At 37.2% G+C, this 143,675-nt stretch overlaps 9 protein-coding genes, 3 long non-coding RNA genes and 1 other non-coding gene across 17 annotated transcripts; 6 read left to right on the forward strand and 7 right to left on the reverse strand.

Annotated features, from left to right (window-relative positions):
- Positions 1–4,281: 4,281 nt before the first annotated feature.
- LOC111471371 (transcription factor MYB105-like) lies at positions 4,282–5,278 on the reverse strand. The gene is made up of 2 exons (XM_023117093.1): positions 4,947–5,278; positions 4,282–4,878 (listed from the first exon to the last, which is right to left on the reverse strand). Exons 1-2 carry the CDS (start codon positions 5,101–5,103, stop codon positions 4,532–4,534), a joined length of 504 nt encoding a protein of 167 aa, XP_022972861.1. The 5' UTR covers positions 5,104–5,278; the 3' UTR covers positions 4,282–4,531.
- A 15,119-nt stretch (positions 5,279–20,397) lies between these two features.
- Positions 20,398–21,471, reverse strand: LOC111471370 (photosynthetic NDH subunit of lumenal location 2, chloroplastic). The gene is made up of 2 exons (XM_023117092.1): positions 20,979–21,471; positions 20,398–20,629 (listed from the first exon to the last, which is right to left on the reverse strand). The coding sequence occupies exons 1-2, from the start codon at positions 21,429–21,431 to the stop codon at positions 20,531–20,533; spliced, it is 552 nt and encodes a 183-aa protein (XP_022972860.1). The 5' UTR covers positions 21,432–21,471; the 3' UTR covers positions 20,398–20,530.
- Positions 21,472–25,229: 3,758 nt separating this feature from the next.
- On the reverse strand, positions 25,230–27,135 carry LOC111471355 (sucrose transport protein SUC8-like). The gene is made up of 2 exons (XM_023117069.1): positions 25,575–27,135; positions 25,230–25,482 (listed from the first exon to the last, which is right to left on the reverse strand). The coding sequence occupies exons 1-2, from the start codon at positions 26,848–26,850 to the stop codon at positions 25,265–25,267; spliced, it is 1,494 nt and encodes a 497-aa protein (XP_022972837.1). The 5' UTR covers positions 26,851–27,135; the 3' UTR covers positions 25,230–25,264.
- Positions 27,136–28,794: 1,659 nt separating this feature from the next.
- Positions 28,795–28,932, forward strand: LOC111471385. The gene has a single exon (XR_002715194.1). It is a non-coding gene; the product is annotated as a small nucleolar RNA Z247 (small nucleolar RNA).
- Positions 28,933–30,008: 1,076 nt separating this feature from the next.
- On the forward strand, positions 30,009–32,005 carry LOC111471381. The gene is made up of 3 exons (XR_002715190.1): positions 30,009–30,079; positions 30,157–31,155; positions 31,820–32,005. It is a non-coding gene; the product is annotated as an uncharacterized LOC111471381 (long non-coding RNA).
- An 18,044-nt stretch (positions 32,006–50,049) lies between these two features.
- LOC111471380 lies at positions 50,050–52,355 on the reverse strand. Its single transcript, XR_002715189.1, has 3 exons — positions 51,322–52,355; positions 51,137–51,225; positions 50,050–50,331 (listed from the first exon to the last, which is right to left on the reverse strand). It is a non-coding gene; the product is annotated as an uncharacterized LOC111471380 (long non-coding RNA).
- A 4,958-nt stretch (positions 52,356–57,313) lies between these two features.
- LOC111471384 lies at positions 57,314–72,398 on the forward strand. The gene is made up of 3 exons (XR_002715193.1): positions 57,314–57,324; positions 67,434–67,439; positions 72,241–72,398. It is a non-coding gene; the product is annotated as an uncharacterized LOC111471384 (long non-coding RNA).
- On the reverse strand, positions 58,192–64,664 carry LOC111471349 (glutamine--fructose-6-phosphate aminotransferase [isomerizing] 2). 2 transcript variants are annotated; one of them, XM_023117059.1, is made up of 12 exons: positions 63,991–64,243; positions 63,399–63,571; positions 62,956–63,061; positions 62,271–62,416; positions 61,446–61,613; positions 60,667–61,027; positions 60,325–60,575; positions 60,128–60,242; positions 59,369–59,624; positions 59,124–59,292; positions 58,448–58,634; positions 58,192–58,377 (listed from the first exon to the last, which is right to left on the reverse strand). In XM_023117059.1, exons 1-11 carry the CDS (start codon positions 64,241–64,243, stop codon positions 58,551–58,553), a joined length of 2,082 nt encoding a protein of 693 aa, XP_022972827.1. In that variant the 3' UTR covers positions 58,192–58,377; positions 58,448–58,550. The 2 variants fall into 2 exon arrangements, with proteins under 2 accessions (XP_022972827.1, XP_022972828.1); XM_023117060.1 differs by having other exon boundaries at positions 58,192–58,634; positions 63,991–64,664.
- Positions 72,399–74,465: 2,067 nt separating the features above from the next.
- On the forward strand, positions 74,466–79,601 carry LOC111471359 (aspartic proteinase-like protein 2). Its single transcript, XM_023117075.1, has 11 exons — positions 74,466–74,665; positions 74,793–75,061; positions 75,496–75,625; positions 75,743–75,990; positions 76,462–76,686; positions 76,799–76,961; positions 77,052–77,125; positions 77,604–77,694; positions 77,892–77,967; positions 78,653–78,724; positions 79,173–79,601. Exons 2-11 carry the CDS (start codon positions 74,847–74,849, stop codon positions 79,331–79,333), a joined length of 1,455 nt encoding a protein of 484 aa, XP_022972843.1. The 5' UTR covers positions 74,466–74,665; positions 74,793–74,846; the 3' UTR covers positions 79,334–79,601.
- A 3,010-nt stretch (positions 79,602–82,611) lies between these two features.
- Positions 82,612–86,341, reverse strand: LOC111471358 (probable protein phosphatase 2C 33). Its single transcript, XM_023117074.1, has 5 exons — positions 85,543–86,341; positions 84,472–84,861; positions 84,256–84,373; positions 83,573–83,796; positions 82,612–83,471 (listed from the first exon to the last, which is right to left on the reverse strand). The coding sequence occupies exons 1-5, from the start codon at positions 85,786–85,788 to the stop codon at positions 82,989–82,991; spliced, it is 1,461 nt and encodes a 486-aa protein (XP_022972842.1). The 5' UTR covers positions 85,789–86,341; the 3' UTR covers positions 82,612–82,988.
- A 1,884-nt stretch (positions 86,342–88,225) lies between these two features.
- LOC111471361 (luc7-like protein) lies at positions 88,226–100,994 on the reverse strand. 2 transcript variants are annotated; one of them, XM_023117079.1, is made up of 14 exons: positions 100,702–100,994; positions 100,330–100,382; positions 99,199–99,367; positions 99,047–99,110; positions 96,126–96,205; positions 95,816–95,969; positions 95,558–95,619; positions 95,355–95,417; positions 93,018–93,076; positions 92,603–92,684; positions 89,726–89,772; positions 89,411–89,641; positions 88,582–88,640; positions 88,226–88,503 (listed from the first exon to the last, which is right to left on the reverse strand). In XM_023117079.1, the coding sequence occupies exons 1-13, from the start codon at positions 100,846–100,848 to the stop codon at positions 88,622–88,624; spliced, it is 1,230 nt and encodes a 409-aa protein (XP_022972847.1). In that variant the 5' UTR covers positions 100,849–100,994; the 3' UTR covers positions 88,226–88,503; positions 88,582–88,621. The 2 variants fall into 2 exon arrangements, with proteins under 2 accessions (XP_022972847.1, XP_022972846.1); XM_023117078.1 differs by having other exon boundaries at positions 88,226–88,640.
- Positions 100,995–127,648: 26,654 nt separating this feature from the next.
- LOC111471363 (dehydrogenase/reductase SDR family member 7) lies at positions 127,649–140,036 on the forward strand. 3 transcript variants are annotated; one of them, XM_023117081.1, is made up of 13 exons: positions 127,649–127,748; positions 127,852–127,907; positions 128,006–128,039; positions 128,174–128,272; positions 128,360–128,508; positions 130,494–130,565; positions 131,078–131,116; positions 131,371–131,463; positions 131,856–131,954; positions 138,525–138,626; positions 138,938–139,021; positions 139,641–139,706; positions 139,906–140,036. In XM_023117081.1, exons 1-13 carry the CDS (start codon positions 127,673–127,675, stop codon positions 139,990–139,992), a joined length of 1,056 nt encoding a protein of 351 aa, XP_022972849.1. In that variant the 5' UTR covers positions 127,649–127,672; the 3' UTR covers positions 139,993–140,036. The 3 variants fall into 3 exon arrangements, with proteins under 3 accessions (XP_022972849.1, XP_022972850.1, XP_022972851.1); XM_023117082.1 differs by lacking the exon at positions 130,494–130,565; XM_023117083.1 differs by lacking the exons at positions 138,938–139,021; positions 139,641–139,706; positions 139,906–140,036 and adding an exon at positions 138,681–138,711 and having other exon boundaries at positions 138,525–138,646.
- Positions 140,037–140,593: 557 nt separating this feature from the next.
- Positions 140,594–141,920, forward strand: LOC111471374 (60S ribosomal protein L38). The gene is made up of 3 exons (XM_023117097.1): positions 140,594–140,730; positions 141,342–141,525; positions 141,614–141,920. Exons 1-3 carry the CDS (start codon positions 140,728–140,730, stop codon positions 141,634–141,636), a joined length of 210 nt encoding a protein of 69 aa, XP_022972865.1. The 5' UTR covers positions 140,594–140,727; the 3' UTR covers positions 141,637–141,920.
- The last annotated feature ends 1,755 nt before the right edge of the window (positions 141,921–143,675 follow it).

Below are 143,675 nucleotides of genomic sequence, written 5' to 3' on the forward strand. Positions count from 1 at the left end.
GGTATATCATCCCGCACTAGTCCTTATGATGTCTCATGTCCATCTCTATGGGTGGGATGCCACCTCTCTGTCTTCCTAAGGCCAGTAAGCTATCACATGACCCTTTTCGACCTCATCACCATATCAAAATACAATAACTCGGATCCATAATTGACATTATAGAGTAAACCTTCACTATTTAATGCCCTGAGATGTAATTATCATAGCTACCATGTATAGCTACCATATGTAACTCAAGACAAACATCAAATTCTTACCTAACATACAATATATCATAAACTACTAAATAGGGCTAGACTACATACCTGGTCGTGGCGAGGCGTGTCATTGAGCTGAGTCACAGAGGTGTACGACTTTCTATAAAATAAAAAAATAAAAAAATAAAAAAATCTATAGAACCTATAACTCAAATGCTTCAAAACTCGGACCATGACTAAAAGAATAAAAGCGAAAACAAATAAAAAATAAATATAAAGTAAAGTAGAATAAAAGATAAAAATACAATAAAATTAAAATTAAAATAAAAATAAAAGAGTAAGAAGTTGGTTGTTCCAAATATTACAAAGGAAGACAAATAGAAAAGAAAATACCACCAAAGACTCCAAAATGTAAAACTGGACTAACGCTCCACTAGAACGACCCCCTCTATGACGCACAACTCTCAAACGCTCCTCCACCTCGACCGACAGCCTACAAACACCTAAAAAGGAAAGAAAAACAAGGATGAGTATAAAAGTTATATTCAGTCAGCCACCAATTTGTAGGCTCTTATCACGTTCTAAACATAACAGATTCCCATGGTCTTCTCATTAGCTCTAGGATGTTTGGTTCCGGTCCTCTCCCGGTTATTCTAGTTTTTGTCCTTTTTATTTTAAACCTTGAGAGTTTCTTATGTCGAGCTATAAATGACAGGTTACCCTTTGTGAGACACTACCTCTTGCATGTGTCATATGAGACTATATGGTCTCTTACTTAGAAAATGAGTTGAAACCTCTCATGAATTTGAAGGAAAATCAGAATCTCTTTCTGATTCAAAATCCTAAAATGGTTCACCCAAGAGGACGGAGTACTTCTTGTGAATAAACTCGGGCCACATTCTTATTCTAAATGGATATTTAGAGTAGATTTTGATTTCTCTCTCTTTTTCTTTTTTTTTTTTTCTTTTCTTTCTTTTTTTACTTCAATTTTCATTTTAACAAATTGATTAGGAATAATTCAGACTCCTAACTTGAAATGAAGAGTAAAAATGACAGTTGTCTTTGACCAATATTTCACTATTTTGTATTATATTTTTCTTGAATATCTATGTTTCAAAAAAAAAAAAAAAAAAAAAAAATCTCTTCTACCACATCTTCAAAGGAAAAATCATGTTTTTAATTTCTTGTTTGGGCTCAGGTGTTACAATGTTAAATAGTCACGACGTTTTCCGACTTGCCTCAACTCTAGGTCAAGTGACTTGGCTCGACCTTGCCACTACTCAGGGCCAAGGTCTCTTGTATGCAAGATCATATCTCATATATATATCTTGGTTCCCAATTAACACAGTCCACAGGTCTTGATGTCATCCCAAGTTTTGAGATGTCATCGGTCATCACAGCTCGCTTGATCATGCTCATCAAGAATGGACCCATGTGTCCTTAATATTATAGGGACATCTAGAATATCCATTCATCCGAATTATATCGAGGCATTGGACCCTCTTGTGTCCATGCTAAGTCATTTGCGACATCTGTTTCGAATAATAGGTGCATATTCTAACCTTCAACATATGGGCAGGGGTGCAATGTTAGTCATCCGAATTATATCGAGGCATTGGACCCTCCCGTGTTCATGCTAAGTCATTTTTGATAAGATAAGAAATCACTACAAGGTGAATAAAATTTGGATTACCTTGTTGATCAAATATCTCAAGACAAGAACATTGTTTGAGATTCGAATCACTCCACAAGTAAAATCGATCATGTCTAGCTTGAATGATTCTTGTTGATCAAATATCTCAAGGCAAGAACACTTGATTGAGATTCAAATCACTCCACAAGCAAGATTGATCATGTCGAGCTTGAATGATTCTACATGCAACCTAAATTACATAAAATTGCAAAGAAATTTAGTCATTGGCTAAAGAAGAGCATAAATGCTTCTTTTACTATATTTCCAAGTCTCCCTACAAATACAACATATCTTTATATAGCATCAAAATGAAACTATCAAAGGCATTCCAAGAGTCGTAACATTCATACTTAATGGTTATAATTAACCATTATGTAATTGTAACCTAAAGTAAATAAAAAGTCTTAAAATACATTAATGAAATATAATAACTCTAAATTACTCTAAAATGTATTTCACCCAAAATTTATAAAATGAAACTTCATTGAAGAGAATGTGCCATAAATTGAAATATCTTTTGATAATTTCAACAATATTTTCTTCACGTCTTCATATCTTCATTAAAGCATATTGTATGATTGATATCTCTTGGTTCATATCAATTTGCGACATCTGTTTCAAATAATAGGTGCATATTCTAACCTTCAACATATGAGCAAGGGCGCAATGTCAACACACAATGTCTTTGAAATACCCATTTCAAAGAAAGTCACCCAAGACACTCGTGGCTACAGGATAACTTGCTTTGGCCACATGGCCCAAAGATGGTGGAGAGTTGACATCATGCCTTCTCCTAATATATTAGGAGGCATTTCTAGTCTCTATGGAGTAGGCATGATTTTGGCAAACAATCTTATTGTTATGTGGAGCGTGCATTTGGTTTCTAACTTATACCAAGTTTGGCGAGCATTCATATTTCCTAGAGACAAACTTAACTCTAGAGCGGCATGCCAGAATTCCCTCTAGAACCCCAACTTTCAAAGTTAAGTCTTGGAACCCTACCTAACCCTTTATCAATTCTATCTTTGTCCTTTTGTCTACTCGTTGCTTACATCTTACTTATTTCTCGTCTTAACTTCAATGCTCATCTCTTTGATGTGTTAGATGATGCATCTTCCACCTCGGTTGTATCATGACACTCATCTGTCTTGACCCCAACTTTCAAAGTTAAGGCTTGGAACCCTACCTAACCCTTTATCAATTCTATCGTTGTCCTTTTGTCTACTCGTTGCTTACATCTTACTTATTTCTCGTCTTAACTTCAATGCACATCTCTTCGATGTGTTAGATGATGCATCTTCCACCTCGGTTGTATCATGACACTCATCTGTCTTGACCCTCACGTGGCTAGAAGAGCACCACTGGAGGGACACTACTTTGCTTGTCTCAATGTGAAGGTCAGAACTTACTCTTTTCATAGTATGATTTTGATACTCGCTAATCTCATGGTATTATGGCAGCGTGAGTGTATGCTAGTCAAAGGCCAGGTTCAGGGTATACGAGCTCATTTGGGAGTCCATGCGTATATACATGAGACATGTGTAGAGAAGTACTACACTTCCAATTCTATTCGAACTCAAAATAGGGTCCAAGGAATGTCATAATATTTTATGGAATGATAAATCTGGACATGACGGCCCCAGTAGTATGATTACTTACCGAGTATTTTTAAATACTCAAGTCACGTGCTACTTTTCTTTTCGATAAAGGTAAAGTACCCCTGCATGGATGATGACATTGTTGTGATGATCATGAAAGTGATGTTTGGATAGTAACATTTCATGTTTTGAGTAGTATGTAGGATAGTTTGGGTTCTACTTGTTTTTATTTGAACTTATGTTATTTTCAATCCATTGTTATTAACAAATATTATTTCAAATGAATTTTTAAACCAATGGCTGGTTTTGAAACATTTTAAAAGACTTTTCTGCTTTATAGTTAAGTTATCCATGTAGTATCAACTTTATTTTAAGGGTAAAAATAAGGTCGTTACAAACATGACAAGTAAGAGTGTAGTACTCTAAAACACGACAAGTACATGATTAAGAGTTTACAAGTAGATTATTTCCTAAGTTTCTGTACTCATTTCGATTCTCTTATACTTTTTTGGGAGACAAGGAGCGGGTAAAAAATGAAAACGAATCTAGAGGTAAGTGTCATATAAAACCTTGTCGTGTTTTAACTATTTTAATATTTTAGGCTGCTTTGGCCCAATATATTCCAACTTTGTTTCAAATTTGTAAATAAAATACGATTATTATTGTAAATAGGTCAGTTATAAATTTATAGCACTATTTGATACGTAAATTTCAAAACATTACTTACATGGATTTGTTTGAAAGGCTATAATTAAATTAAACTAGTTTTTATTAATTTTTCATTCCTATTATTAATAATGAACATGAATCCCAATGAAGCAGTGATGAAAAGTAAGGCACATTGAATATGGAGCAAAAAGAAAGGGTATAAGAAAATGATGGCTTTGGGCGTTGGGATTATACGTAGCTTTCAATGCCACTCACTCACTCACTGACCCACTGACTCCGGATCTTTTCACCACTCCAACAGCCCAACCCAAATATTGGACCACGCCCATATTCTCACCAACTCTCTTCTTCCTTGCCTTCCCAAACGCCTTCAATCATCTGCCTCCTACTCCAAGAAAGTCGATGAACGCCGGTTCACCCCCTTCCAAACCACCACCGGAGGAGGGCGGCGGCGGAGGCGGCGGTGGCGGCGGTTGAGAGAATCGGTTCCTCCTCGTGTAAGAAGCGACGTGTTGTTGTCTACACTTTCTAGCCATTATAACATGCCAGTGATTCTTCACACCATTATCAGTTCTTCCAGGAAAAAGCCTAGAAATCATAGCCCATTTGTTGCCGTAAATTCCATGTGCCTGCATTAACCTCTCCTCTTCCTGTTCCGTGAAGGCCGTTCGGTTAATCCTGGGGTCCAGCTGGTTTAGCCATCTCAATCTGCAACTCTTCCCTGCCAAAACAGAGTGAATTACCAAAATCTTCAAAACCCATAGTTGAAAAGGAGAGTAAAGTGTGCACCAGATCTGCCTTGGAGTTTGTGGGCGATGAGGTTCCAGTTGTGAGGGCCATGAAGGGCGACGAGTTCCTTAAGCTTGGTGTCCTCGGCGGGCCTCCAGTGCCCTCTGCCACAAAGGCTTACGTTGGAGTGCTTCGTGGGATCTGTTTCGGTGGCCATGAGAAGTGGAAGGAGAATGAAAAATTGGGTGAATCCTATGGGGGGGGGTTGGGTTTTTGATTTGAATATTGTTTTGTTTTGTTTGTTTTTTCTGACAGATTATGATACGGCAAAGGTACTCAACTGTTACCAAGTCTTCGTGGGGGGAGAAAAAGGCATAAAATATAGTTAACAACCCCTGAGTGTATAAGGGAAGGGGGGTAGCGTAGTGTGGTATGTCCCTCTCAAAATTGAGATGAAAAGACTCATAATGTGAGGTGTGGTGTGAAGGGTTCGGACACCTTTCTTCTCAACACGCCCATTCTGCGGAGCCTAAAATAATTTCAGTACAATATGCTTACAAATATATGTATAAATCATACACATTCAACTTCAAATAATTTCAAACTAAAATGTGTACATAGAGACCGCAATAGTTCAACAAATTTAACTTGTTACCCTGTTTGGTTATTAGGCGTGGGAATGGGAGACCGAGCAGTGTGGGCACGCAACAGCAAGCAACTAGTGTGGGCATGCGATGTGATGCAACCGCAAGGGCTAGCAACATGTGCGAGGGAAAGGGCGATGGGCGTGGGTGAGGACGGGGAAAGGGCAATAGTTGGTAGTATGGGCGAGGAGTTCTGAGGGGTATGCGACGATGATGTCTACAATAGCTAGAAGAAAACTTTAACGTAAATGTGTCAATATATGAATGTATGTTTTATTTTTTAATAATGGACTAGTTCGGTTCGTGTTGACTTGAATCTCCAATGAACTCGAAACCCAACCCTAACCCTTAATGATTGGGTTGGGTTGGTTGGGTTTTATGAATTATTAGGTTTAATGTGCACCCTAATTCTTACTCTCGATGGTCTGAAATTATTTTTCATTTATTTAATTATAATTATTTTAAATTAATTAATTAATAAAAAAAATTAACATAATTGACAAAAAAGAAAAAAAAAATGAAAAAAGCTTTCTATTCTCATACCGTGATGATGTTATTTTCAAAATTATTTTTAGCTTCAAAACAAGTGACTAAAAATATATAATTTGTCTAATATCTATATCATCATATCATGATTTATAATTAGTTTATTAGTGATATATGTCAAGTTATAAATATTTAATAGTGTGGTTACTAAAAACTTTGGATTAATATATTAATATGATAGACATCTCAATATTATCACGTCATTTATATAAGATTTAAATGATATATACCCACAATGTACTATAGATATAATACGTTGCTAATATACGAGTATTACAAAAATAATTACATAAATATGTTTAAATTGTGGCGACATGGGGCCGAAAAAGAAAAGAGAGGGATGGGGTTTCTCTTGATATTGGTATAGTGGCCCCCCGCGGAAGGCTCGCACGATGGGCTATTAGTTTAGTGGTAGAGTGCGCCCTTGATAATTGCGTCGTTGTACCTAGGCTCTGAGGGCTCTCAGCGCCTGACCCTAAGATGTGGATCATCCAAGACACATTAGCGTGGCGTACTTCTCCTATTTGAATTGGGGTTTGAAATCAAACTTCTCTTCAGGAGGATAAATGGGTTGATTCAGGTGAGATCCAATGTAGATCCAACTTTCTATTCACTCGTGGGATTCCGACGGTCCTCTACAAAAAATTTAAAAAATGATATGTAATGTCCCAACTTTTCATTTATGAATAGTATAAATGCTACTAATACCATAAAAAAGTAGGAACTCGATGAAAAAATAATTTTTTTTTAATTGATAGAAAAATATATAAATTAGGTCAACTACTCGTTTGAGATCTTAAAAACATTACAAGTTTAACTTAACACAACATTTTATATTAGATAAATACCATATCTCTGATCCCGCCTCTCTTGACCTGACATCTTATGCACCTGAAAAAAAAAAAAAAAAAAAGACATAGTAAGGATGAGTATAAAAGTTATACTCAGTAAGTCACCTACTTGTAGGCTCTCATCGCACTCTAGGCTTAACAGACAAACACAGACTTCTCATTGGCTCTAGGATGTCTGGTTCTAGTCTTAGCCCCTTGGAGCTTATTTGGTTCTCCATCCTTTCATTTAATACCTAAGAGTCCCTTATGACGAGCTGTAATGAGTCGTGTGTCTCTATGAGGCGCTACCTTTACATGACTATCTAAGACTATATGGCATCTTACTTAGGGGTGTACTGAGTACCTCCTAGGCATGATAGTCCCCTGTTGGTGGGCGCAACCCAATCCTTTCCCATGATAGTCCACTCAAAGGTTCCACGTGCGAGTGCCACACATGGAGAAGATATCTGCAGTCGTGGGTCACGGACTTGGTATCGGGCGGCAGTTTGAGTTGGATCGGTCGACTGCTTTTCTGGGTTGTGGATCAGAGCGGGTTAGTGGGTCGGGTCAGTCACGTGTCAGGGAAAGGACGAAGTTGCGTTGCTCCACCCGGCGTACGACACGTGGCTCCACCCAAAACTTAACGTGTGTCCATCTCTGGATGAAATGCATTTCTCCTATCGCCGGTGGACGGTGGTCGTCGATAAAACTCTCTCTCTCTCATGACAGAATGCGAAATTCGATTATCGATTAGATTTCTTCCCATTTTATCTTTTTCATATCTTTTGATCTAGAATCCAAATTGTTATGGTTTCTTTGGCAAAGTTATAGAACGTGATTCAAACTACATCTCTATATATTTTTCTTGAATTTTACTTCAACACAGAACGAGATATCGATGTCGGATGTTCGCTTATCGTTCTAGGACAATTCTCGAGTTTCCGCTTTCAGATCAAGGTTTAGGCTAAATTTCTTCACAGTTCCAATGAAGAGTTGCTCCTAGATGAATATATCTAGATTTCAGAACTAGATTCATTTAATAAAAACTCAGATTTGAAGAGGTTCAGTCAAGAATTTTACCTCGTGAGATCTCGGATCTTGACAGAAATGGAGCGTCGGCCTCTCGATCCTATTTGTCCTTCCAAGAAGGGTCTTTGTGTGTGGATTCACGATTGAAGGCTAATTTCCAGTAGTGGTTCGACGAGTACTCTGACTGCTTACTTTTCTTCTCTCAAGTTTTCTTTCACACTTTACTTCTCTTTTGCAGGTGATCTGATTGGGGGTCATTGGACCCCTATAATGTCTGGAGGGGCAAAATGACTCATTTACCCCTCTGTTGACTTTGACCAGATTTTTTTTTAAGCGTTACAAACTCTCCTCTCCTTAGAAACTTTCATCCCTGAAAGTTGACATCTCTTGAAAGAGTTTGGAATAGGCTCTTCTCACGTTTTCTTCTATTTCCTAGGTTGCCTCCTTATTATGGTGATTACCCCATGAGACCTTCACTAAGGGGATAACTTTGTTGGGCAATCGCCTAGTGTCTTCAACCAAAATTCTACTAGATTTCTCCTCGTAAGATAGATCTTCCCAAAGAGGAAGCGTTTCATGTTCGATCACATGGGTAGGTTTTGGAGTGTACTTTCGCAGTATGGACATGTGGAACACATTGTGTATGGAGACAAGGTTCGGTGGTAGGGCAATTCTATAGGACACAGCCACAACTCTCTCTAGAATCTCGAAGGGACCTATGAACCTTGACTCAAATTTCCCTTCTTTATGAACCTCAACACCCCCTTCATAGGGGCTACCTTCAGGAACACATGGTCACCCGCCTCGAGTTCAAGATCCTTTTTATGCAATATGCATAACTCTTTTGTCGACTCTGTGCGGTGAGTATTCTCTGCTTGACTTTCTGCACCGCTGCGTTGGTTACTTGAACCAACTCTGGTCCTAGTAGTTACTATGTGCCTACCTCTTCCCAAAACACTTGTGCTCGACACCTACGCTCATATAGTGCCTCGAAAGGGACCTTGGATGGTCGCTTGATAACTGTTATTGTAGGCAAATTCCATCAAAGACAGATGTTCATCCTAGAACCCTGAGAAATCTCTGACATAGACTCACAACATATCTTCTAAGATCTAATTCAGCCTTTCAGCCTGTCCATCCGTTTGAGGATGGAATGTTGTACTAAACCTTAACTAGGTTCTCAGTGCTTTCTGGAGACTTTTCCATAACTGAGAGGTGAACTTGGTGTCTCGGTCTGATACTATGGACACGGGTACCCCGTGCAGGCATACTATCTCCTTGGTATATAATTGAGCCCACCAATCCACTCGATATATGAACTTTCCTAGAATGAAGTGGGTCGTCTTGGTCAGTCTATCTACAACTAACCAAATTACGTTGAAATCATGCTTGGTCTTTGGCAAACCCGAGATGAAGTCCATACAAACTGCTTCCCATTTCCACTGAGGAACATTCAAGGGTTGTAACAATCTTGCTGGGTGCTGTATCGGAGCCTTCATCTGCTGGCAGGTCAAGCAACGACTTATGAAATTCGCTATGTTCTTCTCCATCCTTGGCCACCAATAATATCCTTTCAGATCCTGATACATCTTTATACTTCCAAGGTGGAACGTATAAAATGTATCATGGGCTTTAGTCATAATATCTTTCAGGATTTTTTTCATCTCGAGGAATGCATAGGCGGTCTTGCCATAGTAGGCCCTCGTCTGAGGAGATAGAATACCCAGTTGGTCTGTCTGCCTCAGTCTGACTCTACACTTTACTAAGGTGTTCATCAGACCTCTGGGCATCAATAACTTGTTTTCGTAGGGTGGGTTGTATGGTCATCTGTGCTATCTGAGCGATACCACCTCTAACTATATCATCGATTCCAGCCCTCTTCATATCATCTTGTAACTTTTCCGGATTGGTGATCATCGCAGAAACAAGAACGACTTTCCTACTCAATGCATCAACTACAACATTGGCTTTGTCTAGATGGTACAGGATATCGATGCCCTAATTCTTTACAAGTTCTAACCATCTCCATTGTCTCATATTGAGCTCTTTCTGCGTAAACAGACACTTGAGACTCTTATGATCAGTGAAGACTTGAACTTTTTCTCCATACACGTAATGTCACCATATTTTTAGAGAAAACACTACCATTGCTAACTCGAAGTCATGAGTGGGGTAGTTTCATTCATATTCCTTCAGTTGCCTAGAAGCATATGCTATCATCTTACCCTTCTGCATGAGCACACGCCCTAGAAGCATATTCGTATTAACGTTGCTGTACACCACGAGATTACCTGACCTATCTAGAACTGTGAGAACTGGTGCTATCACCAACCTCCCCTTGAGTTCCTAGAAACTTTGTTCGCAAGCTGGAGTCCAAGCAAAGGGCTTGCCCTTCTTGGTTAACTGAGTTAGCACTGAAGATATTTTGGAGAAGTCTTGGACGAACCTTTTGTAATATCCAGCTAGCCTTAGAAAACTCCACACTTCAGTGATCATGGTCAACCTTGGCCACCTCGTCACTACTTCTATCTTAGCTGGGTCCACTATGATCCCTTTATTTGACACCACATGACCCAGAAACGTACTTCAAACAACTCGCACTTTGAGAACTGGCGTACAGCTACTTGGCTCTCAGTATTGTCAGGACTTTTCTCAGGTGCTCTTCATGCTCTGCCTCTGACTTAGAGTATACTAGAATGTCATCAATGAACATTATAACAAAAGTGTCTAAAATTTCCTTAAACACCTTGTTCATTAGTTCCATGAAAACTGTTGGTGCATTGGTAAGGCCAAAGAACATATAAAGAAACTCGTAATGTCCATAACGACTTCTGAAGGTTGTCTTAAGTATATCCTCTTCTCTAATCTTCAATTGATGGTACCTTGACCTAAAGTCAAATTTGGAGAAGACTGTTGCTCCTTGTAGGAGATCAAACAAGTCATCAATTCTTAGGAGGGGTACTTATTCTTTATGGTGACCTTGTTTAGCTCTCTATAATCATACACAGTCGTAGAGACCCATCCTTCTTCTTGACAAACAGAACACGGACTCCATATGGTGATACACTAGGTCAAATGAAACCCTTATCCAACAGCTCCTGTAACTTTTCCTTCAATTTCTTGAGTTCGGCCGGTTTCATTCTTTAGGGTGCCTTGGAGATCAGTGTAGTTCATGGTTCTAGATCAATCTTAAAATTGTCTTCCCTGACGGGAAAAACCTGGAAAATCCTCTGAAAATACATCTAAGAACTCCCTAACGATGTGTACTGATGAAAATGTCTACTCGTTATTGTTGTCTAAGGTTACACTGGCTAAAAATGCACTTGCGCCACTATGAATCATCTTTCTAGCCTTCAGTGCTGTTATAACGCTTGGGGTTCTTTTGGAAGTGGCTCCCTTGTAGGTAAAAGTTGTCCCATGACAGGAGTCTAAGAGTCACTATTCGAGTCTCACAATCTATCAGAGCGCGATTCTCGCCTAGTCAATCCATAGCCTAGATGAAATTGAAGTCTTGCATGCTTAACACTATTAGTGTGGCTTCGATGACACGTCTTGACACTGTTACGCTACCTCCCTTAACCCTATGAGTAGCCATCAATAGCTGGTGGAAAGGGGTGGATATCGACAAGGTGGTCTCTAAGGGTTCCTTTTCTAGGTGTGCTAACTCAACGAATTCCTAAGATACAAACGAATATGTAGAACCTAAATCAAATAACACTAACGCCAAATGACCAAAGATAGGCAATGTACCCATAACAACTGTGTGAGCTTGCCTGGCTGTGGTTGCATGGGCTATAGCTCGCCCCTATTAATGCTGAGCACCTTGACCCCTGTGATTTTGTGTTGCAGGTCGGTTGGTATGCTAATCGTTCCTCTGAGGGGCAAGCTGCTACAAAGTGCCCTGTTTGACCATATCTATAGCATGCATTTATTCCTACTTTACAATCTCCTGAGTGAGGACGCCGATAATTAGGACAAATGATCCTGTTTTGCACCGAGGCTTTCCCCCGCCTATCAGTGCAGCCACGGGGCGGTCTACCAGTTCTGGGGTGGTTCTGTTCTGTCCTTTTCTCTTGAACTGGGGTGTGGGATGACTGGCTGATCCTAACTGTAACTTGTCGATGTGGGGCATGTTGACTGGAGAAATGTTGCCTTCATTTTCATTCTGGCAGTGATGGGATAGTACTTACGATGGTAGGCTTATTTAAACTAGCACCAAGTGATAGTCTCTCCTTGTGGCGCAAAATCTTTCAGGTAACGGGACTCTACGGTTATAGTCCCTGAATCTCTGGTTCCATGCACTGTTGTCTGATTAGCCACGGGTATATGCATCATTTAGATCATCAAAGCTTGATTTTCTTTTGAGGTCGACATGAATGCTTGTAATACATCCAGTGTAAGCGTGGTAGGCAGTTGGCTGGGTGGGACTTCCATACTAATGGGTGGCACTGATGGGACCGCCTCAGATACGGAAGCAGTAGAGTCTATATTAAGTAAGTCTTGGGCCCTTAAAAATTTAAGTTAAATATGGATTGAGAACCTCGAATCTATGTTCAACCTATTACATTTTAAATCATCTAAATAAAATTAGTTATCTCTTAAAATTGTGAAAAAAATAGGAAGTTACTTGTAAGTAGACAAAAGAGCATGGGTAAATTTAATGAAAAGTCCACGTAATTATAAAGAAAGAAAGAAAAGAAACGTAAAAAGAAAGAAAAGAAAAGATCAAAAGAGGACATATTATAAAGGGAAATAAACTGGTGAAACTTAAAGTGGGTCCATGAATTCATTAATAAATTAGGGTAGAGATGGAGAAAAGGAGTTTGGGTGGAAAAGCTGTGGAGCGTAGGCGTACAAGTCTACAACTCTCATGGGCAGGCCTCCTTTCCCTCTGTTTTCGTACCATTTGTAGGGGTACCCTTCAACCCTTCCACCCACACACTATTTTCATTTTTATTACAATATACTTCGACCGTCTTAAAAATCTTAAAGAAAAGTTTAAAAAGAACAATATCTATTAGCGGGAATAAAACAATTTCACATGAGCTCGAGGCTTTTGGCTTTGATTTTGTGGGTTAATGTAGTAAAGAATAGGGTTTGTATGATATGAATGAATGAGGAAGGAAGGAAAGGAAAAAGAGAGGGGAATGTATGTAAAAGAATAGTGATGTAGGTGGGGTATTATCAATCATGCATGTCTTGTTTTCATCTCAACTCAGCTGTCCCCTCCTGCACTGCTTTCTTTTCTCCTGCCATTCCCACGTGTGCTCACTCCTCACCACCTACTTTCCTTCCTTTTTTTTCATTGTTTCTTTCGTTACCAACTACTTATTTGCAGATTTTACCTTTTGGATTCACCAAGTTAATGAAAACAGGCAGGAGGGCAACTTAAGTGGCAACAAAAAGAAATATAGTAAGTATATAAGTGAGAAACGTCTCCATTGGTGTAACGAAATCAGATCCTCTGCGACATGATCCCATTATTTACTTTTTAGTTGTAAGAGTGAAAACTATCCTCATGAATTAACATGAGTTCTTTCAACACATACATCATAAGAAAATTCTTAAGATGTCATCCAATATAAAATTATTTGACTTAAAGCCGGCTTAATCTTAGAGTTGTTATGGTTGATGAATACAAAAAAGGATACATCTTGTTAGTATAAATAGTGATGGTTCATTTTTTTTAAAAAGTCTTTTTTAGTCATCATTTGCTCATGATTGCTCTAATTCAGATGTGGTATCGATTTATTCATATACTCATTTTGTACTCGAGTGTCACAATCAATATGAAATGTTGCTCCAAAACCGAAAGAAAAGTGATGGGAGGGGAATGTGAATATAAGCACATGGAAGATACGGGGTAAAGGGGGAGGGGGAGAGATGATGGGAAGGTGACGAAATGTGGATTGAAGGAAGGTAAAGGGGAGTAATTGGGGGAGCAAAAAGGAGGGTTTGTTGTGTTGGTTTTGGATGGAGGGAGTTGTTGGGAGCGGCGGGTGAGGGTGATGTGGGGAGGTTGGTTAGATGGAGGAAAGGAAGCATGGTTTGGGAATGAGATGAGTACTGATACCCCAACCCCACACCACATATTACACATTATATGATGCGTTTGATTGTGTTGGGGGTGTTCCCTTGGATGGAACAAGCCTTGAGCACTGCTTCCTCTCAACCACTATTTACGTAGATAAACACATAGATAGATAAGGCGACGACCCTTAAATAACGCCTATCTAGCCACGAACGGGTCGAGACTGTGAGTCAATAAGCTTAACTTAACAAAATATTTAATAGTTATTAACTTGAATAAGTTTAAGAAAATTACTAGAGTTTATGAGAATGGTTAGTAGCGTCTAACTTGTTAGGAAAGTTTAGGAAATTTATCCGTGTTTTCTACCTTATAAATAGTATTCAAACCTATGCTTTATTCACAACAACAAACAGAATTAAAAAGCATAATATTTAAAGTTATTTTGTTCTAAGAAACCCTCCCTTCAAATTATTCTTTCTGCTTCATTTATTTATTTCGGTATATTTTGATCGTGGGTCATAGGGTCATATCCAACATTTGTTCATTGTTGAGGATTTTTGGGATAGGAGTCCCACATTTGGCTAAATAAAGAGAAGATCACGAGTATATAACTAAGGAATACTATTCCATTGGTATGTGACCTTTTGAGAAAACGAAAATGCAAAACCATGAAAGCTTAGGCTCAAAGTGGGGTTTGATATGGCTAGACTGATAGTTGTGTTAATTGCATGGTGTCACCCCTGACCACAACTTCAATACTGGCACTCTAAATCTCAAGAGCATTGGTATGGGATCAATGACAATAATGAAGACCATATTAAGAGAGTCATAACGATAGACATTATTTGTTAGGTCCTTAAACTCTATGGGCATAAGTTGTGTCGAAGGACATAATAGGTTTTCTCGGCTCTTAAATTAGTGTTCGATATGTTATTTCTTTCAAACATCTAAAGGTATCTTGACCTTGTCATGACTCGTATGGTCCCTACTCTATCTTCAAACATAGTCTCCTAGTTCCTTCTCATGTGGCCAACCGAAGACCTTTCTTTTTAGCATGACACCCTGCTAAGTTGCTCACCAGAGCACTAACACTCCTCTCAGTTTAATACAAACTATTAAAGGATTAGTTAATTATTTTGAAAACCTATTGGTGTACGTCTTGGGTGGCTCTAGTTGGGCTCATGGCTGACCTAATCGAGTCTCATCTGGTAGTGATAACTCAACATCCACTCATCCGAGCACAACACCCTCTTGGATGTCTATATGGGACCCTAGGGAACTGCTTGTAAGCCCTAGTGTGGTAGCTTGTCTCCCTTCAGCTTAGGGTTGATTCCTCACATGTATGCATAATATCCTAATTTCATGTATCCCTTGCAACATACCAAGTCTCCCGCTGGCCTTACTTATTTGTAAGCTACGAAAAGATTACTATCACTTAGTATATTTCTAAATCGTGTTATCTCAAGATTCAGCCACTACCTGAGCATGCTTTACAAGTATCACGCAAGCAACCATGTGTGTGGAAGTGAATCTCAACCTTTTGTAGTTCTCATGCAAAATTAGAGTTGTATCAAGTCTTTTTGTAGCTAACTTTCCATTCATACTCACCATTTTTTTATTAACTGCTGATTTAATTGAGTTATTTGATAAAGTTTTAGAGCATCTATGCTTAACCATTCTGCTGTAGTAAATCTAAAAACAGTAGTAAATCTAGAAACAACCCTGCTATCAAATCTGGAAACGAATTGTTGACCGGGATGATAGAAGCAATTCAGAAAACAAATTTTTTGGGGATGACATGAAAATTATGATCCAAATTAGCGAGCCACGGGACATTGATTACCAAATTAGGAACACTCTAGGTGGAAGACTTATTCATTTTCCGCCCTAAATGGAGAAGCAACGACCAATATAAAATGAAAATTTACCTAAAAGAGGGAGAGCCACAAAATGGGAAAAAATAAAATAGACACAAGAGGGTTCTATTGGTATGAAACCAGAAAGGAAGAAGAAGAACACTAATTCATTAGTTGTTGACAACAGAAGGAAAAGAAAACCACGAAGGATAGATTAAGGCAAAGATGTGGACGTGAGAGATCAAAGGATTGGAACTTTCATTAAAGAACAACAACAAAAGCTTGATAACTCTTTAATCCTTTACTTTCATTTCTGATTTTATCGATTTTATATGATTAAGATGTGGATTACTCTTTTTAGTACAGTTTGTATGGAGAGCTAAAACATATAATGAAGACGGAAGAGTTTTATGTAGTTTAAGCATGTTGACGATGTGATATTAGTTTATCAAGAAATTTTTATTAACGATTTACATCATTAATAGTTTGTTTAATTCGTCACTTTACATACATAGTTGTTTTCTTATTTGAAAGAAGAGAGGGATAAAATTCTCTTTAATACTCTAGCTCCATTGCAAGGATACTCGAAAGTAATTAAAGGGCATAAATAATTATTCTTCGAGAGCATTATTAATAGAAATTAGAAAACGATTCTGGAAGTAATCATCATGCATGACCTCGAAAATGGGCTTGAAAATCTATTAAATGGAGCTAAAATCTACGATAAAGTTCAACAACTTATCTATTTAATTTCTCTTGACCCAACCTTCCTCCTTATGGTTGATGTTCTCGTTATTTTCTGTTTCTTTACACCCGTTGACATCCTTATGGTTGATGTTCTCATTATTTTATGTTCTCATTATTTTGATGTTCTCATTAAAGATAGGTTCGATGTATAATTGATAAATTACTTATTACTTACTACTTGTGATAGCGTATACTTGCACTTATTCTTGTAAATTTTACACCATTTTTACCTTCTCTGAGGGATCAAACTTATAATCCATTCAAAGGTAAATTCCCGTTCCATAGTGTCTGGACTTCCTCTCTTCCGATGGTGAAGGTGTGACATAACTTCTTCCTTTTTCTGTTGTCCTCAACTCCAGAGTTTGCTAGTCTACCATGATGGTTCCACATTCTTAACTTTGTGAGCAGGGACAACCATTAAGGTGGTCACATATTCCTATTAACCACAAGTTTATAATGAGCTTGAACCTCTACTCTAAAGTCAAGTTAAAAGTAACTTGTCATTTCTGAGGTGATCGGAATGTCCACTTTTATGATTTTAGAGATCTTTAACTTGGACTCCAATAAAACCTTAATAAAACCTTTGTAAGATTCGAGATTCGAAAAAAAATTTAAAATCTAATTTTACATTTAAAGTCAAATTTTGAATGGTTTTAGAGGCCAAATTTTGAGATGAGTACCGAGAGAAAAATGCTTAAAAATAAAGAAGGAATTCAAGAAAATTATAAAAGAAGAATGGTGGAAAATTAGAAATAGGGTCAAAGTCAACCCCTGAGTAAACTCGGTCATTCTCCCCTCCTTATAGGGAAAAGAAAAGAAAAGAAAAGAAAAGAGAACGAAGAGAGAGAGAGGTAACTGTTGCTCCGGCCACCACAAGGAGTCCATTCCGGTCGAGCCTTCTTCATGAAACCTTCACATAACCTAGAGGAGAAATATTCTGGACCTTTGAATCGTCCAAAATCATCAAGAAACGAGAAAAATTACAAGGTAGTTCTTGAATCTTTATTCTCGGATTTCCTTCAAATCTGCGGAAAAATATTAAGGTTAGAATCTAAAATTTGAGTATATTAATCTAGGGAGAATTAGGCTCATAATCTATGAAAGAAGTTGTATTCGATTTGGATCAAAAATAGGAGTTCCAACCTACATCAAAGAAGGTAGGTATTATTGAGAGTCTACAAGTAGGTGGCTTACTGAGTATAGTTTTTATACTTGTCCTAGTTTTCCTATCTTTTTCAGGTGTTCGCAGGCTACCGGTCGAGATGGAGGAGGATTCGAGAGTTGTGTGGTCACAGAGGGGGTTGTTCCAGAGCATTACTCTGTTTTATGTCATTTGGGAGTCTTTTGAATTTCCTCTTATATTTGGTAACCCGTTTAAAATATTTGAAATTAAACTTCTCTTTCCTCGGTTTAATTATATGATATTTTTATATATTATTCTACCTCTCTTTTAATTTCTTTTTAATTGTTTCTCTTTTGTTTTTTTATATTATTCTACCTCTCTTTTAATTTCTTTTTAATTGTTTCGCTTTTGTCTTTTTAGTCACGGTCTGAGTTTTGAAGCCTTGAAAATCAGCTCGTGACAACCTTATAGTCATGATCTCTATGACTCACTCTTAAGGTCAGTGAAACCGAATGACAAATGAGTCAACTTCATAAAGTGCTCGCAAAAACAAGCAATGTATACAAGAAATAATGGGGCTGAAACACTCATGGTTGGCGTGCACATTAATGACCTGATCGTTCCTGGTACAAGTCTGGATGACGTCAAAGAGTTCAAGCAGAAAATGATGAAAGAGTTTGAGAAGACTAATCTCGAGTTACTCACGTACTACCTCTGTATTGAAGTGGACCAAAGGAAAGATTGCATCATGCTAAAGCAATCGACCTATGCTAAGAAGTTGTTGCAGCAATTTAAGATGGTTGAGTGCAACCTGACCAAGTATCACATGGAAGCAAAGTTACAACTAGGAAAAGATACGGAAGGAAGCTTGGTGAATTCCACTAAGGATGGGCACGTCATCGGAAGTCTGAAGTAGTTGACTAATACTCGTCCGGACCTTTTATATGTTGTTGGAATAGTGAGTAGGTTCATGGAAAAGTCCACTATTATGTACCATCAAGTAGTTAAGCACATTCTTTGCTATGTGAAGGGAACCACAAGCTATGAGTTGAAGTATCAAAGATGGCAAAGTCCCGTAGAACTAGTCGGTTTTACCGATAGTTATTTACCTGGAGACATTGATGATAGAAAAAGCACCAAAGGAATGGCGTTTTATGTCAACAGAAAGTTGATCTCTTGACAATCTCAAAAGCAACAAACTGTGGTGCTATCTTCTTGTGAGGTCGAGTTCATGATAACAATTGCAGCATTGTGTCAAGCATTGTGACTGAGAAATTTGTTGAATGAAGTGAATAGAAGTGTACTAAAGCTGGTAACTCTCTACGTCGACAACAAATCTCTGATTACACTAATGAAGAATCCAATATTTCACAGAAGCAACAACACATTGACACTCCCTTTCACTTCATCCATGAGTGTGTTGAGAAGAGACAAATCATTGTAGAGTTCGTATGCACTAGAGAGCAACGTGCAAATATTCTAACCAAGGCCTTAGCAAGGTTTAGGTTTGCAGAGTTGCGAGAATTGCTGGGAGTGATGAATCTCGAACAAAGTCAAGTTTATGGAAGAGATTATAACCTAATAAATGACTTAGTAGAATAAGTTACTAACTTATGAAGTAACTTTAGGAGAATTATTAGTAGACTTAGTAGAATAAATTATAACTTAGGGAGAACTACAGAAGAATTGGTAGTAGTGGTTAAATTATGGACCAAATTTTATGGTTTAATTAGAAAGATTGTTAGTGGTTCTAAACTTAAATAGAAGGTTTAAGAAGCTAGTTAGTGCTCTATGAACTTTATAACTATAATTAATCAAGGGAAGTCAAAAATTCATTTTGAGGCTATATAAAATTATGATGTTGTCATTGTAAAATAGACTAGGAAAATGCGATAAAACGAGCATTTGTGCTTTCTTTTAGTCAATAACTAAGTTATTTGGTAATTTTATGTAGTTTAGGTTGCATGCTTAAAATGATTTGATCCATATTACTGGTGGAATTATTTGAATTTCAAACAAGTGTTATTGTTTTTAGGCAATTCTTTATCGTTTTGAAGTTTTTGGATACATTTAGATTAAGGTATTATAATTCAACAAGGTTGTTAGATCAAACTCTCGAGAGTTGTAATCATTTGGAATGAAATCAAATTGTTCTTTAGCCAAGAACTCCAAAAATGATATGGAATCAACCCAATGAAAAGTTTTGCAATCGATTAGATTTATGATTAAGAACAATAGTAAAAAAAAGTTGTTGATAAACCCTTGATTAGAATCACTCCACAAGATAGCCTAATCAAGACTACTTAAATGACTCTTATATGCAAATCTATACATAAAAAATGCAATGAAACAAGCTCATGGACAAGAAGCATAATATAAACTTTCACTCTTCTTACTAAAACAACACTAACCATATCTATTTATAGCTCGTAAAATAAATTTTGAAGTAACCTATGATGAATTAAAAGATTGTAATCCTCGTGTCCATCAATAACACAATGACCACTGACGAACTGTGACTTAAAATCCTAAATATAATAGTACTCTCAAAATGAAAACACAATGAAACATCTCTAAATCCTAACATGTATCATACAATTTTGTTCTTCCACCGAGAACAAAGAGTACATAGAAGAGCAATGAGATGCACGTAAACTTTTTCATCTGTATATATATTAAACCTAAGAACTTTTTAAAACAAATGATAAGATTAAAAGATTTTAGGCATATTATTAGTGTCCAATAAACAAATTTTACATATGTATTTGTAATAAAAGACTAATTTTTTATGGAAGATGAGGCCTCCCTTTGATGACTCCTAAGTGCTAATATCTGAAGCTATGCCAGTATGGCCACCAGATCATCCATGGATTTGAGTGTCTTTTCGTAATACAAATATGACTCATACACCTTGGGTGTGCGAATGTAATAATCCAACTGAAACACAAACCAAATTATTCTATGTTAGATGAACACGCCTCTCCACAATAGTATGATATTGTCCACTTTGGATATAAGCTATCATGACTTTGTTTTTGGGTTTTCTAAAAGGACTCACACTTTCATTCTTTCATTATAAACTTATAATCATTCCCTAAATTAGCAGATTCACACTTTTCTTCTTTAATTATAAATTTATAATCATTCCCTAAATTAGCGGGAATTACGGATAGTAGCATTTCATAATTCAAAACTGCCCTCTAAATTTCTACTTTATCTCACAAACAAATTCCAATGCATAATTTGTAAAAAAAAAATCAAATCAAATGGTAATTAAAGCACATACCTCGGCCATGTTATCGACCAACTCATTAGCAGTCTTAACATAGTCATTTTGGCGAGCTTGTGGCAAAACGGACATGGCAGTTTTCAAGTCTTGGGAGAGATAAGCCGACTTGAGACGAATGTAGAAGATGACATACCTCCACGACATGGTCTCTAGCATGTCGCGGATGCTGTGGAGTCCCTCCGCCGTCTGCCTTATCCTTGCTACTGCCTCCTCCCCCGACAGCCCCGGCTGGAAGTATCGCTCCTTAATGAACGAGTGGGTGCCCCAGGTTTGGGCCAGCGCGGGAGGTGCTGCAGCCTGCAGCCCGACCACCAGTGCGAGGGCGGTCGCGATGTGGCGGCGCTGGATGGAAAGGGAGGCGGAGATGATGGGGAAGGGGTGGCGGTGGCATCTGTGGGGAGTGGGAATGCGAGAGGAGAAGAGCGTGGTGGCGTTGGCGAAGGCAGGCATGGCTTTGGATAAACTTTAATTTCCTTATGGAAAAACACACACTTTGTGGCCTTACCTTACCTTACCTTCCTATCTGCTGCATTCATTCACAACCATACGTTTTATGTCTTTGTCCCATTATCTTTGTCGCTACCTTGTTTGTTTGTAAAAAGGGATCCGCAAACAATAATTCATTAAATTTGATCTACTTTTGTGGAATAACTTGCATGTGCTAAGAACATGAGCATATAAGGAAAGTGATTCGTGTGCAAATACATGATTGGGGTCTGGAGTATACTCACATGACATGGATACATGAAATACATTGTGTACCGTAGATAAGTTTGGAAATAGTCCGAGTCTATAGGCCATCGGTCTTATCCCTTCTAGTATTTCAAAATGACGGATAAACTTAGGGCTTAGTTCCCCTGAGCACCTTCTTTTGATTGCGGCATGGGTGATTTGCATCAATTCCAGCTGTTGTTTTCCCACTTCTTCCCAAAAGGAAGGGAAGTGACATCTCATCCTGTCTTGTAGGGGGCCCAATGGCCCTATAACGGTTATTATAAGCGAATTCCATGAGAGGTAGGTATTCATCCTAATGAGAGAGATAGGTATTCATCCTAATGAGAGGTAGGTACTCATCCTAACTTCCTGTGAAGTCCTTTACACATGCCCTTAGCATGTCTTCCAATACTTGGTCGAGCCTTTCTGTTTGACCATCTATTTGAGGGTGAAGGAATGTACTGGACTTTAACTACATGCCTAGTGCCTTTTGCAGACTTCTATTGATACAAGAACTCCATGTAATCGAACTATCTCCTCCATGTAGAGTTGGACCCACTTGTTTACTGAATAAGTAGTTTTGATATGAATCAAAAGACATCAATCATACACTATACTTCAATGAAGATGTGAAGAAAAGGTTGTCAAAATTATCAAAAGATGTTTCAATTCACGCCACATTGAAGAAGAATGAAGTTTGATTGTTATAAATTTTGGGTGGGTTACAATTTAGAGTAATTTAGAGTTATTGTATTTTAAAACATTTTATTTACTTTAGGTTACATTTACATAATGACTAATTATGGTCAGTATGAATGTTACAACTCTCGGAATGTCTTTAATAGTTTCATTTTGAGACTATATAAAGCCATGTATGTTGTATTTGTAAGGTAGACTTGGAAAATATAGTAAGAGAAGCATTTGTGCTTTTCTTTAGCCAATGACTAAGTTTCTTTGCAGTTCTATGTAGTTTAGGTTGCATGTAGAATCATTCAAGCTCGACATGATCAATCTTGCTCGTGGAGTGATTCGAATCTCAAACAAGTGTTCTTGCGTTGAGATATTTGATCAACAAGAATCATTCAAGCTAGACATGATCGATCTTGCTTGTGGAGTGATTCGAATCTCAAACAATGTTCTTGCCTTGAGATATTCGATCAACAAGGTAATCTGAATCTTACTCCTCTTGTGGTGGTTCCATATCTTATCATTTCATCTCTTGCCACCAATATTAAGATCTTTTAAGTCTTGATACATTTTGGTGCTTCCACGGTGGATGGCGAATGGCTAACTGTGGGCTTCTATGAGTACTTTCTTCATTAGTCCTTTGTCCTTGGATACGCACAACCATCCTCTCACAAGACGGTTAGCTTCTTGTTGTTGCAAGACTTTGTTGAGGTAAGGGTCATTTTTCGAGCATCAATTATACGCCTTCTTAGTGATCGTTAGTTGTGCCAGTCTCATTGTTAAGCCTTTAACTAAGAACTTGATGTCGGCCCCAAGCATTTCCGGCTTAAATCATCGGCTATAACATTGGCTTTTTCAGGATGGTACAAGATCTCTATATTGTAGTCCTTTACTAATTTCAACCATCTTCTTTGTTTCATGTCGAACTCTTTTTGCGTGAAAAGATACTTTATGCTCTGGTAGTCTGTATACACTTGCATTCTTTCTCCATATACATAGTGTCGCCACATATTAAGAGCAAACACCACGATTGCTAGCTCTAGGTTATATATGGGATAATTGCACTTTTATTCTTTTAGTTGGCAAGAGGTATATATGCTATCACTCTTCCATTTTGTATTAGTATTAGTACACATCTCAGACCTCTCCCTGAAGCGTTATAAACATCCTGTAATAGTCTGTTATTCCTAGAAAGCTTCTAACTTCTGTGACCGTAATTGGTTGGGGTCATTTCATTACTGCCTCAACTTTAGTGAGACTATGGAAATACATACCTTCTTTTGACACCAAATGTCTGAGAAAGGCCACCATAGGAAGCAAAATTCGCACTTAAAAAACAAAGCATATAGTTGATTGGTTCGTAACTTTGTCAATACCATTTTGAGGTGGGTTTCATGTTCCTTCTCGATCTTGATTAAATGAGAATATCATCGATGAAGATGATTACGAATGTGTCGAGGAAGTCCTTGAATACTCAGTTCATTAGGTTTATGAAGGCTACAAAGGCGTTAGTTACTCCAAATGACATCACTGTGAACTCGTAGTGTTCATACCTGCTTTTGAAGGTTGTCTTTGGTATGTCTTCCTCTTTGATCATTAGTTGATGATATCCTGACGTTAAGTCTATCTTGGGAAGCACTGATGCCCCTTGAAGTTGATTGAAGAGGTTGTCGATCATTTGGAGTGAGTACTTGTTCTTTATTGTGACCTTTTTGAGTTCCCTATAGTCTTTTCACAATCGAAAGGAACTGTCTTTCTTTTATACAAAAAGTACAGGAGCTCCCCACGGTGAGACACTTGGTCTTATGAACCTTTTGCCTAATAGCTCTTTCTGACCGGTTGGATTTCTGACTCGATCCCAAAGTCTATCTCTCTGATTGGGGTAGGCCTCATCTGTAAAGTCATTCTAAAAGTGCCTTACTACTAGTATGGAGGATATATATAGATGTTTGCTTGATTAGCTTTGGTAATGATGGCTAGGAACATTCATGCTCAATGTTTGATCAGCCTTTATGCTTCATGGCTGAGATTAATCTTGAGATGTCTCTCGAACATTCCTCTTTGTACTTTGATCGAATGAGAATGGATAACAGGCTCGTGGGATTGATGTGAGGGAGTGGGGATGGCTATATTCCTGGGAGTGAACTCCAGGCGAATATGAAACTTTCTCCAGACAGTGGTCTAATTGATACCTCCGTTGCCCGACAATCTATATAGGCATAGTTGTCAGCTAGTCAATCCATCTCTAAGATAACATCGAAGTCATTTATGTATAAGACTATCAACGTCATTTCCATGTGTTGTGATATAAGAATCTAGGTGCCCTTTACTTTATGAGTGGCTAAAAGGCCCAGTCCTAGTGGAAACAGTGTAGGGTATTTGTAAAGGTTTTATGTCGAACTTTGCCTGCCTAACGAATTCTTCTGCTATAAATGAGAATGTGGAGCCTGATTCGAATAATACATAAAGTAGCCAAGGATTGGAAGGGTACCTATTACTATTACATCAGGGTCCTCCAAACTTCTACCTGTGGGGGCGTGTGCCACGGCTCTAGCATGTGGTGGTGCTCCCCTTTCTCGCTAGTTTTCATTTGGATTTTGAAGTTTCTGCCTTTCCCAGACCTTACCTTCTTGCTTATTTCCCTGGTCCTTGTGGTCCTTGTGATGCAGGCATTCTACGATACAGTGTCCTCCCTTACCACATTTGAATTTGAAAGAGGCATTGGTTCCTGCTAGGCACTCGCCATCATGATGTATGTTATGTTGTAATGGAAACATAGGAGAGAGTAATTGAACATAAATTATGCTATTTTGATTAACTATCTGGTAAACTAAGGAAGAAGTTGATACAAAATTTGGAAGAATGAGAGAGTGGTGGAAGAATCAATGGCCACCGCCCATTGTTAAGGAGACATCAGACTGAGGTGGTGGGTCGGGGAGCAGGAAGATGGCACACATGGCGCTTGCAAAGGCCGCAATTCCACCCATCACGAACGCCGGTAAGTTCCCTCCCCCGAAGGCTGCGTCTAAGGGCCCACTAACTGCCGACACTAAAAGCTGTGGGATCACTATGAACAGGTTCAGGATTCCCAAGGACAGCCCTGTGCCCCGCCGGATTACACAAATACCCCTTCTTAGTCATTTATAGGTAAAGCGCCAAGGGAGGGAAGTAAGTTAGGAATTTGGTACCTACCTTGCCCCGCGTTGGAATTTGAAGAAAAGATGGATGCCAGCGCAAAGGGAACGCTGAAAGTGACCGAAAGTGGAATCCCCAACACTGCAAAGATTGAGAAGGCTCCAGCCCTGACGTTGGGAGGCGGATGGGCCAACCCATGAACCGACCTCCAGCGCTCTGCCACCGTTGTAACCACCACCATGCCTCCCATACAAACCGTAAATATAATGTTCACAATTCCCCACACCCACCTGAGCCCTCCTACAACACGGCCCACTGTCTCTATCCCCAAAGAGGATAACCCAAGCACAAAGGAGTTTATCATCAGCCCCAGCGCCCCTGCTCGAACACCCATCTCATACAACTTGGCTTCTTCCGGACTCCCTTTCGGCTTTCCTCCGTACACCTCCGCACCCATCCAGTCCGTGTCGTACATTATAAATGGGAACCAACCCACCCAGTTCAAGGCTGTCACCAGCATCAGGATCCACATGGGCCTCGACAACTGCTTCAGCGCACCCATCAACTGCCCAAAGAAGGGCGTTGATTCTTTGTCCATGTGTAGGGGCTCCCACGGCTTCTCACCCACCATCAACATCGCGAACGTGGTAACCGTGAGGAGCAACACGATGTCTATCAAGAAGCAGGTTTTGAGGTTGGCGCAATAACCGTCGCATGCTTCGGTGATTGTGAATGGAAGGAGTGTATGGAGTTGGCTATTGGCCCCAGCTGCGTACCCCAACACATTCCCTACGCCCAAGAAGAAGGAGAACAGCCCATTCGCCACTCTCATCTTTTTGTGGTTGTTGCAAGACATGTCTGCCAACAGGGCCCTACAAGGGCCTTGCAGCATGTTGTTAGCCACATCGAGAACCCAGAATCCAACCACGAATATGGCCACAGCCCTTGGCTTTGTGCCTTTGGCAAGCTCGTCCCCCGCGGAATGCCCAATGTCTGCAGCGAAGCCAATGAGGAAAACGGCAACCGCCACAAAGACAGCCCCAGCTACAATGAAGGGCCGACGACGCCCAAACCTAGAGGTGCAACGGTCGCTGTAGTACCCCACAGTGGGCTGCACAATGAGGCCTGACATTGGGCCGCAAAGCCATATGAAAGACGACCATGTGCGTGGAACTCCCAGTTGTTGTACGTAAGGTGTGAGCAACGAAAGTTGGAGAGCCCAACCAAATTGGAGTCCGGCTGCAATGGCCGCGACTATTATGATTTGTTTGTAGGAACTTGAAGGATGGGAGACCACGCCCTTGGCCTTCCTCACAGTATCTCCATGCTCCATGCTTGCTAGTAAAGATATTCCCTTGTTGCACTGATGAATGGTGAGGAGATTGGCGCTTGTTTGACACTTGTATAGCAATCAACCCTCTCAAAATTGGAAGCCATAAACAGAAATGTTGAAGAAGTAAGTTTAGGGGAACCAAGTGTTGTGTAGATCTGGTGTGGTCTCAAAATAAACTTAAATGATGCCTTTGACCTCCATTTTCTTTTTTTAATCCCAAATAGGATGAGGTTGTGGGACTTGTAGTTACCATTTGACAACGTGTGGCAAGTACCAAAAAATGATTACATATAATCATTAACTTCAAAATATTTTCAAAATATGATTACATTGCCTGTAAAATTATTACATGAAAGGTTTAAAAGACTCGAACCAACATACCCAAGACAAAAATAAATGGAAATCAAAACATGACTTTGATCTATTGCTCCCCTATAACTACATGATTGAGAATGCTTCCATCGTCAACTTGTTGCATTAAGATCCATCTAAAAAAGAAAAGCACCATACTTATACATATGTAGGGTACTAAACCCTGGTTAAGTCACTAGTTATCTAGGAATCACATTATCACATTTGTGTAGTGTAGCTCTTCGATGAGCTCTTGCACAGTGTTGAACATCTTAAATGACTCATTGACTATCCAAGACTAATTATTGAGATCTACAACTCCTAGACAAGCTTTTGTGGGGTATTGACCTTCTTTGATGAGTCACACGTTGTTAGAGGCTAATTACTAACATCGAAAACTCTCAGATGAGCTTTAGTAGAGTATTGAATCCCCTAGCTCTATGTTTGAGATTTTGATCCAATCGGGTTTTTACTGATTCATCTAACCCTCACTCTCTAGGTTTCAATAATCTGGCCCCTTAAGACTGCTCATCGCATCATAATGTCTCATTAACACGACTCTTCAGAGCACGTTGTACCCATCTAGGGTTTTTATGGGAGCTTGGGGTGGATTGGTTAGCGATGTTGTTAAGTGTTATTGCTTGTGTAATCAATCAATATGCATGCATCTACTAGAGAAAACTCTAATTAGTTCTAACTATTGAGTAGTTGGAACATTATGGGAAAGATCAGATTAGCTTAGCTAGTGACTCGGTTTGTTGTAGATTCCTTGACTCATCCATGCATTTGTTCTATATGTGGCATAAAGTTGAGTTTAATTGAGGGGCACAAGAATCTCCTAAATACCGTACCTAACTAATTTTGTGATTGATGTTCTAGTTCTTAATGTTAAAGTAGAAGGTTATATCTATATTCTTGGAGCTGGGTCTTCTGATTTCTTAATTTGTTGCCGTTGATCAAGGCCCACAAATATATCTTCATTGTACACATTTCCTGGTCGTGACCCATAAAGGTCATTGCGCCATTCAACCTAACAGGGTATCAGAGCCAAGGTTTATTCATTAACAATATTTATCATATCTTCTTGTTCCTCCTCCTTCTCCCCATCCACCATCTCCAACACGATCTCATCTACCATGGCGTCGACCTTTGCCCCAATACCTCTCCACCACACTGTCACAATCTGTCTCACCAAAAACAACTTCATCAGATGGTTAGCCCAGCTCCTCTCCTATCTACCGAGTACGAAGCTTATGGACTACCTCGATAAACCATTGTCGCACCGACCAAGCTGGTTCCTTTCTCAATTGCTGCTAGTGCTGACTTGGTATCTAATCCGGCCTATGATCGGAGGTAGGATCAGGATTAACAGGTCTTTAACGGCCTTCCCACTCCATGTCTAAGAAGATGCTTTGCGATGTGGTTGCCGCTACTATGTCCAAGGAGGCATGAGATACCCTACAGCAGATGTTTTCATCATCAACTCGCGCTTGCACTATTTAGATCCATGTTGAGCTCGCCACGTCCAAGAAACGCGATCTGTCTGCTGTAGATTATTTTTGCAAGATCAAAGCGCTGGCCGCCGCCAACTCTGCATTGTGGGATGATGACGTGATCATGTATCTCCTCGCTAGTCTTGGCCTGATTATGATCCCTTCGTCACCTTGATGATTACCAAGAGTGAAGCCTTCACGCTTGATGATGTGTTTGCACATATAATGAAGTTTGAAGCTCGCCAACTACAACACCTGGCTGAAATTTAGTTAAATCTTAGATCTTTGGCCAATTATGCTAGACATGGTGGTCAGCACATGAACCGTGGGTGTGGAGATCACGGTCGAGGTGGAGCGCCCTCTCGTCCTACGGTGATCGTCATGACCCTTCGGCTCGTCCTTTTTGCCAAATCTATGGCAAAGTGGGGCATACTGCTGCTCGTTGCTGGTATAGGATGGATGAGTGCTATCAAGATGAACCTCCTTCTGCGGCACTAGCGACTACTTCCTCCTGCAAGATTGATCCCAATTGGTACAGCAACACAAATGCCACTGATCATATCACCAGTGACCTGAATCATCTCGCTGTTCGTGAACGCTATCATGGAGGTGAACAAGTTTGAGTTGGCAATGGAGCAGGTTTGCAGATTTTGCATACCGGTCATTCTTCAATTAATACTACTGCTCATCCTCTTGTATTGCGTAATATTTTGCATATGTCTGAAATTTCCAAACATCTTCTTTTTGTTCATAAATTTTTCCATAATAATGACGCATTCTTTGAATAACATCCTTGCTATTTTTTTTATTACGGATCAACAGTCGAGGAAAAGTCTTCTGGACGGGAGGTGTGAGTCTGGTCTCTATTCTATCAAGCCATCTGATGTCGATGATCTCAAGCACGCCTTAGTAAGCAAATCTACTACTCACACTCAATGTCATGCACGTCTTGGACATCCTTCATCTCAAGTAGCAAAAAGTCATTAGTTACCACACTAGTTTATCACCTTTGGAACTGATTTTTTTTTTTTTTTTTTTTTTTTTTTTTTTTTTTTTTTTTTTTTTTTTTGTTTGTTTATGTTTGGGGTTTTGCACCTCTAGACGTTCAGTACTTTAAATATTATATCAGCTTCATTGATGATTTCAATAAATTTTCGTTGATCTATTTGATGCACGATTGTAAAGTTGAAATAAAGAAAAATAAAAATAAATAAATCAATAAATTGGCCCAAGCCCATGGAGGGGCAAATGTGTCATTTTGCCCCTCCACCTACTATAGGGGTCCAAGTGGAACCCTAATAGAGGCCACCAAAAAAGGAAGGGAAGACTAGGAGAGGGGTTGGGAGAATCGAGGAGCCGCCACCGAGACTTAGTCCAGAATCGAGGTGAGTTCTTGAATGTTTTCCAGATTCGAGACTAACCTTTATGAATCAAGACCTAATGTTTGAATCCGTTCATCTAGGGAAGCCGACATCGTGAAGAAACTTAGCAGAAATCTGGGAATAGTCTAAGACAGTAAGCGCACTTGTGTGGCTCAAATCTCGTGGCTCAAATCTCGTTCTATGTTGAGGCTAAAATCACGAAAAAAAATATCAAGACATATTCCTCAACACGATATAGAACTTTTCCGAAGGAACCATATTGATTTGAGCTCCGGATCAAAAGATGTGAAAATTGGAAAATGGTGGATCGGAAAAGGGCTACATATTATAGGAGAGAGAGAAAAGAAAACAAAAAAGAAAAAGAAAAAAAGGGTGGCGGGCGGCAGAACACGGCTCGGCAGGCGGCGACACGCATTGAGTGTCGGCTGGAGCGACGCAGCTCTAGCGAAATGATGACGCGTGTCATCAATAGGAACCAGGCCGAACCGTAGTGAATCAAACCATTGGCCGAATTGACCCGACTCGCGACTGCTTGAAGCAGTCCGCGCATGGTGGTCGTGGGTGCAGCCTGCGACTAGCGCCTTTCCTGTGCGTGGCTGGCGTGTGGTCGGCGCATAAGGGCGCGTGGGAGGCTCGTTTTTCATCCGTTTACCTTCTGTTTGTCCTTATTCCTATTTTAATAATATTTTTATATGAATAAGGACCTAATCAAGGATTATCAGTGTTTTTGGACACCTTACAAGCACAGACGCGCTAGCGAAAGGGCACGCGTCAACCAAGTAGGTCACCACACGGAACTTAGGAAGAAATACTTGGAATCGCCTTAGTATGCATGCATGCTAGATTAGTTTCCTTATGTGATTGGACTTTTCTATGTTGTGAGCTTAGGTTGCAAAGTACATGTTGTATGACCAATTATATATGCTTCCATAATAAGTTAAACATGTTTTATGCTTCCGCTTAGTGTGTAATTTTTTATGCATGCTGAAAGAAGGATGGGTAAATTGTGAACTCTGCGTTCCAGGTGTTGATGGACGTTATCACCCCGTTGAGCATAATTGCCTATTTTTGCATAAACGGTATAATTTATATGATTCTTGATGTTTGCTCCCTCTTGATAATGTTTAGAAAACGTTATAATGTCTAGTAAACGTCTTAGGAATGAGCCTAAGGATCTAGGATTAGAGTGACCAGTCACTGAGCCTAGATCAATCCCTCCCCTAGGAGCTTAGCAGATCACCATGGTAAACGTTGTACCTTAGGGATGTTTTTAAGCTGCTAGTTGTCTAAACGGTGTCTATAGTTTCGTGGGAGGACCAGAGGTCCCGTTCAGTTCTTACATATCCTAGTCGTTTCGCATGGGAAATGTGTCCCCACGTAGTATAGCCCATTAGCTGCATGGGAACGGGTTGGGTCGCGCCCCCATAGGGGGACTATTATGGGCTTAGGGACTCAGCACACCCCTAGGCAAGATACCATGTAGTCTCTGTTAGTCATGTGGAGGCAGCGTCTCGTAGAGAGATACCGGTCAATCCAACTTAGCATAAAGAACTCTTATGTACTAAATGAGAGGACGAAGAACAATAGAAGTCCCAAGGGCCTAAGATTAGAACCGAACGTCCTAGAGCTAATGAGAAACTCGTGATTGACTATTAAGCTTAGAATGCAATGAGAGCCTACAAGTAGGTGACCTACTGGGTATAATTTTATACTTATTTCTGCTATCTCTTTTTTTTTTTTCAGGCACGTGGGCGTTGGGCTGAGGTAGGGTGGATCAGAGGGTGAATTGTCACAGAGGAATGCATGTCCCGGGGTGTCAGTCCAGTCTTTTCTTTTGCATTTAGATTTTCACATTTTTTTTTTTTTGGAACTTTCATTTGTTTGAATCTTTGTATTGAAACTTTCAGTCATAGGAATAAATGATTTCACCTTTACACCTTCTCAACTTTTTCTTTGCATACACACTGACTTTTGAGTCACAGCTCATAGTAAAATATCGGATCGTGACAATGATCGTACAGAAGCTCCTCGTATACTTTTGCAGTTTCAAGCTCATGTTGAGGGCCTCCTGGATACTAAAATCAACTGTGTCTAGGGTGGGGAATGTCAGAAAAATCATAACACATTTTTCATTCTTTTGGAATTTTTCATCGTATTTCATGCCCTCACATGCATCAACAAAATGGTTATGCTGAACACAAGCACCATCATATTGTTGAAACTGGCCTAGCCCTTCTAGCTCATGTTGATCTACCTATTAAATTTTGGGATGACGGGTTTCTTACAGCACATATCTAATTTGTTAAAATGAAGTAGATGTGGAGAGGGGAGACAAAACTGTGAAGGAGATGTCTAGAGGGGAGAGACAAGGAGACAAGCCTTTTTTCTATTATAGGGTACTTAAATGGACAATTTATCTTTCTCTTTCTTTTTTTTTTTTTTTTTTTTTTTTTTTGCTTTACAAGTGAAAACAAACTAGGTTTTCTAAAGGCTAAAATTGGCTATCCCATTTACTTTACACCCTAAAACAAACTAGGTTTTCTAAAGGCTAAAATTGTATGCATGAGAACCAATTCCCACTATTCCTTAAATTGGTGCTCTCCAATATTTGTCTATGACACGTCTTGATATCTCCTTCTGTATCAACAGAGTGTGCCAGTTCATGTTCTCCCCGACTACTGTACATGGGCGGCAGTCAAACGGATTCTCCGTTATCTACATGACATTATTGACATGGGCTTGTGTTTTACAAAGTCCAACACTTATTTGTTTATTTCCTTTTCAAATGTTGATTGGGTCGGGAATCCTGATAATCGTTGAAGCATTGGTGGCTCTGCGATTTTCTTTGGTGGCAATCTTATCTCCTGGAGTAAAAGGAAACAATCGACAGTTTCTCGTTCTAGTACGGAGGGTGAATACAAGGTGGTTGCTGATGTCATTGCAGAATTAATCTGGATCCAAGTTCTCTTGCGTGAGCTCGGGATTTCACAAGCACGAGCGCCTAGCCTGTAGTGTGACAACATTGGTTACAACCTATTTGTCCATCAATCCAATCTTTCATTGACGGACGAAGCATGTTGAGGTTGATTATCACTTTGTTCGTGAATGAGTATCGACTCATCAGCTTGATGTGCAGCTCATATCTTCCAAGGATCAACTCGCCGATATCATGACAAAGCCATTGTCAGCTCCATCTTTTAGCAGTTTTCAGTGCAATCTGAACTTAGTAGTACATTGTTCAGATTGATGTGGGTATTAAACATAGAAGGTTATATCTATACATAGTAGGAGAATCCTCTATTCTTGGAGCTGCGATTTCCTTGTTTGTTGTCGTGGATCAAGGCCTACACATCTAATCATCATTGTACACATCTCCTATATATATATATATATATATATGGAGTTGTGTGACCCATAGAAGTCAATGCGCCATGCAACCTAACACTTAAGCCCCAAAATCCACTTTATTGTTCTCGAATGAGAACTGCTCAACTCTTGATCCCTTGATGAAATTTGTTCCAAATATTTCTTTAAAGTTGTAGGAACAAGATGATCTAATTCTTAAGTCTTCATGTAGGGGAAGAATTTCTTGAATGAAAATCTTAATTCTTACCCAAAGTTTTTTTTCTTTTCTTTAATATCAAGCTTCCCCTCAAAATTAGTTCGGTAGAACTTTATTGATAAGAATCACAGTGTTTCAAATGGACCTATTGTCAAGAAGATTAAAAAAAATGTTGATTAAAAAATGACAACAACAAAATTCAAACTTACGCGCAAAGAGCTCCATTGATTTTGAACCTATTGCATTAACCACTCAAGCACATCAACATTTGATAGAAAGAATTATTTTTAATTTCATAATTATGTAAAAGTCAAATGGTCAATTTGACTCATTCTTTCATGGAGATTAAAGGGGGATTGGGAATAAATCTCATTCACAAACCTCTTTTGTCGGGAGACTATAAATACCCACAATATGTTATGTAAAATTCAGATTCGTGGATGAATGTAATTCAGATCTCAAATTGAGACGTTTCCCTTAGAAATTCGAGCATCATATTTGCCATTTCTAACTTTCAAGCAATTCTTGTGGTAGAATTGCACCTGAACCATTCAATCAAGTCTTGATCAAGTTAGATTGTGAAGTGACTCAATTTAGAACAAGGTTCCAAATCTTGCTTCTAGAACTTCGATCGTAAGAGATAATCTAATTCTAGCCTTATCTCTTGGTTGAACCAAATTTCGTATAAGGAGGTGTTAATTATTTTGATTCAAGGATTCTTGCTAAAACAAAAATTTGGATCGTTGGGCTGAGGATTATGGTTGCTTATCAATTTGGTATCAGAGCGTAGGTTGCATCTTTGTGGCCGACTCTAGAATTGATTTTATCTTTAATTTTTGCTATTTTTTATCGTTTCTTTAAAGCTATCATTTATTTTCTTACTCTCATTTCCATCGTTCTTCATTATCTTTCTATTTGTCCTTAGCATCTTCTTAAAGATCATATTTAGATCTAAAAAAAAAATAAAGCCCATTATCATACTACTCTTAATAAATCCTTATTATTAGATCATTTGCATGTTTATTTGGAGATCAAATAAATTTCAATTCTCATTTTTCCCTAAATCATATAAATCTGGAATTATTGTGTTCGATATTCATGACCATTCTCTTTGGAATTCTTTTTTTCCGTGTGCAATCATATCCAAAAATATCTTTGTCTCTTACTTGTTTGTTCACTCCTTGTTTTATTTTGTTATTACTTCATAATTAACTTATCTTGATTACCTTGAATAGCTTGCTACCATCAGAATTACTTTACCCATATATTAATACCTTGATCATAATTTAGTCACTTTCCTAAACAACCTACCTTGGTGTGTATAAACACGAATGTTCTTGAGTGTAAAATCAGTGAGTTGAGTGTCTGAGGTCCTAAACATATTTCACTACTGTTTGTACAATCATGAATCAAGACGAGGAAAATGATGGGGAGATCAATGATCTAGTTGAAGAAGTCCAGAAGAATGAGGAGGAACTGGAAAATGGGATTCATTTGGCACTTATAACAAGAAGACTTGTTAAAACTCAAGTTACGGAGAATGATGTTGATGATCAAAGAGACAACCTGTTCCACACACGGTGTTTCATCAAGGGAACTGCTTGTAGTCTTGTCATTGATAGTGGAAGTTGCACCAATGTTGTAAGTACCATGTTGATCAAAAAGTTACAAATTCCAACCCAAGATCATCCTATACCTTACAAGCTTCAATGGCTCAATGATAGTGGAACAATGAAGGTAATTTCCCAAGCTTTAATATCTTTTACTTTGGGAAAATATAAAGATGAAGTTCTTTGTGATGTGTTACCTATGCAAGCTGGAGACATATTGCTTGGTTGACCATGGCAATTTGACAGGAGGGTTATGTATGATGGCTCTTTGAATAGGTATTCTTTGGTAAAAGATGGTAGAAAAACCACTCTTGTACATTTGAGTTCTGAAAATGTATTTGATGATCAGTTAAAGTTGGAGGAAAGAAAGAAAGAGATTGAGGAAAAAGAGTAAAAAGAAATACAAGAGTTGAGTGAAAAAAATAGAGAAAAATCAAAGAGAAAAAAATAAGAATGAAAAAAGAGATGAAATTGAAGAAAAAAGGAAGAGAGAGTTATTTGGCTATAGTTAGAGAGGTGAGAAGGTTTTCACAAACATTGATCTTTGTACTTATGTACTATGGAGGATTTTCCGTCTCTAACTATAACAACTTGGCTTTGTCTAGTATTTTTCAATTTCGTTTACAGGAATTTGAAGACGTGTTTTAAGATAAAAAAATATCTCCCATTAGAGGTACTAAACATAAAATAGACTTCATTCCAGGGACTGTCATTCCTTATAAGCAAGCTTATTGAGTCAATCCAACCGAGACAAAAGAAATTCAAAGGCAAGTGGAGGAGCTCATGGAGAAGGGCTATGTACGAGAAAGTTTGAGTCCATGTTCTATACGAGACTTATTGGTGCCAAAGAAAGATGAAACTTGGCGCATATGCATGGATAATAGAGACATCAACAAAATCAGGGTAAAGTATCGACATCCTATTCCTAGGTTAGACGATATGCTTGATTTATTGCTGACGGTGTTAAAATAACACATGCGAAAGCAATTTGGATCTTAGGCACTCTAAGTACATCAATTATAGTGAATTAGCTAGCATGTTCAAAAGCATTAAAATTCAATGAGTTTGAATACTAACCTTTTGTCCCTCAAGTTTCTTTTTCCTCACGAACCGGTTTCGAACCGACACTATTGTCTTCTTCACTATTCTCCGGCCTTAGAATGGGAATGTGGAATTCGGTAAGTGACTAAACTTGGAATGGAATTAGTATATATGAAGAGAGAGTTTGTGAGAGGTTTTTCTCAAGGTTTTTTCCAAAAGCCAACCTTTCATCTACCATGATCACTTTATTTAGAGAGTCATGTTTACATGTTCTTGCAAATTTGAGATCACCAAATTTTGACACTCAAAATTTCACTCAAATGTTTGGGATTATGTGGCAAGCATGCATGCTTGAGTTCACCAAATTTTAACACTCAAAATTCCACTCAAATTTGTGGGGTTTATTTGGCAAGCGTGCAAGTTTGGTTAAACCAAATTTTGATACCTCAAAATTCTACAAACATGGATTTTTCCATTAAATGAAGTCAACATTTTGACTTTCTTCATTTTTATTCAACAATCCATTTGAATTATCAATTTCAAATTAAAGTAATATTAAATGATTAATTAAACTAAATTAATATTTAATATTAATTCAAATGTCAATCTCAATTAATTCCAACACATATTTGATTAAGATATTTAAATCTTATTTAAATATCTCAGATTCTCTCTTTTTTGTTTAATTCGTAAACAAAACAAAAATGCGGTTCAATATATCGTATATATATGTAGCATTCTCCCTAATATGAATTCGAACACTTCGAACTCACTCGTCACACTATTCTATGGTTTAGTCCGATATGAGCTAGTAGAGGGACCTAATGGACTTATAGATCATGGGCTCCAACGATCCAAGATTAACCTGTTAAACTCATTAACCTTGTTAACCAACATTTGCTAACTACTAGGACATTCCACTATAGCCTAGTAGTTGCACTCCTCTCACTATAGATATATTTCTGTCCATTTGATATAACCATGATTAGTAGTCGATCATTCACAGGTTGTTCGTAACTAGAGTTGGGTCAATTTACCGTTTTACCCCTGATGTTACTTTTTGTTCCTTATGTCTCACTGATCCTCTAATGAACAATTGGTTTGTGGTCCAACCAGTAAACCGAATCTCTCTCAGGCCAATGAGAGGGTGGGGCCCCTTGTTCAAGACCTAGAGTCAGTACTTAAGTGAACTACCTCTCTTCTATCCCTAAAAGTGGGTAGGAGTGAATTTCATCTTGCACCCCACGTCCCCAGCCATTTACCCAGTCTTAACCCTGGAATGGGAGGCCTATTGAGTCGGCGAACTTGAGCCACTCTCACCCATGCAAATCTAAGGATAACTCCGAATAAACAGGAGTTTATGGTTAGCTCAGGATTAAGATCGAGTTACCTAGGTCATCGAATGAAAAGAAAATCAGTCTCAACAGTAAACGACATGACAAAGTGTGAGTGATTTTCTTCATGGTCCGATCTTATGCAATACTCATTGCATAGGACGCCCCCACTCACATGTCTCCACATGTACAATTTAGTGATCACATTGTTTATATCATATACAAAAGTGGGCCGCATCCATAGTGTCCCCAGAATAAAGTACTCAACCTTATCCTTATACTATAGATCATTTTGACTATATACTTGAACTTGATCTACTCTTATGTCTCTACATATAGTTCAAGTAATCATACTATAGCCAAAGTGTTCTTAGTTTATTGGATTTAGATTAATGATCGTAAAGTTCACTTTATTCAATAACAATCTTTACTGAATAAATAACAATAATAACTTTATTGAAAATAGAATATGTTTTTGTTTACAAACTATGAGTTTTATGACATAAAACCCAACAATTGCATGATTCGTGTCTATTTATAAAAAATTATTTTGAAATCTTGATATCATCCAATTAGAATACACATAGGAGATGAATGGAAAACAAATTTCAATATTAAGTTTGGATTGTATGAATGACTTGTTATGCCTTTTAGGTTAACTAATGCTCCTAGTACACCTAGACGCTTAATATATAATGTTTTGAGAAAATATATGAGAAAACATGTTGTTGTTTATATTGATGATAATTATAATTTATTTGAAGATTTTGCTCGAGCATGTGAGCATATTAAATTAGTTTTGATTACACATAGAAAAGAGAAATTTAATTTTAATAATTGTAGTTTTTGCATGGAAAAAATTCACTCTCTTGGCTTCATAGTTGGTAAAAGTAGAGTAGCATTAGAAAGAGACAAAGTTAAATTCATTATGGATTTGCCAACACCAAAAAGTGCACGTAAAGTTCAGAGTTTTCATGATCTAACTAACCTATATAAGAGATTTATAAATGATTTTAGAACTATAACTAAACTATTGAATGACTTGGTGAAAAAGAATGTTGTTTTTAAATGGGGAGAAATGTAAGAGAATGCATTCAATTTGCTTAGGAAGAAATTAAGCAATGCATCATTATTTGTTTTGTCTAGCTTTTATAAAACTTTTGAAATTGGATGTGATGCATGTGGTTTGGTCATAAGTGCTGTTTTAATTCAAGATGGAAAGTCGTTAGTGTATTTTAGTGAAAAACTAAATGGGGCAACATTGAAATACCCTACCTATGATAAAGAATTGTTTGTAGTTCATATATTACATGTGCCGCAACACTACTTATGGCTTAGAGAAATTGTGATCCACTTGGATCATGAAAACTTGAAGTATGTGAAGGGTCAAAGTAAACTGAACCGTAGACATGCAAATGGGTGGAATTTATTGAAATATTTTCGTATGTCATCAAGTATAAGCAAGGTAAACATAATATGGTAGCTCATGTGTTATTTAAAAGGTACGATCTCTTTACTTCTCTTACAATAAAAAATTCTTGAACTTGAGCATATTACCGAATTAGATAGAGATGTCCAAGATTTTAGAATTATTTATGCATCTTGTCTTGAAAAAAAAAAAAGCTATGGATGATTATTATTTGTTTCATAAATTTTATGCTTTATATTTCTAAATGCTCTATAAAAGATTTGCTTTTGTTTGCACATGGTGGTGCCTTAATGGAACATCTTAGGATTAATACAGTTTATAAGATGTTGCATAAACAATTCTTTTGGCCGAAGATAAAGCACGATGTCCATAAGTTTTGTAGCAAATGTTTTAAACGCAAAGAAACTAAATGTACACTCATTTGAATGTACCTAACAAACCTTGAACTAATATATCTATGAAATTTGTTCTTGGTTGCATGCTGCTTCATTTTTTTAAGTAGTTTATAAATTTAATACACTTTATGAAACAAAATTTTTCTAATACTTTTGTGAGTGAAGCAGACAAATTTGATCAAAACATTGCAAAAGGAGGTGAAGGAAAAAAATTGTATACTCCTTTGAATGAGGCAGAATTGATCAGAGAGGTGATGATTTTTTTGTATTCGAGGACGAATTCGACTTTCTGATTCGAGGACAAATTCGACTTTCTGATTCAAGGATGAATCCTTTCGAAGAGGGGGAAGATGATAAGATAAGAATTACAGTGTTCCAAATGGACCTATTGCCAAGAAGATTTAAAAAAATGTCGAGAATTCGAACCTAGGCTCAAAAAGCTCAATTGATTTAACTTATTACATTAACCACTCAAGAATAACTATTTTTAATTTCATAAATTAGGTAAGAGTCAAATGGTCAATTTGACTTATTCTTTTGTGGAGATTAAAGGGGATCGGGAATAAATTCCGTCCACAAAGGTCTCGAATAAATCCCGTCCACAAACGTCCTTTGTCGGGAGACTATAAATACCCACAATATGTTATGTAAAATTTAGATTCGTAGATGAATGTAATTCAGATCTCAAATTGAGACGTTTCCCTTAGAAATCCAAGCATCATATTTGTCATTTCTAAGTTTCAAGCAATTCTTGTGGTAGAATTGCACCCGAGCCATTCAATCAAGCTTTGATCAAGTTAGATTGTGGAGTGACTCAATTTAGAATATGGTTCCAAATCTTGCTTCAATCAAGCCTTGATCAAGTTAGATTGTGGAGTGACTCAATTTAGAACAAGGTTCCAAATCTTGTTTCTAGATCTTCGATCGTAAGAGGTTATCTAATTCTAGCCTTATCTCTTGGTTGATCCAAATTTCGTATAAGGAGGTGTTAATTACTTTGATTCAAGAGTTCTTACTAAAACAAAAGCTTGATCGTTGGGCTAAGGATTAGGGGTGCCTTATCATTTACCCCCAACCCCTAAAAAACCAAGCTAAAATGATTTATCAAAGATCATGAATGTTGATTCATCTCTGATAAGATGGGTTTCTTTTTGTACTATAGGAGTCTGTTTTGATCGTTTGGAGTCCGATTCTGGTCAAGATTCCTTTACCAGAGTTACTCAAAGGTCATGGGAGAACAATTTTAGATATTTGGATCATACAAAACTGCTAATAACTGATAAAGAACTATAGGTAATTTTTAAGTTTTGTGGGAGGATTTTGCACATCTTTTGTGAAGGAACCTCAAAGCTAAATGCATCGAAAATTGGATCTCTAGTAGAATCAATAAAGAAAAGAAACTAGTTCCTAACCAACTTTGAACGTGAATATTTCCTTCTGTGAATGTTTGATTAATCCACCACACCCAAATGGTGGTGAGAGTTCTCTTATTTATAATCATTTACAGACTACAGAAATAAGGTAAATTACAAATAATAAGGAAATAGCGATAAAAGGAAAGAATAATAAATGAATACAATATATTTGCATTTAGTAAAAGGGAAAATATGGTAACTGGTAATGTAAGGCAAATATCTAGATATTTGCCTTATAATGAACGGTCAACTATCCTTAACACCCCCCCGCAAGCTGAGCGTCGGATTTGAACGAACATGAAGCTTGGATCTGAAAAATTCAAAGAGAGGTCGAGAAATACTCTTTGTGAAGATGTCAGCAACTTGGAGATGAGAGGGTACATATTGTGTACGAAGTTTGCCAGCGATAACTAGTTCTCGAAGGAAATGATAATCTAGTTCAACATGCTTGGCCCGCTTGTGAGAAACAGGATTAGAGCTCAAAAAAATAGCACTTTTGTTGTCACATAAGAGTAAGGGCTGCTGTGAAATAGGGACCTTGAGGTCATGCAAAAGATGCGTAACCCAAAGAAGTTCAGCAGCAGTTGTGGCAAGAGCACGATACTCAGATTCACAGCTGGAGCGTGATACAGTAGGTTGCTTTTTGGCACTCCAAGAAATGAGATTGTTACCAAGATAAATAGAATAGCCGGATGTAGAACGACGAGTATCGGGACAACCAGCCCAGTCAGCATCCGAATAAGCGACTAGCGTACTAGGAATAGTGGATGGACGAAAGATAAGACCAAAGTGGAGTGTTCCTTTAACATAGCGAAGAATACGTTTGACAGCAAGAAAGTGATCTGCAGTAGGGGCATGTAAGAATTGACTGACAGAATTGACAGCATAGGCAATATCTGGACGCGTGATAGTCAAGTACTGAAGGGCGCCAACAAGAGATCTGTAGAGAGTAGGATCAGAGAAAGGAGAACCATCAGCAGTCAGGTGTTGAGAAACAACCATGGGAGTGTGAACTGGTTTGCTATCGAGCAACTGAGCACGAGTAAGAATATCTCGAGCATATTTTAACTGACTGATAAAGAGACCATCAGAAGTGGGTGAAGCTTCAAGACCAAGAAAGTAACTGAGAGAACCCAAATCTTTGGTAGCAAACTCAGAATTAAGCTTGCGAGTAAAGCTGTTAATAAGAGATGAGTTGTTGCCGGTAACAATAATGTCATCAACATAAAGAAGCAAATAGATAAGGTTAGATTGCTGATGAAAGACAAAAAAGGGACGTGTCAGCGCGACTGCAAGAAAACCCAAGTGTGAGAAGAAATGAGCTAAAACGCTGAAACCAAGCACGAGGAGCTTGCTTTAAGCCATAGAGAGCTTTCTTTAATAGACAAACATGCATAGGAAATCGAGGATCAACATACCCAGGAGGTTGTTCCATATGAACACGTTCAATAAGCGTTCCATTGAGAAAAGCATTCTTGACATCAAGTTGTCGAAGAGGCCATTTATTTGCGACTGCAATAGAAAGCACAACACGGACAGTGGTAGCTTTGACAACCGGACTGAAAGTGTCAGTGTAGTCAAGACCAGGAACCTGAGTATAACCTTTGGCAACGAGACGAGCCTTGAAACGCTCGACGGATCTATCGGGCAAATATTTAGTACGAAACACCCATTTAGAGCCCACGATGTTGGTGTTGGCAGGGCGAGGAACCAAAGTCCAAGTATCATTTTGTTGTAACGCTCGAATTTCTTCATCCATGGCAGCCACCCAAGCAGGATTCTTAGCCGCAGATTTGAATCCTTTTGGCTCAGTGGATGCAAGAAGAGNAGAGAGAAGTCCAGATGAGCCCAACATACCAAGATTTGCTGGATGACGAGTCTTGAATATACCAGCTTTGGCGCGTGTGATCATAGGATGAGTGCCCAAAGAAGAGAAATCAACAGGAGGTTCAATAGAGGTTGAATTAGAAGTCGAGGGTGGTAAAGTGGAACCTGCAAGAGAAGTATCAACCTGCACAGACTCATCTACAAGGTCAGAACAAATATCACACGGGGATGAATTGGATTGAAGAATGTGCGATGATGAAGTGGTAGGGGGGGATGAATCAATATGATGAAAATGTGGTTCCAAGAAATTTGAAATAGGAATAGTGGAAAGAGGTTGGGCTTGGGAGCTAGGGATAGCAGGAAAGTGAGTTTCATCAAATTGAGCATGGCAGGTGATATATAGCTTAGTGGTGGCGGGATCAAGACAGCGGAACCCTTTATGAACAGGACTATAACCCAAAAAAATACAAGGATTGCTGCGGGGAGAAAGCTTGTTAGGCATATAATCATGCAAATAAGGATAAACACGACAACCAAAGGGATGAAAATTGTCATAATGTGGAGTGTAGCCATAAAGGAGTTCAAAGGGTGACTTACCTCCAAGAAGTGGAGGAGGCAACCGGTTGATAATATAAGCTGCAGTGCTGAAGGCGTCAACCCAAAAACGAGGAGAAAGATGAGAGTGAACGAGAAGGGCCAAGCCAGTCTCAGTCACATGACGATGTTTTCTCTCAACACGACCATTTTGAGCAGGTGTATATGGACAAGAGAGTTGATGGTGGATGCCAGAATTACGTAAATGAGTTTTGAAACGAGTACTAGTAAATTCGGTACCACCATCGCTTTGAAATACCTTGATACGAGAAGAATATTGATTTTCCACAAATTTTTGAAATTGAAGAAAAATATCAAAAAAATCAGATTTAAATTTTAAAGGGTAAAACCAAGTGAATCGAGAATAATCATCAATAAAAATAGCATAATAAAGAAAACCCGAATTTGATTTGACGGGAGAAGGACCCCAAAGATCACAATGAATAAGATCTAACACATGAGACGACCTACGTTCATTGCGGGAATAAGGCAATCGATGGCTTTTCGCAAGCTGACAAGTATTACATAATGATAGAGAAGGCAATAAAGACGTAAGAGAAAGATGACCTTTTTTATTTAAAAAAGAAATAACAGAATGATTCACATGACCCAGACGAGCATGCCATAAATCATATGAAGCACGTAAAGATTTGTTTTTAAGGGCTGAAATAAAAGCAGAGTTGCCGCGCTCCAGCACATATAGCCCTCCATCTCTTTTACCGGTTGCCACCACCCTTCCTGTTTGATGATTCTGGATAGTAATAAGATTATTAGTAAATGTAACGGAGAGAGGAAAATCAGACGTTAATTTACTTATGGAAAGAAGATTTTTAGTGAGGTGAGGGACAACCAAGACATCTAATAAGTGAATATTTGGAACAGGAGAAAGAGTACCGATGTGGGTAATGGGTAGGGATGCACCGTTTCCTACAATCACAGAGTCCTTACCCGTGTAATTTTTAGACTGATCTAGAATTGATGGGTCGGCAGTCATATGGGCCGAAGCTCCAGTGTCCAAAAACCAATCAGCAGCATCGGGTCCAGCAATAGAACATGACGTGTTAAAGGCTTCAGCAAGGTGAGCATGAGAAGAATCAGGTCGAACATACCGTTGGTTGCAGCGGTCAGCATAATGGCCCTCTTTGCGGCATATTTGGCAATGAGGTGGTCGACGACCCTGACTTGAGTGGGTTCGTCCTCGATTAGAAGAGTTGTTTTTGTGAGAATAAGAACGACCTCGCTGGTTGGTAAAGGAAGCAGGGTGACTTTCATGAATGCGACCACGATTAGTGGCTATGAATGCTGTAGGAGTGGAGTCAGAGGACTCAAGGGAGCGCTGGAACAACTCAAAACTTTCAGTTTTAGAGACTAGATCTGCAAAACAGGGGATAGGGGTGAGAGCCATCTGAGCAGTAGAAAAAGCTGAAAATTCGGTGCCGAGTCCACGAAGGAACCAGTGCACTTTATCAATGTCCTCGACGGGTCTGCCAATGGCATGAAGTTGGTCACAAATTTTTTTGAAGGCACGGGCATACTCAGCAACAGGTTTTGTGCCACGTTTCATCAACTGCAAGTCATCCTTGAGTCTCAGTTCACGAGCTTTTGACTGATGGCTGAACGTAGTTTCCAACGCAAGCCAAACATCACGTGCAGTAGAGAGACCAACGACAACAGCCATGGCTTCCTCAGTGAGAGAGGAGAGCAGGAGACAGAGAAGTCGTTGATCGGCTGCTTTCCATGCCAAATATTTGGGGTTGAATGTTGAGGAGGTTTCTGGTTCAAAGCGAGGTGGTGGAACCATAGTTCCATCGACATAGCCCAGCATGTCTTGACTCTCAAGAAGAGGGAGAAGTTGGCTTTTCCAAAGAAGATAATTGGAGGAAGAAAGTTTGATGGTGATCATATGGATTAGAGTATTGAAAGGAAGAAGATGATAACAAGATTCGGAAGCCATAGAAAAGAAAGGATCAGGGTTGTTAAACCGAAAGGGCTCTGATACCATGTGAATGTTTGATTAATCCACCACACCCAAATGGTGGTGAGAGTTCTCTTATTTATAATCATTTACAGACTACAGAAATAAGGTAAATTACAAATAATAAGGAAATAGCGATAAAAGGAAAGAATAATAAATGAATACAATATATTTGCATTTAGTAAAAGGGAAAATATGGTAACCGGTAATGTAAGGCAAATATCTAGATATTTGCCTTATAATGAACGGTCAACTATCCTTAACACCTTCCATAGGTGATAAAGCTACATGATAGATTAAAACTCTTCAACTTTAATTGAGAAACCAAGTTAAATAGAGTTACATACAAAAAGATACAAAAAGCCGAATAAATTAGGAAAAATGTGAAATCACCATGGATTCTACGTTATGGAAATTAAATCGAAAAAATCTATGTTGCATAGGCCTCAAAAGTGCATCGGGTCGCAAGATCTAAGAACCACGGCCCGTCTCCCACCCTAACTACCTGCCTCCAACCCCAACCACTAGTCCACAAGTACCACTTTGTAGCGCACGTGACACGTAGCGTGAATCTACGCGTAAGACTCCCCCTATGCACGTGTATGCATGTGACAACGTGTGTCTCTCTTTTTTCGCCTGTTCGACCTTTGTTCAACTATTGTTTGCCCCAATTTTGATACTCACCTTAATTTTACTTGAATTAGGATCTAACATAGAAACATTAAATAGCCATTTTAACTATGTTCAAGTAATACTTGTAGGGATCGCTAAGACGTGCTAACATGCAAGCATATCTTTCCTTAGGTGGTTAGAAAATGTACTATTACAACTTTATAAGGGAAATTTTGGATGAGAATTCAATGTGTGTTAAAAAAATTATGAACATGCCAATAGGCTGAGAATTTAAAGAAGGATGAGAATTTGTGATTTGTGCTCCGAGTAACGGATGGACATTATCTTTATCTTACGGCTGAGCTTGCATAAATGTTTAAAAAATGTAGTACATGCATAAGTGATCGATAGGATTATCTTGTTGAAATTTTTGTCCTAAAGTTTCATAATTAACTATTTAATTTTTAATAATAATTTTTATTATTTTATTTGTAATTGGTACATGTTTGCATTTCTTGAAGTCTTCCCAAGTCTTTTCTGGTCCATACTTCTATATGTTTTGGCATGCATACTATTGTTGTTAGATATACATGTGATTCTAATGTGTAGCCGCCTTCTTGCACCTTCTTTATTGTCTTTCCACTTCATTCTTATCGAGACTGCACAAAGATTATTTTCTGTCAATTTTTCTTTTTTCATACATATTTCTTTTCTCGGAGGAGTTAACAAATCTTTTAGGATGAATGTAGATATTTTTCCTAAAAAACTTCTTTGGTAATGGTGTCTTGACATGTAGTTTCATAAGAACGTACACCACATTTAAAAAAAAAATATAATATCACATGCAAATGAAAATTAACAAAACAACTGGGTGCATGACAACATGCACCACAAGAAAATAACATTTGTCATCCATCACATCCTAATATGCCGTATGTGTAATTAGCCCCCCAAACATGCTGAAATTAGTCTTCCTAATCACATTTAAATACACCTAAACTACCTATAAAAGTTGGCAAACTTTACTTGTGGCATGCTGTCCTAACTTGTGGCATGCAGCCGTTCACGATGACAAAAAGTAAAAAAAAATATATATATATATATATATATATATATATATATATATATATATATATATATATATATATATATATATATATTATTCTAAGGAAAGTAAAGAAAACTACATAAAAACAATTATGTAAGTGCATAAATTTTAAAATAAAATAAAATAAATAAAAAAAATAAACTTGGTTTACTTTGGAGCTTCATATATGTATGTATATATTAAGTTCACCGTCAATGGCGCCAAAAATTTGATTGCTTGTGGATGTATATAATAAAATGATATAAAATTCACAAAAATAAATGTTATACGCTATCACAAGTAGCAAGTATTAAGTAAATTATCGATTCCAAGAGAACCTATCTTTTTTATTACTTTTATTGCTGGAAATTAAATGAGTTTTTGGGCAACGTTCAAATGGGTGTTAGTGATTTTAAACTAATTAAAAAAAAATTAATGCAAAGTGCCACTACAGTCACAAAACAGATTATTTTTTTTGTGGTAGATTTTAGTTCCTTTTATTCCCAAGCTTACCAGGGTCGTGCCTTTCTTTCCATAATCGTTTTTTAATATCTGTTAACAAGGTTCTAGGGAAGAATTATTCTTAACATTTAATTATTTTCAAGTATCCTTGCAATGTAACTAGAGTATTAAAGAAAATTTCATTGTTCCCTCTCTTCTTCGGAATAAGAGAACAATTATGTATATATGTATGTAAATTAGCTAATTAAACACACATGTAAATCATTAACAACAACTTTTTAATAAACTAAAATCACGTTATCAACATACTTAAACTACATAAAACTCTCTCGCCTCCCCTGTAAAGTTTAGCTCTCCATACAAATTGAATTAAACAGTGGAATCCATATCTCAATTATATGAAATAGATAGAATAAGAAAAGAGAGTAAGAAATTAGAGAAATACCAAGCTTTGTTGTTGTTCTTCAATGCAAGTTCCCTTCCTTTGAGCTCTCACGTTCACTTTTTTACCCTAACAATCCTTCTTGATCTTCTTTTCCTTTTGCTGTCATAGCTGCTGGATTAGGGTTCTTCTTCTTTTTTTTCTTTGGTTTCACACCAATTTACAGCTGCTCAGTCTATTCCAATTTTTTGCTTTCCAAATGTGGCTTCCTCTCTTTTTAGGTATCCTTTTTCTTTTATATTGTTTTCCTCTTCCCATTTAGGGCCGAGAAAAGGATAAAATCGTTCACCTAGGATATTTCTAATTGGGTAGTCAATGAACCCCGTGGATCGCTCATGTGGATTAAAATTTCCATGTCATCCTCAAAAGTTTGTTTTCCGAATTGCTTCAACATCATGATCAGCAGTGTTGTTTCCAGATTTACTATAACAACATGGTTCAGCATAAATGTTCTGAAATTTTGTCAAATAACTCAATTAAATGTACAATTAGGCTCGATTCATGCAAATTGATATTCTTTTCATGTTGAACCACAATGAACTATTTCATGCTTACTAATTAAAACAAATGGAGCAAATAATGAGAAAATGGTTTGTATGAGTGCATAATTAACTACAAAAAGACTTGATATAACTCAACTTTTGGAGAGTTATCACCAATCTATGGCTCGTTTAGTAGAAAATCTGATGTTTCATGCTAGAAAAAAACATGTGGATAAAGAAAGTTTTGAATGAAGAGTATAGATGACCATATGACAAACTCATCTACAAAATGGTTGTATACTAACAAACATGAGCGTTTTTGTTTTCATTTCAATATGGTGCGGCTAAGGAAGACTAGTGTCGAGGGGCATGTTAAAATATCATTACTCGCTCAATAGGGTCAAGACCAATAATTATATGAGTTTATTGCCTATATATTTTAAGGAAATGATTTAGGTACTTTAGGAGAATGATTTAGGTATAAGAATAGAGATACCTAAATATTTTTAAAAAATGATTTATGTATTTTGGAAATAAATGATTAGATATTTTAGGAATTAATTGGGTAGCCTCTAAATATCTCTCCACTCTACTAATATTTTCATAGGAGAAATCTCAAAGCAGTCTTGAGCACAACAAAGTGGAGTAGTATTATACAGATTTTCCATATTTTTCTTCTAATCTCTTTCCGATTGGTGTTAATAAAGAGTGTGAGTGTGTCCCACAAAATTGTGTTCAACAAATACATAAATCGAATGTGAAGTTAAAGGAAGAGTGTTCTTAAAAACCTCAAATGTTTTAGATGACATTCCATCTTGATATAGCGCCTTATGATTATTGGAATCATTGTATTATGTGAAGTTAGGTTGATTTGTTAGGGGCTTGAATGTAGGTTCGAGTCGAGAACATTTAGTCTAATAAATCAAAATTTCTAAAGCGAAGTTTATAAGTAAGGGACCTTCCTATTGACACTAAATCATTTTTGTTTTTCTAATGTACGATTGGATGTATCTGTTGTTGTATGGAGGTTTGTTGTTTGTTGTCAGATCTATTAATCATGATAAATAAATATTTTGGACCATGTATGTGCATGTTATGAATTAATGTAATAGACATGGTAAGGATTATAAATTGAATATTTCGAATAACAACCACTAACCGTCACATGAGTGCTTGCTAAAAATTATTTCATGGTAAGGGTTACATGCTGTGTGTATCGAGTAACCAATCAACAATGGTCACTGAGGAGTGATTGCTGAAAAACTCTTTTAGGCAGGTAGATTATACGGGGTGTGTTTCGAGCAATCAATCACTTAGGTCCCTTAATTTTGATTGATGAATTATATGATAGTTTGCATATATGACCTTAATAGGTGTTAAGGATATTTAGTAATAAATTATAGTTTACCATATATATTATATTTGATATTTTATTATAAGGCAAATATCTAGATATTTACCTTATTGTCACACGTATATTTCCATTTATTGTTATTTTCATTTATTACTTTTTTTCGTATCCTTGTAATTTATTTGATTATAAATAAGATAACTTTCACACCATTTAGGTGTGGTGAATTAAACAAACATTCTCATGGTATCGGAGCCTCTAACGACCCTAAAATTTTACCTATTTATTCTAAGGTCATTACTATACCTTGAAATGTGGAATATACATTAAATGGACCATGTTCATAAATGCGACTTACACTCGCCTTTTATTACCTCGTGAAAGAGAAAAGATTACAAGGGGAAAAAAAAACGAATATTATTGAAATAAAGGAAAAGGACCAAAACCGAAATGAATGTTTTAATTCTACCCTATGGTTTATTATACAAATACAACTCATCATATACTAACCTATACTAGTGATGCAAAACGAATTTAATCTAGACTATGAAATGGAAAAACAACTATCCTATGCATGTGCCACGGTCCCAGGGTGTACGATGCCGCCGTCGTTGTCACATGGATGCCTTTCTCTTATCTGCAAAAGTAAAGTAGTATGAGGCTTGAGTATTTCTAGAATACTAAGTAAGTGACCCCCTATCGGGGTTATGCAACAATCACATGCAATAAAATGATGGGACCTATCGTTTCATTTCGTTTTCCCTACGGTGCAGTCCTAACGGGTAATCGTGGATGTGTACCATATACTCTACACACAGCTCATACGTGCAAGTATGGGCTCACCAGCTAGTTCGCACACCGCTGGGCCACTGTCCTTATCCGGTGGGCATATTCTTGGAGCCCCTTATGCTGGGACCCATTAAAACTAGAATCGTCATGGCAGCACTATGCAATGCATAACGATCGTTGTCTTGTCATTGGATGTACGCGTCCGTACCCTCGTGATGGGATGGGAGTATCCCCCCAGATGCATGAACACACATAATGCATGAGGTCCCCCTATTTCTACATTTATCTTTAATGACCATAACCCCCCGTCACATTCCATGTTTCATGTCATTCTCATTTTCAATTCACATTTCATACACATTTCTATCGGGGTTATGATTCCAGGCAGTTTACCGTGTTTCAGTCATACAATTCATGTTGTTCACATTCACGTATTCCATACAAACATGCCATAATCATTCAATGACCACATATCGTCACATGCATAACATATCACATCAAACTAAGCAGCATACATAGCATACATTCACGTTCACATGATTTCATACTTAAGCACATTAAACTAGCATACAATTTAATGACACGTGCAAATTCACTGGCACGTGCAAGCATACAGCAAATAACGCGTAACCTACGATGAGTGAGCCACTTACTTGGTAGGCCTTAGCCGAAGTACTCCTTAAAATATAGCGTAAGCTCCTAGCTCCTCGTGGACGTTCTACGCTCTGTTGGTGGTTGGTTCCTATTTGTTCATTCGTCACTTCCATTAGTATTTCACAAATATAATTAATTCCCAACTCGAATTTGTGAAATACGACCTTACAATGTTCTATTTTACCTTAAACACAGCTGAAACTAAGTCCCGGAGGGTCGGAATGGTGACAAACGGGCTGGAAATAGATTTCCTGAGCCGAATAAGCCGCGGAGCCGAGAAGCTGTCGCCGAGCCGATTGAGCTGCTGGAGCTGCGCTGCAGACGTGCCACATGCCACAATAAGAGAGCGACGCGTGTGCAAGGGTCTCAGGTCAAGGCGCGGGTTATAGGATCGCTCGCGGGTCTCAGGTTGTACGCAGGTGACGGGCCGTTCGCGGGTGATGGGCCGTGCGCGGTGATGGGCCGTTCGCGGGTGAAGGAAAGAAATGCAGGCGGGCTGGCTTATGCGGTTTGGGCCGCAGGAACCGTCAAGATCTGGACCGACATAAGTGAACTGGATTTGGTTCGGGTTGCGGGATCTGGCCCTCGAGTCGGACTTCGTCCTCTTCGCCCGACTGCTTGCACGTTTTTCTGGCGACTTTCTCTCTCCTCGATAACGTCGTCCCAACATCCTTTTTCCCTCTTTTTTTCTCCGTTCCTGAGTCTCTTCTTCACCCTAACCCCGTTTTTGGTACAGATTTCGTTTGTAAGGGCCTCACACTCCCGGATCTGGAGAAGTTCGAAAGTCCGATGTTCCGTCTTCCTTGCCGACAGTGTTCAGCGTAAAGGATTCGTCTAAAATCTACTCCTTATGTGTGTAAAGGGTTACGGGATTACTTTTGTGGTGTAAAATGGAGGTTTTGACGTCGATCTCGTATGGTTCGGCTTCGCCGGAGTTTCGTCGGGGTCCTCTGTTCCTTCTCGTTCTTTCACTGTTTTCGTTCTTTGCAGGTCATTTCGGGGTGGCTGAAGGTCGGGGACGAGTCCTGTGACATCCCAGCCTTCGGCCGCCCTTTGTGGGTCATGTGCGAGCGAAAGTCTCAAACTCGTGGATCAACTCGGGATATTTTTTCCTTTATTTCCTCCTCTCGTTCCCACCTAGCTTCCTCAATTTTGTGGTTACGCCACAGTACCTTAATGAAACCTATGTTTCTGTTATGTAAGGCTTTCACTTCTCGGGCCAGGATTCTAATCAGTTTCTCCTGATAATTTAAATCTTCCTCGATTTCGAGAGGTTTTTAGTCTATTACGTGCGTAGGGTCTGCAATATATTTCCTTAACGTGGACACATGAATTATATCGTGTACGCTTGAGAGTGAAGGTGGTAGAGCTAGTTTGAACTCTTCCTCTTCGAACTCTAGATTCCTACGACTAACGTCAGCGTAGCTCTTTTGCCTACTCTGTGCGGTACGCATTCTTACTCTAATTTTCTGTACTGCCTCATTGGTGATGCGGACCAGCTCAGGTCCTACAAGTTCTCATTCTCCTACTTCGTCCCAGCACAATGGGGATCTACATCGTTTTCCATACAACACTTTAAAGGGTGTCATCCCGATGGTTGCTTGGAAGCTGTTATTATAAGAATTCCATTAAGTGCAGTTTAGTGTCCCAACTCCCTGTGAAATCCATAATGCATGCCCGAAGCATATCTTCCAGGATTTGGTTTAATCGTTCCGTTTGGCCATCCGTTTGTGGGTAGAAGGCGGTGCTAAAGTCGAGGCGGGTACCCATCGCTTTTTGGAGTCCGCACCAAAAGGTCGATGTGAAACACGGATCCCAATCCGACACAATTGACACCGGTACCCCATGCAACCTCACAATTTCCTTCACGTACAGTTGGGCCCAATTGTCTACCATATATGTTGCCTTCCCCGGTAGGAAATGTGCCGACTTTGTCAGACGATCCATGACCACCCAAATAACCGTATAGCCCTTTAATGTTTTGGGTTGGCCTATTATGAAATCCATGACAATGTTTTCCCATTTCCATTTCGGTATACTTAGAGGTTGTAGTAGCCCGGCGGTTTTCTGCCTAGGGGCTTTTACTTGTTGGCACACCAAACACTTACTCACGTATTCCGCGATATCCTTTTTCATACTTCGCCACCAGAAGGGTTGTTTCAAATCTTGATGCATCTTTGTTCCACCTGGATGTATCGAGAAGGGTGAGTTGTGTGCCTCAGTTAAGATTTTCTTCTTCATTTTGCTCATGGGTGGCACAGATAAGCGTCCTTGACATAACAATCCGTCATCTGTTGACTTAGAGAATCCGTCCACTAAGCCTACTTTCAATTGGTCTAGGATTTTGCTTAAGCTTGGATCCCCACGTTGTGAGTCTATGATCCTTTGTCTGAGCGTGGGACATTCTGTCAGTCGGGCTATTTTGGCTGCCACTTCTTCAGTTACTACCGCTATGTCAACCTGTTCGGAATCAGTTCGCACTCGTGGCTCCCTGGTGATGAGGGCTGACGAATGTACTGCTTTTCGACTCAGTGCATCAGCGACTATGTTTGCTTTTCCAAGGTGGCATTGATGTCTATGTCGTAATCTTTTACAAGCTCTGACCATCTACGTTGCCTCATGTTCAATTCTTTTTGTGTGAACAAATATTTTAGGCTTTCATGGTCCGTATAGATTTGGGTCTTTTCGCCATACAGGTAGTGTCACCAAATTTTTAACGCGAACACCACTGCTGTCAACTCTAAATCATGTGTAGGATAGTTTTTCTCATAATCCTTTAGTTGGCGTGATGCATACGCAACAACCTTGCCTTGTTGCATCAGTACACAACCCAACCCCTTTTTGGATGCATCACTGTAAATCACGTATACCACAGAACTCTCTGGAACTGTGAGTACTGAGGCGGATACTAGTCTTTTCTTTAGCTCTTGAAAGCTGGCCTCACAAGTATCGTCTCAAACAAAAGGTACACCCTTTTTTGTCAATTGGGTGAGAGGCATGGCTATTTAGCGAAGTCCTGGACAAATCTTCGATAGTAGCCCGCCAATCCTAAGAAACTTCGTATCTCGGTGACCGTTGTTGGGCGTTTCCATTTCGTGACAGCTTCTATCTTTTTGGGATCTCCAAAGATTTCGTCTTTAGACACTACGTGCCCTAGAAACGAAACCTGTCGTAGCCAAAATTCGCACTTGGAGAATTTGGCATACAGCTTATTCTCCCTTAGGATAATTAAGGCTTTGCGAAAGTGCTTTTGGTGTTCTAGGTCTGTTTTCGAGTATATCAAGATGTCGTCTATGAACACGATCACAAATGAGTCTAAGCACTCTTTAAATACTTGGTTCATTAATTCCATAAATACCGTTGGGGCATTGGTGAGACCAAAAGACATCACCACAAATAGTCGGTATATTCCCGTACGCTAGGGCATTGGCGGAATATACATTTAATGTATACCCATCGCTTTTTCGTTCCGTTCGAAGTGGGGTGGATTGTGATGTCCCAAATTGTTTGGGGAGAAGAACAAATCACCATTTATAAGGGTGTGGAAACCTTCCCCTAGTAGATGCGTTTTAAAGCCTTGAGGGGAAGCCCGAAAGGGAAAGCCCAAAGAGGACAATATTTGCTAGCGGTGGATCTGGGTCGTTACAAATGGTATCAGAGCCAGTCACCGGACGATGTGCCAGCCTTCTCGTTGTTCCCTGAAGGGGGGTAGACACGAGACGGTGTGCCAGTAAGGACACTAGGCCCCAAAGGGGGTGGATTTGGGGGTGGTCCCACATCGATTAGAGGAAGGAAAGAGTGTCAGCGAGGACGCTGGCCCCGAAGGGAGGTGGATTGTGATGTTCTACATTGGTTGGGGAGGAGAACAAATCACCATTTATAAGGGTGTGGAAACCTTCCCCTAGCAGACACGTTTTAAAGCCTTGAGGGGAAGCTCGAAAGGGAAAGCCCAAAGAGGACAATATCTGCTAGTGGTGGATCTGGCTCGTTACAGAGCCCATCTCCAAATCACCCTTCGTCATACTTTGTACATACGACCTCACCTACCTTTTCCAACACAATCGATTTTCCCTCAACCTGCCGCACTGGCCTCTTCGCCAACCAAGTCGTCGTCGCCCTTCTAGCCAAAATTGGCTCCTTCGCCCACTGTGGCAACTCTTCCGACTTCAACATTGTCTTTGTCCCTGCTCTAGGTTTCCCCTTCTACTTCTTGGGTTGACATATTCTCGTCGAAGCAAGGTAGCATCGCCGTTGAGCGACGATCCCTCTGTAGTTTTCGATGGGCAAAAAAGTGTTTCTCTACGCCTCCTCTAAACCAGGTTGTTGACATGTTCACGAAAAGTGTTTCTCAACCTCTCTTTGAATTTTTCAAATCCAAGCTTCACGTTCGTTCAAATCCGACGCTCAGCTTGCGGTGGGGTGTTAAGGATATTTAGTAATAAATTATAGTTTATCATATATATCATATTTGATATTTTATTATAAGGCAAATATCTAGATATTTGCCTTCTTACCTTAGATATCTTTTCATTTATTGTTATTTCCATTTATTACTCTTTCCATATTCTTGTAATTTATTTGATTATAAACAAGATAACTTTCACACCATTTAAGTGTGGTGGATTAAACAAACATTCTCAATAGAAAATTGCGTTACTGAGTTTTACTCACCTTGATTTTAAAATGAACTTTAAGTAAGGGCAAGGTCGTGACACAAGAGTGATGAAGAGAAGCTTGGAAAACTCTAGAAATTTGTGATTTTTGAGTTTTATTTATTTGAATTTTGTTAATACACTTATTGGTTATGGTAACTAGGGAACTTTGGTTTTATGTCATTTTCCTTTGAATTTCTTATGGATGAACTACTTTGTTAAATTGCATGTTTTTTTAAAATTCTTTTAGAAAGGGGTACTCTCACCATGATTTTCTAAAATGTATTTTAGTATGTTAGTGACACTTGCATGACTATAATAGTTCTATAAAAATTTGGAAGAGGTTTTGTTTCAAATTTGATTTAGTTTATCCCTTTTGATTAGGATAATAGTGATGTAAAAACTAATACTAAAATAAATTAGAAAACATCAATGTCTAGGAAACTATATATCGTGGTAGTGACTACGATGATTTTTTATGACAATCGTTGTGATCTACACAAAAACACTCTCGAGACTAAATTTTTTTAGTGTTATCTAGAATATCTAAGATTACGAGACATGTTTCAATTTCTGTAGGACAAATAGGATAACATGTTGGCTCTAAGTATTTCTTAGGACACGTGTGTTATCGACTTTGGTGCAAGTGGGAGATTATTGGAATTCCCTAAACGCTCGTAATCAATTATTTATTTTTTAATAATATTTTTTGTAATTTAATATTATCTGTAAAAAAAATTCAAGGTGGTTAATGTAATGTTAAAGAAAATATAGTTGATATATGAGATGATCAAGTTCAAGAAATAACCTAATCCGTCTATAGTACATAGATAACTTTAGGTGTCATATCTAGCAATACTAATATTACAACCCACTTATCATTACAAATGATTCGATCCAAATCCAAATTATTCAGGTAGAAACATCTCCTTGAAAGTATCCTATATCATGAATTTGTATACGACTAAATCACAAAATATTTAAATAATTGAGAAGATTTATATTTATTAAAACGTGACTCGATTTTAATCTTGGGTACAGAGTACAACTAAGAGTTCACATGATTTCTATAATCGTAAATGGTGTGATTTTTCTTGTTCAATTTCTATTAATACATTATAGAAATGCATGGATTTAGTCAGTCAAACTTTGATTGTCACCGTTAATAATAATCAGTCACAAAATGGAGACTGGACTCATTGAGGAGATCATCGATCCTGTAATTCCTGATTGAATGCCTCAAAATTTTTATTATTATTATTATAAATACTAAATTCTTGTTCTCGTACTTGAAATTTTGTCTTAAAAAAAAAAAAAAAAAAAACTTATGAAGCTAAAATTGAAATGTTCTCGACGGATGCAGGATTTGGGACTTGGGACCCGAGAATTTATATGCAAGCTAAGCCTACGAGAGCATCAATCAACCGAACGGCTTGGATGGAAAAGTAAAAGAGTTTTGAAGACAAGAAAAGAACCCGAAGACATTGACCAAGTAAATTATTGTACCCATCACCTATACCTTATTCATGCCAATTGTTTTAATACTTTTATCAATCCTTATATTCAAACATCTAAAGATTTGCAACAAATCCAACAACAATTTATGCATCAAATACACATTTTTATATTCGATAGCACTTTTAATAGAACCAATAACGTTGAACATCACGTTTCTAGATAGCGTCAACCGGATCAATCTGATGATCCTTGAGTTTCCACTACTTTATGGTCATGGTATTCGATTTCACCCCGAACAAGGGTTCATGAAGATCTATCTAGTACAAATAATCTTCCGTATGCATCTTCCAACAAATAATCTTCCGTATGCATCTTCCAAAAATTGAACTCATATCCATCAAACTACTCAATTCCAATCTCTAAGCTTTCCATTTTCACAGATCGTGGTGAAACTAGTATGGCTGGCTCTGATACCGATAATTAAGATTGTACAACTCACATACTCAGATCTAGATGAACACAAAGAATGTACACTAATGGATGATTTCAAATGTGTACAAGAATATAGATAATACAAATAATGTAAAATGTACCTCCTCAACCTTTAATTTTTAAAAATTTGGTATAATTATTATTTGTTATATTATATTATAGTATATTATACATATTTTAGTTTAACAAAAAAAATATATATATATATATATATATAGATTGAATTTTTAACATAAAATACTACAAAAGCTTTTTTGATATATTTAATATAAATGAGCATTTTAAACTTTTTTTTTTTTTTTTTTTTTTTTACATTAAAAAGCTTTTGTTTTGATTTGATTTGATTTTATTTTAATTCAGGTACCTATTAGCTAAAAAATTAAAAGTTTACCCAAACTTTAAAATTTTGAAGGACATTAAATAGGGAATGAATTAGACACAAAATTAAAATGAAAAGGTATCATACCATTCATAAGTACTCCAGTAAACATGGGTGAAGAGGAGAGAAGGTTCCCAAAAGTTGGAATAAGAATGGTTAAATAAGAATGAAGCAAAGTAAAACATATCATGATAATGTTAACCAAACACACCATCTTCCAAAATGAATAGAATTGTGGAAGCCCAGCTCCCACGATTATCTGCTAACTTACAAAGAACAAGTCACAGCCTCAGTTAAAATCATATCAACAGAAGATCAAGAGTTCCAACCTATGAGGAGAGATGCTGAGCAGCGTAGCACACAGAAGTCGAAACCACACGAGGGGGTTAAGAGTGGGAGGGAGAAGGATATTGTGAATGCTGGTCTAGTCAACTACTCGGTTGTCACACTCTTGGCAAGATTCCTAGGTTGGTCACAGTTATATCCCCTAAGAACAGTGAGATGATATGCCAATAACTGCACCCACCAGAACAGAACATGCGAATATCATAATCCAACACAAATATACTGCCATTTTAACCATGGATATCTACCAAAAACTATTCCAAATCTCAATTTACTCACTATCATATCTTCTAGTCTGTTTTATACTGTTACATTATGCTATTTAGAATTAGGATTATTTGATATTTAAGTTCTGTTTTGAAATTTCTTGAAGCATATTAATCTTGGTCAATTTATAAGTTTGATCCCCCCTTCACTCTTATGCCTAATGAATAGTAGGTCTCCAAACTCGTCTAGCAAGTCCTAAATTTTAAAAAATATCTAATAAGGGCATATAAGACATCACATCGAAAGTTTACGGATCAATTAGATAAAACCGGACGAACTTATGATATAACCATCAGCCCTTTAACTCAAATTTCACTAGTATATAAATGAACTATTGTGCTTGTTGTTACGTTTCAGGTCAATCGAGTAACCAACAAAAGTCAGTATAAATACCTGTAATGGAATGATATTAATGACGGGTTGAAGGCAATCCTCGACGTGGGGAACTTCTATTACTCTACAGGAATCTCCAGGGCACACACTTTGGGCATCCCCTTTGAAACACATTACTATGAGGCGACCTTTGCGAGCATGAAGTTGTTGGATGACAGACTGCTGCTTGCTGTTAACAGATTGATTTTTCAGTAAACTAAGTTCCCAGAAAATTTATACAAGTTTACAGCAGCAAGGAATTAAACCTGAAGCAAGCATCACGTGTAGCAATGACAACGATTGGGAGGTTTTCGTCGACCAATGCTAAAGGACCGTGTTTCATTTCCCCGGCAAGCAATCCTTCACTGTGCATTAGGGCCACTTCCTTTACTTTCAAAGCACCCTCAAGCGCTGTAGCATAGTTGTATCCTCTCCCAAATACAAGAAGTGACTGCTCGGCAATCAATAGTTCCGCAAGATCCTTCATTTCCTGATCAAGTTTCAGCACTTCCCTCACTTTGTCTGCAATTATAAATTTCAAAAGTAACTTTAACTTGTGACTTTTGTTACCTAAACAAGAACCCTTTCTGAACGCTCACATCAAAATGGTAAAGACTAATTAGAAAAATGAGGTCTACATCTTGTTTCAGACCTTGAATTTTCGAACCCGTTTCGTTTTGGTTTTAAAACTTTTAAAGGTTTGGTTTTCGTGACTATCAAAATATTATATATTTTGGTCAGCAGTAAATTTTCATAATCATGCGATACTTGACATACTACAACGACGTCTAAAACTGATCCATGAAAATATCAATTGATCAAGTAAACGAATAAAATGTGTCGCTTTTAGGTTCTACGAATATATCAGATGATCTTTTATGCAAAGTCGAAGTACTAAGACAAAACGTTTGAAAGCTTAGAGACTAAAACAAAATAAACATAAGGCTTAAAGTCTAAAATAGGATTTAAAACCGAGCAAATAAATATACGAAGAAGGAATATAAATTAAGTAAAACGAGACTTACTTGGCAAGTCAAATAAGCCATCTATTATAGCCTCTCTTCTTCTTTGATGGGAGATTGAGTCCCCACCAATTGCAAGAGCCATCATGACCATCACAACTATTTGACTTGTGTATGCCTGTTAAGTTTTCTAAGTTAACAAAGGCCATCAATATCAAATTGGATCAAAGAAAAAAAAGGGTTGGGTGAATCAATCTCACTTTTGTACTTGCAACGCCAATCTCAGCACCCGCATTTATATGAATTCCACAATGTGTATTCCTGTCTATTGCACTACCAACCGTATTCGTAATACCAGTGCACAAAGCTCCATTTTCTAAAGCATACTCCAGGGCGTGTAAAGTATCTGCAGTTTCACCAGATTGACTGACAAAAACAGCCGTATCTTCTCTGTATATTGGCCCTTGGCGATCCAAGAGATCACTAGCAATTTCCATTGTAACGGGAACACCTACATCAGACAAGGAAAGCGAAGTACGAAAAGTTCAGTAACCACCAATTTTTACTATTGAAAGGTCTACTTCTAATCTAACAGTCAGTACCAGATAGTTCTTCAAGGATAGGCCTGGCAGCTAAAGCAGCATTATAGCTTGTACCACAACCGACAAAAACGATACGCCTGCTTCGCCTTATTGTTTTAAGGTGATCCTTTAGTCCACCCAGAAGAAGAGTTTTATCTTTAGAAGAAGTCCGACGTATTAGCCTCCCCCTCATAGTGGTCGTTAGAGATTCAGGTTGTTCGTGAATTTCTTTCTGCATGTAGTGCTCATAATTTCCCTTATTTATTTGCTCGACCTCCATTTCAAGAATAGATAGTGCACGTTGGACCGATGCAGGTCTAGAAAGAGATCCACAACTTTTCCCCTTCTCTTTGTCAAACTTCAATATGGATACAGCTCCATCCTAGGGAAAACCACATAAGATCCCTTTGTTTATAACAATCAAAACTAACACTTTCTGTGTAATTTGAACTAACAATTATCAGATTAATTTGCTTTGCTTCTGAAGTTTAGGAAGAGGAATCCTACGTCAAACTATGCCCCAAAGTTGATAAACAACCCTATGGACGTTCCATATTTTGGTGTGATGAGTTGGCGTAAGAAAATATTAAACCTCCCTTCATACTATTAATGATTTATTTCTCAATAAGAACAAGGCTTACACAACTTTCTCATCAGTCAAAACCAACATGTAAAGTTATAAAAGCAAATGCCTGGAAGAAATGAAGAAAAATGCCGAGTTCGAAAGAACAGGTTGAAAACCCAGCTAATTATGGCTGCAACACAAAAGTTCTTAAGGTGTAAATGAAAGAAAATAAAACCTTGATATGAACAACTTCACCATCCTCTATCACCAAAGCTTTCTTTGTATGTTCAACTACGGCATTAGCATCGCTGGATAGGAAAAGTTCTTTCGGGTGTCCATTTTTCGAAAGAAACTTGTCATCGTTGAATGCTGCTGATCCATTGCAGGTAGGTTCAGCTAAATCCTAACATAGGAATTAAAGTAAAAACAAAAAAAGAGGAAGAGAGAAGTTAGAGGCAAGGAAGGTGACATTTCCAAGTGAAGAGTATATTAGTCAAAGTTAACCAATGTATTATAAAAAGCCACAGAACAGAAGTTCCGTTGAAAAAGTTATTTCACCATAACGAAATTTGAACTTGAATGGAGTCTCTCTCTGGTTAGAATTTTAAGCACGAAAGGGAAAATCACAACATCAAATGTGGTTACTGGAATTCAAACATGAACGATGTCTACATTGCAAGTATCATTCCCATGTGACAAGGACAATCCTCATTGAAATCTTGGAACATTTTAGTTATTAAACAAGAATATATATACAAATCATTATAAATATCATAACTTAAAACATGACCTCAAATTTTCCAAAAACTGTTTTCTTACTAACTTCAAAGAGCTATCCTACAAAAGTCAATGTCAAATACTGACATGATGGATAATAATCAGAATAGTATCAGAATACGTTTGGATGTTTATGAAACCCACAGCATAGTATTCATATGCTTTGATTAACTTCAAAGAAAATGGGAAAAAAGAGAAAGTAAAAGATATAAAAGGCGAACTACTCCAAAAAAAAAACTTGGCCTGCCGAGTTGGAGGAGCATATAGTCACTTCTTAACTTACTTTAACTCCAAGGATCAATGGACTACCACGTTTGCAAGCAATCAATTCATTTGGGTAATGTCTGCTTTTGAAAATAAGAGCATAAGCGCCTTCGAGATGCCTCATAACTTCAAGCACAACTTGACTAAATGTGACAGCCTGACCACCTGTAAAACAAGATCATACTCACATGATCCCTCATTAACCGAAATTTGATTTTCTGATAAACACTAGACAAACTATTTAGATGAGAACATCCATAACGTGAATGCGTGGCAGGTGGCATTTCGACTAAAAATACACAAGCAGATAAAAATTTTAAATTACTCATTAAAGAAGCTAAGTGGCCGGTGGGAATTGCTCTAAAGAAGTCTTTACAGTTTCTAATAGAAGTTCAATAGGTAAAAGACTGCAATGATCCAGAAGAATTGTTCCATCTGAACAAATACCAATTACAAAAAAAAGTTATAGGAACTGAGGGAACCAGACAACTATGATAAATTGAATGAAGGTAACCGAGGGCTTTTCTCATAACAAGATATTTCATGTCAAATTAGGCTTCGTCAATGCAGTTTGCCACAGTATGTGAATAGAAAATTGTTCAACTCTCAACAACAATGTACAAGTTATTGTTTTTAAATTCATGGCATCAATAAATAACATATTCTGGTAAACTGCAACTGTGTTTAGCAAAAGTTTATCATACCTTCCGTTGCATTGTCAAAAATAAATTTTGCCAGCTTTGGAATTACTTCCGTGTCTGTATCAGATTCAAAAACAAAACCGTGCCGGACTAGAGTTTCCTTTAAGACCTGAAAATAAGAGTTTCGGTGAAGGTCAAACAGAAGGGCACCTAGTGCAGAGAAAATCAAATATTGGAGCAAACAAAATTATAAAAGTAAAATATAACTTGGAGAGTTATGAATAGTTGAAGATAAGTGCATTACTAGCACGAAATCCCCTCGAGTAGAATACTCATAGAAGTAAAAATATAACTTGGAGCGTTATGAACAGTTCAACATGAGTGTAGCTCGGCATTTAAAACATTTACACCGTTACATGAGGTCAAAGGTTCAAATATCCACTGCTTTCATCGGTTGTATAAGAGAATATAAATAGAGAAAGGTATTGGATATCTCTCAAACAAACCTCATAGTTAGTAACAATTCCATTGTGAACAACCAGAAATTCATTTTCAGGACCAGAGGTCTGAGGATGACTATTCCTTGGAGCTGGCTCTCCATGGGTAGCCCAACGGGTATGTGCAATCCCAGCATGAACAGAGAATTGTTCTTCCAAATTCAAATTGATTGTTTCAACCTCTGAAAATTTTACACTGCCACAATTAGCTTTGACTAAAATTCCAACAACAAAAAAAAAGGTGGTGGTACAACCACAATAAACTATCACCAAAGGAACAAGAGAGAGAAAGGAGCGAAAGCATAAACAGCTGCTTTGCTCTGGCAGTGTCCTTTCTCCTTGTGAAAACAGAGTGTCAAACACAAACCAGAAGTGTGTGATGTGAGATCATGCTGTCATTTCCGGCCATGATCCGACCCAATTACGAACAGTTTACTCACAATCAACTGCTAATTGATACCCAAGAATGAAAATACGACAAACAAATCCCTCTCTTCTCCCAAGTTTTAACGTGAACCAAATAGGGTGAAGATCCGAATTCAGAAGACCGCCATTAATTAAAGAACAGAGAGACAAAAGAAAAAAGTAGAAGAAGAATTACCGGAGTGAACAGATTTGACGAGGGAATCGATGTTGCCAGCCTGACGGAAGACGAGGGGAGGAGGAGGAGGAACGGAATGAGCATTGTTGAGATCGGAAGTGAATTGAGAGTAAAAGGGCGAAGAATCAACGGAGATTCCGGCAGAATCGTAGCCTCTGTACTCCAAACGGCGGAGGCCATTGAACAAGACCTGAAGAATGAAGCGCCTGTCTCTGTGGACATTGTAATTCAAATACGCGAAAATCCCACACATGGTCGTCTCCAAATGGGTGTTCCTGAATCAGATCCGAGCTTTCTCTGGTGTGGAGCTTGAGAAACGTGGAGGAAAGTGCATGTATAGGCGCAGGTGATGCCGGCTATGTCCCCGGCGTTGAAGATTGACTTCCTAATTTTCTTCTTGGAAACCGACAGGGAGTTTGTTCATCTTCCAAACAATTTTTGTAAACCAAAGAGTCGCATCGCCTTCTGAATCTTCCTCATTCCATCATTGTGCCCTTTCCTCGCTCTTTCTCCCTCTATCACCAATTGCGATTCAATTTCTCATCACTTTGTTTCCTCCAATGAAATTGATTTCAAATCTTGAGCAATCCACGAGCTTCTCAATACATTTGTTTATGAACCATACACCAACGGATTTTTCTATACCAAAAGTGTGAAACCCTTCATTTTCTTTGACCCATTGCAAGTATGATCAATTATATATTATAACACACATCTCCATTTCTATAATATATATTATAATCATAAATACAAATTTGGAGTTGAATCTCTACTTTTGCTCGTAAATCTTGTTTCTCTCTCTATTGATTGAGCATGACGAGACATGACATGTAACTCCCGAACATAGTTTATAGGTTAAAGATAAGAAGAAAAGGCCAATATGGTCATTTTACAATTTTTAATGATAGAAAGCGTACAAGAAGGAAAAAGCATCCAAAATAAGGAAAGTTTTATAAAGAAAAATATTAAAATGTAAGAAAATAGGGATTTAAAATTGGAAAAATAACCCCCAAACTAATATTTGTTTAACAATAGCTCTCAAAATAATTGGTGATGATCCCATGGTAAATCATGCCATATAAACTCGAAGGAATATGTGAAAAAAAATGTGGCTCAAATTATCCCAAGTTGTTCTAACTCATGTCACATCACATTAAAGAAGAATCAAACTTTATTTATTCTTTGATTATTCCCTTGTCACAATCGCACTTTTAAAGACAGCGGACTTGTGATTGTACGGTACTCACTTTCCAACGACAAGTGAGCTAAGCCAATTCGTTCTTACATCACCTACGGTCAAGCGACGTATGCTCGAGCCTCTAGCCTCGGTTTTAAGAGAAGGTTTTAAAAAACGAGGGCAAAGATAGATTTTCGAAAGAGAGATTTTTCAAAGAGACGTTATATAAGCAAGCAAGAGAGAAATAACAACTGCTCACAGTATATAACCTTGGGTAGGGAGAAGTTAACAACTAGTTGTATCTCCCTATAATACATTATGAGACATTTCATGTTGACAGACCTAGACATGATATTTTTGAAACGTCATACTTCCTATAAATACAAAAGTAAAACACTAGAATATGAAAAGACATAAAGGGTTGAGTTTGTCATGGGCATGCGGCCATGGACAATATGCCTTGGACGAGCATGACCGTGACAAGTGGATGATAATTTAGAGTTATGGTATTTCATTAATGTATTTTAAGACTTTTTATTTAGTTTAAAGCTACATTTAATTAGTGGTTAATTATAATTATAAAGTATACATAGTGGCTAAATTATGGTCATAACGTATGAAAATTACGACTCTTGGAATGACTCAAGGAAGGTCAAAGAGTTTTTATTTTTGAGGTTGTATGAAGTGATGTATGTTGTCTTTGTAAATGTGACTCGGATAATGTACTAAAATGAGCATTTGTGCTTTCCTTTACCATGTTTAGATTGCATGTTTAGAGTCATTTGACATGATTGATCTTAAGTAAGTAATTTGAATCTCAAAACAAATTTTCTTCTTTGAGATATTCAATAAACAAAATAATCTGAATTTTACTTCCCTTACATTTGGTATCAGAGCTTCTTTTGTGGGTTGATTCTTTATCATTTGGTATTAGAGTTTTCCATTGGGTTGATTCCTTATCACTTGGCCTTCCATAATCTAGCTAAATCCATCTTATTCTAGGCTAAGAATAGCCATCAACGTCTACTAACGAAGGCATATTACATCCTAAGCTTGAAGAGTAATATTATTGGTCTTGGTCAAATGATAAAAGAAGGCAGCAAAGTGGAGTTAATCGACTCATTCCTCAAGATGTTAGATACCAACGAAGCCTTGCTTGTGAAGGTAAATTGGTCGAAAAACCACTTGTACAAGATACTCTTTGAGACCAACTAGAACCCAGCCTCGCTATGACATGCAAGACTTGTGCATGTGAATTTTTAAAATGATGTGAGAGAATAAGATGGCTATGGGGCTACCCAAAATCATACATTTTAACCAACTATGTGAAAGTTTCCTAGTCTCCAAGTAAGCAAGAGTGTCGTTTCCAGCTCAAACAAGTTTTCATGTTGAGTGACCATTGCAACTGGTGCATATGGATTTATTGGCCCGATCACTCTATCGTCAATTTATGGTAACAAGTATTATCCATTACTTGACGATTATAGGCTTTGGGTGTGGGTATATGATAGAGACAAAGAAGAGGCACTGTGTGTTCAAGAAATTTAAAAGCCTCGTTGAAAATGGTTCTGGCCACAAATTAAAAACCTTGCGCACCAACCAAAGTGGTGAATTCTTATCCCAAAACTTCTCACAGTTGTGCAAAGAGTAAGGCATCGACCGTTAAATCACCGCACCGTACGCTCCACAACAAAATGGCATGGTTGAGCAAATAAACCATGTCATAATGAATACCAAAAAAAAAAAAAAAATACTCAAATGATGCAAGTCTCATCGATTTTCTAGGGTGGGGCAATACGACATGCGGTTTACCTTCTAAATCATTTGTTGACAAAGGCGCTGGGTGTCACGATCATGCTCGTCCAAACCCTTTATGTCTTTCCATGTTCTAGTGTTTTACTTTTGTATTTCTAGGAAGTATAACATTTCGGAAAAATCATGTCTAGGCCTGTCAGACATGAAATGCCTCAGAATGTACTATAGTGAGATATGACTAGTTGTCAACTTCTCCCTGTCAATAGTTATATACTGTGAGCCGTTGTTGTTACTCTCTTGCTTGCATATATAACGTCTCTTTCAAAAATCTCTCTTTGCCCTCATTTTCTAAAACCTTCTTCTTAAATCGAGGCCAGAGGCTCGAGCAACGTCGCTTGGCCATAGGCGACATAAGAACGAATTGACTTAGCTCACTTGTCGTTGGAAAGTGAGTATCGCACAATCGCAAGTCCGTTGCCATCAAGAGTGTGATTGTGACAAGTGGTATCAGAGCTTTGTTAGCTCCATGACATAGCAAAGACCGAAACTATGTCGACGACAAAGTCAACACCCAAATCACAAGCCGACCGACTTAATTTAATAGAGGAAGAAATGTTGTTCCTCAAAGAAGTCCTTGACACCATCCGCTACCTGGAAGCACGGGTGACAAAATTGAATGGAAAAGTCATAGAAATCGACGCAATGGACAATCGCCTTGATGGGTTGCCAATCGCAAAGCTAATGTTTCGAGTGGCCTCGCTCGAAGAAAGAGTTGCTCCTACGAGCAGCTCAAGACCTTTTGGTAGCCCCGATAGCTCTGTCATGCACAAGGAGGGACGTGGCGAAGAGTTCGACATGCTACAAAATACCATGATGAATATGTTTAATGGATTAGCTGACGAATTCAAAACAACGATCGATGCCATCCAAGAAAAGATGGCCGACATGAACACCCGAATTGGGGTGACCATGAAAGCCGTGGAGAACGTCACGGTTAGGAAAACTCATACAGGATCCAACAAACTGAAGTTTCCCTACCTCAAACCTTTCAAAGGGAACTGGGACGCCAAAGAGTTGGAGAACTTCATCTTTGATGTCGAACAGTACTTCAAAGCCACAACGGCTTGTACAAACGACAGAAAAGTGACAGTAGCCTCAATGTATCTAATAGACGATGCAAAACTTTTGGTGGCATACGAAGGTGCAAGACATCGAGAATGGATTATGCACCATTGACTAGTGGGAAGACCTCAAGAAAGAATTGAGGGACCAATTCTTCCCTGAAAACGTAGAACATGTGGCAATGGAAAAACTAATAACCCTGAAACAAACTGGAAGCATAAGGGACTATGTCAGGCAGTTTTCGACCCTGATGCTAGATATCAGGGGCACGTTAGAGAAAGACAAAGTATTTTTCTTTATAAATGGGTTACAACCATGGGCCAAAACAAAAATACACGAGAAAAAGGTTCAAGACCTAGCTACCGCAATCGCCAGCGCCGAGAGACTCCTAGACTTTGGGAACGAAGCGAGTTTCCAAAGAAGAACAACACAGGCCCCAAACACTGGAGGCAAAACATATAGACCACCAGGTCATCGAAATGAAGGCCCCAATTGGCCAAACGAAAGTAACGACAGACCAAGTGGGTGAATAGACAAACCTCCTCAGAATAACCAAGTGGAGACATCTCGAGGACCTTATCCTCAAAAGAACTACCCGACGGCACCCTTACAATGCCTGTTGTGTAAAGGCCCCCACAAACTATCCTACTATCCTCATCGGGCCTCTCTCAGTGCACTCCAAGTGTCTATTCAAGAGAGCAATGACACTGGAGTCAAGACTATGCCAGACAAAAGGGAAGATCAAGACAACCTCCGAATGGGTGTGCTTAAATTATTGTCAGCCCTCCAACGGAAGGTCGACCCAAAGGAGATAATAGAGAAAGGGCTCATGTTCGTAGATGCAACAATAAACTCCCGACCAAACAAGAGCACCTTGATAGACTCAGGTGCGACCCACAACTTCATCGCCGACCACGAAGCACAAAGATTAGGACTCACCATAGAAAAGGATCCCGGAAAAATGAAAGCTTTCAATTCCGAGGCCTTGCCTATTGTGGGAGTCTCCAAAAAAGTCCCCTTCAAATTAGGGACTTGGACAGGAGAAATGGACCTTGTTGTGGTTCGCATGGACGACTTCGACGTAGTACTTGGATGGACTTTCCCCTAGAACACAAAGTTATACCAATGATACTAGCGAAATGCTTGGTGATCACCGACCACGACCCCAAAGTAATACTTGCAAGCATCAAGCAACCAGGTAATCTTAGAATGATCTCAGTCATACAATTAAAAAGATGACTCGCATGAGAGGAACCTTCATTTATGGCTATACCCCTGATGGAAGAAATGACCATTGAGGAAATTATTCCAAGCAAAATCAATGATGTACTAGACAGTTATGCTGACATAATGCCAGGAGAGCTTACCACAAACACTACCACCCCGTCGAGGCATTGATCACGAAATTGAACTCCTCCCCAGGGTTAAACCCCCAGCAAAGAACGCATACCAGATGGCTTCCCCTGAGCTAGCCAAATTGAGGAAAAATCTAGATGAGTTGTTGACAGCAGGATTCATCCGCCCGGCAAAGGCACCTTACAAAGCCCCCGTACTATTTCAGAAAAAGAAGAATGAGATGTTGTGTCTGTGCATAGATTATAGAGTCGTATACAAGGTGATGGTACGCAACAAATACCAACTATCGATAATATCCGACTTGTTTGACCAGCTTCACGGGGCCAAATACTTCACAAAGTTGAACTTACGATTAGGGTACTACCAAGTACATATCACCGAAGGGGACGAGCCCAAGACGGCGTGTGTAACAAGATATGAGGCCTTTGAGTTCCTGGTAATGCCCTTTGGCTTGACAAACGCCCCAGCTATGTTTTGCACGTTAATGAATCACGTTTTCTACGAATACCTGGATCAATTCGTCGTAGTATACCTCGACAACATAGTTATATACAGTACAACCTTGGAGGAACACAAGGTGCACCTGAAGCTAGTGTTTGACAAGCTGCAACAAAATCAGTTGTACGACAAAAAAGAAAAATGTGCCTTCGCACAAACATGTATCAACTTCCTTCGACATGTCATCAGTTGTGGATAGATCGGTATGGATAACGATAAGATAAAAGCTATCCAAGAGTGGAAAATCCCTACTTCCGTATCCGATGTGCAATCCTTCCTAAGATTGGCAAACTACTATAGGCAGTTCATCGAAGGGTTTTCACGACGAGCTGCCCCATTAACAGAACTCCTGAAGAAAGACCACCCTTGGTCGTGGTCAAATGAATGTCAAATGACCTTTGAAGATCTGAAGGCAACCATGACGAAGGGTCCTGTTCTCAAATTAGTAGATGTTACTAAATCATTTGAAATAGAGACAGATGCTTCCGACTTTTCTCTAGGCGGTGTACGTATTCAAGAAGGCCACCCCATCGCTTATGAAAGTTGAAAGCTCAATGATGCTGAAAGGATGTCTCTGAAAAAGAAATGTTGGTTGTGGTCCATTGCCGACGAGTCTGGAGACAATACCTCTTGGGATCACAATTTGTAGTGAAGATGGATAACAGCGCCATTTTTTACTTCTTCGATCAACCGAAATTGATGGCAAAACAAGCTCGGTGGCAGGAGTCGTTGGCTGAATTCGACTTCAAATTTGAACACAAGGTAGGAAAGAGTAACCAAGCAGCCGACAAGCTGAGTCGGAAGGGCGAACATGCGGCCTTGTGCATGTTAGCCCATATTCACTCAAGTAAGATCGATGGATCGATGTGCGACATCATCAAAGAACATTTATATAAAGACTCATCAGCTAAAGTCGTCGTTGAACTAGCCAAAGCTGGGAAGACACGACAGTTTTGGGTCAAGGGAGACCTTCTAATGAAGAAACAAATTATACGTTCAAAGAACAGGAGAATTGAGGAAGAAGCTCATTTAGGAATGTCATGATACTTTATGGGCCGGACACCCTGGGTGGCAACGAACATATGCCTTAATCAAAAAGAGATACTTCTGGCCAAATATGCGGGACGACATCATGCAGTACACCAAGACGTGTCTCATCTGCCAACAGAACAAACTCGAGAAAGCCAAAGTCTCGGGGCTCTTGGAACCTCTACCCGTGCCAACAAGGCCTTGGAAAAGTGTGTATCTGGACTTCATAACACACCTCCCAAAAGTCGGGGAATATGACGTCATCTTGGTTGTCGTAGACCGATTCTCGAAATACGCGATGTTCGTTCCCACTCCCAAATTATGCTCAGCTGAACTAACAGCCCAACTATTTTTCAAACACATTGTAAAGTTATGGGGCATTCCATCGAGCATCATCAGCGATAGGGATGGTAGATTCGTTGACACATTCTGAACCGAGTTATTCGTCTTCTTGGAAACGACTTTAAACATCTTCTAGAGCTATTATCCTCAAACCGATGGACAAACGGAACGGTTCAACTACTTGCTCGAAGAATACTTACGTCACTTCGTCGACGCTTGCTAAAAGAACTGGATACAACTACTAGATGTCGCCCAATTCTGTTTCAATTGTCAAACGAGTTTGTCTATGGGAAAGAGTCCCTTCGAAATTGTAAGTGGACGACAGCCGACCTTGCCTCATATTATTGATCATCCTTATGCAGAAAAAAACTCTCAAGCTCAAAATTTCACCAGGGAATGAAAGTAGACAATAGATATAGCCCGGACATATTTGGAGAAAGCTTCCAAGCATATGAAGAAGTGGGCGGACAAGAAGCGTCGCCCCCTCCAATTCCGAGTAGGAGACCAAGTCCTCATCAAGTTGAGACCAGAACAAATCAGATTCCACAGTCGAAAGGACCAGAGACTAGTTCGAAAATATGAAGGCCCGATTGAAGTCCTTAAAAAGATCGGGGCTACTTCCTACAAAGTTGCGCTACCCACATGTATGAAAATCCACCCAGAAATTCATGTGATCAACTTGAAGCCCTATCACCCTGACCCAGATGTCGACCAGCGAAATGTAATCACTAGACTGAGTATCGATCTGAAACAAAGAGACACCAAAGAAATAGAGGAGATCCTAGCCGACAGGGTTAGGAAGATAGGAAGACCCATACGGAAGATTTCTGAATTCTTTGTCAAATGGAAGAATCTCCATGTAAAAGAAATCAGCTGGGGACGTGCCGAAGATCTAGACTCTGCCGCCACCCACATCGCTAGGTTTGAAAGTAGTCGGTTGACAGAGACGTCAACCAATTAGGTGGGGGAAGATGTCACGGTCATGCTCGTCCAAGGCGTGTTGCCCATGGCCACATGCCCATGACAAGCCAAACCCTTTATGTCTTTCCATGTTCTAGTGTTTTACTTTTGTATTTCTAGGAAGTATGACGTTTCGGAAAAATCATGTCTAGGCTTGCCAGACATGAAATGCCTCAAAATGTATTAGAGGGGAATATGACTGGTTGTCAACTTCTCCCTACCAATAGTTATATCCTGTGAGCCGTTGTTGTTACTCTCTTACTTGCATATATAACGTCTCTTTCAAAATCTCTCTTTCAAAAATATTTCTCTGCCTTCGTTTTCTAAAACCTTCTTCTTAAACCGAGGCTAGAGGCTCAAGCATACGTCGCTTGGCCGTAGGCGGCATAAGAACGGTTTGACTTAGCTCACTTGTCGTTGGAAAGTGAGTGCCGCACAATCGCAAGTCCGCTGCCATCAAGAGTGCGATTGTGACACTGGGCACTCATACCCCCTACGAAGTATGGTTTGATAAGAAACCTCACTTCGAGCATATGAGAATCTTCGGTTGTATAGCACATGTTAAGACTATCGAGCCATATATCAAGAAGCTTGATGATAGGAGCCAAAAGATGGTGTACTTTGGCGTAGAGGATGGGATCGACACACAAGTTGTATGGTCCTCAACATGAGAAAATGCACGTGAGTAAATATGTCGTATTCAAAGAAGAAAAGAAGTGTGATTGATAAAGTATTAGTGAGAACAACTAGACTATTGCAAACTATTGCAAAGTTCACAATTCTAGAAGACGAGGAGACAAGGTAGACCTAAAAAGTGTGTCAACATCAATACCAAAAAGTCCACACGCCGAATTACTAGTGACTCTAAAAGACGTGGAGTTCTTATATACAAGAAAATTCATACGAGAGTGCAAGAGGATCCACATCAGATGATGGACTAAAGAAATTTTTTCCTCTCTTTAAAATCTATATAGATGCTTTGAAGAAGAGTTAGATCCCAACGAGCTAGTGTTGCTTTCTGCCGAGGAGCCAACTAAGACAACGTTGTACTTGAAGCAATTAAGAAAAATAAGATGTGAGCACTTATCAACATATCGCTCAGTCACAAACCCATCAGTTTGAAATGGATGTTTAAGCTGAAGAAGAATAGTGAAGGAAACATCATCAAGCACAAAGCAAGACTTGTAGAAAAGGCAAACATGTAGGAACAATGAGTTGATTTTAAGGTCTTCAAATAAGTGTTCCTAAATGGTGACCCTAAAAGAAGTAATACATTGCCCAACTTGAAGGCTTCGTCGTCCAAATTGAAGAGCACAAAGTATACAAACTCTCAAAGACCCTCTATAGTCTATGATAAGCACCGAGGGACGTGGATCCTACACCTAGACAAGAGCTTGAAGAGTTTTAGTAGTTCATGAAGTGATCACAATAGCAAGCCGTGTACACAAGAACTTATTAAGCTAAAACACTCATAGTTGGCTTGTACGTTGATGACTTAATCATCACTGGTACAAGTGTGAGACATCAAAGAGCTCAAACAACAAATGATGAAAGAATTTGAGATGACTGATCTCAAATTACTCACATACTACCTCGATATTAAAGTGGACCAGAAAAAAGATTGAATCATGCTAAAGTAGTTAGCCTATGCGAAGAAGATGTTGCAACAATTTAAGATAGTTGGGTGTAATCCAACCACGTATACCATGGAAACAAAGTACCGCTCGAAAAAGATGTTGAAAAAAGCTTGGTAAATTCTACTGAATATAGGTGTGTCATCGAAAGTCTAAAGTACATACATATTTTTTTTCAAACCAAACCATTCTTATTGATTTATTCAATTTTTTATTTTTAATAAAAGTAAAAAGGTTAATTTATAAAACATTTATCTATTTATTTTAAAAATATTTATTAATATTTGCAAAAAATAAAAATAGTATCTAATAGATTAATTAAAAAAAATACATTTCTAAATATTTTATCAAATAGATTCTATCTTTTATTTATTTATTTATTATTATTATTATTTTTGTATAATTAATATAAAATTTAAAAGAAATCAATTAAATAACAGAGCCCCAATAAAAGAAAAAAAGTCCGAAATTGATATATAAGCCGGAAACGAGGTTAGTTGGACCTTTCATATGGATCCCTTCGTCAATCCATTGAAAATGGTATCACCCATTTAACCATCCATTGACTTTCCTATTTCTCTCTTTCTCTCTCTCACTCTCTCTTTTCAATTTTCTTCTTCGAGTAATTAATCGGTAGTCAAAACAGTACAATCGAAGGATGTCGGTAAGGCCATGGAATTGAACAGACAGCGGCACTGCCAGATTTGAGAGACAGAGACGTGCGAATTAACTGTTTCTATCTATTTGTTTATTCAAAATCAAGTGAAGATTCAGACCAATTCTTTTCTCTTGGCTCAACGCGGTTCATTCTATTCCCCTGTTTCTAATTTTGTTTCTTCACCTTATTCTCTACTTCGAAGCGTTTTCTTGGTAACCCGTTGCTGTTAGCCCATAAATCTGAGCTGGGCGTCGTTTTTTTATCAAATTAGGTTCTGGGTTTTGCTTGAATCTCTGTTCTATTTGTTGGGGGTTTGGTTTTGATTATGGAGATTGCAAGACTTGCCGTAGTGAGCTTCTTGCTGGTGATTTCGTTGTTGTCAACTGGGGATTGCAATTTGGTGTTCAATGTTCATCACAAGTTCAAGGGCCGCGAGAGGTCCTTGGAAGCGTTCAAAGCCCACGATGTTCTCCGTCGCGGTAGATTTCTTTCTGCTATTGATCTCAACTTGGGCGGCAACGGACACCCTTCTGAATCTGGGTTAGTCTTGATTTCTGTTGTGGTTATTTAGCATACTGAAATTTCTGTAGTTTTTGTGCGGTGATCTTGTATGTAATTGCTTGTTTAGTGGACAATTTACTACATATCTCAGGTATTCTGTTGTGATCTTTCAAACAAGACCTGTGTGATTGGATCCTGTTCTACCTCTTTTAAGTATATACCATATGGAATTTGGATCTTTACCTTTTTTGTTTTGACTTTATGAAATCACTGCTCAAGTTTTTAGTTGCTTATGGATTTGGATTTTTGTTCCTCGTTTTAATGGATTTGTTCGAGTCGAACGTGGCAGATCGGCCAGTTCCTTTTTCTTGTATGATAAAAGAGAGTATTATTGTTCACTTTATCATATTCGTTGTTGGATGGTGGAAACTGGAAATACTTATATGTTCAATCTTCTCTATCGGTTGGATTAGGCTGTATTTCGCTAAAATCGGGCTTGGGACACCAGCAAAGGACTATTATGTACAAGTGGATACAGGAAGTGACCTCCTATGGGTCAATTGTGCAGGCTGTACGAACTGTCCCAGGAAAAGTGATCTTGGTGTATGTCTCTTGAACTTTAAATTCTTAATTATATTCAGAACTACATCAAACATTTGTCGCTTGTCATCGTCTTCGATGGATCAAAGCTTCACAAGCAATACTCTGTTTATGTTACAGATAGAATTGACACTATACAATCCATCGAGCTCTAGTACTTCAAACTTGGTAACTTGTGGTCAAGATTTTTGCACTTCCACATACGACGGTCCGATTCCTGGCTGTAGGCCTGAACTACTCTGTGAATATAAAGTTGCATATGGAGATGGAAGCTCAACTACAGGATATTTCGTGAAGGATCATGTAGTACTCGATCGAGTGACGGGAAATTTTAAAACTGAATCTACAAATGGGAGTATAGTATTTGGGTAAGAATAGCATTTTATACATTTTCTTTTGTTTTTGCTCTGTGTCCATCAATTGATCTTTTGGGACTATATAGAAAAGTTCAAGTTCAAGTTCAAGTTCTTTTATATGAATTTCTATTTCTTGGCATCATGAAATTTTATACATCTACAATGAATTAGTGAAAAAATGTTTTTAGATAAATATTAGTAAACCTAACCCATCGTCTGTTTAACTTTTGACGTATTTTATAGTATATAGTGTATATTTAACGATGAATAAAGTACCTACCAAGGAAAAATCGTTATATTTCCCATTCTCCTCTCAAGTTGTTCCTCTGCTTCGGTTATTTGTTTCGACATATTTCGATCATGGACAATTTTCAACACCTACTTAATGACTTTGTGAAATGCATCGATCATTCTGGTTTTCTGTTTTTTTTTTTTCTTTTTCGTTCATACTTATTTTGTCTTCCTTGATGGACGGATGGATAGTTGTGGCGCTCAACAATCTGTCCAACTAGGTGCAACATCTGCAGCACTTGATGGGATACTTGGTTTCGGACAAGCAAATTCATCCATGATTTCGCAGCTGGCTTCATCAGGAAAAATTAAAAGAATTTTTGCACATTGCTTGGATAATATTAATGGAGGTGGAATTTTTGCCATTGGGGAAGTGGTGCAGCCAAAAGTTCGCACCACTCCATTAGTACAGCAACAGTATGTTACACTTACTTGCAATTAGTACTTTTCGACACCTTCAATCGAAAACATTCTTCTTCCTTTTTTTAAGTAGTAGCCTTGGACTTAGTTATTTCATGATGCACTGTAGGGCACATTACAATGTGTTTATGAAGGCAATTGAGGTTGGCGATGAAGTGCTGAATCTCCCCACGGATGTTTTCGACACTGATTTAAGGAAAGGAACAATTATCGACAGTGGCACGACGTTGGCTTATTTACCAGATGTGATTTATGAACCATTGATAGCAAAGGTACACTATGTAAAAAATATTTATTTCTAGTTTAAGTTTGATAGCATTAAGTGTGTTTCAGAAACTGAAGCTGTATATTTACTATGCTAGATTTTTGCAAGGCAGACTGGATTGAAGTTGCATACTGTTGAAGAACAGTTCACCTGCTTCGAATACGACGGAAAGTAAGATGGCATGATACCTACCTGGCCAAGTTCTATCGATCTTCGCCAAGCATTTAAAATAGCAATCTCGTTGTTCTAGAATCGATATTCAATTAGGGATCCTCCTTTTACAAGATTGTTTAATGTGTTGCTAGTTTGTCCTCTTAATTTGGTCAGGTTTTTTATTGATTCATGAGTAAAGATTTAGTAGCTTTATCTTAGGAGATACCCTCTAGGACCCCGAGTTCATTTTCATGTCGAAAACTTAATAACTTGAAACTTCGTTATCCCTAAGAGTTGGTCTTGGTATAAGAGAAGCCTTTCGGGACGTGATCACGAGCATAATAATGTAAGAAATGGGGCCCTTGACAAGAGTTTAGCATGCTGCATAGTATTCTTGACCTGATGAAAACATTCTTATGAATCTCAGTGTATTAAAAGTTTTCACTATCTGGAAATTTCTTAAGTTTCTCATTTGGGTTTTATGTTCTTCATGCAGTGTTGACGATGGATTTCCTACTATTACATTTCATTTCGAAGATTCGTTATCTTTGACTGTTCATCCTCACGAGTATCTATTTGATATTGCGGTGAGTGAAATGAGCTTGGAACGACAAGCATCTTAGCAACTAGTTTTTAAATCAAATAATTGATATTACTTAGGAAGATCAAATTTGAAAATCTCTGCGTGTAAAGGGAGATACCGATACCGGGGTAGCCTTAAAAGCGTATTTACAGAAACTTCCCTGAGATAATTTTTTGTTAACCTTTCTGATCAAATTTGCAGAGTAATAAATGGTGCGTCGGTTGGCAGAACAGTGGTGCCCAATCTAGAGATGGAAAGGATATGATTCTGTTGGGAGGTTAGTGAAAAGACAATGAACATTTCTATTATATTTCATCGCTTCTGCTCATGAAACTTCGTTATCTATAACGGCTCAGGCCCACCGCTAGTAGATATTGTCCTCTTTGAGCTTTTTCTTTCGGGTTTCCCTCAAGACTTTAAAACGCGTCTGCTAGGAAAAGGTTTCCACACACTTATAAAGATTGTTTCGTTCTCTTCCCCAACCATCATTGGTGGGATCTTGCATTATCACTCCCTAAGACTTTGGATCTTGCATTATCACTCCCTAAGACTTGAAACTTGAGTGAATCCCTACTTTAATGCTACACTGTTGAACACTTCGACACTTTAGTTCGGCTAGCATGTCCATGTCTAACACATGTCACACTTGAACACTCCGACACTTGTTGAACACTTGTTAGCACAATGAATATGTTAGACACTAGCGGTACAAAGTTGATATGCGTCCAACGTTTATTAGACACTTAACAAACAGGAGTTTGAACAAATTTCGAGAGTGAACAGTATTAAGTTCATTTTTTAAGCATATAAATGGATTAAACTTATTGATTTTGTCGTGTTGTGTTGTGTTGTATCCATGCTCCTTAGTAACCACCCCCAAGATATAAAACTAAAATGGTGTTCCTTTCCGGGATTGTGCATATTATTGTTAATCCATTTTTCCCATTTGTTTCTGATTTCAGATTTGGTGCTTCAAAATAGACTCGTACTCTACGACTTGGAAAATCAGACCATCGGCTGGACGGAGTATAATTGTGAGTTATTTATTTAGCATTAGAAAACTTTATGTAACCGCCCAAGCCCACTGCTAGCATATATTATCCTCTTTAGGTTTTCCCTCTCTGGCTTCTCCTCAAAATTTTTAAAACGTGTCTACTAGGGAGAGGTTTTCACACCCTTATAAAGAATGCTTCGTTCCCCTCTTCCAGCCGATGTGGAATCTCAGAATCCACCCTCCTTCAGGGCCCAGCTCCTCGCTGGCACGAGTGATCTAAGAAAGGACCCCAATCCAAATTTGATAATAAGAGTAGGAAAACTAGAAAAGTCGATTCGTGTTGTTAATATCTTGATTGAAACAGCAGTGCGACAGGTTGGGTAGAGTAATAAATAATGAAAAGTTTGATTCCTTTTGCCCACATGCCCTTAGTGTATTAAATATTCACAAATTGGTGTGAATCTGTTCCAATGGGGGCATTGTTGCAGGCTCTTCAAGCATTAAGGTGAGGGATGAACACAGTGGAGCCATATACACAGTGGGGCCTCATAACCTTTACTCAGCTTCTTCTGTAAGAGTTGGAACAATATCATCAATGCTGCTGTCAATACTACTACTGCTTACTGTTCTTCATTCTTTTACAAATTAAAAGGGATTCTTTTCAAACTCATATCAATTTTTTCAATGTACATATTGTGCTCTGCTGCCCATTTCATTCTTTTTCATTATTCACTTCCTTCTTTATCATCATCCATTTGGAAGTACTGAAGGATTCTTTGGGCGTTGTCAAAAACTTGTATTGTTCTCATTGATATTCATAACTTCAACGATCTTTCCTTTAACATTTGCTTATTGGCCTCAATTTTAATCGTAATCGTATAGAAACAATATTGTAATGTTTATTGGTGTATTATTGATCGAGTGTTTAGTTTACTGTTTTGGGAGCGGAGAGTCCGAGTTAGCTTAACCGATCTCATGTTTGGTATGTCTTTTCTTATTCGTTAGGTTTGCTATAGTATTTCGTTATTACTTCTTGGGTTTGTTATTATATATACAGAAATCATATGTAGCCTTGTACCTAGGGGTATACATTCAACCCGACAACTCAGATCAACCCAATCCGAATTATAAGGGTTGGGTTGGGTTGGATTAACATTTTCTGGTAGGGTTTGGTTCGTTTTTTTGAACTCGATTTGAATCGGTTCGATTTTAGGTTCGTGGATAAAGGCTTCGGGTTGTTCCGAACCAAATAAAAATATATAAATTATGTTGAGGATCTTTCCGTATTAATAGGTTTGTCTGTCTAAGGACACCCACACCCAAATTCGATGCCAAGATATACATTTTTTTGTTTAATTTCTTTTATATTATTTTATTACTCTATATATTATTTTATTATTTTTAATTTTTTGTTTAGGTTAGGGCTATCTAATTTTATCTAATTTTATTATGCTCACACATTGCAATTAAAATATTTTATAGTATTTTTTTTTTTTTTTGTTAACGTATTTAAATTAATCTATCTTTATTGTTTATTTAATTTGTAGATCTATTTTAACCAATTTTTCAAGAACTGTCTCTAGTTTTATAATAATGTTGAACTATGTTAATATATTACCATTTTCACATGTTATTTTTTATTAATTTTTTTATAGGAATAATTATAGATCGATTTGTGTTTATTTGTAAATTTTTAATATATTTTATCTAAGATTGTATTCGAATAATTATAAACGGCAGATAAATAAAACTTTTAAAAAAAAATTTGACAACTAAAACCCAACCTGAAAATAGAGGGTTGGGTTAGGTTGGATTGTGAAAATTTTCGGATTGGATTGGATCAAAAAAAATTCCTCCACCAAACCCAATCCAAGTCACGTAGACCTCTACTTGCACCAAACAAACTCAACCTAAAAATTATTTGGAGTTCGTAAACTTTATGTGTTTGAAGAATTTCTATGTATTTTTACATATTGATAAGTTTTAAAACAATTAATTAAATATTTACTTTACAAAATAATTATTTAAAAAGAAACTCCGTGGAGTCATCCGACACTAACTTTTTCAGACCATATTCGTTCTTTTCGTGTTATATTCTTACTTTTACCTAAAATCCATTAAAAAAAAGGTGGGCTAAAAAATACTCAATAAGATATTCTCTTATCGGAGTCGGACGTGTACACAAACATATAGTATTAACAAGAAAAAATGAAGTCACTCACTCGTGACTTGTCCTTAATCTAGATCATCTAGCTCAACCCGAAACAACACATGGAAATACAGACCATTCAATTCTTATGTAAATAATAAGTTCTAAAAAAATATAGATTACTCACGTGACCTAAAACAATGTTTTGATTGTTTGGAGAAATCATAAACTAAAATTAAGGCACATCTTAGTATGACTTGGACTCTCTTGATGATCTTGATGGCTGATTACCCAAACACACCATGTGCTACAAAATTATTTTTATTCACATCAATCATATCAAGCATAAAATTAGTCCAAACGTATTTATAACAACATGCTTAAGGTATATCATAACCATATAAGTAGGGCTATATACGTGCATGTATATCCAACATTTTTATAAAACAAAAAAAAAAAAAAAAATTGACTCCTACGGTATAGTCTCTTACCTCGAAGAATTCATAGCAAGCATGGTCTTACTCATCCCGTTCATCCTCCAAACAAATTCAAGTCTTTTTATTCTTCCATATTCTAAAATATTGTATAAAAATTTAAAATGTTTCTCTTTCCATACTTGGAAATTGATTTCAATTTAGTCCAACTCCTCTGGAAAGAGTACAAATTACTTGGTCTTCATCTCGTCCTCTCGTTCTTATGTAGTCTTTTTAGACGGGTGATTCCACCATAGAACTTTAACCAGCGCAGTTTCTCGACTACGTTTTCACTTTTCTAGCTAAAATTTGCAGGAACTTCTCTTCATATCTTAAACTCTCACCCAATTGTAAGAACTTGAAATCTATCATGTGAGATGGATTTGCTATGCATCGTCAAACATAGATACATAGAATACGTTGTGCACTCACAAAAGTGCAGGTAGCAAGGCCAATCGGTAAGCTACTTGCCCCACACATTCCAAATCTTAAACAGAAGTGCAGGTAGTAAGGCCAATGAACAAGGATATACATGTCAATTATAGATATTCTTGATGTGGTTAAATTCATAGGTGTAGATAAAAAGACACAGATTTTCAAATAAGATTAATGACAAAGAGTTGAACATAATGGAAGAAAGTAGACTAAAACTAGACTTTCTCACTTATTACCATTATAGAGTCTATAAGTTTTCTCTATTTCGTATTTGCACATACGAGATATGCCAAATGGATGTTTAGAATTATTTTATGAAAATGAATCTTAAAGAACGCACCTACCCAAATTATTTGATGGATTTTTCTCATATATTACGCAGTGTAAATGACGTAAGACTTCAATCTAACATAAAAAGGTGACTACCTACCTAATTCCAAATTCTCGATTTGGAATGACTCCGTATATCCTATGAATAGAGATTTCTAAGATAAATGTGAACTTAGTCTTGGACATCTTATATTGACAAAATTGTTGTCAAGATGTAATTTCGAAGAATAAGTAATGCATCATTCTTATCTCGGACAAGTGAGAGAACACGTTGAATATAGAGCATGTCTTGTCAGTTTTAGTGCAAATGATTTCATAATTAATTATTTAATTATCCAAAATCATTAATCTAATCGGATCATATTAAAAAAAAAAAAATCACAAAAGGTTTATAATACATGAATGAACTCAAATGTCTTATCTCGAGTAACCCTTTTGATTCGACCCATTTTGTAATTGTTACAAATAATTTGAGTGAAACGACCGAGGAGCCGTACCGGGTGTCATGAAAGCCTCACAAGATTCAAACAATGCGCACCCTACATCAAACCAAATTCAACACAAGATTTGCAAACCAACTTGAATCTACGGCCTTTACTTTACTTACAATCACTAAATTTGTTGCCAACATTACAAATAACAGACAATTATTACAACCAAATTTATGAGAACAATAACGGATGCCAAGTCGTTTACCTATCTACTATCATCATACTCTACAAAACTCGATTTCTACCGGTACGAGAGAGTCGATAAATTTCCCAGACACACTAATAAGGCCGGTCCGACCTCTCTCAACTTCAATTTGTATGACTCCTTTTATTCTCACTCTCTAAACAGAACAACAGAAGCAAGAAAAATGAGATATAATAAAATCGTACCAAAACAAAGGCACTGATGAATCTTATGTACTTCCATCACTTCCGGCTGGCCTTATCTTCTTTTCCAGGATCGAATCTCGGCAGGTTTACCAGAGTGTTTACGCGCGAGACCCCTTCCAGGGCAGACCATTCTATTCCCATTTCTGACTGTTCTTCCTCCTTCCATTCATCTTCTTCTTCTTCTTCGCTTCCATCCTGCAAAATGTTCTTGCTCGTTTCGATGGTTCCTGAACGATTCAGACCATTTGGGCCACAGAGATTTTCAACCACAACTGCTGTACTGACTTGATCTACTAAGCTTTGTTGCTCATCCAGTTTGTTATTGGAAGCAGAAGATGGATTGCTGGAGTTTGAGTCAAGGAAGAGGCAAATGACCGCACAGTCATCCATCTTAGAAGTTGGGTATTTATGTTTCCATGCTTTAATGGCAGTCTCCACCAGAGTTCGAGCTGCAGTAGTACGTTTTCGAGCTGATGCAACGATATCTACGACCTCTTTGTTTGACAGAACATCCCATATCTGAAAAATGAAACACAAGAAATCAAACACTCCAGACATTAGAAAAAATGGGAGGAAAATCGTGTTTTGAAAGAAAATGGTACAAGAAATTGATCTCATACTCCATCTGAAGCCAGAACAATGAATTCGTCTTTTTCAGTGAGCCGTCGATATGATATTTCAGGTACAGCGATAAGACCAAAGTCTTTGAGGCAGAAATCTCCAAATGCCCGCGCCATGGCAAGTCCAGGAGAGTTGCTGTCTGGAAGCCAAACTCGAGCAACATCAGGTTCGTCTTGGAGAGCAAAGACACGACCTTTACACTTACGGATTCTCTCTGCTTCAGCTATTACGGTAAAAGAATTTCCATAAAAAATCCTTCAGCAACTGAGATAGCTAGTTATGATTCGAGAAATATAATCCATTGTCCAAAACTTCCTCATACGGTACGATTGTAAGTATTTAGACTCGAGAAAACTAAGTACTTTCATAAACAATGAACACTACGAAAAATAGAACACTTTTGTCCCGAAAAGTGCAGGACATTAATCCAAGATGCTCGTTTTTTAAAACATCAAAACAATGTTTCCTACGTTTCTAAACTTGTTTCTAAAAATTTTGAAAACAAGGGAGGCGATTTCGAAAAGTCAAATGAGAGAAAGAAAGAGAGTAGTAAATTTCATATGCTATATGTAATCTGAAGATCTTTTTCCTACGGCTTCCATTCATTTTCATCCATATCAACAATATTTAACAACAATGTAGAGCCCCTAATATAATACTCTACAGAGGAAAGAGCTAAGACCTGGAAGATTTGGCTTAAGATCCACAGTCAATTGAATTGCAACAAGAGAGTCATCTTTATCTCTCATACCCAAAACGGCTCGGGAGTCCCCAACATTTCCAATGACAAGATCCCGACCCTGAAAAACAAAGGAACTATTTTATGAGCAAACAAAGAACACACATTTCTTATTCGAAACTAAATTCCAATCATTTCCTTTCTAATACAAAACGGGACCTGTTTAACGAAAGTCACTGCTGTAGTGCCACTACAGATGCAATCTATGGTTTGGTGCATTCTGAGCTCCCAGTCCATAACTCTAAAAGCCTTAAGAAATGACTCCTTCAAAGTAAGGAAAATTTCAGGTTGCTTTTCCGTTCCATCGAGATCGGTGGAGGCCCGGGACTCCTCATTAGCAGACAAAAAGGAGGTTGTTTCGTCTGAGTTTACACTTGCTGCATTAAGGTTGATCTCTCTATGAACATCATCGGTGGTCAAGTTGACCTCCCAATGTGCACTCAACCTCAGAGGAAGAGAATCCCTCACTTTCTTCGCAACCATATGGCCATAGGGACCATGGCCATCAAAAACCCCACAGAAGATCGTATCAGTTCTAGAGCCAAAATTCTGAAACCCAAGTCAAAATCAGAGTCAGTCAAATGCGTATATTGAGATGTTTGGAGTTTAAGAGAGAAAGGGATCAAGCCATGTTGATGCACATTCTATTATTATATGAAAAATGGACAGAAGATTAAGAAAATAACCTAAAATTCGACCCCACCCCCAAGAAGCCATGAACAAAAAGAGAGTATACGAAAGCATAACAGACAGACACCAAAGTGTTAGGAATAACGACTTTCCACAACATATGATATTGTCCACTTTGAGCATAAGCTCTCGTGGCTTTGCTTTAGGCTTCCCCAAAAGACCTCATAACAATGGAGATGTATTCCTTATAAACCCATGATCATTCCTAACATGGGACTCCCTCTCAGCAATCCTCAACACAAAGGACGTCTCAACACAAATGACGTACACTGCACAGGTGGTTATTAAGACAATCTAAGAGATCCCTGATTCAAATTCATGATGAAACTTTCTAAAAAGATCTTCATCCACATAATTGAGGGGAAAAACACAGAAGTTGGGTAAAAAAGAAGCAGCCCAAGTCAAGTAATCTGTGTTGGATCAGATAATTAATTAATAGAACAGACTCGAAGGAAACAAGCAATGAAGCAAGCAGTTGAATTGAACTCATGGATATACATTCGTTTTCCAGCATGAAATGAGTTGAAATAAAGAACAAACCTCCCAAACAATCATGGCATCTTGATTGGTCCCTTTCTTTCCCTGCTGCGTGAACAGAGAAGCGACATCAGTGGCACCATTGCCGAACAGCCTGCCGGGGATCCGATGAAGTGACGAATCCCCAAAGGAGGAATTTCGAGAAACATTTCGCCTCTTAGAACTGTTCTTGCTACGACGGTGCTTAGCCGGAGTGTTTGGGGAACCAGGAATGGGGCCCCTGCTTTCCGCAGACAAGCAGGACCCCATCCGAAGTGCCCTAACAATGCTTAGAATGCACTCCAGCCCAACCCCCCAATTGACCTCCCAACGCCCCCCACTTTCTGTGTACCGATCCGTCAGGAACCCTCTTCTGCCCCACCCGATTCGGGACACAAGGCCTTTCTTTCGATCCTACCTCATCATCGCAACCTTCAAACAGCCATTTCGGAATCCGGAAATTGGGTGAAGAAGAAATGCAAAAATCTCCGTCTCAACCCTTTCTGCTGGGATTCCTGGATGAATCGAAAAGGGGATGCGGAAAAAAGTGGAGATGAATCTAGTTCGGCATACAAATGGGGTTTCGATTTGAGAACCGAAATTGCTGAAATCAATTGGAGAAAAGAAGAGAGGCGACTAGGAATCGGAAGAATCGGAATGGATTAGAGAACAGGCGATCGAATCCAATAAGAAATCCATCATTCTTGAGAGACAAGCGGAAATGGTTGAATGTAGAGAACAAATAGGAACCACCAAAGTAATCATTCAACGTTTACAGGCTGAGAAGAGATTCCCTTTCAAAGTGTTTATGGACTTTCTCTCATCACTCTCCTAATGTCCACTACTTTTTTTTCTTTTTTTTTTTTAATTTAATTTATTTTTATTTCACGTTGAATCTATTCTCAATTCTAAGATTTTGGGTCGATTCGCCCGCTTTTTATATCGATAGATATGATTGACATATCAAGATGGAGTGGTTGGAATGAGTAGTCCTTAAATAGCTGATACACCTTCTTTTGACAAACCAAATTCATATACCATCCAGTAATCTATAATTGAACCAATACGGAGTAAATTACTATGAAAAAATTATTCTCTAATTTTCGTAAATTAGAAGTTTTGTCTCTAAAACTAAATTAAACCCAACCAATTGCAATAAAAAAAACATTTAATTTTCAATCAAAAAAACATCCTCATTCAAACTCTCTAATCCTCGTACACTAGAAGTTTTCTAATAAAAAAAAGCATATCAATATATCATTCACATTTTATTCTTGACGAAATCTTTTCGGTGCACTTGCACCTATCGCAATGCATAACAAATTCCTTTGTACCTTGAAATAATGTAGGCTATAAATACTTGCATTGAAGTACTTTCGTTGTTATGTGCTACCCTCGAAAAGGGTCATATGGTGTCGCGTGACATTATTTTAGATTTTGCATGGAAGCACTTTCGTTGTTATGTGCTACCCTCGAAAAGGGTCATATGGTGTCGCGTGACATTATTTTAGACTTTATAAAATGACGCATCTTCTCAATATTTGAGAATCGATCCGATCATGGGAAAAAACTCCTTGCAATGTTTCATAAAATGAAGCAACAACACTTTGCCAATGACATTGCATTGGCAATGTCATGGAAGAACACGGCATAGACTTCAATTTGCAGCACCTTTCAATGTCATGGAAAAAAGTTCAATGGATTAATCCAAGGTGGGCATCCTAATAAGAGGCTTGGGATGAATTACCACGTTTAGTTGAAATGAATACCAATGCTAATAATCCAAGTCTACTGTTAGCAATATTGCTCTATTTGATTTTTTCATTCGAACTTCCTCTCAAAGTTTTTGAAACACGTTTATTAAGAAAGATTTCTAAACCCTTATAAAGAATCCCAATCGATCAATTAGAGATCTCACAATCCACCCTCCTTCGAACTAGCGAGTAAATACTGTTTTGTTTTCCTCCCCAATCGATCAATTAGAGATCTCACAATCCACCCTCCTTCGAACTAGCGTACTCGCTGGCACTTGTTCCCTTCTCCTTTTGAGCTCAACCTCCTCACTGGCACATCTCTCAGTGTCTAGCTCTGATACTATTTATAACAGTTCACACCCATAACTAGCATATATTGTCCTCTTTAGACTTTTCCTTTCGAACTTTCTCTCAATATTTTTAAAACTTATAAAAAATGCTTTGTTCTTCTCCCCAAACAATGTAGGATCTCATATCATGGTTCTCCACTGTGATAGTTTATTAACAAATTATATCCTCTCATTATAAACACATGGTCTAAAAATCTAACAAAAAAAAGTCAACAAGTATTCCAATATTTCAAAAATATAAATAAAAGGATTGATTTTTTAGAAAACAAAGGGAGCAAACTCATGCTATGACACGGTAAGTGACTAACAACATTTCTTCCATTTTCACAAGTGCAAACACAATCAGATCCCCTCATGAAAAATACAGAACTAAATAATATTCAACTACAGAAATGTGTGATTCTGTGGGTTGCAACAATCTATTGGCTTCAAAATTATTTCAACCCAACCACAGCTTAAATTTGATATCTGCTTGTCCAAATTAAAACAACGTACAGCAAGACTGAGGCTAAGCTTTCCAGCAGCCGATGTTGACGTACCTGTTTCTTTCCTAGAACTTAGCAGTAATTTATAACGAATTTTCAGATTATGAGGCAGATACCATTAAAAGAAACAAATCATTCATCAGGCCTGTGCATATGAATTTTGGTTCTAAATACATGAAACGGTGGTCCGTCAATAGTTATAGGTCAAATGTTGCCAACTTACATACAGTGATGAAGTCTCCCCAATGAGCATATGAAGAATTGATGTATCCCATAATTTAAGCCCATGTGTTAAAAGAAGACCTCAAGGAAACTACTCCCCACTAACAGCTACATATAAAATTCCAGTAATCAGCACAACCATACCCCTCTCAAATCTATTGTCAAAATAAGCTCCTGGCGGTAAATATAAAATCAGTAGAGAAGATACAGCCAACTGCAATCAAAATAGAGGAAGAAACACAGAACATGAACCTGTACTTTCACTTCCATATGGATCCACAGTAAAAACTGTTTAGTACCGGTCACGGCGCCTGCACAAAGAGCGAAAACCCATGAGAATTGAGGGGGAAATGGTACAAGGGAAAAGGAACAAACTGATTATACACAACACTAACATGAAGAGCCGCTCATGATCTCCATGTGGTATTTAAAAATTAATTGCATAGGTAAGGAATTCATGGATTAAGTAGGTAGAAAAGAGCATCCCAGGTCCTAAATATTCCCAGAAGCAAAGAGAACGGAAACAAAATAGTAGCTCTAGAAAAATGGGGCCGTTGTAACAGTCCAAGCTTACTGCTAGCAGATATTGTCCTCTTATTAGGCTTTCCCTTCCGAGTTTTCACTCAAGGTTTTATAATGTGTATGCTAGGGAGAGGTTTTACACTCTTACAAAGAATGTTTCGTTTTCCTCTCCAATCGATATGAGATCTCACAGTTCTTAAAGACAAATACAGAGTACTTCCTACTTAAGAATTCCCAGTAAAATTGATAAGAGGGAAGATAATACAAAATGTATATTAAAGAGGTCGAAAGATTCTTAGCTATTTGGCCTTACAACATAGGGTATCAACTTGATAGATGTGATCAATATGACTTGACCCAAAGAGACTTGTAATCACTATGTTGTTATCTCAATTTTCTGAAGGATGAAAAATTCATTACTCAAGGCTGTTTAACTGCAAATCGTGTGCATCAAATGTTTATGCAATATCATGGAGATATATTTTGCTCAGCGTGTGAAATATGAACGATGGCCAAAGAAATGACACAAGATCAAGTTGATATAGTCATTGAACAGTACTTGTGACGATCATAGTCCCTTGAACGTTCATGGTCTGTTGACCGTGAGCGTGAACGGTGACGATTTCTAGAATCATAAGAGCAATCTGAGTCTCTAATGCGTTCCCGGTCATAACGATCCCGATCATTATGCCTATCACGATCCCTGCTCCTACGGTTATTATACCTTCCACGGTCACGACTATCACCACGGTCATGGTCTCTACTAGGTTCTCTACTACACTCCTTTGATCTGAAAGAGAGCATCTAGGTAATGAACAACATACTAGTATAAAAGGGAAAATTATTAAAAAAAAACAGGTATAAGAACATTTACCGCTGATCATCATGTCGATCAACCTTGTGGCTTTTGTTTCTTTCTTCCTAACAAAGTGACAATAAATACAACAGAAACCACACATCATGGTAGTTCAATGGAAAATCACATCACGTCAATAGCATAAGATATCCCTAACTAATAATCATCAGCAAGGTATGCTTTTAATCTCAGGTTGTATACCTCTACGTTAATAAACACAACAGTAATACACCTTTAGGACACAAGCATGATTTGGAAAAGGAAAAAATTAAATAAATGCAAATGCCAAAACACCCTTGAATTATAAGCTGTTAGAATCATATTCTAATTAACCCCCCCAAACTTAAAAAAAATATTAGACTTAAACCATTCCATTGAGGAAAATGAACAATTAAAGAATTAGGGGATTGAAAGACCCATTGAGATGTAATCCCCTCTTGGGTTTCACACCTCTCTTTGAGCCAAGAGCCTCAGGGTGTAAAGCTTTAAACTTATCATTTAGGCCTCACTTGGATTGTTTAGTTGTAGCCCCCTTATTATGGTAGTTTGGCTCCTTTTGAGGTTTTTCATTTTGTATTTCCCTTGTAAGCTTGGTTTCTAATTGAATTTAATATATACATATATAATTTAAAATAAAAATAAAAAAAAAATAAAAACTTCGTTACTCTCCACTAAGACACTAATGTCCAATTGAAAAATGCATAGACAAGATGTATGGATACAAATAATAATTCCACTGAGACTAACCAACGCATACAAATAAAATCTTATGCATAGTTCCAATAAGAACCAAGAAGTATACATACAAATAAAATCTTATGCATAGCTCCAATAAGATCGATAGCTGATTAAGGTACTCGAGAAAGAGAGCAGGCAAGGAGTCATCAATGTTGTTAAATTTTATATCAAGTCCCACCTCTTTTCACAATCAAAGCTTGCATCTTCTACCAATAAAAAGCTCACAATTACATATAATAATGAAAAAATATCGTTCTTATACCTTTAAATGTATTCATTTCTCAACCAACTGCATGAGACACTTGCCTAACGTTAAATTGTTTGACATCTAGAAATAGATGCCATTAGTAGCTGGCCAATAAAATTTACACCCGACTCAAAATCAATTAGAGTTCAGAATTTTCAACAGCATTATCAAAATCAATTATGGTTCAAAATTTTCAACAGCATTATGTTACACTTAAATGAACTGATAATTAAGATTTCAAATCTATTCATTCGTTAAGAAGAAATCAAGTTTCTGATACTTCCATTAAGAATACCTCGTGCCAAGAAGATTCTGTTGCCAGAGCAAGTTTTTTATTGAAGCTGGAAGAGTAACTTAGGATGATCTTAGGGTAACATGAATTTCAGTCACAGTTTAGTTAACAGCTCTTATTTGGTTAGAGGTACGAGCATGCAGGTTATTTTTCTGTTGGTCAGTTTTATATAAATAGGAGAGTTTCCCTTCTACTTTGCAGCTGTATTCTGATAGAGAGTCTCCATGAAATTGTTTCTTACGGAAAAAAAAAAAATACATTTCTCAAAGACTAGTTCTCTTTCAATTGGCTCTAGGGTCTTAAATTTTCTGCGTTTATCACAGGCTAAGCCACTACCAGCTTAAAAAAAAAGCACAAAAGTGGACACGCAACATGTCGTACATGACACAAATATATAGCTTGACATATTATCGGCTTACCAAAATACATGTCCAATCTTTAAACATAAAAATTTTAAAAATTTTAAAAATTTTAAAAAATCTATACAATTCTTTAAAAAGAAGAGATATGTTAATCAATATCAACAATATCCTGTCTACCACAAATTTTAATATTAATTTATAACTAATATACATTTATCTTATAAAAAAAACTAAAATAGATTTAAAAAAGAACTAAAATCTTAAATTGTGAAATATTTTTTTAAAGAATGAAAACAGTTAAAATTTGAAATGTTAACAGAATTATTTAATAATTAACAAAACACATACCTTTCGCTGTTGCATGGTTGTCATTCGCCATACTTACTTTTCTCCAACAATAAAAACAAACTGTTTCATTTATAGGAAAGAGCACCGTCCCTTCTTCTACCCTTTCTTCTTCCTTATTTCTCATCCCAGGAGGAGAGACAACGTGGGTTTTCTTCTTCACCTTCTCCTACCTTTCTTCTTTCTTATTTAAGAGACAGTGTGGGTTTGTACTTTCCATTCTTCTAACCTTCTTTCTTATTTTCTCTTCTCAGAATGTGACGCCGTGGGTTCCAGCGATTTTTTTTAAAATACTTTTTCATGGTTTCAAACATGTCGGCGTGTGTCCAAAAAATGGACACTTCAACAAGCATGTCCGACACCGACACTTCATTACTTGTGGTTTGGGCACCCCACCAATGCCATTCAAGAAATAGACACCAGGGGAATTAATCATATCAAGTGAACCGTAAAATATGATCCAACATAAATTGATTGGTTTTCCTGTCATCTCTAATTTTAGCCAGACATCACATTATTTATTTTCTCACGTCCGTTGTACTATGATATTATCAAATCAGAGAACATGAAGAGCCATCTAAATTTCCTCGTGTCACAAAAGAAAAATTCATTTGTCTCTTAAGGAAAGAAAAACTCACAGATAAAGTATAACTCAGAATCTCTATGGTAGAATTTGTACATATAGCAGCACCTGAACCCATTCACAGTACCAACTTAAATACACAACTCCAAAGACATTTGATGACAATACATAACACATCCAACACTTGAGTAACTAACCATTAACACATCTTCCAGTCTAGTGGCAAAAATATAATCAATCTTTTTTTTTTTTCCTTTCCCCCCCGCAAGAATGATGTATATATAACAAAAAATGGGTAATAACATGCACAGGAATAACATTATCTAACCTGAAGCTCTGCTAACTTTTCACGTATTTGTATGTAGCCGAGATGAAGTTTTCCTCCAAAATGATCTGCTAAACGACGATCACTGAAAGAAAAAGAAATTAAATGGTCTAACATTCAAAACAAAAATTCATGAATTTAACTTCATTCTGAAACTTACAAAAACATGTAATGCATGGTTCCCAAAAACATTCTAAGAAACAATAGCATGATTCACAAATAAAAACAGAAATAACGCACAGTCTTTAGCTGGAAAAGTTATCCTCGTAAAACTGGGCCCAAAAGCCTGCTGGGGAAAAGGAGGTATAATTGTCTGGTCAAAACTGAGCACTAGGAAACCCCAAAGACTAACTTTACATTTTCCTGAGAAAAGCTTAGATTACTAAAAGAACATGTATAATTTGTAAGCTCAATTTACCTGTCATAAACACTTAGAAAAGCCCCGCAGATGTCACACACACGCAGCTTTTGATCCGTCTGGGTAAATTCCAAACAAGTGAGATTACATGACACAAGATATAAATAAATTTGTACAATTTATACTTTAAAATAAACTCAGGAGTCACAGTATAAAGCTCATATACATTCCAAAATTATAAGAAACTTAGAAATTCTTCCCTTCCACTATTACGGAATTCTAATCAGAGCATTCGTTGGAGGGCATCAAATCCTCGACACTTCCTTGGCAAATGAGTTTTAATGATGAATGGTTTCGAAAGAAGAGGGGGTTGTAGTCAAACTTGAAATGGCATTTGACAAGGTCAATTGGGATTTATTTTTTTGGAGAAAACATTGATCGCATGGGCTTTGGCACCACTTGGATTAAATGGATCGAGAGCTGTATCTCATCGAAAAGAAATGTATTATTATCCATGGAAAGCCTCGGTAAAATTTTTGCATTGAGAGGTATCAGGTAAGATGACCCGTGAACCCCTTTTCTTTTTGATATTGTGGTGGAGTGGGACTGTTTTAGAAGGCTTATGATCGTCTGAAGAGAGTGTGGTTCAATTAGGCTTCCAACTGGGGAGGGGTCCTTTTTCTATTAATCACCTTCAATTTGCAAACAACACAATTCCTTTTTCATCTCATTAGTTGGGGGCTCTCAAAAATTTGTTTGATGTTGTCCTTGAGTTTGAAAAAGATTCGTGAACCTAAGTTGCCAAAAATCAGAGGTTATCAGGATGAATTTGGAGCCTTCTATGCTTGAACCTGTTGCTCAGACGTTTTGGTTGCAAGGTTGGAAAGTGCCCAAACACTTATTTGGGTCTCCCCCCAAAAAGTCCTCATCGATCCGTTTCTTTTTGGTCCCACATTGTTGAAAAAACTGAAAAAAAAAAAAGAAGAAGCTATTGTTGTGGACCTAATCCTATATTGCAAAGGGAGTAAACTTTCTCTCCTCTGAGCTACACTATCAAACCCCTACCCACTACTTATCCCTTTTCCTGTTGCCAAACAAAGCTGCTCAATCCATGGAGAAACTCTTTCGAAACTTTCTTGGAGGGGTGACAAGGATGCCTCTAGCCTCCAAATTGTATATTGGGAAACTGTCGTCCTTCCCTTGGACCAAGGAGGTCTCGACATACACAATTTAAAGGATAGAAATCAGGCTCTCCTTGCCAAATGAATTAGGCAGCATAACAGCGGAAAACTGCTTTTTTGAGAAACTTATTGATGCAAAATATGGACCCCCAGTTCTAAACGCTTACACTTGAAGATCCTCTTTGAATTCTCCCAAGTGACCATGGAGATTCATCTTCAAACAGCAGGGTTTGGTGACTGATTGGATCAGAATTGCTTTAGGGAATGGGGCCTCTACCGTTCTTGGAAGGGTCACTCCTTTTTTGCTTAAACTTCACACAAAGATGCAGCTTTGGATGATATGTGGTGCGCTGATCTTAGTTTTTGGGATTTAAAACTTCGTAGAAATCTTAAGCATGGGGAAATTCTGGACGGGATGCAATTGGATGCCTTTCTTTCACCTTTGCATCTTACATCATAGAGGACAAACGGGTGTGGGTAGCTAAAAATAACTGTGCTTCCTCAGCTGTATGAATAGGGTAACCAGCCACTTATGGCCACTTTGAGGAGTGATTGCTGAAAATAGGTTTAGTGGAAAAATTACGCTCTATGTGTTTCAGGTAATTAACCACTAAGGTCCCTCAATTTCGTTTGATTAGCCATATGATGATTTATGTATTTGACCCCAATAAGGGAGTTCCTTACCGAGTATTTCACCTTGTTTTTAAAAGGTTTTTCAGGCAAGACCATGGCACGAAAGTGATGAACAGGGTGGAGAAGTCAGTCATGGGCAACTCGAAGATTTTATGTTTTCATTGATAGAACGTTTTCGCATTTAGTTTGTCATTGATTTAAATTGTGTTAGATGACTCCTAGTTTATGGGAACTAGGAAGTCAAACTGATGTTAACTTTTGTTTTAAGTTGTTGTTCAACTATTTATTTAAATTGCATGTCTTTTAGATTATTATTAAAAGGTACCCCGCACATGAATCTTATAAATTATTTTTAACATCTTTTTCATTTATTTTGAACTGTAAATTTTTTTTTTTTTAATGGCTCCGACCGTTATATGTATAAAAAGTCAGGTCGTTACAATTAGTTCCACCATTGTATGCAAAAATAGACTTTTCTTTTGCATATTTCATATTTTTAATACTACATTAACTTTTCAGTGGAAAAGAAATATCATATTTGACCAAAGAGATTAGGAGGATTCATGCAAAAAAGTTGACTCACAATTCGCACATCAGCAGCTGTATATTTGGATGAATCCACTACTGGCTCCTGCCTAGCAGGCAACTGTAAATGAACAACAAAATAACCACCATAAATAACAGAATATGCTAGAAATACAATTAAAAATATGAGTTTAAAAAAATACATCCTTATAAGTAGAAAACATAGGTTTACACTCCCACTGCTAGGAACCAGAGACAAACCTTCTTAAGTGCTTCAGCTTCCTCTAGTGCTTTTTGAGCCTCGTCAATCATTCCTTGCTCACCTGAAGGAGAGAACAATATGGATTATCACCCCTAATCGGAAGAACTACAAAATAACGAACTTCCAATCCCCATGCAATCGAAACAAACTGAAAAAACATGATAAGATATATAAAACCCAATAAAACCAATTAATGGCATACTTTACTCAGAAAGTAAATTCACAATATAACCAGATGTTTTTTTAACAAGACTTACCAAGTTCCTCAGCCTTTTTCAACTTCTCATTTATCATCTCCTGTGTATGAGGATCAGGAGCTACAACAGGTAGAGGAGCCATAGGTGGTGGGTTTGGCAGAGGTTGAGGTAAAGACGCCCTATCTTTGTTGAAAGCGTCTAAAAGAAGCATGGACTGTTAAAAAGAACACATTAAATGTTAGATAACTCACATTGAATGTTGACAAAGCAAAAAAGTAAAAATAACTATGAAACACATGCTATGGTTAAAATTATAACATAGATTCGAAAAGGTTCAACTATTTTTATCCAAAAATATAGTATGATGTACCTGTTTGTCAGCTCTTTTAGTCCTCAATTCATCTATAACCTCCAAAACTCGAATTTTAAGATCTGTTTTGCCCTCAAGATCTGCAACAATTGACACCTCAACTTCTCAATAAGACTTCCAAAAAGTAAGGACATAAAACTAGAAGCAATCAATTAAATTAAAAACAACTTTAGAATCCCTAATACCTAATAAAGACACCCAGAAAATTGAAAGGAAAGGACGAAGAAATATTTTGAATTGATGTAACAAAAACAGACAATATCCTCAAATTAACTTATAAACTGTTAGGTATTGGTGATTTTTCTTTACATATAGCAAAATGGGGTAAGAACATCCACAATTCTATTAGCCAATTCAAGAGGGTCGGCCACCTCGTCACACACTAGTCTTTTCCAAAATAACCAATACCTTACCCACTATCCCATTTACTGCATGTAAGGAACATGCACTACTAACAAACTCAGTCACTCAATTTCCCATTTTACCCCTCCTAGAAAACATATTTAAAATAAGTGCTTAAATTACCATCAAGGTCGAAAGAAACCTTGTAGTAGTCTTTTTGAGTTGCTTTGCTAATGGCGCTGCTAGGGCTCCATAAGTTTCCATGAATTGTTGTAAGTAACCCATAAGACCCAAAAGCCTTAGAATTCCTTGAGATATGTAGAAATGGTCCAATATTGATCACTCCCATTTTTCCAAATTAGCTTGCCACCCTAGACGAGACCCAGTGCCCAAAATTGATGCGACCATAAGCAAAGCAAGACTTCTTAAAACTAATTAGAAAAAAAAAATTGATTGTCCTTCATAGCTGCCCGAAATGTTTCAAATGGGTTGCAAATCTAGACTATAGACCAAAATATCATTGAAAAATAAACCAGCACTACAAAAATCATTGAATGGGGTCAGTCTTTTCCTTCAGTTTGTCCAATATTTCAAGTCAAAAGAGCATAGGAGAGCATTGCAGATGTCTAAGACGGATACGTCCTTTCTAACACTAGAAAACGATTGGAAGACACCCAGAACTAGAGCATGTCGCGACAAAATTTTGTAAATAAGAGTGAAACACCTAATTCATTTGCATCTAGAAGGTCATCAGCACGTTGATAAGGCCGAAAAGTATGACAAAGAACTCTTAGTTTCCCTCATGAGTTCGGAAAGTCATCTTGTGAACATGGTCTACGACTCTTATAATGGTATCCTAACTTCAAGTCAAGCTAAGAGAGAGGATCCATGCAATTCATCCAATTTTATGAAAATAGAAATTTATATAGGATCATTGCCGCATTTAGAAGTTAGTAATTGACATGGTATCTACAAACACTCAAATTTCTATGAGCAAGTGTACAAATAAGGACGCATATTTCATTGATGAATTCCTAAATCTCAAATTTCTATGCGCAGGTATACAAATAAGGACGCATATTGATGGCCCCACCCTAATTACAAGAAAAGACTCCAATAAAAAATAATGTTACAAAAAAAAAAGTTTGATTAACGTACAACATAACGAAGAGTTAAATCGCACCAACTCCCAAGGCTCATATCCAGACTCTCATGCCCTCTAAAAATCCAATCATTCCTCTCTACCTGAACATCCTAAAAACGAAAAAAAAAAAAAAAAAAAAAAAAAAAAAAAAAAAAAAAAAAAAAAAAAAAAAAAAAAACTTATCACATAAAGGAAAGTTCAAAAGCACCACCTCAATCATAGAGGAGAAGTCCTTGTTATGAGCCAAAACAAAATCAAAGGTCCTCAAAAAATGAAAGACATTCTTCTTGTGTGTTCACTTCACATGCCTTTAGAGCTTCTTCAAATTTTTTTTTTTTAATTCATTTATGTTTCTAACCCTAAACGCAAAGGTTTCTGCATTAGGGCTTTCTTCTCTCTTTTTTTTCTGTCTATTTTTTTTTTTTTTTTACATATTTTTACAGCTCGTGGAAGAATTAGTTACAATAGAATTTCGGGAGTTAGCACTACCTCTTTTGTAAATTTCATTTATCAATAAAATTATTGTTTCTTCCATTCTTTGATAGTTTGCCATCAACTCACCCTCACTGCAGCCTACATTGTTGATAAGCTCTCTCTCTCTCTCTTTCTCTCTCGCTCTTAGTGTTCTTTCTTCTTCCATTAACACTCTCTCTTTCAGTCTCACTTTTTTCTCTAATTTTCTGTAAGCTCTCTCTGTCCCTCTCGGTCTCTCTTTCTCTCTCTCTTTCTCAGTTGTGATTATTGTTGGATTGTTGGATTGTTTCTTTTTTTCTTTTTTCTTTTGTTTGTAGTATTGACTCTATGTTAAAGGAATAATATTTGAATGTTCTTTATCTTGTATATACTTTTCTTAGTTGAAGTTCATTTCTTTCCATGGATGTTTTATATACTTGTATTCCTATGTATTTGGTATACATAGTGCACCTTAAAGGGGTTCTTCTGTTTATTGTGCGCTTTGGTGCACCTCAAGCTTTAAAAAACATTGATCCGAATGCATACAGAAAATATTAAAAGAAATAGGCACTCTTTTTCAGATGTTTTTTTTACATGTTCAAGCATGTCTGTGCAGAGCACATCAAATATGAACATTTGGCTACAAACAAAATGTTAGTGTTTACTAGCATTGACCTATATCTCTATAGATAGAAAGGTGAAAAGATGTATACATTCCTAAAACTCAAACACATCTCTCAAGGTATTTGTACATGCAGTTCTAAATGAAAAGGAATAACATAATCCACCACTTGTAATAAGGAGAGAGAATTATAAAAAGATTGGGATCATCGACATTTTGACACAACTCTTATTATTTCCAACAAAAAAAAAAAAAAGGTAAGCAAACCATGATATGGAAAGAGAAGGAATAGGTCTTGGTATTTAAGAAAAACTAGATAAAGAAACCATCCAACGCTTCCACCAATTAAAACACAAATACCATATTGGTCGGCTTCTTTCAACTTCTCTTTAATTTGCTTTGATAACTCAAGTACCTCAGGTATCTGTAAGAGCAATCAATTAAATAAATAAATAAAAATATATATGTATCATCATAAAATAATTATATTTTCACTATGCCCTAACAAGTACCTGGGTGACTTCAGTGACAGAAATTGCAATAGCAGCCTTTGCATCTTCTTCCTCAAGTCGCTTCAAGGCTCTAGCAATTTTCCTATCACACTCAATAATGAGACGATCTATAACATCTTCCAAGTCTCGGTCATAGCTATGAACTCCTTTAGTCTTTGCTTCTTCGTATCTAGAAAGAGTTAAAAGAACATATGTGGAACAAATGAAGTACAATTGAAATCTTCCAATTCTACCTAATTTCAATTACCATTTATGTAATTTGGAACCCCTTAAACTAATTGAGATTTAGATGGGTAAAAATATATACATCTTCAGCAATGGTTTTTCAGATATTTCTTAAAAACAAATTGGCCAAGGTATATTCACAAATACAAAAATTATTTGAACTCATAACTTCTTATCACTCTAAGAGGACTATAAAATTCGCTCTTTCTAGTTGAATGTTAGGCAATGAATCATATGCTTAGGTTTTCCCAACAAACTGCCAAAACAAATTTTTTACAGCCTACACAATTTTTTTTTTTTTTTTTTTTTTTAAACAGCCCAAGGGCAAGGGAAAGAGAGAACCCTCTCCCAAGAGAGCTTCAAGAGGGAGGATAACAACAAAATACATCATTGTAGCTATGCACCACCAAGAAGCATTTAGCTTGCTTTATAAGGTACACAGTACGACAAGTACTATATGCAACGGAAGGAAACGTAAGGTTTAAAAGATTCAACTTAGTCCATATATCCATGAATTGTATCAGTCAATTGAAATAAGATAATAAACACAAATATCCCCACATGAAGGAGAAGTAGTATTAGTTTGAAAGTAGAAATGAACTTATGAAGTAGCATCAATAAGCTGCAGTTAAGGCATGCCTTAATTACAGTCATCAAAGGAAAAATATAAATATTTATAAGAAAAATACAGTATAGAGTTGACTGAATGGAATAGGTCTCCTTTCAGAAACTCTTTAATCCACCAGCGCACAATTAAAGTTCCAGTTCGAAGCCAAATTATGATAGCATATTAACCAACTCCATTGCTCTAGCACGATAGTAAGTTAGCATAAAAGAAATATGACGGAGTATTCCAGCAATGCTATTAAAAACAAACACAGTGGCCTGTAACCTTATCAAGGATACTCTTTCCTAAGCTGCAAGGAGTGGATTTTCGGACATGGACCCATATCCATTTTCTGAAACAGAATATGAATTTAGTTAAAATACTGTAAAATTAAATTGATCTGTAAACAAAAAGAAACAAGGAAAAACACAAATGGTTGATAGCAGAAACCAATTTCCCACAACAATAAAACAAATTATCTTCAGCATTTTTTCCCTTCCACCTTTCCATTTCCAGATGATTGATCATCCAGATTTTTCCTAACAGATAGACCAACACAAGCACACTAACATGAAAGAGTCCAAAACAGTAGCCGGGTGGTCTGACTAAAAAGAGATGTCCCTAAACAAAAAACGAGGTAGGAAATAGAGGAAATATTGAATTGATCTAACCGTGAGTTGGAAGAGCTCATGGGGACAAAGGCCAACTAAGAACATGCGGCACACATCGCGGTCGTAGTACTTGCGGCTAACTTCCTGCACGTCGCCATTTCGATTCGCCCCCATTAGCTGGTCCAGTTGCTTTCTAAAAGCATCCATGGCTATCTCTCCGTAGCTCTATCTCTCTCTCTCTCTCTAGGAAACCTTCTCAACAAAGGGTGTCTCGGCTCTAGAGCGAGGATGTCGGAGTCAAATACAAAATTAGGGCTGGATTTGATTTGGGGCTTCCGGTTCAAATCTCATTCAGTTATTTGGGTGGAAGTGGATTGCCAAGTTGTCTTTTCCCGCCATAGAGGACGGTACAAGTAATTACTTTAGTTGATAATTATTATTAATTAGTTAGCCTTTATTAACTCAAATTATTAAAATAATATATTTAATTTATTTACTACTCCATTTTAATATTTTTTTCACAAATAAATAAATTTAATAATTTAACTAGTATAATCCATAAATTAATTATACCATCTTACTCAATTAAATAAAGATAAAATGAACCTAGCCGTATTTATGTTATATTCGTGAGGCATTCTCATGTAGAACTAGACATTAGAACCATAGTTTCAAATATCCACCCCTATAGGCATAGTGTTAGTGGCTAGACGTATAGTTAAGGCCGGTGGAGTAACGATGTCTAGACATGACATTGATAGTTTTAGACATGAATGATTTTGATGTCATATGCGTTATAAATTGACTAGCAGAGAGCTACTCCGATATAGATTATCATGCCCATGAAGTGACCATTAGACCTCTAAAAGGTGAGGGGTTAAGGTACAAAAAGGTTAGATCCAAGAATACCTCAACAGTTATATTCACTCTAATGGCAAACAAAGTTAATAAGTCATGGAGCATGGGTGTTCCTAGCCAACGTTACAAATGTTAGGAACGTAGGAGTCAGTGCATCCGAAGTAAAAATAGTTAGAGAGTTCGATGATGTGTTATTTAGAGGAGCTACCATGGTTTCCTCCAATTATTTAATTCATCTCTCTATGGAGCTTGATTCCGAAGCAATCTTGATCTCCAAAACGTCTTATAGGATGGCTCCAAGAGAACTAAAAAAAGCTCAAGGAACAACTACATGATTTGCTTGATAAAGGCTTCATAAGGCCCCGTGTTTCATTTTAGGGGGAAATAAGTTATGCACATAGTAGGAGCATTTTGGTCATTTTACTCTTATCCTCGGTTTAAACCTTAAATATACCACTACGTCCTTCAAACTTTATATTAGGCGACTAGGGACTTCACGAGCTCTCATGGGCTATAGATGAAGAACATCGAAGAATACCCCCTCGAAACTAGCTTTTTTTGTGGGAGCTAACTCACTTCTTCCTCCTATTGGTTCGATATTTCTCTAGCTTATTGGCCTTCGATTTCTTCAACGAAATCCTTCTTTTCTTCCCCTCGAGCTAGTAGAATAGGTCCCAAGCATTTAATTCGTATGTAATCGGAGGCAAAACTTTGGTAGAAATCATTCTTATTTAGCTCAGCATTCTAGACCTCCTTGGCTCTCAAGGCCTTACTTGTAATGGAGTATTGATTCTCGAATATTTTAATATTTCTATCGTTATTATTCTAAATAAATATTATTCTTCATTTAATTTTCCACGTTGTTTCTCCCAATTTTCTAGCTCTTTACACTTTTTAATGAAACATTTGAACAAATTCTAAAATTAAAAAATAAATTTATTATTATTATTATTATTATTTAGTTTTGAATTTAAGGATGAAATAGGGTGAAAGGTCACTTCTAAAAAAGAAATAAAATTAAATAAAAATAAAAATAATAACATTTAAAAAAAAATTGTTACATTACAAATGCATTATAATTAAAATTCTCGTCCCAAAAATTGATGCTATGAAATATAATAAGACACAGCAAAAACTCTCTAGATCACTTTGATCTAACCGATACTATAGCTAATCAACTTACTTACACCATTGTCATTAGCCCAGCTATTACCTATAAAAAAGAAAAAGTAGTACGAGTAGAGTATATAAATATACTTAGTAGGTAGCTTGCTTAATTTTCGTTTGCAACACCCTAAACGAGTCTATTTTTAAGAACCAAAAAGAAATTCATTAGAATAGATCGAGAAGTGGTGACAATGAACTAAAAATTAGTATTGATCTTGTTTAGGGGTGACATGGTCGGTTCTAGAAGTAGGTCAAAGTTATTTTGCATGGCATCAATTCCCCTTAATATTCACCTTCAAAATACCTTTAAAAATTGGTTCTCTTTCTCTAGTAAGCCTATATTTACTCTCTATTGGTTGGAGAGTTCTAGACCTTTTTAGCCCACGACTTGCACATTTTCATGTGTGCTTCCATTTTCTAAGTTAAGGCTCTCAGGTCCTTACACAAACTTCACGTGATTTTTCCTCTCTTTACACAACACGGCAAAAACTTCCTCAAGCCTTGAGTCCCTCATGAAAAACCTAATAAAGTGAATTAGGTCCCACCAAGATTTGAATCGGGTTATTGGATTCAAAGTCCAATATCCTAACCATGAGACCACATCTATATATTTTTAATGGTATATTATAACGGTAAAAGAAATCAACTTTACCCCTGAACTTTGCTGGTCCATAATTCGATGACTTTAGACTTTACATTTTTTTAGAATGAAATAAATATGTATTTGGTGATTATTTATTATTGGTACGGAAATGACAGTAGTTGGTTTTTCTTCTTCTACACCTCTCATACCAATTTTTAACGGTGAGAAAAGTGGTAGAGCATCAAGATGAAGAAATAGAAGAAACGAAACGGAAAGATTAAGAGAAACTATGAAAAAGAATGTCAAGATTTTGTTCATTATTTATCCAGCAACAACCGCAACAAAACAAGCATGGTCAATTCTGCAAAGAAAGTTTCAAGAAGATTCAAAGGTCATAAGAGTGAAATTATGACCTTTAAGACGCGATTTTGAAACTTTGCCCATGACAAATGGTGAATCAATTGCTGATTTTTGTCGAAAACAATAACGATAGTCAGTAAGATGCGTGCCTATAGAGAAAATTTTAGATGAATCAATTGTTGCAAGGGGTTCCGAAACTTAACTTCAAAGTTTAACTAGGTGGTGGGCTGCTATAGAAGAAGCTTAAGATCTATCAATACACTATAGTGATATATTGATTGGCTCGCTTCAAGCTCATGAGTCAAGAATCAATAGATCAATAGATCGCTCCAGCCGTTGTGGTTGTGGTAATAGAGGTAGAGGGAGAAAGGAGGGACATAGAAAGTTTAATGATCAAAGTAACATAATGAATATCATTCAATGTTATCATTGCATAAGGTATCAACAAATGAATTTTGTTGTAGAAAATGAAGAAGAAGAAAAAAGATTTTTTAAGGCTTGCATTGATATTAACCCAAAAAAGATGATTTATGGTTTGTGGATAGCAGATATTTGAATCATGGTAAGGTAAAACTATTAGATAGTGTTTAATTTATTCCTGTTTTAGGGTACAATTTATTAAGTGTTGAACAGTTGATGACTAGAGAACATTCCATCCAATTTGATGACAGCACCATGTGTCTGTTACAAATAAGAAATTAGGTCATAAAGTTCAAATTGTCGTGACTTCTAATAAGATGTTTCCATTAAATGTTTCTAATACGGGGGATTTTGCTATTCCTGCTAGCACAAAAGATGACTCAAACGTTATGGCATTTGGAATATGGGCATCTTCATATGAAGAACCTAAAATACTCCGGGATAAACAAAGGTATGGTTTTTTGATTACCAAGAAGTGTTTTCATGTTGGAAAAGCTAAAAGAGTTTCAACTGTCTAGAATTCATTCATGATGATTTATGTGAGCCAATGCAAACTAAATCCTTGGGTGGGAGTAGATAATTTTTACCATTTATTGATGACTATAGTTTCCTGTGTTGGTTTGAAGTTCTAGAATTTTAAAGCTATAGTGGAAAACTAAAGTGGTTGCCACATTAAAGTTCTTGTATAGATAGCGGCGGCGAGTTCACATCTAAAGAATTCAATAAGCCAATGAAGTTTGAAGTGATGATATTATTGAATACTGAACTTGACTTTTATAGCCTTACAAATAACCCTAAATAGAAACTAACCACAAATCTTGGAAACCGAAACAAATCTGGTAAACAAATAAAAATACTCTAACTCTTATGACCTAATCAAATTCTTCTATGAACTTATTCTTTTGTGTCAAGAATTAGTTCAAATCAGAAAAACTCTACACACCAAGTTCTTCATGCAACTTTCGAAATGCTTTCTTATGTGTTTGGAACGTCCATGTAGAACTAGATTTTTGGATAACTTAATAGTTGAAGTATTACACACATTAGCTTTGTTCTTTCTATTTAGGAGTAACCAATCTCTTTGAGTATCCTCCTCATCCAAACAGCTTGACATGCAAAGACACTAGTACCAACAAACTCAGCTTCTGTGGTTGATAAGGTGACTATAGGCTGCTTACGAGAAGACTAAGCTACTGCTCCTCCACTCATCATAAACACATTGCCTGAAGTACTCTTGCTATCTTCTATGTCTCACTCCTCCCTTTCTATAAAATACATCATAATCTACTGTACCTTTCAAGTACCTAATACCCTTTTAGCTGCTGCAAAATGTTGTTGTGTTGGACATACCATAAAATGACAAATCAAACTTACAATAAACATGAGATCAAGACGAGTAGCTGTGAGATACATCAGACTTCCCACTATTTGTTTATACAAAGTTACATCTACTTTTGCACCATTTTTATCTTTGACAATTTTCTGTCCTGGAACAATGGAATTACAAACATAATTGTAATTCTCTATGCCAAATCCATTTAAAACTTCACCAACCTACTTTCTTTGACATATGAAAATACTATCTAATCTTTGTATTACCTCTATTCCAAGAAAAAATCGCATCTGACCTAAGTCAATCATATCAAACTCTTTCTTCATAGAATGTTTAATCTCCTCCAATAGTTCTTCATCGTCTCCAGTAAATAAAAAATCAACATAAATGCTTACAATAAGAATTTTACCTCCCTTCCTCTTGATGAAGAGTGTTTGCTCACTGGAACGGCTTTTGAACCCTTCCTTGATGAAGTAGGATTCTATTCGACTAAACCAGGTTCTAGGTGCTTGTTTTAATCCGTAGAGAGTCTTTTGGAGTTTGTACACCATCTCCTCACTTCCCTTTTTCTCATAGCCTTCACCGAAATCTGCTAACCATACAGGTGGATGTCGATTTCTCCCCTCCCTTATTGTCAAATCTAGTGCGATAGTTACTAGAAAAGTTTTTCAGCAACTGGTTCAATTGTTTCAGCAATCGATTCAGTCGTTTTTTTCGTGATTTTTCCTTCTTCGGTTGTTTTCTTATCAATTTCAATGTTTTGCCTCAGTCCAATTTTTTCGCTGCTCTCCATTTACCCATTTTTGGAAATGGAGTCCGATGTTGCTTGCCTTTCATACATGCCTCATAGGTGGTGTTTTGAGCTCCAACTTGCGACAGATCTTTCACCATGTTTTTGTGTTTCAAGGTGCACAGGCCTTTGTAGCCGAGATGACCATATCGATGGTGCCAAAGTGTTGACTGATCCATATTTGAAAGTTGGAGGCATCTTTCTTCATTTGTTGTGGTAGATGGTTCAGTACCCAAAATAAACTGCCGATTTGCGTTCATAATTGACTCCGCTATTTTTTCTCTTTGTGGATGATAAATGCTACATACACCATCTTTAAACAATGCTGTTACTTCTTTTTCTTGTAGTTGTCCAACGCTCAAGAGATTATTTTTGAGTTGAAGTACCCAATACACATTACTAATAATGCAAAGAACCCCATGCAAAGTTAATTTCACTGCACCCTTTCCCAAACTTTCATACTTGTATTATTTCCAAGTTTGACAATGTGGGAAAATGTCTTGTCTAAGCTTGAAAACATATTTTCACTTGCACACATATGATTTGAGCAACCAGAATCTAAGAACCAAGCATCACTCCTTTCTGCTTCATGTCTTTCCATATGAGCCATTAACAACATTTCATCCTCTTCTTCCAGCTCTGCATAATTCAATTCCTTGTTCATCTTTGGACATTCATATTGAAAATGACCTAACTCATGACACCTATAACATTCAACAGTTGCTTTGTTGAAAGTTGATCTTCCTCTTCCGCGTCCTCTGCCTCTGTAAGTTCCTCTTCCTCCATTACTTATTTCCATTCGCCCTTCAACTTTAGAACTTGTTCCTCTCCATTAATGCTGGATCTTCAAAATTTTTGTTCATGCACCACTAATGAACATTGTAATTTATCAATGGACATGTTATCAGTATCTTTAAATTCCTCAATGGATACTACATGGGTGAGATTGGGGGAATAAGATTTAGGCATTCTTGGCGGATGATTTCTTAATGAAAGTTGTGGGTAATTCTTTTTAGAATGTTTAGGAACTAGTTTGGTATCAAATGATGGACTATAACTCACAAATTTGGAAAAAACTTAAGAATGAAACCCCCACAAATTTAGAGCTCAATACTCACGTATGCTTAAATTTGAATTTGAAAAATCTGAAATGACCTAATTCGCTACGCTGATGACCTTATCGACTTAACGAGATGATTTCCACCATTGGATTCTTAGGTGGCTGAGTTTCAATAGCTAGATCTTGAGTTCTTTTGAGTTTTCAAATTGGGTTGTCACTATTATTTTAGTGTTGCAGCTAAGAACAAAAAAAACAAAAAATAGGTCCCACTAGACTCAAAGTCCAATGTCCTAACCACTAGATCATGGGACCACAAATGTTCACACAACTATGATACAATTAATTACTCTATATTTTTTGTTATTTTAGTTGAATAATTTGTGTAATATTATAGATGGTAAAAAAAAATCTTAACCCCTAAACATTTTTGTCCTCATTAAAAATCTAAAGTAATAATTCTACCCTTATACTTTGCACTTTTGAGAATGAAATGAATATGTAAATTAAATGGTGTATTTCAAAATAATAAAGGGACAAGACGTGAATAGTGTATCAATTAATGTTCCCATAGTATTTACATGCCTTGAAATTATAATTTTGCAAAAAAAGGCAAATAGATATAATTTAAAATATAGAAACGATCTTAATTAATCGGTTAGCAAATGACCTTTGCTGAGCTAGTAAAGGAACTTTGTAACTCTTTTTGGAAGTAACTAAAATAATATTAAAGCATTTGCAACTTTAAATATCAAGAAAAATGAGACTTGGTGAACTATGAGTTTGTTGATGTATTAGAACACAAAACAGAAGAAAGCGAAAGACGAAGAGAAACCAAGAAAAATGATGTCAAGACTTTGTTCATTGTTCACCAAGCAATTCATGAGACTATCTTTTCACGAATTGAAGCATCAATCACATCAAAGCAAGTACAGTCAATTCTACGGAAGAAGTTTCAAGTAGATTCAAATGTCATAATAGTAAAATTGCAATCTCTAAGATGTGATTTTAACTTTGCTCATGACGAATGGTGAATAAATTGTTTTTTTTTGTCAAGAGCAATGATAATAGTTAGTCAAATGTCTGACTTTATAGATAAAAGTGTTAGAAAAGTTTAACTCTGGAGTTTGACTAGGTGGTGGCTGCTATAGAAGAAACTAAAATCTATCAATATTCTTTGTTGATAAATCGATGGGTTCGCTTCAAGCTCATGAGTCAATAATCAATAGATCATAAAGGAATGAAGAAAAGGCACTTCAAGCGAAGAGGTAAAAATATCATCACTAGCCCAATAGAATCAAACCCAATAATTGTACGAGCATTGTATATTTATTTTAGCAGACATTTTAAGAAAGATACTAAATAGGGTAGGAAAAGAGATCTGGATATATTAGGAAAAATATTTAGATTTATATTTATTAGGTCTACATTGAGTAGATATAGTATAAATATCCCTCCACCCTACTTAGTTTTTCATCCCAAAAATTCACAAACAATACAAAGTAGTAGTATTCTACAAAGTGTCTTGTGTTATCTTCTTGATTGGTCTTAATAAAGTGTTCGAGTGTTTCCCATAAAGAGTTGTGTTCAACAATCTGGTATCAGAGCATGGATTAGAGAGTTGTGTTCAAGAATATGGTATTAGAGCATGAATTTCTTCATAATCAGCTTCAACTTATGGTAGCTAACATGCCCCAATCTTGCATGTCATAGATCTGTCGTCTCATTCTTTTGGGTCTTGTCAACATAGGCAGACTTTGCATATAGGATGTAAATAGACTCCACTCTTCGTTCTTCTATCGTCGGCTTTTCTATTATCTTAACATTTTGATAGACTTTTACATCTTCTGGTTCAAACAAGACGTAGTTTCCTGATGTTGTTAGTTGTGACACTGACAACAAGTTCTTCTTTATACCCAGTACATGATAAACATTATGTAGCGACACTGTATCAGATTTATTGCGAGGCATGATTGTCGTATTGCCGATCCGAGCAATTGACAACTGCGTGTTACTTGTTGTGTGTACCATACGGCTTCCTTTATACTCTTTCTTGTCTTTCAATTTTCTTTGATCGCCATTCATGTGGTTTGAGCATCCTGAATCAACAATCCAGTCATTCTTATAATTGATATGGTCTCCCATCGTCGCCACGAGTGTTAGCTAATCTTCTTCTATAACATATAGTACCTCTGCATCCCATTCCTTCTTCATCTTCATGTTAGAGGATGCCACATTGCTTTCGATAGATTTTTTTCTTGTACCAACAATTTCCTAAAATACCAGGCTTGGAGAACACTAAAGAACTTCTTCCACAGAAAGACAGGAGAGCAAACTGAAGAAATTCTTCCACAGAAGATGGGGGTGCAAATTGAAGAAATTCTTCCTAAGAAGACGGGGGAGCAAATTGCATACATTTACTTTAGTGTTGATGTGTCTGAATATCCAAGTGACACTAATGTTGGTGACCAAGAAGTGACACAACCAAGCGAACCTGGTGAAAAGAAAATGACACCTCAACGACTTAGACAGTAAAAAAGAATCCAAAAGTCAAATCCAAAGTATGTCAATGCAACTATTGTAGAAGACAAAGTTAAAGAGCCAGAGATGTATGGAGAAACATCACGAATTTGTGAAAGAAATCTCACGAATTTGTGAAAGAAATCTCACGGACACTATTTTTTCTTTTGAGAGTGGAGAGACAAAAAAAAAAAAAAAAAAAACGCTTTGTTTATCTTAAAAAACCTCTTCTAGTACTTCTATAGTTATAAGCATTTAGATGCTCTTCTAAAACTAACTATAGTCATAAGAATGCCACTGTTTCATGAGCCATAAATGCCACTATTTAATATAAGGAATCTTGTCCTTTCATCTTCAACACTCTTACCCTTTTCTTTTACCTTCTAACTTGGGCTGGCTTGAGGATGGTTGATGGCTGGTACGATGATGGAACATGCAAGGTGGGGTGGAGTCAGGTGCCTTTGCGCGTGCGGCATGAACCTCGTTGAGTGTGTGACATTGTGGTGATGCTCGGCCAGCTTTGGGCCAGCCCTATGTTTTGAAGGCGTGTGGTGCCAGAACATGTTCGGCTGGTTGGAATCAGGTGCCTTTGGGCGTGCGACATGAGCCTCGTTGAGCATGGAATGTTGCAATGTTGCCTTCTAACTGAGAATCTCTGGTGTGAGGACTGTGGATGGCTGCTGGTACGATGATGAAACATGCAAGGTGGGGTGGAGCTGGGTGCCTTCGGGCGTGCGGCATGAACCTCGTTGAGTGTGGGACGTTGTTGTGGTACTCCTCCCTTCCTTGGGCTAGCCCTATGTTTTGAAGGCTGCGTGGTGGCAGAACATGCTTGGTGGGGCGGTGTCAAATGACTTTGGGCGTGCGACATGAGACTTGTTGAGCATGAAATGTGGTCTTCTAACTTGGGCTGACTTGAGGATGGTTGATGGTTGGTACGACGACAAAGCATGCAAGGTGGGGTGGAGTTGGGTGCCTTCGGGCGTCCAACATGAACCTTGTTGAGCGTGTGACGTTGTGGTGACGCCATTGGGCCATCCGTATGTTTTGAAGGTGGCGTGTAGGCAGAACATGCATGGTGGGGCGGTGTCAAGTGCCTTTGGGCGTGCGACATGAGCCTCGCTTTGCACTAAATGTTGCGATGTTGCCTTCTAACTTGGGCTGTCTTTAGGATGGTTGATGGCTTGACCGCACACGATGTTGCCTTCTTTGCCATCTCAATTACTGATTTGTGTCAACTTGAATCACGGTTGCACCTAGTTGCTTTAATTCCATCTTGCTCAACAAATTTCTAAGTCATATCGCGTGACACACACACTAAGATGCTGCCACATATTCAGCTTCACACATCGAGAGTGTCACGATTGGTTGTTTCTTTGAAAGCCAAGTAAATGTTGTGTTGCCCATAAAGAATACATAACCCGATGTACTTTTTTGATCGTCTATGTCTCCGCACCAATCACTGTCAGAGTAACCAACCAACTTGTAATCTTCTATTTTCGAGTAGAATAACCCAAGTGACACCGTTCCTTAAATGTATTGTAGAACTCGCTTCAACGCCTTTCAATGTGAATAAATCGGCTCCTCCATGAACCGGCTTATAATGCCGACACTTAATGAAAGATCTGGCTTTATGCATGTAAGATAGCGAAGGATTCCTACCAAACTCCGGTACCTATTTGCATCTACTCGTTCTCCTTCATCATACTTTGAGAGTTTTGCACCTGGTTTCATTGGTATTGATACCGGGTTGAAGTTTTTCATCTTGTACTTCTTCAAAATCTTCTTTGCATGTCTCATGTGATATAAAAATACCCGTCTCTCCTTGTTTAACCCCAAACCAAGGAAAAACTTCAACAAGCTCAAACTGTCATCTCAAATTCTCGTGTCATTGTGCTTTTAAACTCTTCTATCATCGCATCATTATTACCCAAAAAAATGAGGTCATCGACATAAAGAGCAACAAGTATCACATTACCTTCACTCTTCTTCGGGTAAAGTGCATGCTCGTGGGGACATCGCTTGTATCCGTTCTCCTTGAAATATGTTGGAATAAACATATCTCCCTGATCCCAAACACTTCTCCTCCTTCAGTTGAATTGGCTCCCCAGGTAGGTTGACGCAACGCGCATCAACAAGGCCCACTCATTGGCTCCCTAATCACCCGCTCGACGACAACTCGACGTCCGTCTTCGTAGCGTCGGCCTCTTAATGGCAGTGATGGAGAAGCCGGCCCTCGACAGCAGCGTGAAGGAGTGAGCAAGCTTGCGACGTTCTAACCAATTGAGCTATTCAACTTAGCTTTTGATAAAGGTGGCTCCTCCGCAATAATATACCACCGTGGATTAAACCAGGCTCTGATACCATTTGTTGACTTCTGACAATTGAGAGGAAAACGTCGACGGAGTAAAAAACTGCCGAAGGAAAACTTCTTCAAAGAAGAAAATAACAGAAAACAAAGGGAGAGAGAATATTTGCGCTGAAGACCCGATAATCTCATTTCTCATTAGTTGGGATATTTAAATAACAAATTACATCTAAAAATTGAAAAATGTGGAAAACTTAATTCAAGCGCTCCCACTCACGTGTACTTCCCACTCACTTTAATTGCGTGGGTTTAAAATTACCTAAAAAATAGTTAACTAAACATTAGGGATCACTCTCACTGAAAGGTAGGGATTTATCTAATAGCAAACACTTCGTCATAGTAGATTCTCGCTTTTTGCTTGTATCCCTTCGCAACAAGTCGTACCTTGTACTACTCTATCTTGCCTGAAGCATTCATTTTTTTCTTGAACACCCACTTCACACCAATGAGCTGACTTCCTTCTAGTAATTCTGTTAACTCTCATGTATTGTTGCGATAAATTGCTTTAATCTCCTCATCCATGGCAGTTTGCCACTTCTTGTCTCGCACCGCCTCTTCAAAGTTGATACTTTCAGCATCTGCCAGAAGACATACTAGGTGTACCTCATTTGTTGAATCATACAAGTCTCCAAACATCGCATTTTGGGTTGTTGTGGTTCATCTTCATCATCAAAAATTTTTGAGTTTGTTAGTATAATTCTTGGTGCAACGACTGATGATTCTCCAACTTTGATATTAACTTCAATCGAATTGTTCCAGTCTCATTCGCTTGCTTCATTTACTCACACATCACGGCTCACCATCACCATCTTGCTTATCGGGTCAAATAGCTTGTATTCTTTTGTCATCTCATCATACCTAATAAAAATATACCTTTTTCTTTTGTCTTCGAGCTTCGTTCTTTGTTGATCCGATACGTGAGCATAAGCCACACTTTCGAACACTTTGAGATGAGAAATTGTGGGCTATTGTCTGCTCCAAGCCTCTGGTGGTGTTTGATCATCTAACTTCGCATGTGAATGTCGATTTTGCACATAGATGGCGCATTGCACGGCTTCTGCCCAAAATTCCTTTGGCATCCTTTTGCTCTTGAGCATTGACCGAACCATGTCGAGAATGGTTCGTTTTTTCTCTCAGCCACACCTTTTTGTTGAGGGGTGTACAGTGCGGTTAGAAATCGCCTTATGCCTTGCTCCTCGCAATACTCCATGAAAGTTGTCGAAGTATACTCTCCACCTCTATCGGATCGTACAGCTTTGATGTGTCTACCAGTTGCCTTCTCCACCATCACTTTGAAATTTTGAACACCTTGAATGCCTCAAATTTTTCTTTCAGAAAGTAAACAAAGTTTTTCGTGAGTAATCATCGATAAAGGAAATGCAATATCTTTTACCACTGAAAGACTCAGGGGTAATTGGTCCATATATGAAACAACTTGAGAGGTTGTTTAGCCCAAAATTCAGCCTTCTTTTGAATTGAGGTTCTCGCATGCTTGCTGAGCACACATTCTTCACAAAATTTTCCTTCGTAGTCCATGTTCAGTAGCATGTGCACCATATTCTTCTTTGCTAACACTTTTAGGTCGCCATGATGTAGGTGATCAAAGCGGAGATGTCACAGTGATGTCTTGTCTTCTACGTTGGCTCACAAACAATTTTCTCGTATGCTTCTTAAATTCAATTTGTACATCTGATTTCTTCCTATCTCGACTCGAGCAACCAAATGCTCTTGCTTGTCCTTTAGGTGTAGCAAGCGGTCTTTTAGGAATATCGAGTAACCTCTCTGTGAGTTGCCCCATATTCAATATGTTGGTCTTGAGGTCTGGTACGTAATAAACATCTTTGATTGACCCTATTAAACCATCCTTTTGCAAGAAATGTATCGTACCTCAGCCTTTAACCTCCACTTTTGAAGCATCTCCAAATGACACATGACCATCTTCAATATTTTGCATCTCTTTGAATAGGTACTCGTGACAACACATATGGTTGCTTGCCCCTGAGTCGAGGTATCACAGAGTGTCGTTGTTGATGTTGTCTTCGTTTTGCACCATCAAGAGAAGACCTTTATTTGTTACGTCTTCCAAAGCTAGGTTAGTTGTTCCTCCACCTTTTTATCAGCTCGACAATATTTTGAAAAATGTCCCACTTTACTACAATTGTAACATTTGTCGGCATATAGTGACCAAATTTGTGACATTAGTATCCTTCATGACTGTTGCCTTGACCACAACGACCATTTCCACGACTTCCACGACCACGACCTCTACCTTGAAAATTTTGAGAATAGAGTACCTTTTCATCTTTAATTGACGCCTTGGTTTGAAGTGCTTGATTGAGGGTTTCCTCCTTCTTCTTCTTACGTTGTTCGTGTGCCTCGAGAGAACCGACGAGCTCATCGACCGTAAACATCGCTAGATCCTTTGACTCTTCTATCGCGCATATGACATTCTCAAAGTTGTTGGTTAATGATCTCAAAATCTTCTCCACAACTCGCGTCTCGACTAACGTTTCTCCGTTTCGGTTGAGTTTGTTTACCACAGTTTGTACATGCGTCATGTAGTCAGATACACTTTCTGACTCCTTCATCTTCATGCTCTCCAATATGCCACGAAGAGTTTGGAGAAGCACTTGCTTGACTCGGTTGGTTCCTTTGAACACTTTTTTGAAGTAGTTGCACTGGCAATCTTCTCAAAGCCCGACTCGTCAACGGCTCGGAACAACATGTATAGTGCTACCTTATCCTTTGATCGCATCTCTTTTAACGTCTTGTTTTGTGCCGCCGTATAACCCGTGGTATCTTTTGGTTCTTTGAAACCTTCTTCGACCACCTCTCATACATCTTGAGAACTGAGAAAAGCTTTCATTTGAAGCATTTGACCCGTCAGATTCGCTTTTGGCTTTGATACCAATTTGTGAAATAAATCTCAAGCACACTATTTGAGAGTGGAGTGAAAAAAAAAAAAAAAAAAAAAAAAAAAAAAAAAAAAAAAAAAAAAAAAAAAAAAAAAAAAAANTTTTTTTTTTTTTTCCTTTTTTTGTCTACTTCTTCAAATCGGAAGAATAATATATTTATAAGCATTCAAATGCTCTTCTAAGAATGCCACTATTTCATGAGCCATCAAAAGCCATTATTTCCTATCAAGACTCTTGGCCTTTCATCTTCATTTACCACTCACTTTTTAATTTAAAACCAACTAAAATAACATTATTCAACAAAAATTTGGCTTGGCAGCCGTTCATGGAGGAAGAAATTATTGCGTTGGAGCAAAATCAAACTTGGGAACTAGTGTCCAGATGAGGAGATGTTAAATCTATCTTTTGCAAGTGGATTTACAAAATAAAGTATACCCCAGATGGATCAATCGTTAGATACATAGCTCAGACTGTAGATCCAAGGTTCTCTCAAGAATATGGTCTATGATGAAGCGTTTAATCTAGTGGCAAAGATCACTAATGTACAAGTTCCTCCGCACTTGTGGTAAATAAAGATTTGAAAATTTGGCAGATGGATATGAAGAATGTATTCTTGCATGGAGAGTTGGACCAGGAGATCTACGTGAACCAACCAAATGGATTCGAAAATGAAGTTGGAGTCATTAGTCAGTATATGCAAAGTCTGAAGAAGCCTCATTTTGATGCGGCTCGATGGACCTTGAGATATATCAAAGGATATCACGATACCCGAAGATTAAGCACCAGGTATGTGAAGCTTTGTTCGAGAACAACTTCTTGGTGTAGCAAAAGAAAATCAACAGTATTATTGTCAACTAGAGAACAGAGTTCAGAGCAGCGGTTGGAGCAACTTAGGAAATTTCCCGACTAAAACTCTTGATGAAAGATTGGCACCAGAAAATTGACTATCCAATATCACTTCATTGCGACAACCAATCTGCGATTCGCCTAGCAGAAAATCCAGTGTTTCATGCTAGAACAAAACATGTGGAGGTGCACTACCATTTCATTAGAGAGAAAGCCCTAGAGGAAGAAATCGAGATGCAACAGATCAAGACAGATGACCAAGTGACAGACTTGTTTACAAAAGGGCTGACTACTGGCAAACATGAGAGTTTTCGTTGTCAGCTTAACATGGTGCGACGAATGAGGACTAGTGGTGAGGGGGATTGTTAAAATATCATCACTAACACAATAGAGTCAAGCCCAATAATTGTACAAGCCAATTGTACAATTGTGCAAAATTTCAGGGACGGTCAATAAGCAAAAAAATCAAGCAAAGTTAGTTCAATAAGCAAAGTTAGTTCAATAAGCAAAGTAGAATAAGGAATGTCATTCAATGTTACAATTATAGAAGGTATGGACATATAAAAGCTGAATGTTGGTATAAAGATCAAAAAATGAAGAAGAAAAAAAAATATCTTTTTATCGTTTGTATTGATCTTAACCAAACAGAAGGTGATTTATGGTTTGTTGATAGCAGATGCTCGAACCATATGACAAGCATCATATCTTTCTTCTTGGAGCTTGATGAGACGCAAAAAATTGAGGTACAACTTAGCAATACAAGATTGCAAGTTGAAGGAAAAGATACAATAAAAGTTGAAATCAGTCATGGTAAGGTAAAACTGTTAGATAGTGTTCAATTTATGCATGATTGATAGTGGGTACAATTTATCAAGTGTTGAATAATTGATGACTAGAGGATAGTTCGTTCTATTTGATGACAACAGATGTCATTACAAATAAGAAATTAGGCCATAAAGTTCAAGTTTTCATGACTATTAAGATGTTTCCATGGGTTGTTCCTAACAGGGGGATTTTCATATGAAGGGCATAAAAATGTTCATACTTGAGGTTATGGCATATGAGATATGGTATCTTCATATGAAGGCATAAAAATGCTCAGGGATGAAGGTATGGTTTTCGGATTACCCATAATTGATTTAATTAGTTTATGTGAATGAGGCATTTATGACAACCAAATTAAAAAGTTCTTTCACGGTGGAAAAGCTAAAAGAACTTCAAATTATCTAGAATTAATTCATGATGATTTATGTGGTCAATGCAAACTAAATCCTTGGGTGGGAGTATATATCTTTTAATATTTATAGACGATTATGGTCGCATGAGCTAGGTTTACTTCCTACAATATCAGTTAGAAGTTTTTTAAAAGTTACCGAATTTTAAAGAAAGCTATGGTGGAAAACCAAAATGGCTACCACATTAAAGTTCTTCGTCCTAATAGATTTTGAGTAGCCCATGCTCACTGGAAATGAAGCAGTCGGCCTCATCAAGAATTTTAAAGCTATGGTGGAAAACCAAAATGGCTCGAGGTCCATCTTCGCGACATTAGCCTCTTAGTGGCAGTGATGGAGAAGCCGGCACTCGATGACGATGTCGAGAAGTGAGCGAGCCTACCCAAGATGGACCCCACACGATGTGTATTTTCGCACTTTGCATTTTCTTCTACTTGAACTTGAAGACCTGTGTGTTATTAGGTCGATGCTCTAACCACTTGAGCTATTCAACTTAGCTATTGATAAAGTCGGCTCCTCTGCAATGATATACCACCTGTGGATTGAACCAGGATCTAATACCACTTGTTGACTTCTAGCAATTGAGAGGAAAACGTCGACGGAGTAAAAAACGGTCGAAGAAAACTTTTTCAAAGAAGAAAATAACGGAAAATGAAGGGAGAGAGAAATATTTGGGCTGAAGACTCGATGGTTGTTATTTGATTGAGTTTGACATATTTAAATAACTAACCTATCCTAAATTTAATCGCACAAAACTAGCTAACATATTTAAATAGTGGCACAGACTGTTGGGTCCAAAGTTGGCAAAAATGGCAAGAAAAAATAAGCTCTTCCATTAAATAGGGAGCTTTAATTCAGATATCCAAAAGCAAAAAACAACTAACGAAAATTTAAGGAAACGTGTGAATAAAATCATAGCTTTTATCTAACAGAAGTTGTAGGTGTATTTTGAAAATTCAAAGCTAGAGTTTTAACCGGTTTTGTGAAGAGGCTGGAATTGAACATCAATTGACAGCACCATACACTCTTTAACAGAATGACGTCAGTGAAAGGAGGAATAGATTTATAATGGAGATGACGAGATGCATACTTCATGAGAAGGATTTTCCAAAACGTTTTTAGGGAAAAGCAGCAAAGACTGTTGTGTGCTTGCAAAATTGAATTTCAACCAAAGCTATGAAGAACCTGACACCATTTGAAGTTTGGTATGGTTACAAACTTCTTTAATGTTCCTTGGAGTATTTGGGTGTCTTTGCTTCATTTACATTTCTTGATAAGCTTGACAAAAAGACAAAAGTTGACATCTTTGTTGGGTATAACATTATATCCAAAGCTTACAGAGTCTTTCAACCACACACTAGTCGTGTTATTGTGAGCCAAGATGTTCATTTTGCTGGAAATGAGCAATGAAATTGGGAAGAAGGTGAATCAAATTTCTAATGCATCAAACAATTTAATCTTTGGTAGCATATTAGAAGAATCTCAAGATGAACGATAAGATGCTTTGGTTGATGATGCACCTATCAGAGGAGGAGTTTTCGGTGATCGAAAAAGACAACCTAGAAGTTGGTTGATCGAGGAGTTAATTTAGTATCTGGTTAAATCTCATTATAGTTAGGAGTTAATTTAGTATTTGCTGGTTTGTAGCCTTCTTGCTCTTCATAATATACCATTCAATGGCTCATTCTTTCACCAACGCTTTCTTATCTCACCCGTATAATCATATACCATTCAATGGCTCATTCTTTCACCAACGCTTTCTTATCTCACCCGTTGATTATACAGGTCAACGTATGCCAACTCAATTAGATGATTTGAACTCGGGTTAAATGGATTCAAAATTCAATGTCCTAACCACTAGACCATGGGGCCACAACATTGATAAAATTATGACAATACACAATTTATTTGTTACTTATTTTGTTTTTTCATTTCACTTGAATATTTTTTGTAATATTATAGATGGTAAAATAATAACACCCCTGTTCCTCAATTAAAAATCTAAAGTAATAATTCTATAACTTTAAACCTTAGACTTTTGAGAATGAAACGAATGTGTATCCTAAAAGAATAGAGAAGCATATTAGATAATATATTTGCATGTCTTGAAACTATAATTTTGAAGAACAAGGCAAATGGATACAGTTTACGATATAGAATCGGTTTTAATCAGCAATGAATACTAGGGTTTGAAAGTAAAACATACGCATGTACACGCTAGAAGAAGCTTTGAAAGTAGCTTAGTTTTTTCACACAATGATTTAAGTGTCTCCGTTGGAGTCTTTTCAAGAGGGTTCACATTCAAGAGGGTTCAAATTGTGAGATGTTATAGATATGACTACATGTTTTTTTCTTCCTTATTTTACTCTTAGTACATCTTTAATGAATTTCGACTAGAAAACAACTTTTCTGAATGACCTGAATGACCTTATGACCCTCGTTTCAAAAGAATTCTTAGGAGATATCATAAGCATCCCACCGACAATACCTACCAACATTGATGAGTCTTCTGTCTTAGTGGAGTGACAATGAAATTTGATGTAAAATCCATCAATGATCGATTCACCCTACAAACATTTGCTAATGTGATAGGAACGAGATGTTGATGGCCCCATCGAACATCTAGCTAAACGAATCCCTACCAACGGTAGGCTTGGCGGTGTAGTGGAGAAAGTTTTCATAGTGGGAATGAGAACAATGGTAATCACATACCTTAAGCTAGAAGCAAGGATGTGGGCAGCGTTTGTGAAATCAAGCCTGATGCCAACTACCCACGACACATTCTATCTCCTTTTGAAAAATCACTGGTCCAATATCTCTGTGTTTTTAGAAAAATAACTTAGGTATTTTAGAAATAAGATATTATATATTTTAGGAATAAAGATAACGAAGTATTTTAAGAAAATAAGTAAGTTGTTTTGAGAATAAATTGTCTGACCTCTACTATAAATACTTCTCCACCCAACCACAATTTTCATCCCAAGAAATCTCAAGCACAATAGGTTGTAGTACTTTCTACAATGTGTGTTGTAATCTCTTCTTGATTGGTGTTAATAAAAAGTGTGAGTGTTTCCTACAAATAGTTGCGTTCAACAATCTGGTATTAGAGTGAGATAGGTTTAGATTATCTAATCTCTTGAAGTTCGTAGTATGCTATGTGGTTGCAGCTCTCTCTAATCTTTCACATAAAAAATAATTTCTTGAGATTATTACTGAGTGAATTTCTTTGTGTCGTGAGTAATTCGTGACTCTACAAATTTTGTGTCGAAAAAACTTGTTTGGTATTACTGAGGTATAACCAACACGATGGCTGACTTCCAAATCATTGGATGAATTAAGAAACTCAACAGCAACAACTATAATACGTGGCTAGCATGCATGATGTTCTATTTACAAAGACAGGACCTTTGGGAAGTCATTGGTGGGAGTGAAACTACTCCCCCAGAGGAGGATTCTAATGGCGATTTGTGTAAATAGAGAATCAAAGCAGACAAAGAAATGTTTGCCTTGAAGATGACAATCGAGAAGAGATGTTATAGCACATTTGGGATGACAAGACACCAAAAGATGCATGAGACACGTTCGTGATGTTGTTCTCAAGGAATAACGATACGAGGCTACAACTTCTGAAGAACGAACTGTTATCAATTTCACAATGTGACATGAAGATTGCTTAGTACTTTCATAGGTCAAGTCGATCTGTCGAGAGATTACTGAACTAGACCCGAAGTCTGTGGTTGAAGAAGCTCGAATGAAGAGGATCATTATCCACAGATTGTCACCAGAATATAGAAGTTTCGTTATTACTGTGCAAGGATGACCTGCTCAACCATCACTTGTTGAGTTTGAAAATTTGCTAGTAGCCAAGAAGCCATGACTAAGAAAATGGGAGGTATCACATTGAACAGTGAAGAAGAAGTGCTCTACACAAGTAAAAGTGAAATGGTGACAAAGGAAGAAATCACCAAGAAACTGCACAATCTTAGAGAGTTTAAAAGAACAGCAACAAGAGTTTTCAAGGGAAGAGATTTAAAGGTAATTGCTACAGTTGTGGGAAGAAGGATCACAAGTCCAAGGATTGTTAGTCCAAGAAAGTATTACCAGACTTGGACAATATTGAAAAAATTCTATCACTGAAGACGGGTGAGCAAACTATACACATTTGCTTAAGTGTTGATGTGCCTAAAGAACCAAGTAACACTAATGTTGGTGAGAAATAAGTGACTCAATCAAGTAAACTCGGTAAAAAAATAAATGACATCTCAGCAACTTAGATGGTCAGAAAGAATCCAAATGCCAAATCAAAAGTATGCCAATACAACTATTATAGAAGAAGACGAAGTTAAAGAGCAAGAGACATGAAGAAGCATCACAAAATATGGCTTGGCGGCAAGCAATGGAGGAAGAAATTATAGCCTTGGAGCATAATTAAACCTGCGAACTAGTACCAAGACTAGAAGATGTTAAATTCATCTCTTGCAAGTGGATTTACAAAATGAAGTGTGCCCTAGATGGATCAATCGAGAGATACAAGGCTCAACATTTTGCTCAAAGGTTCTCTCAACATTATGGACTAGACTATGACGAAACATTTAGTCCACTGGCAAAAATCACTATCGTACGGGTCCTGCTAGCATTTCCCGTAAGTAAAGATTGGAAATTATGGGAGGTGGTTGTGAAGAATGCTACCTTACACGAAGATTTGGACTTGGAGATTGACATGAACCAACCAAAGAAATTTGATAATGCAATTTGAGTCACGAGTCATTATATGCAAAATTTGAAGAAGTCTAATTTGGATGCGGCTCGACGGTCTTAAGACATGTCAAAGGTACAATCGACTATGGCCTTTTGTACAAAAGAAGTGAAGACTGCAAGCTAGTTGGATACTATGATGCTGATTATGCAGAATATCACAACACTCGAAGATCAAGCACCAGGTATGTGTTCAAGCCCAATTCGACATCAATTTCTTGGAGTAGCAAAAGACAACCAACAGTATCATTGTCAACAACAGAATATGATTACATAGTACCTGCTGGAGCAGATCAAGAAAGTACATGACTGAAACTCTTAACGTTACATGGGTATTACACAAACATCGAAAGTAAGTCATGTTTGCTCAAGAAGACTATATGGACAAATGAAGAGAAGAATCGGTTGAAAGTGTCGGCCACGACAAATCCAAAATGTAGGAAAAGTTATGGTCAAGCTGAGGTCAGGCCAACTTTGATTCCAAAGTAGGAAGAACCAATGACTAGTGGGAAAATACTATGGACCAGTTGAAATTATTCGGAAAGTCGGAAAGACACGTCATAAAGAATCCAATTAGTCCCATGGATGCAGACAAGCCATGTTGTCCATGTCAGTAACTTGAAACGTTACTAACCTGATCAAGAAGACACATGACACAAAAAGGTGCTACGACCTCATGCCACACGAAGAGTCGACAAATTGAGAAGTGATTTTCAATATTTCTTGGCAAATTGGAAGAGACTCCTCAATATAGAGATTAGTAGGAAGCACATCAAGAGGCTTGAAAATCAGTCTCCTCCTACATCGCTGAGTTTGTGAAGAATCACCATCAACCAATTAAGTGGGGGAGGATGTCACAGTTATGCTTGTCCAAAGCCTGTTACATGTGGCCACATGTCGAATGTCTCAGTCATGCTTGTCCAGGACGTGCTGTCCATGGCCACACGTGCATTTCAAACCTCTTTTGCTTGCTTGGATGTGTACTTAAGGTCTTTACTATTTTTGTCATGTCAATAAGGGGTTGTATGACCATTCACCACAAGCATGTCACCAACCAATGCTAAAATGCCCCAAAATATACTATAGGGAATGGACTCATCGTCAATTCTTCGTGCTCGGTTATATGCTATCAAAGTTGTGGTTGTTGCTTATTTTCTTTTAGCCTATAAATATTGCTATTTTACAAATTATTTTCAACACATTTCATTGCTCGTGTTTTCTAAAACATTTTCTCTCAAGCATGACACAGACTCAATCATACGTCTAAATTATCAGCAACTTACGATTTTCATAAAGTCTCTTACTTAATTTGTCTCTGGATTGAGATCTACATGCCTCCAAGCGGGTGGAGGCATGTAAGCATGTAGAGTGGGATTCATTTCGTCGACTATTTTTTGTTCCATTTTTATAATGGCCTTAATATTATATGAATTAGGACCTACTAGTAAATTTTTAGAAGGCACGTGTTATTCATGTAAGTAACCATTTAGACATTTTTCAAGTAATTCTTATAAGGATCGTTAGGACGTGCTAGCGTGTGAGCATATCTTACCTTAGATTGTTAGAGTATGTATTTTTATGATTTTAAAAGGGCAATTTGGATGAGAATATTATGTATGTTGTAAAAAAATTACAGAAATACCCCTAGGATGAAAATTAAGTTGTATGCCTATTTGAATGTTTTCCACTTTGTTAGAGAGGAGGATAAGATGTTGTGATCTATGCTCTGGGTGATTGATGGATGTTATCTCTCCATTGAGTTTGCATGAATGTTTAGAATATGATGATAGGAATATCTCTCTAAAAAAGCTTGCATGAGAGAACTAAGTTAAGGTTAGGGCGTTAAAGCTAGAGCAATTTACATATTGACCTAGGTCAGTATGTTCCCAATAGACCGAGCACTCTAGGATCGTGAGCAGTGATCATAGGTCTAGACTTAAGTGCACCTAGAGACTTAACTAGCCTCGAGCATTCTAGAAATTTAAGAGAGCTTATGAGACCATTAGCAGCACGAACGATATGAACTTGAGAAGTTACTACTATGTGTAGAAGTGGGTCGAGAGCTTGTAAACCATTCCTGAGAGGAGATAAAGGACTACATAAGTAGTTGACTTGAGGAACTACTATTGTGTGTAGAAGTAAGTCGGGAGCCAGTAAACAACCTTGAGAGGGAATGGGGGACTACATAAATAGTTTAGCTCAAGACAAATGATATTATTATGTGTGAAAACAATCAGGGATCCCCTAAACATACTCGTTGTACAGTAAATCCACCTTGAGAGGGGGTGAGGGACCACGTGGTTGATCGAGTAGCTAACAGCCACACAAGATTACTCCACTTAGATGTTGATTCTATGGTTTTTCTTGTGAAAGGGTCGGATGCCACATTGTCCTATGAGATATGATGTGTCGCACCTCAACCCAAGATACGGAATGTTCACTATTGTGTCTATGCAAGCTTAATAAATATGAGAACGTAAAGTTGGTTCATGATCTCTTATGGATGTATATAATAAAATGATGTAAAATTCACAAGAATAAGTGCAAGTATACACTATTGTAGCAAGTAATAAGTAAATTATTGATTCCATAGAGAACCTATCTTTTTGGTAAATTTTATTGCTCGAAATTAAGTGAGTTTTTCGGTAACATTCAAATGGATGTTGGTGATTTTAACTACATAAACAAAACTAAAACAGAGTGCCACTTCTATCGAAAAACAGAAAATGATGAGAAAGTCAACTATAATGAGAAAGGTTCGGCTAAGAGATATTAAATAGATAAGTTGTTGAGTTTTGTGGTAGATTTTAGTTCATTTAATAGATTTCTAAGCCCACTTTCGAGGGTCATGAATGATGATTATTTCCATAATTCTTATAATTTCTATTAACAAGGCTCTAGAAGAAGAATTATTTCTAACATTTATATTACACTTCGAGTCTCTTTGCTATGGAACCAGAGTATTAAAGAGAATTTCATTGCTCCCTCACTTCTCCCAAATAAGAGAACAACTATGTATATAAAGTAGCTAATTAAACACACATGTAAATCATTAACAACAACTCTTTAATAAACTAAAATCATACTGTCAACATACTTAAACTATATAAAACTCTCTCGCCTCCCCTATAAAGTTTAGCTCTCCATATAAATTGAATTAAATAGAGGAATCTGCATCTCAATCATGTAAAATTGATGGAATAAGAAAAGAGAACAAGGAAATAGAGAGTTATCCCGGTTTGTTGTCGTTCGTTAATGAAAGTTTCCTTCTCTTGAGCTCTCACGTCCACCTCTTTGCCCTAATCAATCCTTGTTGGTCTCTTTTTCCTTCTCCGGTCAACAGTTGCTGGATTAGGGTTTTCTTCTTCTTCTCTCGTTTCACAGCAGTTCACTGCAGCAAAGGCTGTTGGTGTGTAATTCGATTTTTCTCCCCAAAGTGTGGCTCTCCTCCTCTTGGTCTTTTCCTTTTATATTGAGCATGGGTTCCCCTTTAGGGCTGGAATAAGTTGTCCACATAGATGTTCCTTTTTGGGTAATCAATGACTCACTTTAACTGCTGATGTGGATTTAAAATTTTCATGTCATCACTCATCTATTTTCAAATTTGCTACTCCCTCATTGTCCAGCATAAATGTTTGAAATTTTACCACATAACTCAATTAAATTAAATGTACAATTAAGATCCATTTGTGCCAGATCATATTTTTTTTATGTTGGGCCGAAATAAACTAATTCATGCTCACGAAGTAGAATAAATGGGGCAAATAATGAGAAAATGGTAAATAAGAGTGTCATATTAAATACAAAAAGACTTGATATGACTCTACCTTAGGGAGTTATCAGTTCACTTCGAGATAAGATTCGTAGTCCAAGAGATTCGTGGTGCTAGAACCTAGTAAACAGTAACCGAACCCTGACATGGTCTATAATATGTAAAAGAACCAATTGTAACTTCAATACTTTCCCAAAAGCTTAAATAGTTGAATAGCACGATATTTTAATTTTTAGTCACAATCCTCGAAATATTTAATGTATTAGAATTGTAAGAATATTTAGAATGTCAAAAGTAATGTAAAAATAAAATATTTAATGTATTAGAATTGTAAAAATATTTAAAATGTGAAACTAATGTACAATAATAATTAATCGTGAGTTAAGGTTGTCAGGTTCAGTTGCTTCTTTAACCACCGCTGTTTTTGTCTTTAGCGAAGATCTTCTCGATGTGACTATCACTATTATTCTCATTTAATTATTTTTTGATTGATTTTTCTCTTTTGTTATCAACCATGAGTGATCGGATATAAATCAAGGTATCAATCATGCAATATAAACCTCAAAAAAGATGAGAAGAAAATGTTATTCGAATTATCAGATGATGTTGCAATTCATGTCACATTAAAGAAGAAGCTTTGTTTATTCTTAGATAGTTACAAATTTTGGGTGGATGATAATTTAGAGTTATGGTGTTTCTTTAATGTATTTTAAGACTTATATTACGTAGTGGCTAATTATGGTCATAAAATATACCTAATGATAATTATGATCATAAAAATATAAAAGCTATAATTCTTGGAATGCCTCACGGTTTTAATTTTGAGGCTATATAAATCTATATATGTTTACTTTCATTTAGCTAAGGGCTAAGTTTGTCTGCAATTCTGTGTAGTTTAGATTGCATGTTGACATGATCAATCTTGCTTGTGGAGTGATTCGAATCTCAAACAAATATTTTTGTCCGGAGATATTTGATTAATAAGATAATTCAAAATTTACTTCATTTTGGTGATTCCTTATCATTAGGGCTAAGTGTTTATACCTACCTTTCTCTTTAGCCAATAAATTTATTTGCAATTCTATGTAGTTTAGGTTGCATGTTTAGAATCATCCAAGCTTGACATGATCGATGTTGATGTTGCTAGGGAGTGATTCGAACCTTAAACAAGTATTCTTACCTTGAGATATTCGATCAACAAGGTAATCCAAATCTTACTTTCATTGTAGTGATTTCTTATCATTTGGTATAAAGATTTTCCTTGGATTGATTCCTTACCAACCATTGGTGAAGTTGTACCTTAACCTCCTTCCATGCTAGAACCACTTGACTACTATCGACCAAGGCACGATATTGTTGCCAGACTCAATGAACAAAGAGTGATATGGGTTCAAATTATTGAAAATTTTAAACACTATCGCCCCTCCCCTCGAGTTGTTGCCTGAACCAATTTGGATCATGTCAAGTTTATATGAGATGCAACATTAGTTAGCGATTCGATTGGGTAGACTAAAACTCGTTTACAAGAACTTATGTCTCAAAATTCCCTTTAGTAAAGGATTTACAAGATTTTATTAAACCTCCTGAATTATTCTAAGCGTATAGGTTGGATAGTTTCAGGTTAAGAAAGTTGAAAGACGAAAAAATTCATTATCGAGCATTATTTGTTAAGAAATAGAAATAGATATAAAATAATTAAATATTGAGAATAAAATAAAATATACTGTAAATCAAATCATAAATAAAAAATATAATATCGAAGATATATTTCATAATTAAATATATTTTTCAATATTTCAATATTATTGTAACATTATTGTAATATATAAGGGGCTCTTTTAATAAAGCTTAGCTTAGATAATTAATTATATGTTTGAATTGAAGTTGAATTTTATGAAATTGTGTTTTAAATTAAGATATGATATAACATTCAAATTAACCAAAATTCTACTAATATTTATTTTGTGTAATTTAACCAACAAAATACGTTAGTTCTACGGTATATAAAACCCTCCTCTTTGATTCCACTTGGAACGAACCGAGAGGGGTGAAGAAATGTTAGCTGTCGTCTTTTTCTGGGTCTCCTTCTTTCTCCTGCTCCTCCTATTGTTCAAATTCGCCACCGCTCATGGTAATTATCGTTGCAATTTTCATTCCACTATTGTTGAATGGTTAGAAATGTGGAGAATTTCATTTTCTGTCTACTGCTTAATTGCTTCTGTTCAAATTCTTAGGGGACTTCACTTTAATGTCCAAAAAGCATGTCAAGCGAGAGGAAATTGAAGATAAGGTCTGCTAATTTCGAGTTTTCTGTTCTTCTTCACTACTATTCTTCATCAAACTAATGATCATTCTTTTCTTATGTTAATTCGTACTATACTGAATCAGGTCGTTTGGATTACTGGTGCTAGCCGAGGAATTGGTATTCTGCTCAATATTTTGTGTTCTTAAATTCCTTTTACTATATTGAGCTTTAATAAATCAAGAATCTTCTGCTACATCGTCTGTCTTTATTTGGCGTTTTTCGTATCTCTTCAAAATTTCCGTTGAATTCAGGGGAGGTTCTTGTAAAACAACTCGCTGGTTTGGGGGCCAAGCTCATTATTTCTGCACGGGATGAAGCTGGTTTAGAGAGAGTGAAGAATGAGCTCTCTGGTTTGCATTTTTTATGTAAAAATTTGCGGAAGGAAGTTTCTTATTGTGCCAATTATTTTCTCTCTAAAGTAGCTTTTGATGTCACAGGTAAATTTGCACCTAATGAAGTGAAAGTTTTACCTTTAGATTTGTCATCTGGGGAAAATAAGCTGAAAGAGGCTGTAGAAATGGCAGAATCATTTTTTCCTGGCTCTGGTGTGGATTATATGATCCATAATGCAGCTTTTGAGCGTCCCGTAAGTGACTAATATTTTTTACATATTTACTTGACCTGAATAATGGCATCATGAATTTAATTAATCCTCTAAGAACGTGTGTACTCTGTTCTCATGAATTTAATTAATTATATGATCAGTCATCAATTTTCAATGTTCGTGTTATTCTCACCAACATGTGTACTCTGTTCTTTAACTAGCCTGTGGCTACTGGCAGACAAGTTTCCATGTTAATGGATAACGGCAAGAGCCCATGCTTTGTTGTACATGCAGATGTCAATTTCTTGCTTTATAGATCCCCTTAGTAATGTAGCATGTGATACTTCATGAAATTAACTAATCTAGAATCTCCAAACCAATTCAAGAAGGGAAAAAATAATAACCTAGATACATTTCAACATATCAGTTTAAATAATAAGCCATAGATTAGAGTTTGCTGCTTAGCATGGATACAGGTTGAAGCTATTAATAAATGAGGCGGCAACTTAATTATGTTGTTTGGTATCAGTTGGGAATTGTATTGACTAGGAGTAATCGCTTACTTTTACATTTCTTTTTATGAAAAGAAATCGTAGAGTCATTGCAGCAGCCGACATGCACCTTGTGGGGACGTGCTTTCATGGTGATTTTTTCGGCAGTTGTTGATAACACTGTTCTGTACATCTATATTTTCGTACAGTTCAAACTTTATGCCACACTGAGTTATTTAATTTCCTCTTGGACATTGACGGATATAACCTATGTCATCAATGTAGGTGCAATACAACAAAAATTAATGGGCTGGGTTGGCTTGATCGATTCTTGAGCTTAGTTGAACAGCCATACCCAAAATTTTGGATGATTATTGTCCTACAAGAGGAGGATAACACCTTGGTTTAATCAAACCCAACCTTGTTGTGTGAAGTGTATATGCATGTATGTATGCATGCATTCTTTCCCAAAAAAGATGTATGTATGCATGGATTAATGCTCATATAGTTTGATATGTTCCTCAAAATCTCAATCCTCGGTTCTCGTGCCATGGTATTCACAGGACCTAGCCCTTCTCTGCTACTGTTTAACACACATATCACCATTTTTGTCTTTACCTGAAAGTGATCTCTCTCTTTCACGCCTTCACTATGAATCATTTTCATCATGCACTCTTTCCAATCTTTATTGCCCGTCTAAGTTGCTCATTTAATGTCATTGTGCTACTTGCTAGCTTTGTCTCTTTCTCCCTTTACATATTTGCATCAATTTTGTTCTCTTCAACGAACCTATTGAGTTTGGATCTCAACCATCGATTGGTTTGGCTTGTACATTTTTCCATTAACTTTTCTCTCCCCTTGTTGAACTCTCACTGTTTGATTTTTGTCTCCAATCAATCTGACCAAATTTTTCTTGCCCATCACCATTTATTTTGAATCTCTGATGCCATAAATTGACTGTTACGGGTCCAAGTCTGCAATCGAGTTATGGGTCTCTCGTAAGTGGAGGTAGACAGTGTTTGTATGGGGGAAAAGTAGAATTCTTCTTTCGATTTATTTTGAATAATTGTGAGGCTCAAATAGGGGAACCTTAATACCTCTGAGTTAAAGTAGTCAAGATTATGTTGAAAATTTCTAGGTACCATCTTCATTAATGTTTATGACTATTTATACAAGTTATATAACAACCATTGCTATATCAATTGAACCATGACTCAATGGAGGATCATCCTCATAAAACAAAGAAAATAACTAAAAATAGAAATGAAAGTGGAGTCCTTACAACATTTGCTACATCAATAGAACCATGACTCAATCATGGGGGATTGTCCTCCTAAAACAAGGAAAATAGGAATAGAAATGGTGGAAGACTCCTCCTTGTAATACGGAAATGGAAAACAGAACTGCATAAAGAAAAATTCATCCAATGGGTTTCATACGTGATTACTTCTTTCTGCCATGTGTGTAACGTATGTACATTTGTAGTTCACTGACCAAGCTTGTTCCCCTCAACTCAATGGTTCTTGCTTGGTGTAGACGTCCAATCATTACATTCCAGCCTTATCGACTCTCAAGTGTGTGTCTAATGAAATTTTTGGCAACTCTCTGGTGGGTTCATGATGTTGCTTTGATTTTCCTATAGAAATTATGCTTTGTGGTTTTTTTCTGCTCAAATTATGATGTTTTTGTTGGATTTTTCTTTTGTTCCTGCTTAATTTTGGATGGAGAAAAATCAGATGAACAAGGTAGCCATTTTGTTTCTGTCCATTTTCTCTCCCTTGTTTTTTTTTTTTTTTTTTTTTTTTCTTGCTGGTAGTTAGTAAAAGTGATGACCTCGTTCAATCCAACCAATTCTGTAAAGTGTACTTCAGGTTGGGTTTTTCGTTTATTTGGATTGGTTTTACAGTCAAAGTTCAAAATTCAGATTGCTACCAAGTAAATGCTTGAAATTGACCCGATCCAATCCACCCGTGCAATTACCTCTTTTGTGCAAATCCAATTCTCATAATTGAGTGTAATGATTCCATGGTTTCAAAAACTCCATATGCTCCGTTTTATTTGTCTACGTTTGTTTATCGATCCTTCTATGCTTTGATATCTGTGTTCGTTTATTGTTACAGAAAAGTACAGCTTTGGATGTATCTGAGGAAAGTATGAAGGTATGAAGGAAGAAAAAAATGGCACACAATTTAGTTTCTGAACTGTCCGTGGTTTCTTATTGTGAGTTGATGGGAGCGAGAGTGTTCACTGAAATTAATTGATTTGATATTCAGGACTACTCATCCTTCAATTATTGAGATAGCCATTTCTTGTGCTATCTTTCTATTTCTTGTAAACTCTTGTTAATTATATATTATGTGCTCAATTCTTACGTCTTTCTGTTTTCACTGTTTTATTTTTTTATTACAAACAGACAACATTTGATGTCAATGTTCTGGGGACCATTTCTCTCACACGGCTTCTTGCACCTCGTATGTTACAACGGGGACATGGTCATTTTGTTGTTGTAAGTGGAAGCCACTGATACTACTATGCTTTGCCATTGTTTACTTATTTTAGACTCATTGTTGTATCTTAAATTGATATGTCACTTGAATATGCTATTATTTATAACTACAAATGTTTATTGTCAGTCCGATCGTCAGGTTGTTACCTAATACTCGGATAGTTAATTTTATCATGAGTTTACTGTTTATTCTTATCTTCGAACAATAATCTAATTTTACGGTTAGTGATTGTTGCTACATTGTTGTAATTATAGAATTTTTCGTATTTACTATTTGGACCATCGTCATTTTATTTTCCTATGTCTATCTTGTTTCTTCCCTTTTATTTCCTCTCACTTGTAAGTCTAAATTGTTGATTGCCAATTTGTTGTTTCCTTTTGGATTGCTTCAGATGAGCAGTGCTGCGGGAAAGACTCCTGCTCCAGGACAGGCTGTATATTCTGCATCAAAGCATGCTCTGAATGGCTATTTTCATTCTTTACGATCAGAGGTAAAATAAACCTAATTTGTTTGTGGTTATATTTGAGATTACAATAGGAGTGTATTTACCTGTTGCGAATGAAGGACCTATACTTGGCGTTGTTTTCATTTTGGAGTAACTCCTTCGATAGACTAGACTCTACCGAACTAGAAACTAAATTGTGAGTTTTTGAAGAATATCATTTGCGTGTAGGGAGTAGGGAAATGTTTTTCCTTTCCATTCATCTTTCTATTATCTAATGTCATTATTGTTCCCTCAAACTATGGTTTTATTATTTAACAAAAATTTAGTTTATAACTTTTATTATGAACTTATAAATTAAATCCTCAACGTTGATATTAATATCTTTTTTGTTATTTTTTTAAAAAAAATGAGAATTAACCTTTCATTAAGAATAAAATGAAAGAATAAACATGCAATAAAAGACCCACAAAAAAAAAAAAGGAAGATACCAAGGAAAGGGCCTCCCATCTTGTAAAAATAATATCTATCGAGTAGTTACTAAAAAAAAGTAATAATAAATAAGTAAAAAAGAAGAAGAAGAAGAAGAAGAAAACTTCATAACCGAAGCCCAAAATGAAACATGAAATATAGTAAGGAACCACAGGTCACTTGGGTCCCTTTCCAAGCCTCTAAACACTATTGTTCCTCTCACCTTAAAGATCCCACAATAAAGCATACAACTCAACAAGCCACGAGAAATGACCCTTCTCTCCAAAAGGGCGGGTGGAGAAGGAACTCCTCGGTCATCTCATACAGGTCTCTGTGGTGAGCCAACTGGAAATCAAACACCTCCAAAAAAAAAAAAAAAAAAAAAAAAAAAAAAAAAAAAAAAAAAAATTACACACGGAACGCCTGAAGTGGCATCTCCCAAAGGATGTTATTGAAATCTTCCTCTGCCTTCCAACAGAGGATACAACAAAATTAGCCAAGCAACAAAGGCCACTTTCTCGAGTGTTGGTCTAAAGTCTTAATACAACCATGGATAACATGCCAATTGATATTCTTTCTAGAGAGCCAAGAAAGAAAAAATCTCTAATGGGAGAGGGGTCCAATGAGCAACAAGAGCTCCAAATATGCAAATCCTTCCTCCCAATTCTAAAATCAATTTCCCCTATCAAAGATAGGAGAGTAATAACATTTTTCGTTTCCCTATTGGACAAAGGACTACGAAATTTGAACGAAAAAGAGAGGGAGCTCTTAGACCAGTCTAATATCTCTCCCACAAAATAGTATTATGAAGAGGAAAGGTGATAAAAGACAAGAAAACATAGTGCAAAGGGGTCTATTCCCAAGCCACTTTTCAATGACCACCTACCTAGCTCACAAGATGGGCCCCTTTTCCTTCATTTACCCTTCACACAAGAAGTCTCTCATGAGTTTTTATGCTCTTACCGACAAAACAGTGAGAAGTAGTAGATTGGGTGGGATACCACTGACACAATCATGATAAGGGTAAGTCTACCACCTTTTGAGAAAAAAACTTATGTTCCAAGAGGCCAACCTGTTGGACACAAATTCTCTGTGGGAAACACTCTATTCTTTATTAAGACCAATCGAGAAGAGAATACAAGACATTGTGTAGAATACTTTTTGGATTTCTTAGATGAATAACATAGGTAGGGTGGAGGTGTATTTATACTAGGCTACGCAATCTAGACCTAACAAATCTAAATATAAATCTAACAAATCTGAATCTTTTTCCTAAAATATCTAGATCTCTTCCCTTCCTAAAATCTCTACTAAAATAAATATACAATGGGCTCGTACAATTATTGGGCTTGACTCTATTGGGCGGATGATATTTCAACCCAACATGTTTCTAATCATGTCTTCAACCGGATTCCAAAAAGCAACTAAGTTGGGATTACTTCCAAGGGGAAGGGCTTAAATAAGAGGAGGGGAAGGAGCCAATGCTGCACCCCATGAAACTAGCCCCTATCTTTCCAACTTTTCAGGATCACAATTCAACCCTAGAATCTAGCACTTCCCCCTACTAATTTTGAGATCGAACATGACCTCAAAGAAAGCAAGAATATGATTCAGCGTAAGAAAGGATTCCTCTTTCCTTGAGCATAAGAAAATAGTATTGTCTGTGAATTGGAGGTGGGACAAGGACACTTACTCCCCCTACCAATCGTAAAGCCCTCGACCACTTTTCCATTGAAACTCTTAAGGGTCAATTCTACTCCGAACATTCACCACTAGAAGGGAAAGGAAAGGGGATAAAGGGTCGCCCTGTATAAGACCTCTAGAAGTTCTAACTTTGCCCCCTGGTTTCCCACTAATAAGAAATTATTAACTGAATGATCTCACACAACTCTAGATTCACATCCTCTATTAATACCCAAACCCTTTCTTATTCCGAACCAAAATCACTCTTGAAGAGCATGCCCTCATTCTTCCTCATCTTCTCGTCTTGTATGACTTCATTAGCAATCAAGGCCTGGTCTAGGATTTATCTTCCTAATATAAAAGCTCCTAGACTATAGAGATCGTGACAGAAGGATCTTTTTTAGCCTTGTCAGCATAAATTTTTTCTATGATCTTATAGACACGGTGATCAGGCTAATCGGTTTGAAATCTTAAATCTTTAACCTTGTTTTCCTTCTTTTTAGGGATAAGGCAAACATAAGCTTCAACCATAGAGCTGCTCAAGATACCTCGTTCATGAAATTCTTTGAAGACTTGCTCTAGATCCTCCTTTAGTCCTTCCTAGTTATCCTGAAAAAGAGCCATAGAGAAGCCATTCAAGCCATATAATTTACTCAAGAACTCACTTTCTAATTACTTCAAATGTGGAGGGAGAGATCAACTCATCTTCCCCTCCCAGTGATGAGGCACCACTCCACACCATTAACAAACGGCTTTGGAAGCACCTTTGGGTCATAGAGATTAGAGAAGAAGGAGAGGATCTCCTCCTCCACCTCCTTCTCTTCTTGAACAAGTTCGACCCTGTCATTTTCCAAAGCACCAATAGTATTCTTACTTCTTTTGCCACTAGCCATCTTGTGAAAGAATGAAGCATTACCCTCACCTTCCTTGACCCATTCCACCTTTGCCTCTAATTGTAGGTTTCCTTCCTAACTTCCTTAGCGAAATCCGGCTTAAAGGAATTCCTCTCCCCTTTTTGGTCTGTTGCCAAACAACCTCTATTTCCAGATTATCGAACAACCTAATCTTGTTAAAAAAAAAAAAATCTATTTTTTAAGTCTAGTGTCTCCAAATGCTTCTCTACTCCAGTCCTTTGAGGATCCCTTTAAAGCCTTCAACTTTTCCATAAATTTGTTCAAGTGAAGAGAAGAGGACTGTATAATCTCATACTGCATGTGATTTCGAAGGTGCCATTGTTGGGAATAAACTTAAATGAAAAAGGTAGTTTTTAATTTTGTTAATTTTAGTAAGTTTTTTAAATTGAGTCGTAAAAGGAAAAGGCCAAAAGAAAAAAAAATGAAAGAACAATAATCATTTTAGGAAAGGGTGGGTTTATGGGATAGCCATTTTTAGCCTTTAGAAAACCTATAAATTAATTTAAGAGCAAAGAGCAAAAGTGCAAAAGTGCAAAGAACAAAAAGTACAGAGAAATAGAAAAAGGTTTTTCAAAATTCTTTGTCTCCTTGTCTCTTCCCTCTCGACATCTCCTCCACAATTTCATGAGTATCATTTTCACAAACTAGTATTAGAGCGAGCTTTTATTCCTACAAATTGGTATCAAAGCGAGCTTTTATTTCTATAAATTGGTATCAGAGCCGATGGCGAATATGATGGGACAAATGTTGCTACCACGATTAACGAAGACGAACTACGAGAATTTGAGCATCCAAATGAAAGCTCTTCTCGATTCTCAAGACGTATGGGAGGTGGTTGAAGAAGGTTTCGAAGAACCAAAGGATATCACGGGCTATACGGCAATGCAAAACAAGGCGTTAAAGGAATTGCGATCAAAGGATAAGGCAGCATTATACATGTTGTTTTGGGCTGTAGACGAGTCGGGCTTTGAGAAGATTGCAAGGGCAATACTTCAAAAGAAGCGTGGGACACTTTAGAAAAGGTGTTCAAAGGAACCGACCGAGTCAAGCAAGTGCGTCTCCAAACTCTGTGTGGCGAGTTGGAGAGCATGAAGACGAAGGAGTCAGAAAATGTATCTGACTACATTACGCGGTACAGACCGTGGCAAACCAACTAAATCGAAACGGATAAATGTTACCCGAGACGCGGGTTGTGGAGAAGATCTTAAGGTCGTTAACCGACAACTTCGAGAATGTTGTATGTGCGATAGAAGAGTCAAAGGACCTAGCGACGTTCACGGTCGATGAGCTCACCGGTTCTCTCGAGGCACACGAGCAACGTAAGAAGAAGGAGGAGACACTCGATGAAGCGCTTTAGACCAAAGCATCAATAAAAGATGAAAAGGTACTCTACTCTCAAAATATTCAAGGTAGAGGTTAAGGAAGTCGCGGGAATGGTCGAGGCGGTCAAGACAGCAGAAATGAAGAAATCTATAAGGAGAAGAAATAATCGAGCCAAGCAAATTGGCATGGAAGAGGACACAATCAAGGACGCAGTCAAGGATATAATTCCAACATCCAGTGGTAAAAAATATAGCGACTATGCAAATAATTGTAACTCCAACAGATGTTACAATTGTGGCAGAATGGGTCATTATGCAAGAGATTGTCGAGCCGAGGAAAAGGTGGAAGAGAAACCATCAACCTAGCCTTGGATGATGCAACAAACGGAGGCAATCTCTTGATGGCCCAAAATGAAGAGTTGAACACAAAAGAACGCGGCGGCGCGAAAGACAATGGCGATAGTCGTGAGGCAGTGGAAACTGTTGGAAATGAGGTGGTGTGCAACAAATGTGGCAAAATTCTGATAGCGGAGACGAGAAAATCGAAGAAAGATGAACAATCGGATAACAGAGAGTTCGAGCTCGAAGAGAGAGAGCTCCAATGGCCAGAAAGGAAATTTGAGGAAGAAAGAAGAAAGAGGATGAGAATGGAAGAAAATGGAAGGAGAAAAGAAAGAGTTAGAAATGAAGGTTGAAAAGTTAGAAAAGGACGTTGCTGAGCTGAGTGAGAGTTCCTTCTATCTCAAACAGGAGAACGAAGAGAATGGGAAGGTAATCTCTGAACTTGTGAAGAAAGTTGAAGAAGGTGTGGAGAGAGAGAATGACTTGTTAATGGAGATTGATGCTCTTGTGGACGAGCTAGTGAGGGAGGAGAAAGATATAGAGATGCTGACTCAACAGAGAGACTCACTTGACTTGAACCTGAATCGAGTCCAATAGGAGACAGTGAATTTACGACACTCGATTGAGATACTCACTCGTGATAAAGCCGAAATGGAGGTTGAAAATGTCGTTGTGGACTTGCGAAGGGAATTGAGTAAACTGAACGAAGCTATGACGTCTGAGTCGAGCGTGGTTGAGAATGGGAGAAATGAGGAGTTGGAGTCTCAAATGAGCTATTCTCGAGAAGCTCCAAATGAAGTCTCATCGGAGAAGGACAAGCTCAGTTTGCCGCTCGAGGACAAGGAGAGGAAATTGAAGAAACCACGACTGAGTTCGAGAAAACGAAAACGGCGCAGGTGGAATCATTGAATAGAGCATTTAAGTTTACAGGGGAAGTTTTGTTGGGAATAAACTTATGTAAGAGAAAAAGGCCAAGAGAAAAAAATGAAAGGCCAATAATCATTTTAGGAAAGAGTGGGTCATTTTTATCCTCCAGAAAACCTATACATTAATTTGTTTTCCATTGTAAAAAAAGGAGCAAAAAAGCAAAGAGCCAAAAGTGTAGAGAACAAAACGTTAGAGTAATAGAAAAATGTTTTTTAGAATTCTGTCTCCTTGTCTCTCCCCTCTCGACATCTACTTCACAGTTTCGTAAGTGTTATTTTAACAAATTAGTATCAGAGCGAGCTTTTCTTCCTTCCACCATCACCAAGAGGGAGACCGGTAAATCTGGAGGAAAACTCAAGAGAAGGGAATCTACTTGTTGAATCTTTACGAATGAATAGGAAAGGAAACTGAGGTTCCCTTTGAAAAAAAAACTCCCGATGCTTTAAATTTTCCTCTCAATTTGGTGTTGTTAACAGTGGATATGCACACCCAAACCTCAAGATTTTCTAGATTTAGCTTCAATTCTATTATTTTTTTTATTTTTATTTTTTCTTTTCAATTCATTGTGAAGGTCATTAGCAATGAAACAAGCATCAAAGTTTTTTCTTCCAAACATAATGCAGATTGGTACTCGGAAATTGCGTGGAAAGTAATTTTTAAGTCCAAAAGACTTTTGATAATAATCTTATATGTACTTGATAGCTCTGAAGTCCCTCACTATTTTCACCTCTAATGCCTTCTGGATGTGAAAAATATTAGTACCATTGAGGGTAGCATTAATTAATCCCTTCTTTAAAAGATCTTAGAACTCTTTCCTGATTTTATATTTGATGATGTTCCACAATTTTTTTGGAAGAATTCTACGATGTGAGGTTACCCTTTTTCTTCTATTTTTTCCTTTCCTTATATAATCATGTACCTTTTCTTTTTCTTCTATATTGCTACAACGGGAATATCAGCTTTACCATAAAGGAATTAGAGTGACCGTTGTTTGTCCTGGACCAATTGAAACATCAACTGGCTCTGTTGTTGAAGCCATTGGGAAGAAAGGTATATCTGAGGTATGTAAATCTTATTTTATCCTGTATCAAGCGTGTTAGAATTCTTCCCTCTCCCTTCGTTCAAATATGATAAATTTGAAGGTCAATTTGGTTTACTACCATGGGTTGATCTAATGGTCAATAAGCGCTAAAACAAATAAAGTGCACAGAGGGAATGAGTTGGAGTAATGGTGGCCACCCACCTAGCATTTAATTTCCTACGAGTTCTTAGACAACCAAATCTAGTAGGATTAGACAATTGTCCCGTGAGAATAATCAAGGTGTCAGTAAGTTGGCCCATATTGAGTATTCTTGATTCTACTTTCTTGCAGAAACGACTTTCATCAGAAAGATGTGCTGAGTTGACAATTATTGCTGCTAGCCATAATCTAAAAGAAGTTTGGATATCATCTCAGGTATCCATTTGTTAAATGATTCACAAACGTATCAGTAAGCATTTATCCTCGTTGATTATATAGCTTCGAAGTAGACTTGTTCTTTTAATGTTCTTCTTTGAAGCTACTAAGGTGTTAGAACTACTTTATGAAACCCATATCATCCTTTTAATGCCATTGGAAAAAAAATAGTCACGTGCATGAAGTCTGAAAACCTTGTCTTGCAGCTGATGCTCATTAAAAAAGAATGGTAGCTTATCATTGCATTGATATTGATGACTAATGAACCTTGGTTAAACATATACCAAGGTAAATGATGCCAAACTGGGGGATCTTGTAAATGTGTACTTTTACCTTCATCATCAAATTCTTTGAAATTTTAGCTCTTTTCCTCTTTATCTACAATGATGCACCCACAAATCTTGATCTTAACCATCTGTGTTGCCATACGACATGTTCCATAAGTCGAGGAAATTAATATGTTTCGATGCACTTTCAAAATTCACTTAATGTAAAATCTCAAACTGATATACTGGACAAAAAAAGTATGTGACTTATTATTTTTTTAGATAGAAGTTCTATCTTCTCATTTTTATTTTTGTGGGAATTTAACATTTGATTTGTTGCTTAACTCTTGTAGCCCGTCCTTGCCGTTATGTATTTGGTTCAATACATGCCAACAATCGGCTACTGGCTCATGGACAAGGTATACTCAGGTTTCAAGTTCATAACAATTTTGGTATCTCATAATTTTGTGGCCACGTAATCTTTGTCAGTGTGTATTAGTTTTGATTTGGCATTGGATCTTTCATAAATTGTATGCCTTAAAACATTAAGTTACTCTCATAAATTGAATAATCTCGACTCTTATTCTCATTGTGTGTATATGTAAAATTTGCTTGTAGATTGGTGGGAATCGTGTTGAAGCAGCTGCTAGGAAGGGCAACACGTACTCGCTCAGTTTGTTATTTGGAAAAAACAAGTCATCTTAAGTATGATTCAACTCATCTGACTTATAATTCAATCCATCCAACTTCTACCTTGTTTTTTTTTTTTAAAGATATTTAAAAATAAAAGTTTATATAAACAAATAATATTTATATTAGATTCTTACCTTTAACAATTTTATTATACTAATTAAATTTTAAATAATTAGTTATGGTTAATTAGTTTATTTTTTATCTAGACAAATTATTAAAATAGTTTTAACCAATTAAATTTAAATATATATATATATATATATATATATGTCTTAAATTTTAGGTTGAGTTATTTAGCCATCAATAACAATTATTCTAAATAAATGAAGTGAATTAATGAAGTTTTATACACTTTTAAACTTTATAATATAATAACCAAATTAAATAATAAATTATATATGTTAATGTTTTAACGCTACTCTAAATAACCTAAAAAGATACCATTTTTTAAAATTTAATGTTTGCAAATTATTGGTTGGTGTAAGTAAGCCCAATTCTTCTAATATTTGCGGCCCAACAACATAAGAACAATTACGGCCCAACAACATAAGAACAATTACGGCCCATCCCATCCTTTTTCAGAAAACCCTAAAAAAGAAAAACACGCCTCATTTGCTCCATCTTTTCCCCAAACCCTAACAAAGCTTACTAGTTCCCACCCGCTCCCTCTCTTGTTTATTCGTTTCTCTCATTTCCTCAGTTGCCAGCGCCGTTCGCATCACATTCTTCTTCTCACGGTTCCTACAAATGGTAATTCTTCTATTACCGCAATTCTCTGCCCTGCATTTTAATGGCGCTTTTTTTTTTTTTTTATCACTCTTGAAGTTTCTGTTGAATCCACTTGCTCTGCTGCTTTGTTGTTGCTGATTTATGTTGGGCGTCGTCGTGGCCGAGTTTTGGTTCTACACGATTAACAACTTGTTTTACTCATTCATGCTAGTGATCTCTAAATGTTTGGCAATCTGCTGAGTTTGTTTTTAGAATACTTTTCGGATGTTAAAGATCTCCAACAGTTGTGGTGAGTTTTTAGTTGGATTTTAGTCTTCAACTTGTTGAATAATGAACTGAGATTCGAGTGCTGGTAAGAATGTGGATGAGATTGCTCGATTCAAGTTTTCTTTGACCTTGTTATTTTGTATACTATCTCTTGGTGCGAATTGTTAAATCTCTTTGCTTCCTTTTTACGTTTCTAATTGAACCAATTGGGAAAGCCTTTTGTGATACATTACTGAATCATTTATTCCGAGTATTTCTATTCCATGCAATCTATGGTATGTTTGTTATAATAGTATAGTAGTTGATCGAATACTATGTTTGGAGATAAAAGAGTTGACTTTGGGTATGTATGTGTGGATGGACAGCCGAAGCAAATCCATGAGATAAAGGACTTTCTTCTGACTGCAAGAAGGAAGGATGCGCGGTCAGTTAAAATCAAGAGGAGCAAGGATGTAGTGAAGTTTAAGGTTCGGTGCTCAAAGTACCTTTACACGCTCTGCGTCTTTGACTCCGAGAAGGCTGATAAATTGAAGCAGTCTCTTCCACCAGGTATTTTTTTTAAGCTCTTTTCAAATATGTTATGTTGTTGAAGCCTTTTATTTAATTTTATACATACTTTTGGCTTAAACTGTTGTAGGTTTGAGTGTGCAAGATCTCTGAACAAAGTAGTGTGTGCTTGTTGTGGGTGATCTTTCTTTGCAAAAAATCGATCAGGAGGCTGAAGAGAAAAACGTTTGCCAGTATTCCGTCTATTACTTATTTATTTTCAATCATTGAACGAATGTCTTGTTGATTTTTATAGGGACTGGCTGGTGTTCTTGGTATAAATAGGACTTAACAGTGTTTCTTTAATTCCATCAACCTTTTCAAAATTTTCAACCATCTGAGATTGATACATCGTTGATTCCATTCCAAACTTCAAATATCAATAGCCCTCTTTCTTTCTTTCAATTATCAAAATTTTCAACCAGGGGGATCTACATGGTTGAGGGCTTTTTATTTATTATTTTTTTTGGACAATACTAAATTGTCACAACCCAACCCAATCCTCTGTTATTCTGTTGAGTTGCTAAAGAGAATTAAATTTTAGCTTCTTTTTTATTTATTTACGGTCATAATTATTCATTCAATGCCATTTTATAAAATATACTAAAAAATCATAAACAAATACTAAAAAAAATGTTTTCAACTTTACGATATAACTAAAATAAAACAAATTTTCTACCAATTTTGTTTTGTGTCCACTGTTTTTGGATTATTGTTTTGTGTTCACTGTTTTTGGATTATTTTTTTAGGTGTCAGTTTTATTGATCCAGTATTGAATCACCTGCCTGTACTAAATGTTGATCCTTTTTAGAACTTCAAAACATTTAAACAATTTTAGATAAAATTGAATATTTAAAATTACTTATCTTCTACAAAGTTTGATTAGAAAAAAATCATAATAAACATCTTTAAATTAAGTCATAGTCTTACTCATTTTATGGTTCTTTTATTAACCTCGAAACTACTAAAATGAAAACCAATGCATACTACTATCCTTTTTTGACTTCTATGATCATTCAAGCATTCACCGTCATGGAGTAATTAAGGTAGTACGTGACTTGAGTATTTTAAGATATATTCGGTAATGTCATTATTGGGGTTAGTAATGCAATTACATGTAATATGATTGGGAACATATCTTTTAAAACCGTAATATTACCTTATGCTCTTTCCAGTTCCAGGCAGGGGTGGATACATGGTATTTCTCCACACATGGCCCATGTATGAGCGTATGGGCCCACCGTGCAGGCTCGTATACGTACCCCTTGGATCTGGCTTGGTCTGGCACAATGCATTACATGCATTGGTCGTAGAAAAGGAAAGATTTGCATGATATCGTAATGAACATAAATATCAAAGGTACATGTTTATACTAACATAACATAAACGAGGAAGTATCCTGATGCACATGACATACATACAAGCATGATATCCCATGATTTTCATTCATAACATAACATTAATCTCATTTCCTTTCTCCTTTCATCCATGACATATTTCATTTATGCATCGAGCATACATGACAATCATATCACATAACTTTACGCGCAATACATAATATGACGTACATAGTAATTCATTTCATTTGCAACATGGCGTAATGAATACAAATAACATGATGCATGTAGCCACATAGCACACACCATCATACATCATTCAACTATATAACTCAAACATCATTCAACTATATAACTCAAACAATAACACTTAAGTTAATAGTACCAATTTACCCATAATAAAAATTTGATTTTGTCCTTCATTGAACATTAGAGAAAACATTAGAGTTTTGCATGTCGTTATAATATTATTTATTTGTGTGTTTTTCTTTTTCCTTTTAATTTCGTTCACAATCTTCCCATTCTTTCTCTCGGTGGCAATTTCTTCAAGTATAACTTGCCTAAATAACATACTATCAAGCAACATCTCTCTTCAGGGTACATTTGCAACATCACTCTGTAACTTTACCCGGGCAACAACTTTCAACGAAGACAATAATAGCTTCTATAAATGTTCAAGATGAAAGCGAAAATGGTACATTGTACTACGAACAGACGCATGCAAATTCCTTATAAATGGCATATTCTATGAAATTTCTGTTATTTTCATAGTGTTTCTTCTTTTCGAAATCAATACCAGAGATTGAAGCCCCGTGA

The sequence above is a fragment of the Cucurbita maxima genome, unplaced genomic scaffold (genome assembly GCF_002738345.1).
Source record: "Cucurbita maxima cultivar Rimu unplaced genomic scaffold, Cmax_1.0 Cma_Scf00051, whole genome shotgun sequence".
Lineage (NCBI taxonomy): Eukaryota > Viridiplantae > Streptophyta > Magnoliopsida > Cucurbitales > Cucurbitaceae > Cucurbita > Cucurbita maxima.

Bases quoted from the DNA above. Each gene is read 5' to 3' on its own strand.
- LOC111471371 (XM_023117093.1), bottom strand. From the start codon at position 5,103: ATGGCCACCGAAACAGATCCCACGAAGCACTCCAACGTAAGCCTTTGT. The intron at 4,879-4,946 runs GTGCACACTTTA...CTGTTTTGGCAG, and splicing joins CAAACTCCAAGGCAGATCTG to GGAAGAGTTGCAGATTGAGA.
- LOC111471370 (XM_023117092.1), bottom strand. From the start codon at position 21,431: ATGCCTGCCTTCGCCAACGCCACCACGCTCTTCTCCTCTCGCATTCCC. The intron at 20,630-20,978 runs GTATGTGCTTTA...TTTGTGTTTCAG, and splicing joins TGGTCGATAACATGGCCGAG to TTGGATTATTACATTCGCAC.
- LOC111471355 (XM_023117069.1), bottom strand. From the start codon at position 26,850: ATGGAGCATGGAGATACTGTGAGGAAGGCCAAGGGCGTGGTCTCCCAT. The intron at 25,483-25,574 runs GTAGGTACCAAA...GGCGGGGCACAG, and splicing joins AAATTCCAACGCGGGGCAAG to GGCTGTCCTTGGGAATCCTG.
- LOC111471349 (XM_023117060.1), bottom strand. From the start codon at position 64,243: ATGTGTGGGATTTTCGCGTATTTGAATTACAATGTCCACAGAGACAGG. The intron at 60,576-60,666 runs GTACTGACTGTT...TGTCTGATGTAG, and splicing joins TATCCTTGAAGAACTATCTG to GTGTTCCCGTTACAATGGAA. The intron at 60,243-60,324 runs GTGAGATTGATT...AAAACTTAACAG, and splicing joins TTGGCGTTGCAAGTACAAAA to GCATACACAAGTCAAATAGT.
- LOC111471359 (XM_023117075.1), top strand. From the start codon at position 74,847: ATGGAGATTGCAAGACTTGCCGTAGTGAGCTTCTTGCTGGTGATTTCG. The intron at 77,126-77,603 runs GTAAGATGGCAT...TTCTTCATGCAG, and splicing joins TGCTTCGAATACGACGGAAA to TGTTGACGATGGATTTCCTA. The intron at 77,695-77,891 runs GTGAGTGAAATG...TCAAATTTGCAG, and splicing joins AGTATCTATTTGATATTGCG to AGTAATAAATGGTGCGTCGG.
- LOC111471358 (XM_023117074.1), bottom strand. From the start codon at position 85,788: ATGGGGTCCTGCTTGTCTGCGGAAAGCAGGGGCCCCATTCCTGGTTCC. The intron at 83,797-84,255 runs GTCTTAGCTCTT...TTACCGTAATAG, and splicing joins TCTTAAGCCAAATCTTCCAG to CTGAAGCAGAGAGAATCCGT. The intron at 83,472-83,572 runs GTATGAGATCAA...TTCATTTTTCAG, and splicing joins TTGTTCTGGCTTCAGATGGA to ATATGGGATGTTCTGTCAAA.
- LOC111471361 (XM_023117079.1), bottom strand. From the start codon at position 100,848: ATGGATGCTTTTAGAAAGCAACTGGACCAGCTAATGGGGGCGAATCGA. The intron at 99,368-100,329 runs GTATCCTTGATA...AACTCTTTCTAG, and splicing joins TCCTTGCAGCTTAGGAAAGA to ATACGAAGAAGCAAAGACTA. The intron at 93,077-95,354 runs GTGAGTCAACTT...GAATTTACCCAG, and splicing joins CAGCTGCTGATGTGCGAATT to ACGGATCAAAAGCTGCGTGT.
- LOC111471363 (XM_023117081.1), top strand. From the start codon at position 127,673: ATGTTAGCTGTCGTCTTTTTCTGGGTCTCCTTCTTTCTCCTGCTCCTC. The intron at 128,040-128,173 runs GTATTCTGCTCA...CGTTGAATTCAG, and splicing joins TGGTGCTAGCCGAGGAATTG to GGGAGGTTCTTGTAAAACAA. The intron at 128,509-130,493 runs GTAAGTGACTAA...TGCTTGGTGTAG, and splicing joins ATGCAGCTTTTGAGCGTCCC to ACGTCCAATCATTACATTCC.
- LOC111471374 (XM_023117097.1), top strand. The intron at 141,526-141,613 runs GTATTTTTTTTA...AAACTGTTGTAG, and splicing joins GAAGCAGTCTCTTCCACCAG to GTTTGAGTGTGCAAGATCTC.